Source organism: Coturnix japonica, chromosome 2, assembly GCF_054131305.1.
Source record: "Coturnix japonica strain WE chromosome 2, WE-NBRP24, whole genome shotgun sequence".
NCBI classification, from domain to species: domain Eukaryota; kingdom Metazoa; phylum Chordata; class Aves; order Galliformes; family Phasianidae; genus Coturnix; species Coturnix japonica.
Genome location: NC_140664.1, coordinates 107,825,119 through 107,947,014, shown reverse-complemented (window position 1 = coordinate 107,947,014; position 121,896 = coordinate 107,825,119). Strand labels below are relative to the sequence as shown.

Below are 121,896 nucleotides of genomic sequence, written 5' to 3'. Positions count from 1 at the left end.
GCTTTGGTTTTCATTTGAACTGAAGTTATGTGAATAGTTCGATTTAGATGAGTGATGTAACTGTGTCAGGTTCTGAGCTATTAGAAATAACACTGAACAAGGAACATCCTCCACACTCTCCTGTGCTGGATGACACTTCACAGCACCTTATTTCTATGGTGGCCAACAACATTGTCATGAGCTGGAGACTAATGATGTATTATATGTTATTGTTATGGACCCAGAGCTGGTTTATTCTTTGAGAGTGGGGCTACACTTCTATAGTACACAAAGCAGTTTAAGAAGCGCACATGGGTTCCCACATACCAACAGCTGGACCTCTCACTCCACAGGTGAACTGTTCAGTGCCTTCCTTGCTGCCTGGCCAACCACTGAACAGCAGCCTCATGCAGAAGGTGTTGGCCTGCACTAGCATTCCTGCTCTGTGCTGACTTCTTCAGGGCCTGCTGTCTCTTGGTTCCCTTTCTGTAGCATGGCACAGCCTCCCCCGTTGCTCTCAATGGGAGAGGGAAGAGAGCTGTCCCCAGGAGGGGATAGGGTGCCTTCCCTTGGAAGGGTGATGCTCTGCAGCCCTCGGTTAGGTCCTGCTGCTGAAGGGTAAGATTTATAACAAGCTCTCCAGAGTTTCCATTGTCTAACTCTGCGCAGCACATTAAAGGGGGGCATTTGCATTGCCTTATTGCAAGCATCTTTGGTAGGCGCCTTATCTCAGATGCCAAGGTTTCCAGAGGACAACCAGAGGAACCTGAATAGAAAGCACAGAGCTTGTGATGGGCTGTGATCTGTGCCTGGCTCCTGCATTATGCACCAGCCAAATGCTGAAGGTCAGGAGGTGTGGGCAGCCTTGGGCCTCCTGCAGCTCCGACCCTTCATGTTGCCATGCCCCAAACAGAGCACTGCCTGACCACAAGCAGAGGGCCCTGCCTCAGCTGTGACGTTTTGTTTTCCTTTGCTCAACTGAATTATGAAATATTGGGCCGTCGCAATATGCAATTGTACCTAAAACTACAAATAAACATATGTCTCTAAGTTGTTCCTCATACTCAGTCATAGAACCACAGAAAGTCTCGAGTTGGAGCCGGTCCATCAGGACCATTGTGCCCAGCTCCTTCATAGCACCACCCAAAATTCAAACCCTATGTCTGAGAGCATTCTCCAAACGCTCCTTCAACTCCAGCAGCTTGGGGCCATGAAAACTGCCCTGGGCATCCAGAACTGTGCCCAGTGCCCTCTGGTGAAGAGCCTTTTCCTGACACCCAACTTGACCCTCCCCTGATGCAGCTCTATGCCTTGTGCTTGTTTGGCCATATCCTGAACGCACACAATACACGTGTGGTATAAAGACACACCAGCCACGCTCACTTTGTTGTGGACACGTCTCGAGGTGACCGCCACGTTACTGTTTTCATTACGCTGTAGTTAGTCCAGCGCTTGGCCACCCTGTCTTTCCCTAATTGATTAACAGGCCTAATTGCTCTCACTCGGGGAAGCCCGCTGCAGGCAGCAGCCAAGGTATCGCCTCACAGCGCGGAACGGCCGCCGGCCCCCGCCCTTCCTGCCTCGCGGCGGGGGGCTCCGGCGGGGCCGCTGTGTGCGGGCGGGCGGGTCTGTCCGACAGGGCGATGGCGCAGCGCCGTAGGGGCGGTGGGAACAGCGGGAGAGGACGCGTGTGGAGGAATCCGCCGCCGTCCCCTTGGCTCCCGCCTCCGTCCCGCCTGGCAGCGCGGTGCCCGCGGGTCCTGCCCCCGGCGTGGCGCCCCGTGTAGCCGTAGGGGGGGGGCTGCTGCCGGCGGGGCCGCCCAATCCAACGCGGGGCCGCCCCCGTGATTGGCAGCGCGGGGCGGTGTGTGGAGCCGGGCTCGCTCGTTCTGCCTTCCCCGGAGAGTTTTCCGAGCGGGGGCGGCCGGGCCGGCTCTGCCCTCGGCGCTGCCGGCGTTTCGGCCGCTCGGTGCCGCCGCCGAGCGCTCCGCCGGGGGAGGGCGGCGCGAAGGAGCGAGGGAAGCGGCCGCGCGAATCGGTTTTTCTCCGTATCCGGCTCCGGGCAGAGGCGGCGACCATAGCGGGGAGGAGGGGAGAGGGGGAAAAGCGGCTCCGCGGCGGCAGCGCGGGGATCCTCTGTCACTTGGCAGCCGAGGTGGGTAGCGGGGCAAGGGGTGGCCCGGGGACGGCGCGGCGAGGGGCGGCGGGAGGAGGGAGGGAGGAAAAGTTGCCGGCGTTGGCCCGCGGGGCGGCTGGTGGTGATTGCAAGTTCTCGCCTCGTTCCCGCTTCTCGGCGCCGGCATGTGATGGGGAGGTCGGTGTCAGCGGGGAAAAACCAGCACGCGATGGAGCAGGAGGTGCCCGACTGGGAGCCCCGGGCTGCTGGCTGCGCTTGTCCGGTGCGGGGCTGCGTGCGGGCCCTCCTCCTGTGTGCCTGTGTGTGTGTGTGTGTGTGTGTGTGTGAGTGTGAGCACCGCGCTGTAACGCTCCCCCGCTGCCGCCGCCGCGTGCGAGAGCAGAGCAGCCCTTCACGTTTTGCCTCTTGTCCTTTCCCAGGTGCTGAAGAGCCGGCGGACCCGGAGCTGCTGCTCGCAGAGACGACGCCGAGGAGTCCGCCCACCCCCTCCTCGCCCCCCACCCTCCTGGAGAGACGCGATCTCGGTGCCAAATGCGCGGTGGGGTGAGACTTTTGCCGATCCCCCCCCGCTCGTAAATAGCCAGAAAGCGGAAGGAGCGGCACCGCCGAGCAGCGGCTGCGGCAGAGGGGAGGGGGACCGCGGCGCTGCTCTGCTGCAGCCCGGCGGCTGATGGCGGAGTTCGGTGGCGGCGGCGGCGGGGGGCTGCCCGGCTCCCCGGGGCCGCTGCAGGGCAAGGTGGCCTTCAGGGCGGCCGACGGGGACGGCGGAGGCGGCGGTGGGAGAGTCCGCTTTGACAGCGCCGGCGGCCGCGTCTCCAACGGGGACTGCGCGCTGGCGGGGGCCGGTGAGGAGCCGGGATCCGCGCCCCCAGGAAGCCCCGAGAACAGCGGCAAGGAGAAAGGGTTTCCCGGCGGGCAGCTGAGGGAGGGCAAGCCCGGCATCCCCCGGAGGAGCAGCATCATTAAGGTAAGGGCAGCACTCCTCCCAGCGGGGTCTCGGCACCTCTGTGTGGTGGAGATGTGGCTCCACATGAAGGGATACGCTGCTGGTTTTGTTTCCCTCTTCCCCCTTCCCCCTTCCAGATTTTCCCTTTTGTCAGAAGTGGATGGCCGGGAAAGGATGGCTTCATACGCATCCACACCTGGCAGGGACTTGTGCTTTGGGGTTTATTGAAACGGAAAGCTGCAACTGCTGTGTGGAAGGTGACAGAACCTGGCTGGCTTCTGAAACGATGACATGGGCACCGGTCTGACACTGAAGGATGGGGTTTATGCCGCATCCTTGTTGTTTGGGGGGCACTTGTGCACAGCAATTTGTGGCTCCTTTGAGCTGTGCGTGTGACAGACACACAGCAGGTGGTGGAGATGCAGATCTCACTGTGCTGGGGGTGCGAGAAGGTAGGACAGGGGGCTCTTTGTGTTCAAAGTGGCAGTCATATAACAGCAGGCTGTGATGGGCTTCACCTGTAGGAACAACCCGTGCTTATGCTTTGGTCTGAATATTCCGAATGCTCGTGTTTATGCTTGAAAAGTAGGGAAACATCAGCGGTAGAATGTAGATAAGTGGAAAAAGGAATAGGAGGATTGTTGATGCAGTTGTTTACACAAAAGCAGTTGTCTCTTCTCAAGCCATTGATTCTGGAAGGTGAGACATTGTCTTCAGGTAGCTTCTGTGACTTAGTGGAAAAGCAGAGAGCATAGAGGGATGCATACACATCAGTGCTGCTGGATCTGCTAAGGATAAAATAAAGCACAAGTTATGTGTTTGAGAATTGAGTTCAATCAAGATCAGCTAGATCAAAATCAAGCCAGATTTGTTGTCTGCTTAAATATTTATACACCTCTGAAGTCAACGTTAAAGTTCCATTAGCTCGATGATAGCAAAACATGTGGAAACGCAGGGCTGGTTTTAAATCTCAGCTTGTGTCAGTGCTTCCTGGACCTTGCTTTAGAAACCAAGGGGAGAGCAAGGGCAGTCAGCAGCGGAACGCATCTGACAGCCTGCACCCACCCTTCCTGTTCAAGCAGTCGTGCTAGGTGTGTATGTTTATGTGCGAGTCAAAGAAAATACAACAATAAACGAGAGGCAGCTGAACTCTGTGTTGGAATAGCCTGGTGCTGACTGGGTTTGCCAGCAATTTTTTACAGCTCTGTTAATTCCTAACACTGTTTTGGGTCTTCTGTGGTAGCCCAGGAAGGGTAATATGTTGCTTGCAATGTGCAGAGTGCCATCGTACCACTTTGTAGTTCATGATTTGGTTACAGCAGCCTTCAGCCTCTTTGGTGACCAACCAAGGGCACAGTGATATACTGAAGTTAAGAAGCATGTGATAAGGAAATCTTTTTTTGCTTTATGTTTCATGAACACCTAAGTCAAGGTTCTTGTTTCTACAGAAATTACAGTTCTCTGGAATGTAAAATTACTCAACTTTCTGGTATTGATTGAGTGGAAAAATCTGGCAGCGACGCTTTTAAAGCTGTGTGATCCGTGTTTATTTTAGATAGGGCTCTTTCAATGCTTCTGGGAAAAAATACTTCCTTCACACGTGCTGAATATCTTTTGTCTGCTTGCTTCAGCAGTTTGCAGGTAGTTCGAATCAGGTTGCGTAGGTACCTCGTTTTCAATCTGAAACCTTGTGGAAAATCTGGCATGAGTGGTAAACCTTAACGTGCTCCTTGTTGTCTGTTCTTGCAGAGCAGAAGCGTATAAAGCAGAGTGGGGAAAAATGTCAAATGTAATCTATTTTTCAGGACTGTTCCTGGAGTTTTAGTTACTTACATGAATGATGTAAAACTGCTTTTAAGGAATGGAAGGAGTAATCTCAGGGAACTGCACCGCGCCGTGCAAACACAGTTCTCGTACTTCTGTGCGGAATACAGAGTGATGTTGGTTGATCTTTAAAATGCAGATTTATGGGATATCTTATGCTTTAAATGTTTTGCCTGCCAATTACTGTGTAGGCTTTTGAGTCACAAGCAGAAAATTGGTGTGTGAGTAGTAGTTCCAGTTGAGATTAAACTCTTCCGAAGTGCCTGTTTGTGCACAGAAATCAGGCCATGGCAGTATGTTTTATTCTGTTTTTAATCGGTGCTTCCATTGGTTGACCATTTCTGGCCATTTTCAGGACTCTTTTTTTTTCCCCGTTGCTGCTTCCCCCCCTTATTTGCATCTTCTATTTTTTTCTTCCTTTCTTCCTTTTCTTTACTTTTTCCATATTTTTTCCTTTTATTCGATTTCTGCACCTGAATCATTCTGGGTATTTATTTCTTCACTGGGACAAGAGAGTTTACTCTTTGAGGATGATGTCTTCCAGGATGATGACAGGTGATAGGTTACTGGGAAAACTAGTATGGTTTTCACATCATGGTAGTTTACTTGGCCTTTCACTCTGGTATATAAGCTCTGTTAATGGTTGTACAATTAATTCTTAACCGTGTTTGTGGAATAGGCTAATCCTGTTGCTTTCTGTTGCTGAACCCAACCTGGGGGCTGTGTTTATAGTGATGTGCATTTTCAGTTTGCTGGCTTCAGCTTATGAGAGTCTGATTTGTTTTCCGAGGTGGCGGTGATGATGCATGGTACATTTGTAGGCTTCAGGCTCTTCGGAGACCTAATTTGTGAGCTAGTTTACATAGCAGATACTTGGACCTAATGCCTTTTTGGTTTTATTTTTGGTCACTGTTACGCTTTTCCATAACACTTTTCTTGTGGCAACTGTCTGTGGCTTTCTATAATGCAATTCTCTACTGTAGTTCTTACAATTTTCTATAAAATTAATTTACAGTAAGTCGATCTTGCAGCTGAAAGTGAATGTAAGCATCCTGCGAGCTTCTCTTAGCTGCTATGGTAATTGGCAGCGGGCTTGCTTTATTTCTTGCGGGGTTCTTTCGCATCTCTCTTAAAATCACTTTGAGATGGTCAGCCTTTGAGATGCTTTAAGAAGGCAGATGACTTGTGGTCTGCGTGTTTCCTCAGAGCTGCCTGCTTCCAGGGACCTCCAGGAAAATACAAACCACTCAGAGAACCTCACGCCTTGTCAGAACTGTAGCCCTAGACAGAAAGAGACCCAGCAGTGTAAAGGAATGAATGTATTAGGAGAGGTGTTAAAGCACTGAGAAGAGACACACTTAGGAGCAATCCCACTTGTCTGGGAAGACAACAGTGAGAAAGAACTGAAGAAAAGTGGCCAGATGTTCTGTGAGCAGCAGTGTTCCTATCAGCATGTGTCTAGAAGCAAAGTCCAGGTGTGGGTTTGGTTTTTGTTTTTGTCGTTTTTTTCATATAGCAATAATGATTTTAGTGTCAATAAATTTCTTGGCTGATAACTTGAACAAATTTGTATTTCTCTTGTATTTATTTTCTTTCTTTCTTTTCTTTTTCTTTCCTTTCTGCCCGGCTGTAAATGTAAGCTTTCAGTTTGTGAAGTCAGACACTTGTTGGTCATTGGCTCTGTAAGTTCTAATGTCTGTGAGAAGAGAGGGATCAAATTTAGCAGGAGATTTTCCTGGCTGTAATTTGCAACGGTGCTTTGCTTTTGAAACTGGTCATTCTTACGCCTGTGTCTTTATACAGGTAGGGTGTCCCGTAGCATATGGATCAGGGTTTTCTTTTTTTTAAATCAAAATATCGACATATACCATTATCTCATTCAATCTCTATGATCTCCAGTTCGTACTCTATGCCTTTTTCTATGGGGTGTACAAAATATGAAATATGGAGAATGTTATGCAGTATTTTCTCCTACTGTGATAGTTTTAAAGGCTTTATATATCACTTTATTTGCATTTACAGTAAACTCTAAGGCAATATTTTTAGTAGATCTAGGTTCTCTGCAGCCCTAAATTACCTTAGCTAAAATGGCATGTTAGCAAGTCCTGGTGGAGATCCAGGAATAGATCATACACTTTCAGCTGCCACCTAAAAGGGTATAAAGGAGTTAGGTTGTTGGAATCAGATTAAAGTGTATGAAATTATGTGATATTCAACCATCTTTGATATTGGAAAAGAAACCTGTGAAGCAATATTGTTTTATATATAATATATGTGCAATTGTGCCTTAGATGTGCTGGAGATTTTCAGCTAAACTTGGCTGAGCACTGACAGGCTCAAAGGTGCAAGGCTCCTCAAGTTCAAATAAAACAGTCATATGGGGAAAAGAAAGAGAAAACTAGCCCGTACTTTCTTGCTCCACACCCTTTCCATTTGGGAACAAAAACCTATTGTATGAGCTTTGTTCTTCGCAGTTCCATAAGATCTGTTGTGGAGGAAAGACATTACAAATGTCCCAGTGCTGGAGGATCATTTGCTCAGCACACACGTGTTAACTGAGTTGATGCCACAACCAGAGAGCATTAGCAAACAAGTCTGCAGCAGTTCAGCTACTCCTACATCTTACCCTAAGCAGGCTTCCAACTGCATGGTGGAAGTGGAGATTTTGTGAGGAGCTGTTCTGGATTTTGCTGGCTGTTTTGTTCTTGTTGATGCCTCTTAGAGCCATTGATGCCTCTTAGAGCCGTTGATCCCATCGCCACTGTCTGTCATTGAAGGGGTGGGTGACCACCTGCAGCTTCACTAAGCCTGGAACTTGCTCTTGGGGTTATTTTCTCTTTCATTTGTCACACTTCCCATCTGCATTATTGAAGGTTACAAGCACCTTTTGATACATATGTTTCTTCTGCTTCATCCTCTGCTACTTACTGTGTAACCATGTTTAGAAATATTACATAAATTGACTTAAAAAAACATACTTGACATATGGTAGCTCATCTTTATTTGATTATGAATTATTATTATTATTTAGCTATTTGAATAGAGTATATAATCAACTGGATCCACACACACATATATTAGGCGGTGTGTTTCTTTGTAGCGGTGACGTTGTGCTGTTAAGTGTGTTACAGCACAGCCACTGAATAAGTGCGTTGCGCCCTGTATTTGATATATGTTTCTGTTTGCCTTAGTGCTTTATCTAGACTGCAGTAATCAAAACTTTGCTTGGATTAACACTATTAAAAATATTGGAAAAGAAAACGTGTTCATAGAAACAGACACACAAGGATTTTCACTTTACCCCTGTTTGGCGTGTAATTTAGTTTGTTTACCTACTGTAGCCAGTGAAAAGAAACTCTTCTTTTTTTTTTCTTTCCCAAGAGATGACTTGGAGCAGGAGCTTAATTTGGATGAATTTAGCTTCTCTGACTTCTCTTCTGGAAGAGCTTATCTGCCTGTTTCTGTTGACTGTGTAAAGAGCTTGGCTACTATACATAATAGCAACTCCTTCACACACTCCGCCCCCAGATCCTTAGAATATCCATACAGTGTGTTCAGTCTCTTAAGTGAAAAACCAGTAAACGGCATTTAAAAATAATTAAGAACACCTGATGAGGTTTTTTTGTTGTTGTTGTTTGTGCCTATAACCAGACTTGATCAAATATAGAACTATTAGTTTAGACATCATTACAGCTAGGAATTAGAGTGGTGGTTTCCTACCCGTGGCTCAGGGATAATGGATTGCTCACATGATTTGTTTGCATTCACGGAAGATTAAGAAAAATAGAACTGAGGTTGATAGGTTGATAGTCCAAATTAATTGCATAGTTTCCCAGCCTTTGCTGGTCTATGGGTGATGTTGGTGTCGGTCTTTGGACACTAGTTTGGGATTGTGTTGAAAATTTGGAAATTAAAGATAAATAGATGAGCAGATAGACTTTATGGGAAGAGATAGAATTTGTTTAGCATAAGTGGAGAAGAGGAAAATACGTTAAAAAGCAGCGGCATATGTGTATTAAAGCATGTTTATAAATAGGGCTAAAACAGACCTCAAGAGGTCAGCCTACTCTGGTCCAGCGCTTTGTTAGAGGATCAACTCTTCATCAATTTCATTATGATGCTCTTTCAATTTAATCCCTTTTTCTTGTTGTTCCTCCTGTGCAGAACTGCAGATTGTTTGGTTTCACATGAGCAAAAGCACCGATCTGGACAGCGTTTCAAAGCTTGTACCTGTCCTGTTGCCTGATTTCTAATTATTTTGGATCATATATTAAATTTATCAGGTTACTTCTGATTGCAACTCACTTTCTAACATGGTTGCAACTTTTCTATCTTCATATGAATAGCCAGATTTCAATGTGAACCCATTTTCATCATACAGTGAAGTTTGATGTTTTTTCTTTATGTGATAGTACTCTGTGGTTAAACTACAAGTCATTGGTTTTACTCATTGCTTCCTATAAATTGAGCGATATGATGCTGCAGAATCTGACTCTGAAATATATTTATGAGGAGATGCGTTTATTTTTAAATATATGAAATTAATAGACGGTAAGTATGAATTTATGAATACGGTTAATAGATTGCAAGATTGGGATAAAAAAAAAGGCAGCTCTGAAAGGAGATGTTTTACATGTCTTTAAGGAGAGTCAGTAGCAAGAGTTGTTTTTCCTTACTCCTTAGCAGTGCTTATGAAGACTGTCCTTAAAGCTTTACAGTGTTTTCACATCTAGCATGTCATTGAAATGAGGATCAGTGCCATCACTTTACTAATTTCTCTCCACTTCAAGCTATTGTGTTTGGAGCAATACTTAGGAAGGCTGTGTTGTGCATCCTCTTGACTGCAGTACCTCTCTCATTTCTACTTAGCTAGTTAGTTGTTAAGAAATGTCAAGGTAGGCCTCTTTGTCCCTTCCACCTCAAGAGGCACATGACTGATTTCACCTATTTCTTCCCTCTTACACCTTGACCTCACAAAGCATCATTGTCCAAGTCAGCAAAGAGCACCATATAGCCTGTCACTGGAAATTGGCTTCCCCGAGGATCCCAGTGCTAACTATTGCAGCCTTCAGAGAGTTAAAAAGATGGGATTTGTTTCTGCTTCTGCTGGTTTCCTGGGGTTTTTTTTTGATATGGTTTCACCCCTTGAATAAGTTATAAAATATCTCAGAGTTCATCAGATTGTACATCTGAAGGAATCAGGGATCAGGGGGGTCTTTTCAGATACCAGACATTCTAGACCCTGTAGTACATAGTTCAGGAGCACAGGCAGACAGGAAGTGACTTTAAATTAACAAACAAACAGAAAACTTTTTCATGGTCTGAGAGTTTTGTACAATAAAACACTGGAATTTACAAAGCTAGATTTCCCACTTGACCCTGAAAATACTTAATTTCAGAAAAGCAATGTATTTATGGGCTTTATTTTGCTATATGAAATATATACATTTCAAATACATAGCAGACAACACTAATATGTATAGTATTTATTACGAATGTCCTCTCAGCTTTGCTAGAATTGCTGAATGCATTTTGCTGTAATGTATTGAAGGAGAAAAAGAACTGCTGATGTTTTGTTAGAAAGCATTTTTCTGTTTTCCTTTTGGTTTTGTTTGAACATATCCCCATCCTTTGCCTTTTTAGTGTAGGCTGGGAGAGCATCTGCAGCAGCAGAACGGGCTGTGTGTTTTTGCTTTGTGAAACACCTCTTGGTGATGGAAAAGCCTGGTTGCGTTATATACTTCATTGCCTAGTTCCTGATGACAGAAGTGTTTGATGTTGTCTGTCAACAGTTTAATCTAACCGCAATCCTTAAAACAGAATGTAAATGTCTGTTTCCTTAAATAAAAGATAGCATCTAATTTCATTGCTTCATTCTTGATCTTGGTATTATTAAAGTGTACCTTTGGAATAAAGGGACAGGAACACAACTTGCTGTCAAAGCTTTTGTATATATTGCTTTCTTCCTACAATTTATTGTTAGAGTTTTTAGGATAGATAGTTGTTTATTGAGTTATAGGTAATTCCTGTTAATGGTACAGGAACAATTGTTTGTTTGTTTCTAAATACAAGCAGGAATTTTTTATATTATCAATGATTATTTTTCTAAGCACAATCAGTATCTTTCATGAATATTGTGTAGAAAAGGTTAGATTTTGAGTTGTTGAAATAATACTTCCAGTCATGTCAGTGTTTATATACTCACAACTACATACATTATCACTGAATAATGCAGAAGAAACTAAGGAATAGCTGGAAATAAATTGCTTCTGGAAATTTCTTGAATCAACCGAATGTCACGTATAGAGAATAGGCTCTAGATTTTTATTTTTTATTTTTTAAATAAAATATGCTGATAGAAAATTGTTGCAAAACCCATTTCCAGCCTGAATCTAAGAGTTAAAGACTAATTTTATGTGAAATGAGAGAAGGGATTTATTGTGGTACAGTACTACTGCGCAGTGGAGAAAGGTATGGATGATGTAAGGACTTGGGAGTTCAGATAGGTCATGTGTTTTTTCATTTGAAGAACCCCCAGAAGCATTTTGCAGCTGTTGGAAGTACCTGGTTGGCTGGAGCCTGACTCTCCCCATCTGCAGGAAGTGCAGCAATGCATCTCACAGCTGTTGTTTGAGGTTGCCAGTGCTGAGCTTTGCTCCTCTGCTTAACAGACATGCATTACAGTTGCTCTTTCTTCAGTGCATGGCCAATCTGAATAAAATGTAGCCAAAGAGAGTTGGTGTGGTACGAACGCACTGAGTATTTAAGTTGTGAGTGTTGTCTTTTGCTATTTTGTGGATTTAGAAACGAGACTGTGGAAGAATTCCTGAAGTCTTTCACTGTTCTGCTTGGCCTGATTCCACGTTGTCACCTTTTCCTAACGTGTCCCCCTGGCTATTCATTGCTTTCCTTCTTTGGTCTCCCCTCATCCCTCACACACCTTTTTTCTTTTTGTGCTTGAGCAGCAGCCACCATGGGCTGTCTGTGCTCTGCTCTTCCTCTCTGCTCTGGGGATCCTCCTGTGCCCAGAGAGGTGCAGAGCTCTATGCGCAGCAGGTTCATGTCTGTGAATCCCCAGAAAGGAGTAATGAAATCCTAGGTTGAGGCTGTGAAAGGTTGTCGGCCTTTGACAGTGGCCTGAAGCCCCACAGGGTGGAGGCCCACACTTACAGTGAAAGCTGCCTGCACAGTTTAGGGCAGGTGCATTTGTTCCTGTGTGCTTTCCTGAAACCCTCTTCACACATTGCCAGCCCTTGTGTATTTAGGAAAGGCTGCCTTGGGTGAGACCAGAAGTCCACCTGGTATATTAGCTGGCCTCCAGCAGTGACTCCTATGAGAAAGATGAGTAGAAAAAGCATCCTTTCCTGACATCCGCTCCCAGACATTTGGAGCTGATGATGTCTTTGTGCTTAGTAATCCATTGTCAAAGACCAGCTTGGCTTTTCTAAGCTTAACACTGTTGTAGCATCCTATAGCAGCGTTATTAACAAAGCGTTGTGAGTAGAAGTGTCTTTCTGCCTGGTTTTACATGGTAGCTACTCGTTTACTTTATATCCCTTCGTTCTTTTGTTAGATAGCAAGCAATTGCCTTGTCCTTGCTTTCTGTATTTTACGTGAGTCATAATGTGTTCTTCATACTTGCTCTGTGCCATCTTTTTCTTTTCATGGATAAAGATTATTGCTATATTTAGTTGTGATACTAAATTGTGCTGTAATTTATTACTTCTGAGTGTTGTCATCATGAAAGATTTAAATGCCGCTAATTGGCAATGGAAGAGTGCTGTTAAAGCCATTTAACCTTCCCTTTGAAGAGCTGTAGAAGGATGTCTTTGCTGGTGATGGTGCTTGTTGTGTTGGAAATGGCTGTCATTAACGTCTCTATTTGAGGCTGAAGGTCTGTTAGAAATCTTTTAATATGTTATGAAAGTCTTTTCATGGTGCTGAGGACAGAAGAGGTTGCTGATTAGTACATCTAGCTTCTAGCTATGGTTGAGTGCACTTCTTTGCATATTAACAGAATAAAATGGCGTGGACATTGCATAAGGCTGAAAAATATAGTAGTAATAAAGATGCTCTTAAAATAACCTGTTCAGTATTAAAGAAAGAGGAAACACCTTGTTTTTATAAGTGTGATCTTAGGTTTTTGGATTTTAAGATTCTTGTCCAACACTCATGGAATGGATTATTTTACCCAATTTTTTTATTCCTTTTACAGTATCTGGGGGCCCTTCCAGGTTGCTGTGTTTTCTTTTTCCCTTAGTCAGACTTTGAGACTGTAGAAGAAAGGGGGTAAGCTTTGTTAGTTCTTTCCTTCTCAGTCAGATAGCTGTGGTGAGACAGTGGAAGACACCTCTGTTATTGTTCTTGGAAGATGTTTCTATTATTGTCATTCTCGAATATTCATGCTCCTGTGTGCGCTTTGTGACAAAGTTCAGTGCTTGAATCACGATATTTTTGAGCATTTCTGTGAGGAATGTTATCTTTATGGAGTTGTTTGGCTTCTAAGTTTCAGATAAATCTACTTCTTGCTTTAAAATGCCTGATTGCGTGCTGTTTTTCTTCTGCCTGAAAGTGATAAGCATTCAAATAACAGGAATAGAACATAACGTGGATTAACACTGTTTTACGCATGGAAGATAGTATTTCCTAGATACTTAGCTTAGTGTCCCAAATGGTAGTTTGGAGGTCTCTATCTCACCAAAGTAAAGTTTACCATTCCCATCCTGGCATTTGCTGGTGAATTTTTATATTTATGTTAATAAAAAAAGCCACAACTATCTCAATCATATACTTTCAGTGTGGTGAGCTGCAAGAAATATGTTCTTTTTCTTCTCTTATGAATCCCAAACTCTGTCCCTGGTGGATATATATAACATTGTCTATAATCACTTAGGGGAGGAAGGTGAGGGCAGATTTTAAAGGCCTGACCTCTAAAAATTGATTTGCAAAATTAACAGCTTGCCATAGATCTAAGAACCTTGTGCTATTATTATTATTTTTAATTAGGTTACGGTGTTTAGGTTTATAGTACAGTCCGCAAACAATCCCTGTACACACTGGAAATATTCTGAAGTGAATAACTAATTACTGAACTTATTGTGGATCTTATTTCATTTCAAGTAAGGTTGGTAAAATTACATGATACAATACCAAAAACTAAATGTGTCTTTTCCAGAGAAAACTCTACTTTGTGATTTAGCATGGTGCCTAATTGTTCACCATGAAATAGATTTTGTATATTCATTCAATAGTTGCTCATAGTACTTCGCTAAATGGTGCTTGAGGCTGGGATAATACTAAGTAAGGATTTTCTGATGCATTCTGTTATGATGCAGTGTAGCTGTTAAAAGTCTAAATAGTCTAAAATAAATACAAGTGAAATTAGTTTGTATATGAAACAGAAACACAGAGCCATGTCATGTTTATTTCTTTTGCCTCAGAACTTTGCTTCTCTTTTCTGTATCGTCACATTTTACAAGAGTGAAAATTATTTATAGTGAAGGTGACTCCTTACTCTTCCCAAAGTGAAATGAGTGATCTGGGAATACAACTTGCATCTTTGAAAGCTGATGATTCGAGTCAATACCCTCAAAATAGATTGTATGCCTTTCTTACTTCCATGCACAATATCTTATTAATATCTTACAGTATCTTGTAGCTACTTAATAGATACAATGAATTAAAAATTGATTTAGTATTCCTGTACAGCAAATTAAACTTCTTCTTGGCATTACAAAATATGTGTAATTGCATAGTTTTTTCTGCTTACTGCTTCAAAATGTTTATAATGCAGTTCTTTATGCTAGAAATGCATTCCTCATAAGTCTTTCTTATTTTAAATGTCTGATCTGCGGCACTTAATAGTGGTTGATGGGAATATGTCAAGGATTTTTATTGCATAATTCTGTTTTCTGCTTTGACCATAGTTCACGTAGGCTCTTTGGTTTGTGTACTTCTTTGTTCCAGGTATTTTCAAAAACATGATACAGAGTGCACTCTTAGGTCAGTTGATTTCAAAATCTTTTGTAATTCTCCACAGTGCAATTGTATGGACCTTCCTCTTTTTAGTTATCTAGAAGACATCACTAAGAGGCTCTTGGAGGCCCTTGTAAGTTGTTGTCTTGGGAACAGTATTGTCTGACACTGATCAGCTCTTTGCCCTTCATGACTTTCCCTATCTCCAAACCGTGGTTGTATTTAGAGCAAAATCAGTAGTATTGAAGATTTCTGCCCATCAAGTTAACTTTCAGTAAACCCTCATAAAACCATCAGCATTATCCTTGAACTTCCTGGAACTTCGCTTCTGACTTTTCTTGCTTTGTGGGTCTCCTAGTTGTCTTAGCATTCACTTTTCTGCTTACCTCCTGTGTCCTTATTTTCTTTGGTTGACTGTAACAAAACCCTTTGAAATAAAGTATGTGAAGTGCATGGCGTGCATGGTTTGCATTCCTGTTATGTTTTCCCACGGCACTTTCAAATATCACAAAGTCTACAGAACTGCGAAGTTAAAAACAAATACGAAAACATAACATGTGAAAATTAATTGAATTGTGTTTATGCCATTCTGCATATGTACCATATTTTCAAGTTCCTGGCATAGGAGTATATGAATACATACAAAATATAAGTTAATGTGGAGATTCTCAGATATAAGGTTCCAGAAGGGGTTTAAGAAAACGCCAAGTACCACGAGATGAAAGAACATGATGATGACACAGACAGCTGTTATGTCAAGCAGATAATATTAGATAATAATAGAACATTGATAATACATTTTAGTTTTGATTGAGTTACACCTCATTGTTTTGTTTCCTTGGCTCATTTTTATGTGATTAGCGAGGTTAGCAAGGTGCCAACATTGTAGTTGAAACTTGTCCTCTTAGCAGCAATTTAATTAATTCTGGAATTGATTGTTTAATGCTTAGTTATATTTACAAAAAATGTTAAGTGCTCTTTAAGTTGATGCTATACTTTACTTAATCTATTTGTTTCAGCAGTTTGGGAGTGATTAATTTCTGAGCTGTGTTAAAATAGAGGCCCCACGGGCTTTGTCTACATTCTTAAGTATAACTGGAATCAGGAGCTCAAAACTTCTATTTGGCTGACTATGAAAATCACTGTGGAGAAAAGAAGTCAGGATAAACAGTTCTACAGCATGCTCAAAACTTATAACCAGTTACAGAGCTTTGAGGAGCGCTGGTTAAAATAAAAAGAAGTTCCAGTAGTTAGAAATCCTTAAAATGCTGTTCTCGACAGTAAAAAAAAAGAGAATCAATTAAAAGATCTTAATTTGTTCTTGTAGAAAGGAAAGAAAAATAGCTTTTGTTAGTATAGGCCAGCAACTTGGCAGGAACTTAAATCTGAGTGCAAGGTTACTGAAGCCAGCGGCTAGAGAATGTTAGCAGATTTCAGTGCTGGTAATGAGGGGGAAAGGCAATGATTTCACAGACAGCTGAGGGCAAAGTCACAGTCACGTTCTTTAAAGCAGTTACTTGAAAAATAAAGAGTTACATGCAATAAGAGATATTTTGTATGGTGATGTTCCCTGTGTTCTCATTGCTAAGTGGTAGTATGTTCTTTGAGAGCTGGTGAAAAATATTAAGGCTGATAAGGATGTCTTTTAGTCCTAGGATAATGTGATGGAATGAAGCAAAATATTTACGAGTCCTTTACCTACAACTTTGGCAGCTCACAAATGAATTTCATCACAGTAAAGCAGCGTGTACTAAGTACAACATGTACCATAAGTTTTTGGTGTGCTTGTTTGTATTTTCCTCCTGAGATGCCAGTGCGTTTCTTGCTGGAAAGTATCTTGAGAGATCCTGTTGAGAGAGGCAGTTGTTGAGCAGCAGCAAAATCCTTCTGTAATTTGTCAAATCACCCTCTCTTCATGTTGTGTATGAAATTTATCTGACATTTCCTATATCTTTGTTTGAAAATACAGTTCTTTTTCATAGTTTTAAAGATTTACTTGTTAATGTAATCACAGTGTAAGATGTTGTTTTTGATGTAATGCATCTTATTTTCCTGCTTCAAAATGAAATTCATGACCATCCCAGGAAGAAAACCCCATTTTCTTTCCTTATCTCGGTGGGAAAACAAACAGGACTGCTGTTCTTGCACCTGCTGCATTGAAGTAAGGGAGAGAAATTAAAATATGTGTATTTCTGTCTTAAATTGCAGAACTGCTCAGGAGCCAGAAATGTTCTCCATCCATCAACATACTTATTCATCGTATGAGAGAATTCTGTTCCCTTTGCCCGTGGTCATTCTGAATGTTATGCTATCTGCAGCCTTGTGAGGCAGAAATTGTGCTGCTTGAAACTTCCTCTTTTCCATCTCTGTTGTTTGTGTCTCTTGCCAAACTTATTTGTTTTAAATCAGCAATGAAAAACCATTTCTGCCTGCCTCTAGGAAATCATCAGTTTAATGCAATTTGTTACTGTAAAACACGGTATGAAATGTACTAGAACTCTGGGATGCTTGGAATCAAACCTGTTACTGAATATGTTGTTATCTCATCCCATATCTGACGTTTTATTTCAACATTCGTAGTAGCTGATTGGAGGAAGGTGACACCTCGTAGGATTTTGTAACCTTCATTTGTTTACATGTAAGAATTTCAGAAAAGCCACAGTTGTTTAAATGTGATATTAAGCTGTAACTTCAACCACTAATTCTAGACAAATGCAGAAATTCACCAAGTTAGTTTGCAATTTCTTGCAAGAGGTTATGTGTGCAAAGTTTCACATCAATACGTTCTCCTCCAGTTGGTGCAAAGCTTACTAGGGATGAGAAACCTCTTTGCACTGCGTGATGTTCTGCAAGGTCTTGAGTTGAAGCTTGGAGAAGCGAGGTCTCAGGAATCATTGTCAGAGACAGAACGGTAATCAAGGCTACATTTGTTAACAAACACTGAAGGGAATCTGGTGGATTTTCAAACAGAAGGGAAGAAGCACTCGATAGAAAGGCTGTCTTTTAAGGTAGCTTCATACGACTCCTTTGCTTTGAATTCCATTCACACGTTATTTTTTTTCCCCTTTTCATTTCTGTGTGTGAGGCTGCAGGGAGTCTTTTCTGATCTGCCTGTTATTTCAGTTCTAATAGTTGACCTGTGTTGGTAGCTCAGAACAATAAAAAGGATAGTGCAAGTTTTTTATTTTTGCTACCATATGCATAACTCCCTTTCTTTTGTTGTATTTCTTATGATGTGCGTATCTGTTTTGTATCACTTCATGACTCTGTTTTTGGAATCTTTTAGAAAATAGCAGCATAAAGTTTGTTGTTTTCTGGGACTAAGTGCGTAAGGTTGTTCTACTAAATGCAATGGGTAGGATTAATTGAATAGACTGCTTTGGTAGGTAGTTGTTTTCTGATATTTATTTCACTTTTGAATTTATATTTTGGTGTCCTGTCCTGAAAGTTTCCTGTCCTGTAAAGTAGATATTTATGATGTATAACTTAAAACATTTCTTGAGATCTTGGAACCACATTTCTCTGATTAATCATATCTGATTTAACTATAAGCTACCCTTCACCTGTAACACAGCTCTTCTGCACTGCTCAAAGCCTGCTCTGACTTCATGAACTTTGTGCTGGTAGTAATTTCACACAGACTTCCAGTGAGTTTCTGAAATATGTCAGATCAGTAACCACGCTGAGAGTCTGGAATTCTAGTGTCTCCATCTTGTTTGTCTGCATTGTTTGAATATCTGTTCTGTTTTACCCTCATTCACTATTTAAGTATAATCACTTTCTGTTGTCTTCTTATTTCAGTATAAAGTCTTTCTACAGTTTCTTCTGCAAAGGATTCACCGTTTTAAACTGTGTGCTCTTCAGTTGTTAGTAGCTTTTCTCCAACTATTAACATACAAAGAGTTATAGAAAAGAATTAAATAGCTGACACCATTTCTTTTTGGTTTAGATGAAACCTTCTAGTTTTGGCAAACGTGCTTGGAATTATTCTTCCCAAATTAGCCTCTCTAGGCTTTTATATTTGCAAAACTATAGAGTGGCTTGGGTTGGAAGGGACCTTAAAAGTCCTTTAGCCCAACCCCCTGCCATGGCAGGGCTGCTCCCCACCAGCTCAGGCAGCCCAGGGCCCATCCAGCCTGGCCTTGAGTGTCTCCAGAGTTGAAACATCCTCAGCTTCTCTGGGCATCCTGTGCCAGGGCCTCACCGCCCTCTGAGTGAAAAATTTCCTCTTAACTTCTAATCTAAATCTCGCCTCTCCTAGTTTAAAACCATTCCCCCTTGTCTTGTTCTTTTATTTGTTCTCCTGTGCTTCCATTCACCTCTTTTACCCGTATAAAGAAAGCTCTTATTTCTGAAAATGATTGGAATGATTTGATGGCTTCTTTGTGTGGGGGAGAGGAAGATTATTTTCTTCATTCCTGATGCCTTTTTACAAGGAGTTCAAGCTGGCCTTTTATTAACAGAAATTGCTTGCTGGCTGAATCCGTTAATAAAATTCTTGCATTGAATGTAGGTACCTGTGGCTATCTCGTGGTGGGTGCTTAAATTATTCCTTCGTACTCTGCAGGATGGGGATTGTGGTTTGTAAGAGACGAAAATGAACAAATAACTGTTCAGTGATTGTCTGTGGTGTTCAGAATTGATAAAATCCAGTTGATCTGAATGGTCCTTAGCAGCTCATTCTGAATTGTTTGAATCAGGAAAATATTCTGCAAAGTAAAGTTCTGAGTGTTCAACCCTAAAGTTCACCAGAGAGTTTATTCCATAATTCCTCATTAGGATTCGAGCTGTATTGCTGCCACGTTTTTCTACTGATTTAAAGAAAATAAGATAGTTTTTATTTGTATGATTTTCTTGAGTTTTTTTCTTTTGATTGTAGAACAAAGCTAGAACATTAAAATTGTATACAAACCCAAAGAACTTAAGGAGGGTGACCTTGTAAATCTGATTACTTAGACTGGCAAAGTCTCTGCCTGGGGGATTCACAGACTGTGATTTTGTTTTCAAGGGAGAATTCATCTGTTACCTTTGATAGGAGTTGGAGGCTTTGAACTCTGGGTCTCTGTCAGTACCTTGAGGAGAAATGTCTCAAGGCAAATACGGAGAGTGATCCGTTCCTTGGGAGATTGTTGGGCACTTATTTTCTGGCTACAGTAATATAAGCAGAGTCTAGAGAAAACAATCTGGACTGTGACTGACTAGACAAAACAAATGGCAGTTTCTAGTGTGCTGAGGAAAAAGATTGGAAACACTTTGGTGACACATCTGTTGAACAACATGGTAAAAAGACAATTTAGGAATCTAAAATTCTTTCTGCTGCTTGCTGAAGAATATGCAGGATTGGTATCAAAGTGATGAGAACATAACCCCAGAAGAAACTGAATCGGTGAGTATCCTTAGTCAGAGATTTGTCTACTTTATTGATTGCTTTGCAGCATTTTACTTGACTTTTTTTTCCTCAATATTTTTATTTATCTTTACACATGTAAAGAACAGTGGTATTAGTACCAAGAAGGTGCTAGTGATGATTGCTATTACATGAAAGCAGGGCTGGAAAGGACCTTGATGGTGCCATGTATGGTGGGTTGACCCCAAGACAAATCCCACGAGCTTACCAGTGCCCAGCCAGTCTTTGAGAACAGATGCTTTGGAAGGTGAACCTCCAAGACAATAAAATCTCAGTTATTATTATTGAGTATGATGCTCTATGGTATGAATATCCCACTCAGCAGTTGAGGTCCAGGCTGTATCCCATCTAGATTCTAGGCAACCCCTCGCCTTCTTGCTGGGTTATTGGCAGAGTGAGAGGAGCCTTGACTCTGTGCAAGCACTGTTGAGCTGTAGCCACTAAACACTGCTTGGGAAAGGTTAATTCTGTCACAGCCAGGCCAGGTTAGTCCTGTGTCCTGTAGTAGGATCATCAGAGTAATATCCTTCTCTCCCAGAATACATGCCTTTCCTTGCATGTATGTGGTTTAGGGTTTCTCTGCACATGTATTTTGACGTTAATAACAAAACTCAAGGCCAGCGTATATTTTCCCATCTACCAAATAAAACCCATAACCAGACCATGGTTGTTTGGGTAAGGATGCTAATTCACTCCTCTCAGTGACAGGGTGTGAAAATCTTCATGACTTTTCTGAAGTATGGAGTTTAATTTTAATAGAGAGGGACTTTGATCATTTCTCACTTTCATCTCGTGTTCTTCCTATTGCGTCAAACTTCCGTTTGATTTCAGCAAGTGTATGTGTATGTCAGATTTTAGGAATTATCTAGGACATGTGGGTCAGGAAGTCTGATAAGATACTGGCATTTTGGTAACATTTAAAAGCAGTTAATTGCTCCTAAGCTGTTAAAAACTCAAAGAGAATGTGCTGTGGTTAGCAAACTATAGTACTCATTTGTCTGGGAAAAAAAACCTGTCTTTCACACAAAAGTTGTTAAGAGATAATTATACTTGTTTTTTCATTGGTCAAACTACTTTGATTTCCTTTATTATTCAGGTAATTAGCTTAGGAGGAGTCAGTTTGAGAAAGGGTCCTAGATTTGATATCATTTGATATTCTTGTTCCATAGGCAGGTGTTTAGAACAGGTCCTTAAATCAGTTGTGGTTGAAAACCCTTGTATAACTTTGTTTCCATAAAGCCTAGTTTTAGATGGTTGATTTAGTACAATTTATAAGTAAAGCTTTAAATCATTGTATGAAGAAAATCAATGATGTTTGATTCTCACAGTTGTTCCTCAATGTATGTAGGGCTTTTAAAATCTTAAGTATTAAATGCTTGCAGGAAATGTGAAGCTTAGCATTAAGTGTTTGCCTGTAACTGACTGCTTTGGCACAAATAAGTGCAATTTTGTACATTATTGGTTTCAAATTAAGTGAAAGATCACCAAGTGCTAAATTAGCATTAATTAAATTGGCATACATCTATTACTGAGGCCATCAGCAGATTGCCAGCTAACATGGCTATCGGTGTGTGAATGTACATTTTTCATTCTCCAGTGTTTCTTTGAGTATTTTACAAAACAACACAGTGCCAATTTTACTTATTTTTGCACTGCTCCATGTGTGAGTGTCTCAGGTTCTTGTGGGCACAAACAGAGGAACTGGAAAGAAAGCCCCTTTGCTATAGAAACACTTACACACTGGTTTGCTACGAAGTGTAACAGTCTTGCATGCAGGGACTGAACAGGCCAAGAGGTCATCAGAAAAGCTGAGAAACAGACAGCAGCAGACTGAACCCTTATGGATGGAAAAATACATTCCTGAACTTGGTGTCTGAGTTTGTCAGTGCCAGAAATATCCATGAGTGGTCTGTACTGCAACACATTAAGGAGAAAAGGTTAAGAAGAAGTGCAGCGTTAACACAAGGAACAAGAAGAGGCAGTGCTGGGATTTGGATTTATCCCCTGGCTGCTTTCCTCTCTAGCTGCAGTATTATAGGAGATGAAATGTCAGCTGTAGACCATGTTTCATTCACATGGTATAGAAGTTGCAGAGAGAGGATTGCTGTGCAAACATCCACTGCCAAACACGTTTTGGTCAGCTGTTACTGAAATGCCAAATAGTTGGATTTTTTGGTAGTGTGTTGTTAAGGAAAACTTGGCCCTATTAAGCTTGATGACTTCAGACTAGCATGACAAAGTGCTCTTGTTTTAAGATTCAGGGGTAGAAGAGTACCAGAACTGTTAATGTTGAAACAAGTATATTTGACTATTAAGAAATAAATAAATTGAAATAAGCACATTTATCTGGTTTTGCTGCTGGTTTTCCTTGACATTATTATTATACTCCTTTGTTGCTGTAGCTTAAAATATAAAACACGCCAAAGTTAAATAGAATGTAAGAAGAACTTACCAGTTCTTAATAGGTACTAATCTAGAAATTGGGGAATGGTGGTGGTGGGGAATAAAGGCATTTTAAAGAGCTTATTTTCTTTCTGCCAATTTCTAGTACTTACATCTGTTAATGTACTCTCAGTCTTGCAAGTGGAAAGTAGTTTTTTTTTTCTGTAATGTTTTAAAGTTAGTGAAAAGAAAAAGATAGTGTTTAATAGAAGAAGGATCAAATGGAGTGTGAGATGATGCTGAAAGTTAAAGAGCCAATTGGATTTTTTTGTTTAAAATAAAAAGGCCAAACTGTGTCAACATAGCACTTTGCACTCACTGAAGTAGAAGTAAGCAGTTGTTACATAGCTCATAAAAAAAATATAGCACTGCAAGGGTTGTATCAGTAAAGGTAAAAATTAACTTCCTATGTTTTATTGGAGGATTTTTTCCTGTGCTATTCTCAAACTAAGACTTGACATGAAAGGCAGTGCTTGCTGGTTCAAAGTAATGGGTTAAATGTCACTCTATTTTCCATTGCCTAGACAGATGTGACGCTGAGTAGCTGCCTCCTGCCATTCCTCACATTGTACCTACCTGTGGATGGAAACTTGTCTAGATTTTGTGGTCAACCAAACAGCACCGCCTTTTTGATTTCAAGTCAGGAGCAGGAAGTTTTAAATGAATTTCTGTATTTTGATCTCCCAGAAAATTACATGAGCAAAACCTTCTATTTAAATGGCAGGAATGTGTCGTATGAGGACACTTTAAATGAGAAATGACTTGTCTGTTTCATCTGAACTTTTATCACAGAGCTTGCAGTATTCCGGAGGACCAATTTGTTAACAAAATGCAGGAAAATAATAGGAAAATCACCCAAACTTGAAGAGAATTGCATGATTTTTAATTTGTGTGGAGTATTTTGTAAAAATAAGATACCAAAATTATACAAATAGATACAATTATACCTTCAGAATCATTTTATAGAAAGATTTGTACTCTTTTAGACAGTGTTATGTCCCAGTAGTGACGTAACTTCCCTAATGTTTGCTCTCTCTCAATAGAAATGTTCCCTTTAGGAAAAAAAAAAAAACAAAACTAAAAACAAATTACAGATGTCTTTATCTTCTTTAGTTCCCAAATTACTCAGTTAAGATACACATCTACAGACCCACTGATTATTAGGAAGGAGTAGAGGAGTAGAAGTTTCAGCAGTTCCTCTTTCCCATTTCTAAATGTGTTTGAGGAGCACCACGTTAATGTTAGTGTGTTGATCTCACAAGGGACTTCTGTGCTGGGAAAGCACTATTATCTCTGTTCTGTGATCACAGTTTCTAGAAACTGAGTTTCAGTTTGCTATTGGGTTGTTTTCCAGTAAAAAGTGGCCCGAGGGTTATTTTGGTTACTGTGTGAAGTACTGCTAGCAAGTCATCACCTCCTCCCTTTCTTCCCCTCCCTCCATTCTGAAGACGTCTTCTGGCTGCCTCTGCCTTTTCCTTCAATTCCATCACCTTCCAGGTCAAGCAGAAATGTTTTCCCATCTTCATCAGCCTGCACAAAATCTGAGATACTTACTTTCTTCCTCTGAATCTCATTTTGCTTTTCATTGAATCCTGATTGATTTCTTAATTTCTAGTCTGAGAATCTTATTTGATTTCTTAATAGAAGTAAACGTAGAAAATGAAAATTGTGTTTTTCATCTTTCTCACTGGTGCCGTATGTTTTCCTCTGCTTGTCCTCATTGCACACCTTGCTGTAGTGATAAAATACCTTCTTGCTGCTCACACTTCTCCGTGGATTGTTTTGCTTTCAACTTATTTATGACTTCCCCAGGTTTTACCACTCCCAGTGGAATACCCTCAAGGACTCTTGCCTCTAGTTATGAATGCTATCCTTATTCTCTCTGTGATGTTCATTTTCTGTGCCCTGTCAGCAATGTGAAGGAGTATACCTGTACGAGAGCTGATACCAAAGGATCTGCTAGCTCATTATTCAATAAAATTCCTGACTTTGAAAGACATGTTTATGCCTATATCTTGTTTATCAGTTTGTAGAATACAAAAGAAACCCTATGGACTCTTGATTTATTTTTGGAAATGCTGTGATTGGCAGTTTCTAATTACTGTGTTCACATGCTTCTAACTGTGAGTCTATATGCACTGTGACGACATACAGTGGTGCAGTTTTGTATCCACTCTTATTCATAACCTGGACGATAGAATGCAGGCTATATCTCTTCCTACTGCTGGTCTTTATGAATTTGCAAAATGTGTGCAAATAGTTGTAATCTCTCACCCAAGAGCAGAATAAATTTGCAGAGATAATTCTGTAGTCAGTATGCTTGCAGTAACTGTTAGCGTTTACTTAGGTTGTATAGCATGGCAGCTAGAAATGGGAGTATGTAACTAACAGAGATTAGTTAATTACAATGCAGCAGCTTGCACCGGTTGTAAATAATGATGGGCACAGAATGCAGCTCTAACATTAGCAGCTTGGTTTTGTAACATGTTTATGTAAGTATACTGTCAAGGTTTTTTAATTTAGTGAAGCTGCAAAAATATTTGTATTTGCCCTATTGGCATCTCAGTTTTCTTGCTTCTTTTTTTTCCCCTTGTTTTTTCTTTTTTTCCTTTCAGTGTACATACACTTAAAATTGCAAGCATGACTTGAAGGCACTCATTATGTTAATCTGTAAGGCATTGTTTTGAAAGTTATCCCTGCAGCTCATATCAAATATCCTGCCTGCCTTGCTGTGAACCTTGGAAGTGGAGAACTCTGGTGTTATCTATTAGTAGCTCTTATTAATGCTGACATGAATTTAACAAGGTAGTATACAAGATAATGGTAGAAAAATGGGTAGGAAATTGGTTCTCAAGTTCCCAAGTATAAATGAATGAATTTAAATCAGTGTAGCCCATTGTGATTAAGGCCTGGAGTAGAAATCTTCTCATTTCATATAGATATTTGAGTATCTCCATTAGAAATTAGAACTTGAAGTTCAGTTTTGATCTGGTGTTAGCTTTTTAAATATATCTAAGTCTGAACGTTTGCAACATGTTGTGATGGATCACATTTTGGATGGTGTTGCCTGAGTGAATTTTTTTGCTAATATAAACATATTCCCAAAGATGAATCTATTTTTTTTTTTAACGTTTCAAGAGGAAATGTTCCTATTAAACGTGGAATGTTGATAGCGATGTTCTTCTTGAGAAACATTTATGACCTTAGAGAGGGTGAAAATAAGGTCCCTTTTAGGCCCTGCAGCTGAGGAAATCTCAAAACTTGGAACTTGTTGCCGGAAGAAGCACTGAAGGCTCTTCACTTTGCCACATTCAGGAAATAATTCAAAGTAAATTATTTTCTAGATTTTCAGAATGATGCCTTCATTTGGAAATTAATTTTATAGGGAAGAAATAAATTTACTTATTGACAATTAGATGAGAAAGTTGAGAGCGTTTCATAATGTGGTGTTGTAAGTTTTGGCTTCGGGTTTTGTTTTTCAGAAGCATTTGAAAGGCACAAACACATAAGAGGGTTCTATATGCTTCTCTGTGCAATGGAATAGACAGAAATTAATAGAAGACAATGTAGACAATGCTGTGAATCGTTTACTAGCTGATAAGAATCCAGTATTTTGAGCCGGATTTTTTCTCCCTGATAAAGATTAAATTTGGGGGTAATAATGCTTGATTATTTCTTAAGGGACTGGTGCTGAGTTGTTGCTGAAGTTTTTTGGAAACAAATCGAAACGTGTAATTGGTTTAATATATCTTGTTATCTTTCAACAGTGGTCAAACCTCACATGTATCATTTTCCGCCTTGAATAAAATAGCACTAGTTCTTAGATGTGTAATTTATTCTTCAAATCGTCATGTCATCAATTTTCAATATTTTTATTCTTAGTGGACCACAGTTCTTTAAAACTTACCGATGACTCAGTGCAGCAGAACTGCCCTTGTAAATTAGAAAATAACAATATAAAATCCAAATTCTATAAACATTCAGATTAGTTCCAAAACTGAATTTGCTTCTTGACTTAAAACAACAAAAACCCTACAAAAAATTATGAGATGTAAGTAATTTCAGCTTTCTGAGCTTTCTGTAATCAAGGGAAAATTCTGATATTCATAATCAATTCCACAGTCCAAAGGGAAAAGGATATACTTTATTTATAGGATGATGTACCATGAGGATATTCTGGGGCTGATGAGAGATTTCTGATTACCATCTGCTGCAACTACTCAAGTTTCAGGGTGGATTAACTATGTATACCGAGACCGTAAGATCCTAAATCCAGCTGTAGACTGTTTATCAGTTGTAGTAGTCTATGTAAAATCTCCTTGGGTGAAATGTCTGGGTTTTTGTCTACAGAAGAAGTATCTTGGCACCTGGAAGCAACAGCGTTAGTAGTTTCTCAGTCAAACCACAGGCTTTTGTTGGAGCTCGTTAAATGCATCTTTTCCATTTTGGTGAAAATGAAATTGGAAATTGAATCTGCTGGGTCTAAAGGTGAAACAGTGTTCAAAAGTGCTTTGTAGAAGTTTGCCAGATCAGCAGCCATGGTTTTACAGGCTTGCAAATGAAGCAAGATGAGGGTAGAACACACTATACTTTCGAATCTACATCTAAGACATGATTCAGTGCAGATTTTAAGATTCTTCAAAGCTCTTGACTTCTATGTATCTTTCTGCGTAGGATAACAAGGTGTTCCATGTACAGAGGAAAATGTAAGACACAGTTTTCTAAATATGCAGCAACAACTGGAGAATTCTCCTGTTAAATCCCATTTGAGAGGTATCTGTATAGGAAGTTATAGATATGCCATTGGTTAATGGTTTATGACCAACAGCTTAATTTTGCTCACTCTTTCTAGTTAGAAGTACTATTTTCAGTCTCCTCCTCACACCAACTCTTCATAAAGCTTCTGGGATAAAATGATGTTAACAGGCGGTAATGGGCAGAGACAGGCAAATAGGTGAACTTTTTAACTGTTTGCATAATCTGTGTTCTTAAAGAATATACTTTTCTGTTTTGAAAGCAAGTAGCACGGTACTTCAGCAAGAGTGAATTGAATAAATATATATCTATTTAGAAGAATGTCAAGACTTTATGCAGCTTGTGTTGTGCTTCATTGTCAGCTGTGATAGCCTGGCATAATTTCCCTGCTTAACTACTTCCATGGGATCCATAGATGTCAATTTGTTTTCTCTGTTAGGGAGCCTTTTTACTGTTGGAATAAAGCAGTAATGTAACTCTTACCCTTGTGATGTTCTATAGTCAGTTCCTAAACCATAATCCCCAACTGTAGCCTAATTGTAGTAGTTTCTTGCATAGGTTTTGCCTTCTTGCAGTCTATTGAATCCTCACTAAACTCCTTGTGCTTGTTTTTTCTATTAGTTGAACCCCATAGCCTGAAAAGGGAGCCGGGAGGTTTTTTAGTCTATTCTTAAAACAGCTGCAAAAGGAAAGAGAATAAACTGTACTTAAACTCTTTTTGGCCTAGTGCTTTTCCAAGCTAATTTTAGTAAACACATGTTTTGTAAAGGCTGTAAACTTAAAATACATGTTCTGAGAGCTGTCGGTTTCTTTGCAGTTTTTATTGCAGTGGTTGATTAATTAATGTTTGTGGTACGATCAATGGCCCTATGAATGGTAGTTAGAAGGCTCTTGTGGGCTGAGGACTTGGCAAATACTTTTAAATGAAAAACACCAGCTAGTTTTTGCAAAATGGGTGGAAATTTTCCTGGCAAGCTGTAGTAGCATTAACAGAAGAAGAAACACATCCTTGCTTCTGACTAAAGAACTTGCTTTCTAACTTCGTGTTATCACTAAATTAATAAAGAAAAGATTGTCTTGTCCTCTTTGTTGCTGAGGAGAAATTAGTTTACAATATTGGAAAGCATAAAGTGTTGGAATTTCTTAAGTCAGGCAGTGCTGCGGTCAGGAAATGATTAATAATTTGGGGGTTTTCCTTCGTTATTACTAGAATGTACACTGCCCTACTATGAAAATGTTGTGGTGTCTGCAAGGAGGAAAACACCACGAAATAGAACTCATCCGATATTAAGGTAAATTTTCTAGGGAGTTTTATGAGGAAGACAGTGGAGACAGTGAACCACAGGGTCAGTTAAGTATTTTCCAGAAATAATGCTGTAACTTGTTGGTCTTAGTGTAATTTCAGAGCTGCTGAGACAACTTTTGCTTAGTTGCACTGAAAATCCATAGTTCTGTATTTTAGGTTAGAGTGGCTAAAGGAAGTTCTAAAACAAAGTTATGTAGGCTATTTAAAAGTTGTAGAACTGAGGGTTCTGTAAATCAGAACATAGTTAGTTTCTCATAAGGGTGATTAAGTGTGACAGGCCTTGGGAAGTGGAGTGGGGAGAGTTCGCTGTGATCAAGTATTGAAGTTGCCAGTATCTGTAGACATCTTTATAATTTTATGTGGATATGGCAATTTGCTTTTATTTTCCAAGATACTGTTGTAGGTCCTTGTCCTAAAAGAATCAGTGTTTTTCTTTCATTATTTCCGTGGACTTTTCCCTGTAGATTTTATGAGATTTTGTTCTTGGTGTGAGGCCTTGAGATGGGAAATTTCATGCAACTCATATTTGTCAGTCTGAGACGCCAGTAGATTTTTGGACTGCAGGTGAAATGTATTTCGATATAAAATAGAAGGCACAAAAACTTGTTACTGAAGCACCTTTAGATCAACTATTTTGTGTTCAAAAGCAAAAGTGTACTGAGATGTATGTATGTGTTTATATATGTACATAATGTATGTGTACACAAGAATATGTGTTAACGCTGTCACCTTAAGGTTTCAATGCAGTGTTAGTATTCTGAAATAAAACTTGGCAGGGAGTAGGGTTACCTTTGTCACATTCTGGGCAGGATACACTCACACAGAGTTTAGAAAAATTACAATAAAAATCAGTTAAATGAATTGGGTTAAAAGGAAAAGTGCATCATGCTATTCTCAGTAGGTGTTTGATATATGGTGTTAGAGACGTTACATTATTTGCTTGTCTTTGAGGGAGCACAGCAACCTGTAATACAGCCAGCAAATCCGCCCAGCTCTCATCTCGCATTTATTTCTGTGCTCTAAATACCACCCATGCTTTCTCCCAAAATACTTTGTTCAGTCTGCACTATGACTGAAAGCCAATACTCTGAGGTGCAAACACTCAAACTTGTCTTCCTTCATTAGTGAAATACTTGAACTATTCTGCCAGCAGAAGAGATTATACCTTCAAACTGCCCATAATCTACAGAACTGGGTAATTATTTTTGCTAAATCTAAGTTCTGACAAATTGGCTTGAGCCATGTTTTGACTAAGTTTTGAAAGCCTGTTGCCCAGAAATTGGGGCACTACTACAACTGATGGATTTCATGCAGAGTTACTCTTAATTTTAGATATAATAATATATTTTTATCATAGATGCAATTGAGAACAAAGCACATACCAGTAGTGACACTGTTTCTTCTCAGTCGAAACTATGGAGGATGACTATCCTCCCTTCCCCTTCATTGTTACTTGTTTGTGTGATTGCATGTATGAACATATAGAAACCACATCCAGAAATCCCTAGATTTTTTGTCTTCTTTCCCAAGCAGAATCATTACTGTTCCATTATACTTTTCTATAGCATAGAACATGATATATAATGAACAAGAGTCATAGCTCGATCCTGCTGTAGAAGCGGGTCCTTCTTTTCTATTTCAGAAATTTAAGCCGCTGCTGAAATGTTTTAAAGAAGCCCATAAAAAGAAACCCCAACGTATTACTACTTTTAAATGAAAAGGAAACTTTGTGGGATGAGTCTTCACTCTCTTTAATGTAATACTTTATTATTATTAATACTGAATATTGGAAACCATAACAATCAGTTTTTCCTTTACTACCAGTATGCTAAAGATGTATAGGGTCAGCTATTTCAAAGCTGGGGTTCCAGAGCTGTGCTTTTTCCTATCTGCTGAACTAAACTCTGAAATTTATGCCAAAATTCTTTCTGATGGTCTCAGTGGGTTTTGTTGGAAGATTTTACAAACAAAAGAACTAAAGTACATTTTTCTAGTGAACTGATGGCATATGCTACAAAAGACTTTTTCTCAGTACTACAGGCTTGCTTTGCTAGTCTCCTTCCAAAAACATGACATAAAGAGAATATACTGTTCTGTATAATCTTAGCAAAAGGCTTTTCTAGTCAGCTAAATATAAAGCTGTGATTCTACTAGAGAACAGTGCAAATTAGTTTGAAACATGAGTGCCTCTAGTGAAGTAAACAAATTAGGAAGTTCTATGTGGCAGCGTGACTTCCTGTATAAGCACTGCAGTATGTTTGATAAATGGGAAAACACAGTTTTGGACTGTATTTTCTTCAAGTATGTAGTCTTTTTTGTCATATAGAAGCAATTATTTGGTTTTTACAAAGCCAGGAGGAGACTGTTTTTTATGCTCTTCCTGTCTGGGATGCTTAGACAATGGAAAACTCATTTGATGGTTTTTTTTCTAGCATTCTAGGATATTAAAATAAGAAGATTTTTGTTTTTTAATTTTTATTTTTTAGTTTAAGTGATAGCTGGAATGTATTTCTTGTATAATGTGTCTTGTCTTTAGTGGTTGTGAGAAAGATAACACCTCCTTAGTTACCCGAAAAATCATAGCTGAAAGACAAAGAGGTACATAATAAACTCGCTACCCTAATATGGAAACTTAATCCAAAGATTCTCACAAGTATTTATTAAAATTAATTACGTTTATATGATAGAGGTGTATAGAAGTTAGTTGTATTTATATGATAACATCACTTTTCTAGCCAAGTTTCTTCAGGATGTGTTTTGCTGCATCTACCTGCCACTAGCTGATTTTGCCAGACAAGACTAGAGGATAGAGGTCACAGACACAGTTTAGTTTCTGTAAATTTCACGAACATTTACAGCTGGGTGAAGAAAGGCAGCACTGTTTATCCTTCACTGCAATAGGAAAGTAGAATCACTTTCTGTTTTTGTTGTTTGTGATGTGCTGAGCAAGCAACGTGTCTACCTGCATAGGACATGAAAGGAAGAGATGTAGAACAAGGTACTTTGATGGTGTTGGTGTCTAGATGAAACAGCCAAGAGCATATAATATTTTAATTAAGGGAGTAGTTTTAAGGTATGAAATGTAGTCTTAAGTAGTTCTTTTATAACTGTTTCATTGGAATACAGTTATGCAGTTGTGGAATGTTCTGCTGAACAAGCCTCTCCATATTTTAATTCTCCGGAGTTCAAGTACCTTTTTTCCACTGTGTAAAATCCACATGCATTAGCATAGCCGACTGAATGTTTGATTGTTTAGCAAAGCATTGGTAAATATAACTTCTAATAAAGAATATTTAAGTCACTCTTCATTGTAAGTATCAATCACCTTTCTTCCCTTTGCTCCCTCTTACAGTGGTGAGCTGTGAGCAGGAAGAGCTGAGTGCTGTTAGGGCTTTGCATTTTTTTATGCAGCTTAGGGGAAGAATGATGTTAACATTGCCTTTATGTAGTTGGAAGATGTGTATTAAGTCACAGAATGCTTATTCTTTCATAGTTACCTTAGCTCCTGAAATGTTTTTTTATTTGTTCTGTGGACATCCACGACCGTCTATAAGTACAAATTGTAAAAACAATCTAATTTATTTAATGTAAGAAAAATTTGGACTTGTGTGTCTTTATTTAATTCTTGTCACACAGTGCATATTTAAAGCTAGAAGCTGTAAAGTTTGGTTTCAAAACATGCTTCAATGGACCCTGCCTAGAAAATTAGGAATTTAGACCAGACTTCCTTATTCTACTCTAATTTTAATAAGAAAATCAAAGCTAGATATGTTAACAACATATTATCAAATGGTGAATAATACTATTGAATAAGAATATAATTAAAAAGGTGTAATGATGTTGTCTAATAAGGTATGAATCATCCATTCTTATGGTAAATGTCATTCTTCAAAGGGAACCAAAGGAATTAGTCAACTTCCGTAAACTAGTTTGTGGTTACAGAAGTAATTTGTCTAAATACTGTCTTCAGAAAGCAGCAACAACAAAAAAAGTTCACCAGGTGAATGTTATGACCATAACAAGTTACAAGGCTTCTGTAAATACTGGCCTGCTGTGGCAACATACAAAAAAACCAAGGCAAAACATATAAAAAAATACTACTGATATCTGTTGCAATGTGTTAGGGAGCTGATGGGGAAGTAAAGAATATGATTGAACCCCTTGTCTTTTATACTCCTTAATCTTATCTCTATATTCTCCATACTATTTATCATTCTTTGTCTGCTGACAGCAAATGAGCCTGTCTATTTTCCCCAGACTTTGGACTACATACAACATTTATAGTAAGTTAAAACAAATCAATGCCATACGCTGAGTTAGAGACGTCGTGTGAATTTGGAACATTTTACTGACACTTAAAGTCTTTGGATGTGAAACATCCAACAAATTAACCATTGTTTACCTTTTGATTTCAGCTGTTCATTTCATTTCTGGAACCAGCCAAGGACAGATGTGTGTGCAGTCTTGCTATTTGCATTAGTTTCCATCCACTTACTCATTTTTATGACTTCTCCAAACTGCAGGATTCACAGAGTGTGAAGTCTGTCTGTTCTTTTTAAGGCGTATCGTATTGCTAATGTGTATGTTTATCAGTTGTATATGTGACAAAAAGGGTGAGTATGGCAGACCTCCTGTTTCATAGAGTTCTGTATATACATGGAGTGTGGTTTTGAATGCAGAATTTACTTTAATCTCAAGCAGAATTATAGTCCTGTTAGTATATAGCATAGAGCTGCAGGAAAGTTGCCTGTGTGAATATTTTTGCTTAGCTGCAAAAGTTTTACAATCCAGTGAGTAATGTACTTGCATACATCCATAAAATATGTTTGTTTTCTCTGTATATCATTTTTGCAATCTGGATTATGAGAGGAAAACTAGTGTGATAATTCTATAGGTGTAGTACATTCGCAACAGTACAGCTAAATGCAGTGGAAAATTTTGGTTGTGCTTTCATGTATCTTGAAATAAAACATCAGTGTTACGATATTGCCTCAGGAACTGTTGGTTTGTTAGGAACTAAATTACCTTTCAGGGTTGTAGTCCTGTAACATTTCCCTGAGGTTGAACATACTTAGAAACACCTTGTGTAGGAAGCGATGATGATGTCATATTAGTCGTTTTGGGTTGCCTGACCTCCAGCACCTCCTTAAAGGAGTGACTGATTTTTTTGCCAGGAGTCAAGAAAATAAATGGTTTAAAGAGGTTTGGAGAAAACTGAAAACTGGACTCCAACAATCGATACCTTCTTCAGAAGGTTTTGGGGAAATGCAGTAACCACGTTTCATAAACTTTTTGAACTTCCTGTGTGGCTTCTTTTTTGGTAAATTTTGGCAGGTGTGTACTGCTAAGTTTTGCTTGCTATCACCTAACAATAAATAGGCCACTAAGCATCGGGAGTTTATTTACTTCTATATAGGATGATAATTACTAGTGTGAAGGGAAGTGTTGCCAATTGATTTCATCCAGCTTATGGAATTCTAACCAGTTTAGGGGCTAAAGGAACACCTTACGTGCAAAACCACCAATTTATTGATGGTGAAGATAAAATCTTAGCAGTTTCACAACAGAATTATTAGTCTGTTTAGGACAGTAGCGCAGTTCAAATTATGTATTGTTAAGTCTTTACACACGGTTTCTAATATCTACGCTGTTCCCTGATGTACTGGTCATTTATTCACTGTCCCTGTGGAAGCTCTGTCTTCATTGGCTTGCACTTTCTTCATAAGTTCCTATTTGTTCTGTTTAGCCTTAAATCTTTTCTTACATATATTCCCAGGTTGCATTTCTTCGGTGAGCACTGACTCCTTTGAGTTACTGCATATATTTCCAAGGCTTCTGCCATCATCTAATCCCGACACTCTGTGCTGTGGTTTTGTTCTAGGGTCATAGGCTCTTTATTCTAGACAGCTTGTATAGTTATTATTACTGTGTAAGAATAAAGGGTGTTTCATTATACAGCTTACCAAGATCTAAAACAAGAGTAGGAAGTGATCTTCTGACCATTAAGTGTTGCAGCTAGACATGCCTGTCCAAGCAGGCCAAGGCAAGTCCAGACAAAACTTGAGGCCTTCGGTATTATTTTAACAGGAAGCCTGTAACACTTTAGTTGACCTCTTACTCAACTGGATCACCCCTAGGAAAATGAATACAGATTCAGTGTTTCAACACAGAGAACTGTGTTCTGAAGTCTTGTGGCTTAATTCGTGTATTCTAATACAAAGTTAATGAAAGATTTCCTTCATAAAATTGAAATTTCGGACTTTCTTCTGCCCTTCCACCGCTTGTCAGCTCCTGCCAAGGCCAGTGGGATGCATGGCTTTGTGATAAGTTGTATTTTACAGTAGTAGTATTGGTAGAAAAAGAGGATGAATAGTACATAGCTGGTTTTAGGCAATATATGAATTTCCAGCACTGAAAGAAATAAACACCTGCTTACTGCAGTAGTAATTCTGGCATAGGCTAAGGTCATTTCAGAAACCTTTTTTGCTCTCTTAAACTTACCAGTATCTTCTGTGGGGAGACAGCAGGCCATGCTTAGATGAGATAAACCTCTCTGTGGTTTCTTGCCTAGAGGAGATAACAGATCTCAGTCTCCGAAGCTGTAGTGAGCTTTGTTTTAGAAGAAGCAGATATTGGAGCAGGGCTTGATAAATACAAATAGATGTGATACAACAAGCCTTTTTTATTTTTTTAAACAGAATCTGCAGTAGTTCTTGGCAGTGCTCTAATGTCTGCCAAGTAGTCCTGAACGATAAGCAGTAATGACATGTGGCTCAGATGCTTACATCTCAGTACTGTATGTCCTTCTCATTTAGGTGAAGACACAATAAAGGGGAGAAGTTCTTTGGGCTTAAGTTTTACCTGCCTCTGGAAGACGGGATGCAGCGGTATCTTTTCTCTGCTTTGGAATCAGTTGCATCTGCACAGAGTTAGTGGCAGGTGGTCTCCAGTAGAGTTGCATCTTGTTGGTTGACTGAAGAATCTGAGGAGGTCTGAACTCTTGATTTAAGCTGTTTTTGTAATCGGTGGATTCTGTTACTTTTTCTAACTATCTGCTCTGTTATCTGATCTACTAGAAGTCAAGAAATAAGTTCTAAAGTTAGGAGGAATATCTATACAAAAGACATACATAGATGATGTGATTGTTAGAACTGTTATGCTAGGAAACCATCTAAAACATAATATGTGGCTCATTGGTAGTCCTGGAGACAGGCTGCTCCTATCTCAGTCACTTTTTTCCTCATGAAAGTTTCTCAACCATGATTTCCTTCTTGTAAATCTGCATCTTGCTTTTAAGATGCAGTTTTTATTGTAACTAAATGCAATTCTGAGAGGTTCAAATACTGTGGTAAGGAGAAGAGTAGAAGGATCTATGTAAACCAGAATATTTCTCCTGTGCAGACCATTTAACAGAGATTTCTGATGATTGAGCTCCTTAACACTCTGGAAATAATATTGGATGGGACCTGCAGGAAATGAAGGGTATTTGTAACAAATTACTGTGCAAGAATGAATCCTTTATGATGTTGTCCGTACAACTGCAGCTGCTCTTCAAAAACACTCAAATAAATAATCCTGTGCAGGAGGTCGGGACCAAATTGCTGTTGATTTTTCCAAATCTGGAGAGTTTTTACACTCTTTTATTGTACAGCTCATTGTTTTTTGTTTCTACAAATTCAAAAAGCTTAAAAATGGAAATGTGTCTTATGCTGTGGGGGAAAACAAATCCATCAATGGGTGGGTTTTTTTTTTGTTACCAATAACTTCTAATTATCTATTTTCTACTTTTATTTCACTATGATTACAACTCAGAAGTAGTATTTAGTAGTATTTCATACTTAACAATTAAAGAAAAGACTATCATTTGTTTGTATTATTTCTCCCTCTTGTTCCACAAGTTTTTAAAATGTTTTTAAACAGTTTTGCTCTGTAGTACTGTGGTAAGTAGCTCTCCAAAAAGATCTGTACTAAAACTATGCTAAAGAGGAAGGAAACTTCTGGTGGCTAAGCTGTCTTTGTCACTGTTAAAGAATCAAACCTGGAGTCAGAAGCAATTTTTCCTGGCACAAATGAGAGCTGACATAGCATGATGCTCCTGTAGAAAGGATAGCACATTGGTTCCCCCTTTTCCTTAGGTAAGTCATTAACACGCTGTGTCTGGGGAAGTAATCTGTTTCTCAGTCACTTCTTTGCTGCCAACCAACAAAATATTTCTGTAAAATGATTTTAACACTCCCCTTTGAAGACTTAAGGCAGAAAAATCTAGTCAGCAGAAATGTGTATTTTTAATACATGATGGTGACTTGTGCACTGTCTAGTTCATAACGTAGCAAGTGGTTACATGTCAGGAGTGGCCAGTACATTGCCAGGGATAATTTGCGCCTACAGTTTCCTTTATTTTGTTCAAATATATTGAGGCATAGCCAGAATTGCCTGAATCTGCTGTGACTGCGAAAGTGTGTTCCTTTTATTTTCATTTTCTATCCCTTTAATTGTGGGGTAAAATGCATTTCAGTTGAAGTTCCTTGATACGATTGTAACTGTTCACTTTGGGAAATGGGGTGTATACTTCAAATCAAAGGCAAAAGAGAAAGCCACTAAGATCGGTCTAATATGTACACAGGAAAACTGGACCATATAATGAAGCTAGATCTTTCCAAAGAATAGTTACTTACTAATAGTTTCCAAAGAATACTTACTGTCTTGAGTCACCATATGTAGGAAAAAGCAACTATGTATCACATAGCTGATAATTCATAATAATACTAATGGTGTGTAAATTTCTTCAAATTATGTGGTATATTGCCAGGTATTCTTAACTGAATGCCTTGGACATTTTAAATTAAAGAATTGTTTTGGCCTTTATGCCCGCTTTGCCCCAAGACCTCAGAAACTTTACAACTATTTTGTTGGAATAGCTGTGCATGCAAAGCTCAAGGCAAAAAGTTGTAAAACTTTTAATTTCAAGGTGAATTCATGGGTCAGTTGGAATTTTATGTGCAAAAAATAACCAGTTTTTCTTTAGATATCTTGTATTTTGGTGAATGATTGTAACAGAGTTGCAGCATAGAACAAGTTACTGAAATAAGGTTGCAACATACATTAAATGAGAAGTTACAACACATCAGTGAAATAGTTATAATACTTATTGTTCTTTCCTTCTTAACTCTACTGACAGTTAAAATCCAGTGATACAGAAGCATCAACCAGCCAGTTTGCTCTTTTTTATTTTTAATTTTGGCACTTGAATGGTTGTCTTTATTCTAGAGGTTCAAATGTAAGTATTAATACTGAGGGCTTGTCTCCTTTGGACGAGATTTATTGGCATAGGTGACATATAGGGCAGCTCTATTTTTAGGGAAAAGACAGACTCTAACAGAACCTTCTTTTACTGGCATAATTTAACTATTGAGAGTGATAAAATTAGTAACCAAAAGAGACATTTGCAGATAAAGTTTTTTGGTACACAGGTGTCATTTACAGCTGAGATTTTCTTTATGTTTCCGTCAACTGTACAAGCAAACTTTCCGAACTCTCCACCACATATTGATACCTCTATCTGTATATGCTTTATGTATGAAAGTGGTTACTGTGATTTATTTTCATTTCTGAATGACACTAATAAATAGTCTGTTAACAATGAAGCTGGAAAACGAAACAGTTACTGCACAAATTCTTCAGTGCTGAAGTGGAATATTTACATAATATTGAACTAGTGAAACATAAAAATGTTTGAATTTGTGGCACATCAAAGATTGAAAGTTCATTAAAAATCCGTAAGCACAACAAAGGAGTTGAATCAGTTGAAGGCAGGAAACTAGGAAAGTAAGCGGGAAGACTTTTTAGTGTGGATGAGCTCTGTGTTTGTCTCTGATAAATCAAACGAGCCAAACATCTTATCATGAAGTCATTAAAGTACTGTGAGGCTGTATTGTGGGCAGTTATAAGGTCAAGGTGAGGAAAATGAATGTGGTTTCTGAGTATTACATAAATCTTCTTCAATTTTATCTAGATCGTTGAAGACATGCTCTTTTTTTGCCATTGGTTTAGGCAGATGTGCTGTCATGCTGGGAGAGTGACCTAGTCTCAAAGGCCTTTGGGTTCACAAGGAGCACTTACTAATTCCATTTGAAGTAATTGAATGGGATCATTGTTTTTCGTCTCTGATTGAATTCAGTTTTTAGATGCAATTTAAGTAAAATTTTTGTGCTCTACTGAACAACTTTTTCAGTACTTGTCATGTGTATTCAGAATACTTCATACAGTGTGTTGAGACACTGTAGACAAATATTTTGATGAATAATTGATATTTCCCTAATATGTAGTAGTGATTTAAGAAAACAGAGTCCTATTTTCCTAGTTACCTTTGCTTCTGCAGAACACTATTAAGGCATAACTGTATTTTCAGCATTGCTAATACCAAGTGTTAAATATAATAAACCCTGAAAATTCAGATTAGAATTATTTTTACCTGCCACATTATCCTGATGTTTGAATGCATGTTGGATGCAGAGCCCTCCTCCACATCTAGGTGTATAAACTTGATTTTAAGACATTTGAAATTCATGCATACTTTCTCATCATTCCAAGTGCCAGAATTCTAACTTGCACTGAGAATTTGTGTTAAGATCATCAGCTGTTTGCTAAGATGCATCTGTTGTATGTGGGGTTTCAGACATCGCTAGCTTCAGTGTATTTGCTCTTGACTCTTGCATCCCTTAACTGCTTGAAAATGTAGTGTAAAAAACCTTTAAAATATGAAAATTCTGGAGGAAGCTATTATGCCTGGAGATTTAGATGTGTTTAATTGCACCTGTTTGGTAAAGCATACAGGTGATTTAATACATTTGGTTTGTTAAAGCTATGAAAATCTAAAGAGAATATGTCTTGCTTATTTGTTGTTAGCTCAGGTTAAACAAATGCATTATAGTATTTGTTTTTTGTAATCTCTCTTATGTGTCTTTCTGTCACGGGCATCTTCCATTAAATATTTATAGTTCAGTGTTCTTTTCTAAGTGATTGTAACTTATGAATAATTAAAGAACAGAGTTAAGGGAGAAAAAGGCATCACTGTAGTGTTCAGACTGAGAATTTCCTATAATTGTTTGACAACTGTTACATACATCTGAAATTCAACAAGGGAAACTCATATAAAAAGCAGCAGTGTCATCTGGTTAGCACAGGCACTTGGGTTCATGTCTTCTCTGCTTGTGTAATCATTGAGCAATGGTAACATTCTGAATTAACAAAAAAAAAATAGAATTTTCTGCTTAAAAATAGATAATTATAAAAGTTTAATTATAATAGGCTTTTAAGTAATATATCTGAAATGGCAAATCAGAAGAATTTGGAAGAGAATCTTTTTTATCAAGTAGTATTTTAATACTTTATCAAGTATTGTACTTAATTTCATACTGGATTATGTGCATGAACTGTTTATGGCACTGAGGAGTTAATGTTGCTAATAGTCACTCTTGTACTCGATAAAAGGTAATTTGAGTTGTCTCAAACCACAGAAATAGAACAGTAGAGCTTGTAGAGTTCTGTTTCTTTAGAGCTATCTTATGAAATTTGTCCAAATGTAATTATTCAAGGAGCAGATTTGAAGACACTATTTATCAATTACTACAGTTCAGCAAATCAGTTGAAGAATAGGGAGCTGAAGGACTTGATTTAGTGGAGGCTTGTTAAGAGTTAGGGTAGTATAGTTAGGTTGAAGTTGGATGTGATGATCTTGAGGGTCTTTTTGAACCTGAGCAATTCAAGGATTCTGTAAGATATAGGGCAGAAGCAATGGCCATTTTTAGAAGAAAAATATCATTTTTATTCCTCTTAATTATTGTACTTAGATGAAATAACCTTTAAGGAATAATTTTACGTGTGCCTTTCTTGGAAAACACTGAGTGTCAGAAAAGTACACGTAAAAACACTAAGATCTTCTCAAGAGAGCAGATGACACTTGGATTGAAATTTGGACAGAATATATGAATTGGCAGTACAGGTAGAAATGAATGCCAAATGAATGGAAGTGGTGTGATTCACTGTGTAACTTTGGGGTGAGAAGTATTGTGGGATGACATATATGGATGCATGGGAAAGTCCAGTCTTCTAAATTACATTCCCATGACATGTACAGTCTGCTGTTCATTTTTAATGAGCCTAAGTTGTTTGACAGTTAAGGGAGTACCATGTAGGCTACTCAACACAGTGGAGGAGAGACGGTATACTTCTTTGCTGTACAAGTAAATCAGTAGTTAATAACAAACACTGGTATTTTCACTTACTGGTTGCATTTTTAGTATTGAAAAATGTGGTTGTTGCCTGCAATGGAGTACTGTGCCCTTTTCTGTATTGCTTTTTAACTTATTATTTAGATTTATGTAACTTAAAAAGCATAATGGAGTACATAATAAAAATGTCACTCCAAGATGTTCACTCCAGAAGCTTCTTTTTATCAGTTGGCTTACCCTATTGTCTGTAATAACCTTTGGGAAATATAGATACTGAGCAGGCTTTACCAACAAGTGGAAGGATACATAGTATTGAGCCAGTATTCACACTCACTTCTTGCTGATCCTCATTCTTCTTCCTCTCTGATGTTGAAGAGGAGCAGTAGCGGGTTGAGGTACATTTCTGCAGAGCCAACACTTTATCTGAAGTTACAAAATCTCAAACACAATGATTGTGTGTTATAAGTTACTAACATACTGTATTTTTGCCTTGAACTGTGCAGCCTGACAGCTGTGATGTAAACATTATTTATTTTGCCAATTCAGGCAAGTTGTTGTTTGTGCCTGAAACAAAAAATGGAAAAAATGCATTGCTTTCTAACAGCAGTAAAGACTTGCAGCTATGGATACTTGAAAAAAATCAGAGATGTGATTGGAAGTGGCAGAGATACTGTGCCCTTCTGCACCAACCACCGGGTGCCAGGGGCTGCTGAGGCTTTTCCCATCCCTTGGTGCCACTCTGCAGTGAGAGAGAGGGGGCACCTCTGCTGCCCTACAGCCTTCCTTCACCCCCTGTGCCTAGTGCTAAGCAAAGGCAGTGTTTGTAGCCTGCCCCGGGCTGCCTGTGCCCTGAGCCCTCACCTCACTATGCACAGTTTGGCAATGGGGAGACCAAGAGGGGTTGTAGGAGTCCCAGTGCAGACTTTAAAGTACCAGAAAGGGGAGTTATTTACTGTTTTTTTTTTTTTGTTTTGTTTTAAAATTTATTTCATATGTTTATTGCCCTGACTTGAATAAAGTTCTAATGTAACAACTGGTTTGGACCTTCCTGCTGAATGTCAGACCTTCTTCCTGTCTAAACCAAAGTCTTCTGCTTCTCTAAAGAAACAGCAGCCCCTGTAGCTTCTCTGATATCACCTGGAGGCTGCAGGGAGCTGTTGTCCCAGCACCACAGCTCAGAAGGCACCAGTTCCAGTCCTGCTGTCTTTGTCAGGGCTTATCTGGAGGCTGCAAGAAGCTTGGGGCTGTCCACTGGGCTTCTCCTGTTGTCCTGGCATGGAAGCTCAGAGGATGCCAAATGCAGTCCCCTTTTCTTCTGAGCTCGGCAAAGAAGAGGTGAGAGGTCTTGGGGAAGGATGAGGGGTGGGGAAAAAGAGTGATAGGGAGCAGCAGCTGGCATAGGGGCTCTCTAGTGGATGGTGACTCCTCAACTCTGAGATCAAAATTGTGAGCCCCTGGTATGCTGCTGGCACATGTGGCAATATCTCCAGACAAGCACAGTGTTGTGCCTACCTAGTCCTGATAGAGGTCATCCGTTCTTCCTCTGCAGGTAGGTCCATTTCCATGGGCTTGACATTGCCATCAGGGAGCTCAGTATCCACTGGCTTGGATTCACTGCTGCTCCTTTGAAGCCAAAGTTTCTTTGGTGGGGGAAGATCCATCCTTCTCCTCTATGGCTGTTCTGTGTGGGGGGAGGCTGTGGCCTGAGAGTTGCCTTAGTTGCAACAGGTGGGATTCTGCAGGGCTCCATTTTTCAAACCATTTACTTCCCTGTAAAGTTTTTGATTACTCTGATAAAGATTTTGAAGTTACATTAAATAAATTTGTGGATGAAGCTGTCACGGGTTACTTAGATTTTACCTATGCCAGTGACAGGGGAAGGCACCCCGTGGGCCCCCCCCCCGGGGCCTGGAAAGGAGGGGGAAAAGGGGAGTGGGATAAAACAGCAACAATCTAAGGAGGAAAAACTTATTTTACTAAATATGATATCGAAATACAAGATAACACAATATAATATAATTGAGGCTAACAAATTGAACGAAACAGAGAGAGAGAGTCCCCGAAAACCGAGAGGCCTACTGTGAACTCTAGGCGACATGGCTGGAACGCTTCCCACTCTCCGAGAAGTTCGAGAGAAGAAGGAGGGCACTCCAGCCTGGAAACGAGATTATATAGAGTCCTGGTCCCGTGACTTATTGTTACTCCTGTTGTTCTCTGGGATATGTAGTCTTCTTCTGTGGACTGCACATTCAATAGAAGTATCCATACTTGACATGATGTTATGATGTGGAATACTGATAGCAAAATTACAAAATTACAAAACCATGACAGAAGCTAAATTGGGAATAGTGTTGGCACCCTTGAGGCTGCAGAGGCCTTGCACCGAGAGCTTGCCAAATTCGAGGGTGGTCACCATATGCATGTGGAAGAGCAAGTGTTTGATTCTGAACCTGGGATGGGGCAGCCCTGGCTCTATATAAAGGCTGGAAGATGAGGGGCTGGAGAGTAGCCCTGCAAAAAAGGATTTAAGGTTCTGGTTGGCAGCAAGTTGAAGCTGGGCCAGTAGTGTGCCCTGGCAGCCCAACTGGGCTGACCAACAGGGTCAACTGCACCCTTGGGTGCATCAGTCTCAGCACTGTCAGTGGGTGAAGGAAGGGGTTGTTCTGCTGTGCTGTGCTGTGCACTGTGTGGCCTCACTTTGAGCACTGGGTGCATGTTCAGGTGCCACAGCATAAGGAGCAGATAAAAGCTATTTGATAGCATCTAAAGAAGGGCTACAGGTATGGGGAAGAGTCCAGAGGATAATATGTGGGGAATGGCTGATGACCCTTGGTTTGTTCAGCCCGAAGCAGATGAGGCTGAGGGGAGCTCCTTCTAAGGGTGAGAAGAGGGGCAGTGCTGATCTATCTGGTGATAGCAACAGGATGTGAGGAAGTGGTATCAGTGGCCGGAAAGGTTGGGTGTTAAGGAATGTTCTCCATCAGCAGGTGTTAGGCATGGAACAGGCTGTCCAGGGCAGTTGTCTTGGCCCAGAGCTGCCAGTTCAGGAAGTATTTGGATAATGCTTTAAGACAAAAAATTTTGATTGTGCTCTTTGTTTCGTCTGTTTGGAGAGCTAAACTATGGAGGAGACAGGGAGAAGCTCCTGAACACCTACAGTGAGTTCACAGAATCATGGAATCATAGAATGGCTTGGACTGGAGGGGACCTTTAAGATCATATAGTGCCCTAAAGTAATTTTTAACAACTTTCTGTTGATTCAGTTTCCTTTATCACAGCTTAGGAATGATCAGTTCTTGGTTTTCATAAATAATTACTGTAGTTTATATGAATTGGGTTAAAATATTTTTATTTTTTTTAATCTGAAATGTATACGGTTTTGCTTTTTCTTAGTCTGTGAGAGCTGGATGCCTGTTTTGCTCCATTGGAAGTGTTACTCAGAAGCCTGAACAGTAACTGACTCAATGAAATTAAAAACTTAGACTTTCATGCCAAGTATAACTTGGTCTTTGGCTCTCTCACGGCTCCCAGCAGTGTAGGCAGTTTCCTTTGATGCTTCTTATTTATTTTCTTATGAGATGAGACTTTTCTTCCTTTTCCCCTTCTCCCCAGTGTCAGAAGTTAATCTCTGAAACCAAGTGACTCTTCATTTTAACATAAATACATCCCTACTGGATGTACTTGCATAGGAAAGAATGTTTCAGTGGTGTTTTAGTGTAATTTTTACTATCCTATTTTAATATTCAGATACAATATTCTCAAGTTCTCTCATTATGTATATTGATGTATGAATGGAGCCACATTTCTATGAGCTATAGCAGTTGCTGAACTTAACTGGCAGCATGAAACTGCAGAATAGAGAAGACTTGGTTGTTATGGGTGATTATTTCTTTTTAATTTACAAATGCTACCAGTAAAAATGAAACATAGTATAAATAGTTACTGCTTTATTTTCAGCGGAGTAAGCAATATCAAATTGTTTTCTTTTGTAAAACATGTGGAATAGATCTCTGTGTGCTGAGTTAATATGTAGTGAAATACTGCTTTAATTTAATGTTTAGTTTTAAAAAAGCTAATTGATAGATCCTTAAGAGATCAAGCATGCATTTTGCTTCTGTACATGACCATGTGAATTGGAACTGAATGAGCCATGGGAACTCCGAGAGATTTCATTCTGTCATTTTATTCTGGTGTAGCTTTTTCTTATAGCTCGCTGTTACATTCAGTATGTTTTTGAAGTTTTTGATGTCCATCTGATCACACTGCAAATCAGCTCACTAAAATCACAGAAAACTAATTCAAATATGGGATTTTTTTTTTGCTTCTTTAGTAAGTGAGGTGAATTAACTCACTGTATGTGAGACAGCCACTGACTTGAGGAGCTGGGACAGAAAGAAGTAAGGAAGGTGCACCTGGGACAGGATGAAGAAGAGTCATTTAAGGAAGGGATAGCAACAGTGAGGAGGACATAACTCCCTTTCTTGTTGGTGTTCAGTTGCTGGCTTAGCTGAAACCACGCAACTAGCTGATCTGAAATAATACAGAGTGGTTTTGTTTGAAGTTTGAACTAAGACTTGCCCTGCATCCATGTTCGTTTAATAATAGATTTCTTTTAGCAATAGAAAACAAAAAGGTAATGAATTGTTACTTTTGCAGCTAATCTTCATATTTTTCTTTCCCCATCTTTGTTGTTTCTAACACTGTGTACTGTCTCTCACTGGAGTCAACCCACCACATACTGAAAAAATACAGTTCTTCTAAAAGTCTTCTTCAAACATCAAATATGCCATGAATGCAAGCTTGGAAAAATATTTAAATGCTGAGCTCAAATTTAGTGATTTAGTGATTTGCAATGAGTGGGAGGCCCTGTATTTTCAAAATAGCTCGTGTTTTGTCTCCTCCCAAATGTCTGTTATTTCAGTTGAATGTTCTTTCCTTTGTCTTAAATATAACTGTTGAGTGCTGTGTAGCATGGTAGCTACAATTCGATTCAGAGCCTATTGTACTCAATGTGACGTGATATATACTGCTTCTGAAAGTGTTTGGAATTCTGCTAGCTAAACTGATAATTACTTGGAGAGTTTTCTCTTATTTTGATTTTCACATGCTCTGCAAGCTTTGTACAGTGGTGTTAAAGCACTATAATGTTCATGCTTCTTAGTGAATTTGGGTCACCGTGTTAGTAAAATTCTCATTGTAATGACTTCTTAAGAGGCACTGATACAAGCACTTTACATGTATGGAAGGAGGGCAGTGGCTGAATGGTGACTCACGCAAAGAGGGACTGTATGGAGGATGTAGTTCTCCACCCTTTGAGAGTATGGTTCCTAATGGGGAACTGCCTATCCTCCCTAACCATCTCTTTTTATAACCCTGTGATTCAAAAAAGATCTCGCCACCTCCACCCCTAAAAGATCAATCTAGTGCTTGTGTTTTTCTTGATGCAAAATATAATGTGGAAACCGTAGCCATTCTGAAGATGCAGGTTGTTGAACTCCCAACTTAATGTCTTCACTTGGTCCAGTGCCATTAATATGTATGCCTGATTGTGCATGATGGTTTATCACTTTGAAACAGGATTTGTAGAATCATAGAATGGCTTGGGTTGGAAGGGACATTAAAAGTCATCTAGCCCAACCTTGTGCCATGGACAGGGCTGCCACCCACCAGCTCAGTCTGCCCAGGGCCCATCCAGCCTGGCCTTGAGCGCCTCCAGTGATGGAGCATCCATGGCTTCTCTGGGCAGCTGTGCCAGTGCTTCACCGCACTTTGAGTAAAACATTTCTTCCTGACATCTAATCTAAATCTCCTTTCAGCTTAAATCTGTTCCCCTCAGTCCTGTCACTATCTGTCCCTGTAAACGATTGCTCTCCATCACTTTTATAAACCCCATTTTAGTACTGGAAGGTCACAGTGTGATCTGCACAGAGCCTTCACTTCTCCAGGCTGAACAAGTCCAGCTTCCTCAGCCTCTCTTCACAGGAGAGGTGTTCCAGCCTTCTGATCATCTTTATGGCCTTTGTCTGGACCCATTCTGACAGTTCCACAGCTTTCTTTCGCTGGAGGCCTCAGTACTTCAGATGGGTCATCATGAGGGCAGAACAGAGGGGGAAGTGCACCTCCCTTGCGTTCCTGGCCACCTCTCTTTTAATGCAGCCCAAGATACAGTTGGCCTTCCAAGCCACAGTTGAATGCATCTGGCTGATGTCCAGCTTCTCATCCACCAGAACCCTCACACTCATTTCCACGGGGCTTTTCTTCCCGTGGTCTGTACTCATGTCTGGGATTGCCCCAGCAGAAGTGCAGCTCCTTGCACTTAGCCTTGTTGAACCTCACTCACATGGGTCCCCTTTTAAGCTTGTCCAGGTCATCTTGGTGTCATTTGTAACTTGCTGAGGGTAGTTTATATGTTATGGATTGTTGGTGGGAAAGTTCAACCCCTACTGCCACACCATCAACATCCACCTCTATTGTCATGGACCAGCCTAATGAAATAGGAGGCATTATTTTAGAGCAGCCCTCATGTATAACTTTAAAATCAGGGCTAGATTTTTTTGTAACAGTGATGTAAAATTTTTAAACTGATTTTAGTTGCCAGTTCCTTTTTTCCCCCCTTCTTTTTGTACTGACTCACACATGAAAACTTCCTTAGTTTCTTTTATAATGTTGCATGTTTTGGTCTGTAATGAACTGGCATCTGTACATAGGGGATCCATCAATAATAATTATGTATTTTTTAGTGTTTGGAGAAATAAATGATCATTTCTATTATTACTATGTTTATTAAATATACTTTCTTGAAGAGAGTTCTACATATTTTTGAAGTGAAAAAAGATGGTTAATATGATTATGGTGTTGTATTTGTAACTGTTCGGTTGATCTGTGTATTTATATCTCTAATACCATAAATGAAAACTTGAAAAGGATTTTTTATGAAAATTAATTTAGGAAATCAGTGTTAAAAATAACAGTTTTTGTGGTTTCTTTTACCTTTAAATATCAGTTGCTCTCTGTAGATCTACCTGGATAATTCCCCAAATATAAAAAATAGAAAGTAAATGTTTTTCTGCTGTGTAGGATTTTGAAGAAAAATACACAGAAATCTTAAATAAATAAGCAGAGCTTCTATTCTTTTTTAAAGTAAGCCACCTTCTGAAATAGACTTATGTTATAGATGACATTAATTTGGGTGATTTTTGCTATTACTGCTGCAATGCATTTAAAGGAGATGGGCAGATTTCATAGTGAAAGAGGCCAGTTAAGCATCACACAAGGAATAAAAGCAAGTCATCAGTCAGTTATATAAAATGGGACAAGGGTAGTTACCTATGTGTTCATTGCTAAGACCATTAGATTCTCAGTTCCCGTCATAAAACAATGAACTGTATTGCAAGTGTTGGCTACAGATGCCATTAAATTACTTCTAAAACAGCTTTTTCTAGATGACATTAAACTCAGGCCTGCAGCTCCTCCTGTGCTGAGTGAGTGTTCTCAGGGTGGGGATGGAGCTGCCTTCCACAACCTCTGGTGCATAACCACGAACGGAAATGTTGTGTGGGTGAAGCATAAACAAGGGGAGTGATGGTTCCTCTGAGCAGGCAGGTCTCAGTGCTGTGGTTCCTGGTCCATGGACTACCCTTACAGTTAGCATTCGGAGTCACCAAGTGAAGTATTTGTAGAGTATTGACACCAGGAACTTTCACTTCCTGGACAAGTACTCTAAAAATGTGTCATTCTGCCACTTCCTCTTGTTACCGTTGTCTCATCATTGTAAAGCAACATTTCAAAAGGAGTACCTTTATGGGCTAAGGGCAGGCAGAGGTGTTACCTTCAAATCCCAGTTACCATAACTACCACAGCAGAGCTGCAGGCAGCTATGGAGGCAGAGAGTTGAAGTCGCCCATCTCAGAGGCTCACACTGGCTGATCCACGTGAGGGTCATTCTCCTCTGTGCGGGGCTCACATGGATCTCTGCCCACAGACTCTTCACCTCCACCTTGGGAAGGCTAGGAGTTGTCTTGGCTCTGCAGCTTTCCTTCCAGAATGCTTTACTTTCTGCTATACCAAGCAATACCTGAAACTCAGGGTTATTCTTTTTTTTTGGTAACAGTGCTTTCTTAGTCACATAAGTATTTTATTGTTTTGCATTGTGAGAGAAATAGTAATAATAAAAAAGTTACCATGGAGACTCTTGAAACAAGCCCGTCTTCTCTGCGTGCTCTTTTAAGCCTTTTTCTCCGGCTTTCTTTAAGTGCCATAGATGTCAGCTGGGATTATTTCTGGTGTTTGAGCTTGCTTCCTGTGGACACAAAGTCCTGGATAAACCAAACTCTTTGTGCTGTTTATCTGCACTTCGGTCCATCTCAGAATTTGCTGGAGATGAGATTGGATATGACATGTGTTTTTGGAAATGTATTGATGAGGTGGTCATTCTGGTTTCAGTGTTAAAGCCTTCTAAAAAATACACAGTCCTTAAAGTCCTGCTTTGTGATGACAGTGACAGTTACAATCACAATATTTACATGGTCTTCAGGTCTTCATTATGTTAGAAATACCAGAGAGCTGTTTTGACTCAAAAAATCTAGTTTCTGCAATGGACAGAATTATGAAGCCACATTGTAGAGCATCTTGAACAGCATTGAAAACACTGTAAGTCTTGTGAATGCTGAGTTGTTTTTACATAAATGAAGTTTGCTAATCTGTCAAACTTTATGATTTAAATCAGACAAAAGGCCATGAGAGACTGGATCCAGTTCATGAATGCATCCCAATGTCAAGGAGAAATCCTCCATGTTATAGAGGAGAATACACCTGTCTTCTTTTCTACATTAGACTATCGCTGAGGCTCAGAAAGAAACCTGTTAAATACAGCGTATGTGCTCTCTATGCAATTACATTTTCAGTTTATGAGTTAGAGTTTTTCCCTTGTGTTCCTCTTCAGTAAGTCACTTATTTGGTAGATGGTCCTGGCCTATGTCTTTGTGAAAATATCCTTTAAGTTCTTTTGTTTATTCAGATTGATTGTGACTGTCACTTTCTCTACTGGGATGAGGACTCTCACAAGCTCAGGATCCTTGATCTCTGGGGAAGCAAAAACTTAGGATCAGTAATCTGGAGCTCAGGGCTCTGAGAAACTCAGAAGTATTTTAAAATGTATCTTTGTGGTTATCACATTCAGAGAGTGGTATCTACTGCCAGCAGGCTTTAAATGAGTAAGGCAAGTGGGGAAACTGCTTTGCCCTGCAGAAAAGTGGAATGCTGATAAAATGGCCTTGGATTCATCTAGCAAGCAAGTAAAATGGTCTTGCACATGCTAGATTGAATTATTCTTCTAATAGATATATGCAAGCTCCAATTCAGGCTTTAGGAAACTGTTTGGGAATGAGAATTCCTTGAGATGGACTTGCTGACATTAGATGACATCAAGAAACCACACTTTTTTTTTTTTTTTTTTTTTCCTTGCTATGTGGTGTCTTGGATCAGACACGGTCTTGATGGGAAAAGGCATACATTGTCCTTTGGCTTTAAAAATACTGATTTTGATCAGGCAAGGCAATAATTCCCAGCCTTTGACGGTTCTCATGTCAGGAGGTTATCTGCTCTCTGTCTCATGAAAGGGTTCAGGGATCATATTCGTCTCCTAGATCTGTGTCTGAAAAATCTGGAGCACTAAGCAGTTTTAGCACACTTCATTTCAAGGCCTGAGATACTGGAAAGCTTCATTTTGCATTTCTATGGGACTGTCCCTTCCTGTTTTTTCAAATTGAGTGATATGGATGAGTGAGGCTTACAATAGAATTAAAATCTTTGTGAGCAAAAATCACAGTTGTATTTTTTATTTTCAATTAAGGAAACTTTCCTTTGTCTGAAAGCAATCTTAACGACCAAACTACATGTAATGAGATTTCAAGAGTTAGCCTTGCATCATATCCATTGCAGGGGTTTGGACTTAGACTAAATCAGTCCTTTGTAGGGTTATTAATTTTTACTAGGCTCTTGAGAGCTTGCATAAAGGACATTCTGCTGTCATTAAAGGTGCAAGAGTCATATGGTTAATTAATTTTTCCAAGCATGAAACCATGAATATTAAGTCTACTTCACTGTTTTCACTGAAAAGCTTTGCAGTGCTTATGAATTGAATTACAAAAGCAGAATTCTTGCACCGATTTTTTAATTCTGTGAAATTAAATATAGGACATATATGACATGAACTGAAAATGCATTCTCCATAGGATGGTTCTTGTTTGAATATTTGTTTGCTATTGTAGTTGTTAAAAGCTTTCTTTTCCTCTCCTTTCTGTCATATATGTGTTGCGTATTTGCACTGGGATGTACTTCAAATGGAAAACTGTTCAAGGGAAAATTAATTATCTTGTAGAAATCTGGATAAGGTTTTTCAAGCAAAGCTGGAATATATGAACATTTCTAAGTAGGATATCTAACATGAAAAGGTTATTCCATTAGAAGATTGTTTCAGACTAAAAATCTTCTAGAGTTTCTTCTCGATGCATGCAACTGTTTAAAAATTGCAGTATTTTTTATTCTTAAAAAAGACGTAGGTATTGAAAGCAAAAAAAAAAAAAAAAAAGTTATTTCTTAAGGAATTGATTGTACCTAATCGGTTATTGACTTGCACTTGTTTGAATCAATATAAATAACAATTAAGTTAAGTGACATTATTTTTCTTTTTAAGTTTGTTTCGTTAATGACTTATATATCTAGTTTTCTATCAAGGCTTTCTCTAGCGGACTAAGAACTCAGGGTTCTTTCGTGTTTTATGAGCAAAGGTGAATTTTGCTTCCTTTCCTGACCAGGTCTTGCCTTTCCATTCACCATCTTTCTGATAATACACACCTTCTTTGGAACTCGCTCTTTAACCCTCTCAGGCAGTTCCTCCTGAGTCCCTGTCACTGTATTTCCTGAAATTCAGAATGTAGAGTGAATTATCTGCTCCAGTCCTCTCATTTATTTTTCAGTGCAGCTCATTAAGACTAATGTGGATGTTTTTCTAATATGGGGGTGAGATGCATGTGACAGTGCTCTAGACACTCTGAGGGAAGAACATGGATGGGTGCAGTAGAGGAGGGAACTAGGCAAGTTAAGTGTTGTCTTGTTTGTATGCTTAGATTAGGAATGTATGCTGTGAATTTTAAGTAACTAATTGTGTATTAGTATTTCTTTGGTATTCTTGATAAGATTGTGTTGGTATAGTATTAAAGCATTGTATTTTGTACCAGTAAAGTTCTACAAGTATCTCTACTACTATGTAAAGACTCCCAAGATAGCTTACTTCCTACCGCCTTGGCTGTAGAACCAGCTAAGTATTTAAATGGATTGTTATCGATAAACGTATATCGATACAACATTATTATTTTATTAACATTCTAAACTTTCCTTGATTAATTTTATGTTTATGAAAAATATATTTAAAAAAAAAACCAAAAAACTTACGTCTGTACAGAGGAGCAAACATTGAGTTATTGTCAGTGTTTTCATTTGTGATGATTCCAGTAAGAACGTGCATCTTACTGGTCATCACATGCATAATAGACCTTCTTGGAGTACTTTGTTAACTTGCAGGTGTAAGTTGAAACCTATTTCAATATTGAGCAAAATGATACTGATACATGTTTTCTTTTCTTCTCCCCTTGTTTACCAGGATGGTACAAAACAAAAACGAGAACGGAAAAAGACTGTGTCGTTCAGCAGTATGCCAACTGAGAAGAAGATCAGCAGTGCAAGTGACTGTATAAATGCAATGGTTGAAGGCTCTGAGCTAAAAAAGATTCGATCCAATTCCAGGGTGTATCACCGATATTTTCTCTTAGATGCAGATATGCAGTCTCTACGCTGGGAACCTTCAAAAAAGGATTCCGAAAAAGCTAAAATTGACATCAAGTCGATCAAAGAAGTAAGAACAGGAAAAAATACAGATATTTTTCGCAGCAATGGAATATATGACCAGATATCAGAAGACTGTGCGTTTTCAATCATATATGGAGAAAACTATGAGTCACTAGATCTTGTTGCTAACTCAGCAGATATTGCAAATGTTTGGGTTACTGGCTTAAGATACCTGATTTCTTATGGAAAACACACTCTAGACATGATAGAAAGTTCTCAAGATAATATGCGGACTTCATGGCTTTCACAAATGTTCAGTGAATCAGATGTCGAAAATTTAGGACATATACCCCTGTGTAATGCTGTACAGTTTATAAAAGACTTAAATCCTGGTTTAAAAACTAATAAAATTGAATTAAAATTCAAGGAGTTACATAGATCCAAGGAAAAAACTGGTACTGAAGTAACAAAAGAAGAGTTTATTGAAGTTTTTCATGAGCTTTGTACTCGACCTGAAATCTATTTCCTGTTGGTTCAGTTTTCAAGCAATAAAGAATTCCTAGATACCAAGGACCTCATGATGTTTTTAGAAGCAGAACAGGGTATGGCACATGTCACAGAAGAAATAAGCCTTGAAATTATTCAGAAATATGAGCCAGCAAAAGAGGGCCAGGAAAAGGGTTGGCTTTCTATAGATGGGTTTACGAATTACCTTACTTCACCAGACTGCCACATATTTGACCCAGAACACAAAAAAGTTTGTCAAGATATGAAACAGCCATTATCTCATTATTTTATAAATTCATCTCATAATACGTACTTGATAGAGGATCAGTTTCGGGGGCCTTCTGACATCACAGGTTATATTCGTGCTCTTAAAATGGGTTGTCGAAGTGTTGAATTGGATGTTTGGGATGGTCCAGATAATGAGCCTGTGATTTACACGGGACATACCATGACTTCTCAGATTGTCTTCCGTAGTGTGATTGACATTATTAACAAGTATGCATTTTTTGCTTCAGAGTACCCTCTTATTTTGTGTTTAGAAAATCATTGTTCTATTAAACAGCAGAAAGTGATGGTACAACACATGAAGAAAATTTTGGGGGACAAACTACATACTCAGTCTCCAAACATTGAAGACTCTTATCTTCCATCACCGGAATCACTTAAAGGAAAAATACTAATTAAAGCAAAAAAGCTTTCTTCAAATTGTTCTGGACTAGAAGGAGATGTTACAGATGAAGATGAAGGGGCAGAAATGTCACAGAGAGTGGGGAAGGAGGGTGTAGAACAACAAAACTCTTTGACTGGGAAACGATTTCAGCTTTGCAAAGAGCTCTCTGAGTTGGTAAGCATATGTAAATCAGTTCAGTTCAAAGAGTTTCAAGTTTCATTTCAGCTCCAGAAGTACTGGGAAGTGTGCTCATTTAATGAAGTGCTTGCTAGCAAATATGCCAATGAAAACCCGGGAGACTTTGTAAATTATAACAAACGTTTTCTTGCCAGGGTTTTTCCCAGCCCTATGAGGATCGACTCTAGTAATATGAATCCCCAGGATTTTTGGAAATGTGGTTGTCAGATAGTAGCCATGAACTTTCAGACACCTGGATTAATGATGGATCTTAACATTGGTTGGTTTCGACAAAATGGAAACTGTGGCTATGTCCTTCGTCCTGCTATCATGAGAGAAGAAGTATCTTTCTTTAGTGCAAACACAAAAGACACTGTGCCTGGAGTTTCACCTCAGCTGCTTCATATTAAAATCATTAGTGGGCAAAACTTTCCTAAACCCAAAGGATCAGGTGCCAAAGGTGATGTTGTGGATCCGTACGTCTATGTCGAAATACATGGAATCCCTGCTGACTGTGCCGAGCAAAGGACAAAAACTATGCATCAGAATGGTGATAACCCAATTTTTGATGAAAGTTTTGAGTTTCAAATAAATTTACCAGAACTAGCAATGGTGCGTTTTGTAGTGCTGGATGATGATTACATTGGGGATGAATTTATCGGGCAGTACACTATTCCCTTTGAGTGTCTACAGACTGGTTATCGACATGTTCCTCTTCAGTCTTTAACTGGTGAAATGTTAGCACATGCTTCCTTGTTCGTGCACGTGGCCATTACTAATCGAAGGGGTGGTGGGAAACCTCATAAACGGGGCCTCTCTGTGAGGAAGGGCAAGAAATCACGGGAGTATGCTTCTGTGAGAACACTGTGGATTAAAACAATAGATGAAGTGTTCAAGAATGCTCTACAACCTATACGAGATGCCACGGATTTGAGAGAAAATATGCAGGTACAGTTTTTATGGTGAATTTATCAGTACTTTATGTGTATTTTTTTATTATGACATGTACATAATATATGCTGTTTAGAGTCTTATTGCATTTTGTAAGTTACTTTAATGAAGTCTAATTCTGAAAAGCTTTTTAAACTGATAATATCGGAGCAACTTTTGGAGCGATACCATCTACGGATGTAAATTTTGAATCATACACATACTTCACCATTTTATTTCCATGTGAAAAATATGATCCAGTTGTTAGAACTTGAACTTGTTGACTAGTCCTATGTTGTTGAAAAATTGTTATATATGTGCTAGTGGAAATTACAGGAAGATTTTGGCTTGTTTTTGTTGAACCCGGGAGATCTCACTTCCAAATGCAGTTGTTGGAGATTCTAATAAAGATTTCAGATTAATAAGCTCTTTATAAATTTAACTTAAAGAGGACTTTAAACTTATATTTTATTTAGTAAACCTTTTAACTAATTACAAACTTCTGAAGAAATACTAGCAATGATCAGTAAAATTCAGCAGCGTCATCTGAAATGAAGAGACTGTACATCGTACTTTTATTTAACATTAAGGGGAAACTGATCAAAGATATCTCACTTATTTTCATAAATAATAATTTTCATAATGAATAATGTTGTCTTGGAGAGATTTTTATTGGAACTACAGTTTTAAACCTAGGTTTTCTTTTTAAGAAAGAGGAAAGTAGTTCAGTGTGTTGAAGCTCCTCCATTCTATTTGATATATAAAATTACTGTACAAAGAAATTATTTGAAAAATATAGAGACAATATTCTGGTTTGTGAAAGTGTTTTGCATTACAAGCTAGGTATAGAGTGAACTTTACAGGTAGTTAATCTCTTGAAGTGTAGAATTCTATCACATAAGAGGTACTGGATTTTAAAGTGGCTTTCAAGGAGTAGCTGAGTCATAGAATCACAGGGTTGGAAAGGACCTACAAGATCATGTAATCCAACCATCCTCCCATTACCATTGTTACCGCAAGTCACTAAACCATATCTTGTAGCTCCTCATCCAGATGCCTCTTGAACACTGCCAGGCATGGTGACTCCACCACCTCCCTGGGCAGCCATAACAGTGCCTGACCACTCTCAGAGAAAAAGTTTTCCCTTATGTCTAATCTAAATCTCCTCTGGTACAACTTGTGGCCAATTCCTTGGATCCTGTTGGTTGCCTGAGAGAAGAGGCCAAACCCCTCCTCATCACAACCTCCCTTCAGGAAGTTGTAGAGTGCAGTGAGGTCTCCCTTGAGCCTCCTCTTCTCCAGGCTAAACAATCCCAGCTCCCTCAGCCGCTCCTCATAAGACTTGTGCTCCAGACCCCTCACCCGTTCCGTTGCCCTCCTATGGACACATTCCAGGGCCTCAGTATCTTTCTTGTAGCGAGGAGCCCAAAATTGAACACAGCACTTGAGATGCGGCCTCAACAGTGTTGAATACATGGGGATGATTACGTCTCTCATAAATCTAAGATTTAAGGGAAGAGCGAAAACATGCAGTTTTTGTAGCTGCTTTAAATTTCTCTACTTGTGCTGCATTTTCAGAACTGCTATAATTTCTGTCAGTCTCTGCAGTATGATTTCTTTGAATGTAAGGAAGATGCTGTGGATATTTTATTCTCCCAGTTTAAGTTGTGCTATCAACTAAATTATTATTATATCACAAGCTACTATCAAGAAAGTATTTTATGAACCTGGAGGAGGAACATTAATTTTGTGTAGTTTTCATGGCAGGTTATATAATGTGCATAATTTAAAATCCGTATAACTAAAGGTTTCCAACTAATAAATAAGTAAACCACTCAAAATAAATACCAGTTTACGTTGAGGAATGTGATTTATGAATTATGGCTTTTGGGGTAAGGAAGAACATAATGCCCCTAAAGCCAGATACTGAGAAACTGGTTTTGTTTTTAAAATAAACTGGGAGAAAAAATAGGGAAGTGTAGAGCAGAAAGTTTTTTTTTGATCATATATTTTTATTCATAGGTAGCCTTTTATTATCTTTCACAGAATCACAGAATTACCCGGGTTGGAAGGGACCTCAAGGATCATGTAGCTCCAACCCCCCTGCCCAGCAGGGCCACCAAACATACACCTTTACTAGATCAGGTTGCCCAGGGCCCCGTCCAACCTGGCCTTGAACACCTCCAAGGACGGGGCATCCACAACCTCACTGGGCAGCCTGTTCCAGGACCTAACCACTCTTCTAGTAAAGAACTTTCCCCTAACATCCAACCTAAATCTTCCCTCCTTCAACTTAAAACCATTTCCCCGTGTCCTGCTATTATCAGCCCTTTCGAAGAGTTTACTCCCTTCCTGGGAGTAAGTTCCCTTCAGGTACTGAAAGGCTGCAATGAGGTCACCCCGCAACCTTCTCTTCTCCAAGCTGAACAAACCCAACTCCCTCAGCCTGTCCTCATAGGGGAGGTGCTCCAGCCCCCTGATCATCTTTGTTATGTAATAGAATGCCATGACAAAAGCTGGTGTCATAACATGGTATATATCCATCACTGATAAAAGAACAATGGATGTGATGTGTGTTTAAATTGTTTGACAGAGTCAGATACATGCTTAGAAGTCAAAGGCAAGAGTTACAGATATATCTTTGTCCTGCCCATTAGTAGCTAATGTGTATGCTCCCTGTGCTCTTGCTTACATCTCTGTAAAATTATTGTTCACAATGATTTATTCATGTTGTAAAGCCAAATCGGCTTGAATAGACTTTCCAATGCCATTGTCTTTTTTTTTTTTTTTTTTTTTTTTCCAACTGTGTAATTACTGTATCATTAAGCTGTAGGCTGGTTGTTAGAAGTAGTTTGTCTTTGCTGGATGCAATGCAACTTTACTGAAGTATACTGTAAGTGAATGTAATAGATGTAACTTAGGTATTCACATAACTTTACATGAATATCCTGTGTGTAGATACCTTGAAGTTTATTTTGTGTATTTTGTCTCATAAAAGGAGAGCAGAATACTTCACATTTGATTACTATTTGCATTAAAGTTGACATTATGTCTCTCAAGGAAGTTTGTCCAAAAAAGAGCCAGTGAGATGGAAAATGGTTTGATGAAAATGATTATCAGTCCTAGAGACTGGTCAGATACCCCACGTAGGTAAGGTGAGAGAGAAAGGAGCATTGAGCACATTTGTAATGTAAATGTGCAATGTTTTTGTTTCTTCCAGGAAAACAAACTCCAGACCTGCCAGAGATCACCAGCTCCCACTTGGTACAGAAATCCTAAATTCATTAAGTGCTGAGAACATTCCTGTCATGGAATTTCAGTGGCTGCTTGGAGTCACATTGTATTTCTAATACTGGAAATTTTTCTCAAGTTTTAACATGCAATTTTATATTCCACCATATTGGATAGCAAATAAGGCTAAAACAAATTTTAGGGAAAGATACAAAATTGGAATTTGTGTAAAAATTCCTGAAAAATTTGTTAGAGTGATCCATTGATAGAAGTGACATCAGTAGTGGAGTGCTGGGTTTGTGAATCACACCAATTGGGAGCCAGCAGATCCACAGCACGTCTGGATGATATTTAAGGTATGCCTAAAGTTACAAATGGGCTGAATTCCTCCTTCCACTCCACCTTGCTTATATGGGATGTTCACCGCCTACTATGTTGTACGTCCTGGTAGCATATTAAAAGTTACTTTGAAATACCTTTCAGAATTTTTTTAAAACAAATAAGGAGTGTGTTTCAGAATTCATGTATTTGCATTGTTAATTTTTATAGCGGAATAGGCCTCACAGTCTTGTTCTAACTAGATTTTTGCTGCAGCAGATATTGTTGGAACTTTGAACATTTCTGTTAAAATGCAGGTGTAACATTGTTTGCTTTAAAACTGGCAATTTTAAAGGAAAAAGCTACGTACATTGTAGCTCATTGCAGCTCATTGTATCTATTGCAGTGTTGTATATTAACCTGAAAGAATGAGAAATTTAAAATAGTATTTAACTGTAAAGGAAACTCTTTCTTTCCTTTTTGCAGAATGCAGTAGTCTCATTCAAAGAATTATGTGGCCTCTCTCCTGTAGCAAATCTTATGCAGTGCATTTTGGCAGTGTCTACACGCTTGGTTGGGCCTGATAGTACACCCTTGGTAGTACTGAATCTCAATGATCAGTATCCGACTATGGAGCTCCAAGGGATAGTTCCAGAGGTCTTGAAAAAGATTGTAACAGCATATGACATGGTGAGTAGTCCTTTGTGGTTATTTTATATGCTATCTGAACACTTATTTCTTATAATACACAGTACTATGCCTGTTTAGAAAGGTCATTTTAACCTGTGAGTTGCTCTTTCATGCTTTGTTACATATGTTTGAAAGACATTCCCATAAATGTGCTGCAACTGGTAGTGTTTACATATCAGGTAAAGGAGAAAGATTAATACACTGCATGTGAATATGTAAGTGTACACTTCAGAAGGCAAAGTGGTTATAATCAAGAGGATGTAACATGAAGAGGATGTATTAATTTACCTATTCTGCAGTAACTCGAAGCTGTGTGCCTATCATTTAACCTCTTGCAGTTATTTGCTACTTAGTATTTTTCATTTTATGAACATTCCTTTGGCACTGACTTAGTGCGGACAGAAGACTGTCAGAGAAATTTTTTAGGAATTTCAGTTTTAGAAGCAACTTGAAGTGTTAAAATTTGCACGTGCCTTTTTGTTTTCCTGTGCTATATCTTGGAGAACTCAAACTCATTTAATTAGCTTAATGATGGTATAAATACAATAGAATTTGATCAACACAGTTACAAAAAGATAATATCTTAGTGGTAGCTTAGGAGATATCATCATAATTAGAATGGAAATAGGCGTGATTGTTGGACTTACACATATACTGTACTTAATGAAGTTCTATTTTGTTGGTGGAATTGTCTCTACCTGTCATTTGTTCTGATGCTGAACCTTGTTTGTTATTAAAATATTCCAAATATTTAAGTATTTTTATAAAAATACTTTTTAAAAATACTTTTTTTTTAGATAGAGGTGACTCATGCCTTCAGAAAGTTTCATGATGCAAATTTGTTTTTTCCTCTTCTTTAACATAGCTTTAACCCCTTCCTCCTGTAGGCAAGTGATTTGAATATTTGTGTACTCAGAAATCTGTACTTCATTTTCACTGAATAAAACAGTAGGATATTTATGTAATGGCATGTTCAATGCATTTTATCATCTCTGCTTCTCTAAGGAATGCTAAAGACTCCATTTCATACAAAGACAAACATGAAGATGACTTCAAACTGTTAGCTTTAAACAATATTGAAGATTAATAATCAAAACAATTATTTTAGTCAGACTTACAAATGAAAATAATGAGATGCATTTTAATCTGTGAAACTTGGTCTGTTCAGCTGGACAAAAAAAGTTTTAAGCAATTAATATCAATAGGATCTACTGAATAATCCTATGTCAGACATGAGAGAGAAAGAAAATAGCTCTTTTTCTTTCTGAAATCTCCCCTGGATATCAGCTGGAGAAAATGTGAGGATGCTTATCATTGGCCATGAGAAGATGTGAAGCTATTTAGCTCACATTTCAAAATATGCTATAGTGACAGATGTTTAGACTCTGATACTCTATTAATGGGTTTATTTGTGCTTTTTTTGTGTTTGAATTTAGTAAACCCTCAAAATGACACACTTTATATTAATAGTTGGTTTTGGTTTGGGGATTTTCTGGCCATCATTAAAGAGCAGGTGGGTGTAAAATTGGGCCTAGTAATGAGAAGCCTTATTTGGAACTAGGAAAGGATAGCTGTGCTATCAAAATAATGATTACCTCCTTGTCTTATTTTATGCTGGTTTAGGCCTCAGCATAGATCAAAATTATATTTCAGTCAAATTCTTCCTGTGTGTCAGTGTGCTAAGTATGAAATCATGATGTTAAAAGGAACATGTTATGTATTTGTTAACTAAACATAGAGTAACACCACAAATGCATAATTTTTCAGGACCTTGCATGAATTCCGAATGTGTCTGTGTGAATGGTATTTTCAAAGTAATTCTATGTCAGAGTGGGAGAATCTGGGACAAATGAAAGAATTTTTATTTGTCAGATATGCTCCCAATTTTATGAAGTCATAATCAACATAGAAAGCAACATTCAGCCACGATTATTAATTATTCAGAAGAATTTATTTGTGTTGAAAGGGTTATCTTTGCTTTGTAAAGTGAGACAGGATGTAAGAATCTTACAGTAGGACAGTCAATTTGCATTGAAATAATTACAATTATAAGAAGAGTGCAGTACTGCAAGGACATATCTAAGGTAAGAATAACTTCAGGGTTACAAGGGTACGTACAGGTACATTAATGGAGGAGCTACAGGTTAAATTAGTGTGTCTTTGAGCTTCATGAGTGATTTTCGATCAGCCTTGCTAAGACCAAACGTTTACTCAGGAAATAAGAAAATCTTCAGCTTTTATCCATGCTATGGCAGTTGAGATGTCTTTTCAGAAGAATGAAAAGAGATACAACTGGGAAATTTGAGAAACTTAAGTTACATATTTTTCTCTAGCTACTCCGTGCTCCTGAGTAAATTTTCATCCTTATTTTTTCTCACTGTTTAACAATGTTTTATTTTTCCCTTTCGTTCATGAACTTCAGCTTCCTTTATGTGATACTTCAGCATGCACTCTGTTGGTGTCATCACACCCATCACTGATCAGTGCTGCAGACTGAAGCTTGGAGTTAAGGCAAGTGCCTCTTCCACACCATTGCATGTTTTTTTATGTCTTATGAGATTTAAGATAAACAGTAAGTAAACCTTAAAAAGTTATATTATGGCAAGAGGAAAAAAAAAATTATCTTGTCCTAAGTCTGCAGCATTATTCAGTGATGACTGTAATAGCACCACAAAGATATGCTAGAGGATCATACAAAGGAAGCCAGATATTGTTGAGATACTGTCTTTCTCTGACCTTTGTGAAGGATGAAGTGTCCCATTTGATGAAGATGAGGTTTTTTGAAGTTTGCAAGGAAACGGGTACTTATAAGAAGAAAACTAATACAGAAAAGGCAGAAAGCTCTACCTGTGTGAAGAAAGATAAAGTAATGCTGCTGTAATAATTAGCATTGATTGTTATTAAGACCTAATTGTGTAGTGCTGCTAGGCCTATTTTTTTTTCACATTAAAGAAAAAAAATGAAAGAGAACAGCAAAAAATTCCACACATGAAAGTTATATTGAAATTCAAAGTGTATTCAGACTGATAGTCTTAATTTGTTTCAAGTAGTATGGATAGCTTTTGGAGATGCGCTCTAGGGACAGGATCAAAATCAGGTCTGAGTTTATTGATATTGAAGATTATGAGATAATGAAAATGAGAGATATTAAAAGACACCAAAGCTTGTAAACCTGAATACACAATCTGATTTGTGAATAGTAATTATGTAGTAAGCTTGCATCTGGTTATCTGATTGTTGGCAGCAGGTTGCATATACAGTCACGTTGAAGTTAACTGCAGCTTTTGTAGTTGCAAATTGTTCCAGTGACATGAGCTAATTAAGGTAGCCTATATTTTGATTTCCATTCTGTTTGGAAGATACTTTGATGTCAATCCTAGAATAGTTATAGATTGGATCAGCACTAGCAGGGCTTACTAAAAACTGTCTAAAAGGGACTTACTATCCAGGTGTTGGTCATCTCATATTCTGTCTGCTGCTCAGTACCTTAAATGTTCTTTATATTTAAAAACCATCTTGGTATCCATGCACATGAATTTGGTTGGACACTTCTGTATCAGACGTATTGGGTCGAAATTTGTAATTCTGACAGAAACAAAAAGTGTATCAATTTTGTGAAACATAAATTTTCCAAGGAATAATTAGGAGATCCGTTTTGAGTTATACTTATATTGTAAAATCAATATTAGTTACCTTGTTGCTGATGTAGGTTCTAGGTTATGGTTACTTTCCAAATGTATGAAGAGATTTCAGTCCTTCTTCTGTGGTTATGAAACTGTATCTTGAGCGAACATGTACATTAAGACTTTTGCACTTCCTATCAGCTTGTTAATGTGCCAGAGTTATTTAGTTGACAGGCCTGCGCTCCACAAATTATCCTTTGGGGCTGAAAAGCTTCTGTGCTAACAAAAGAGATACAAGGTCCAGTGCTGCTACTTGCTGATTGGTCTTGAAAGATGGAATGAGTGAACAGGTTGCTTTCACTCTCATGTAACTTTATTTTACCTAAATTTTAGATTTTGGATGGTTGCAAAGAAAGCTGAGTTCTAGATGGTCACCAGACAAATCTAATCTAACTTTGTATCTCATGTGGTAGCATCTGACCTCTGTCTGCTTTTTGCACCTAAAGAAAATCTACATTTTTCAATCTGGAATTTTTTCTGAGGAATATGTGACTGGCTTATAGTGCAAAAGTTGTGCTTAGTTTTCCCCTGCTGATTCAGCTGAAGTCCATGTTAGAAGACATCCTCCAAAAAGTTGAAGCCATGTGAAAATTAGGAGGATAAATAACCATATTGTGGCTAAATATAAAAATATGAGAGCTCACTGTGAAGAAATTCAGGAGCAATTTAAAAACCAATGAATTATTTCTTGAAAATATTGGAAACAGAGCCCATCAGAGTGTGTACAACTGCTAGCTGATCAAAGAGTATAAGCTGCAAGAAAGAAACAGTACCATAAAACTAAATGTTTTTGGCATCCATGTACCTCTGGAGATTGAATGGTTCGTGCGAAACATTTCTTTATGTGGAAATCAGTGGAGAATGCACCTCTAACTGAGTTGCTAGTGAAAGAATTTACAAAGGAAAGACGAAGTGAATGATTTTTTTTTTTTTTAACTAGAAAGTAATGATATTCATTCGAGTGTTCTCAAGGATTGATATATCCAAACTGCTAAATTGCTGTGTGTATCCTCACACCTAAAACTGACTATCTAAGTTGTTAGTGTGGTGCCAGTCTTTCAAAAGGTTTCCAGAGGAAATCAAGAATTTTCAGCTCAGACAGCCCGTCATCTGTACTGTGAAAATGGGTAGAGTTCATTGAAGTCAAGAAGCTTGTAGACAAGGAAGTCTAGTCTATTTTGAAAAAAGCATTTGACAGAGTCCCTTTCCAAATACTTATATTGAAATGAGGTTATTACTGAATTTTTTAGCCTTTTAAAATACTTCATTATGCCCTGAAAACTGGAGCAAATGTTGATTTTAACCGGCTGTTCCAGCAAGAAAGGAGTTTTTAGGATAGTTATTTGTATTCATTATTGAAATTGGTTGTAATTTTCTAGATAAAGTAAGGTAGGCTGTAAGTATATTTGCAAGAATTTTGATCTAGCTAACATAGCTAATTTGTCTTGAAGGTGTAAGACTGAATGATGACCTAACAATGCCCCAAGAACAGTCTTTACTTACGTGATAAATGGATACAGCTCAGTGGAGAATAGATCAAAGTGCAAAAGTATTAATTGCAGTATATTAATTGCAATTTAATATTGCAGATATCCTAAGTAATATTTTTGTCCTGTTAAATAGTAACTGCATATTCTTTTTAACTTTTTTTTTTTTTTTTAAATGAATTTAAAAAGTTGCTGAGTGCAGTTTTTAGTCTGTCAAAAAAACTGTTGAGAAACAAAGTACTGATGGAACATACAGTGAATAGCATGGGCAGTTCCTTCAGAAGCAGCTATGTTATTTGTTATCAGTTCTTGTTTTCCTGTTGTGTAACAGGACAGTCTTTCTGAACTGCAAGTTGCAATTACACATCCAAAAGCAGATATGCAGATGATAACCACAGATTATATTGGGTCTTTCAGTCCACAGGGGCAGAAACAAAGGTCTAATTTTGGATATTCAAGCTTCACTGCCAAATGTTGTAAAGTATGAGCTGTTCCGCATTGAATGAAAAACTCTGATAATGACAACTTGATGCTTTTGGGAAGTAGAGATTTCTTCATTTTTTTTATTAAGAGCATGAATGATGAAAATTTGGATGTCCTCTCAGTAATTCCATTATGGCTTATGGCTGACTCACACTATTTATAAGAACATAGAATAATAGTACCGCAAGAGAAGAATGGTTCATCTAGCTTTCTTTCTTGTTTCTAATGTATTCCAATGGCATGTTAATGGAAAAGCAGCAAAATAGGTCACATGAATAGTAGCTTCTCTTAAATGTACTCCACATTTCCAATAGTAGTTCTCGTTTTCTTTCCCAATGAGTTTTTAATCTTCTGTTTTTCTTTTTGACCACTCCTGTGTGAGAATGTGGTTATTTGATCTTTCACTGATACTCTGAGTTTCAAAAATAACATTGTCTATTAATTTTTTTCCCAGGGATATCAGTGTTCTGCTTCTTTTTACAGAGGCAGGCTATTTTCCTTTTTTATTCATGTGTGTATATATATATATATATATATATATATATATATATATTTACATGCCTCCTTATTGTCCACTTTTTACATAGTGTTCTCATTCTGCTTGTTTAAATATAACAAAAAGTTTTTTGTTTTTTTTTCCTGACAGCCAGAGCATCGGGAAAACTGGACAAAATGGTTGTTGAGTGTATAAGTTGAATGCCATTGCATGCATAGTTTAAAAGAGAGCTGCTAGCTGTTTTATTCACTCTGTCTTCAGTCTGGCCTTCTCAAGTACTTATGAGGAATGAAGAGAAGACATACAGAATTTTAAATACAGAATTTGTGGGCTCTTAGTTCCTTTGGTAAAAGTGAGGAGTCTTCAGTGTGCAATGAAGTAGCAGTTAGCAGTTTTGTTTTCTCACCTTGATGCTTTGGACAGATAGTGAAAAGATTCTTCATTATATAGCATCTCTGGACTGCATAAGCTGAACCACTCTTGATTTTTACTTATAATGAAGTTACTACTGATTTTTTTGTTTGTTTTTGTAAGTGTACTGCTAGAAAGCTCAATTGTAAAAAATTCTTTTGATTGAAGATGTCAACTTTAAAATCCTTGTTTACAGAGAATCAGTAATGATGGAAGCCATCTCTGGAAATCACCTTGTCCGATCCCCTGATGAAATCAGGACCAGCTAGAGCAGATTGCCTAAGAGTGTGTTCAGTTGAGTGTTGAATATCACACAGGATGAACACTCAATAGACCCTCTGGGCAAACTGTGCCATTGTATGACCACACAAGATTCCCCTGAGCCTTCTCTGCTTGAACCTGAACATTCTCAGCTTTCTCAGCCTGTCATTATGTGAAAGATGCTCCAGTCCTGTTTAGGAACAGTCTCTGTGGCCCTTTGTGAGGCCCACTCCAGTAACTCCCTATCATTCTTCTACCTGAGCCCCAGACTGCCCTAGGTGTTCCACATGTGGCTTCAGCAATGCTTAGTAAGGGGGAAAGATTACTCCCCTTTGTCTTCTGGGTGTGTACTTCATCGTGTTCTCTTTGGTATCTGACGGAGCCCTCTGGTCCTGGTCTCAGAAGCTGTTGGTCAGCTTCCAGCCTGTACTGGTGCACCTGTAGTTCTTTTCCCTTCATTGAACTTCACAAGGTTCCTGTCAACCCATCTCTCCAGCCTGTCAAAGTTTTTCTGAGTATCAGTTCAGCCATGTGCTGTATCCACCCTCCTCCAAGCCTTGTATCTTTTGCCAGCTTGCTGAAGGTGCACTGTCATGGAGGTGATGAATGGAGGTGTTAAACACTGTTAGCTCAAGTATCAGCCCCTGGGGTATGCCACTAGTGACTGAATCAGGCTTGAGGACCCCTTTCTCTTGAAAACTGAGTAGTATTGATCTAGCTGTCAGGTAACTGTCAAGATTTAATCACTGGTTATTGAATTTTGAATGGAGCTCAGTAATGTGAAGAGGGGTGTCCAGCTTAATGGAAGTTCACTGCTGTTGATGTTCGGTTGGATAAAAGCACATTTCAGAATGCTTTCAGTCCCCTCACCATTAGAACAATTCACTTGGGTTCTGAGGTGAAAATGAGTTCAGAATCTCATTTTCCAGTACATTTCCTTCCTAGCTCTATAGCAGCATTCTTTTCCAGTTGAAAATAAAAAGTCAGTACGTACACAGTTCTAAACAACTCTTTATGTGATTGCAGAGCAGGCTGACTGGCAGGTGACATGAAGGACTGAAAACAATTCTTTAGCTTATTTCAGTGTCATAACAAAACACCCTTTTGATGCAACAGAATTGAATAGCGTACTGCTTAGATAGAATTTATATGTATATTTAGTTAGTGCTGACAATATTTTGTTTGTGTTCCCAGTATATGTGGTGGCACCAGTTTGTCCACTGAATAATATGGAGTTACCAGAAATGTTACAGAATTATATCTAATACACTGAGATTTGAGAGGAAATAAGAATGTGAACAGCATTTTGTGGAGATAACTTTTTAAATAACAGTTTGCTTTATGCCTATTTTAAGTGTGGTTTTTACTGCTGGAATATAGATCTGATGGTATTTTTAACACATGCACTTTTTTTGTCATGGGCTTTAATTGCTAAAAAATAAAATTCATCCTTGATGTTGCAACTCTCTCAGTGGAGGCATTTTCTCTCACTGAGTTTCATCATCCTGTCACAGCTTACTGTTAGCTGGATTAGTGTAGAATGTACCTGATATATCTCTTGGTATGCTACCTACCAGTTCCAGAGGAAATAATAGGTATTATAGTGGGATTTTTTTTTCCTCCTGTCTCTCAAAGATTTCTGTCTCAAGGTCTGTATTCTTGTTCGAATGTAATGTGTAAAATATTTAAGTTTCAGTTCAGTCTCTGTCTTTCCCCTTAGTTGGTGGCATGAATAGGATGTTCTGTCTTCTACCAAAAAAGCTATCTTCATCTGCCTGGTAATAATAAATCTTGACTTATTCAAATTCAGAATAATTTCAAGTAATGTTAGTAGAACATGCATTTACATCCATGTGAGCATTTATATACATATATATACTTATACATGTATGTACTTACATATATTGCATATTACATGTATTATATAATATGCATTATATATATTTTATATATATATATATATATATAATGTAATGCATACTTACATACATACATACAGACATACACAGTGTTAGTTCATAGAACTCACCTTTTCAGTAAAACAAAACAGACATAACAAAGCTCTGAAACACTAAATCTTAAAGGATAGTCTGGACTTCTATATCCCTTTATTATTATTTTCCTATAACTGTCCTAATATATTCCTGATATATTTCTAATATATGTCCTGATATATTCACTTTTGCTGAGAAAATGGTAGATATTTTAAGTATACAATTTTTCCATTTGTTTAGTGAGGATACAGTCACAAAAGGGTTGAATGTTACCAAGAGTCGTGGTAAAGTTCTATTGCTTGGAAACAAGACCTGTTTTTAATTTCTAACCACTATAACTATTTATTTTCAAATACAGGGGCAATATACAATAATAAAGGTCTCTGTTCTTCACTGATAACTCTGGACTTATCAGTGACCCTTTGTAGATTAAATAACTCAAATTTTCTTATCCTTTTTGTTGACATTTATACTTTGGTTGAGTTACTAAAAGTTTTTCTGATAAGTAGGTGAAATGGTTGTATGATTAGCAAATAGAGTTGAAGGAATAGATCAAAATGTCAGCCTGTCATATTCAAAGACTTCAAGGCTTGTAAAGCTTACCGTTCTGTATTCCTCATTTTCCACTGACCAGAAAAATAAGAACGTAGTCCAGCCATTCCTGACACTTACATTGTAAGTACCAGAACCCTGGTATAAAATGGATGAGAGTCGGGAATTGCAGGGAGAGCTGAAACAATTCCAGTAAATGTTGTTATGTTTCATCTTTAAAAACTATTCACTGGATATTTGGAACCTGCTCTTCGGAAGGAAAACAACAATAGAAATGGGAATTAATATTGTAAAATGCTGGGAAGAATTAATCTTTGTGTAATATTTGTTTTTCCCTTAGGATGGGCATGGATAATTTACGTATATTTTTAATGAGGAACACTTCTAACTGGTTGTTCCCTATGAAGCTTGTTTGCATTTCTCTTTCCAGTTTTCTCACTTTAAATACAAAGTTAAGAAATTCCTGCTTTTTGATTGCCTTGTTCATTATATACTTGTGTAATGTACATTAGAATATAATTTACCTTTCTCCTCTGCTTCCACAACTAATTTGGCTTCAGAATTTCATTTCTCATTCTGCTAACAGACATTCTGTTTCTTGCACTGAAGCTTCTGCTTACTCTTCATTTTCTACTTTGCTTTCATACCAAGCACAAAACACACAAATAAGTTGTGGATCAAGCTGATTTTCTGTTTAAATAGCACTATTTATACTTAGTTGTTCTACATGCTGTGCCTACCAAAAAGTCTTCAGTCTCTGTTAATACCTGCTTGAATGTTTCTGTGATACAGTTTTGGCTAAAATGCAGGAAGAATTTATATATTGGAACACTTTATAAAGGTTTTAACAGATAGCTGAATACTTTCTGAAAGGCAATTGCATGGTGAAAAGCAGTGTAATAATAAAATTGTAATGAACTACATGAAGGTTATTACTTTGTTAATTAAATATAACTAGAAGATGATGTGGACATGTACACTCTACTGCTTGGTTCCTTCTTTAGTGAAAGATTTCTTTTTATTTACAAAAACAGCATGTAGTTTCCTTTGACATCAGCAAGATTGGTGTGTAGCATTGATATTGATATTGATTAAATGGTGGTGGGAATCAACCCTTCTTCAAAATTTGCAAAGGGAGCATTACGTTTGATCTAAGAATATTTTTCATACCGAATCTGTGAACTTTTAAACCTCTAAATTATTATATCTTCTTCAGTGTTGTTAAACTTATTACAATGGAAGAACACTGATACTGTGATCTGTTTCTTTTCTTTCCATCTGCAATTCTAGTGCAACTTTCTTAGTCTTTCAGTGTAAGAACTAAACAAAAGAACACCATGATGTGAGCATAGTTAGTCATCTCTGTATTCTCTTTTAGGAACTAAGGGCATGGAAATTATTATGTACATGCAGTCAGAAACACAGACTAGTCTAACACAAGGCAGTCACAATATTTTGCATAGTCCTTCCAGAACAAATACTTTGGGTAGGCTGCACAACTGCTCTGTTAGGAAGTCCAATCAAAAATATTCTTGGATTAAGAGAAGAATCCCACATTGTTGTATGTTAGGTTCCGGACCAAACATGTTTTACATTTTTGTTCAGCATTTTACTTTTCAAAGTGATTTTCAAAGCAGGAAAAACTCAGAGCAGAGTGCTTTAGAGTATCCTTTCAATTAGTTAGTAAACTAAAATTATTGGTTATTTGAAGTATATTTGGAATTGATGTCAACCACATTTTGGACATCTTCATTTAAGTGCATTACTGAAGGAAATGTGTTTCTTGACATATATGTTGAAACAAGCAAAATCCTTGCCTTTCAAGCAAATTTATGGTTGGTTCATTTCAATTTCTGTATACTGCTTTGAAGAACCAATGATGATGAAACACTCCTTGACAAATCAGGAATAGCTGATTTGCAGCACTCCCTATAGAAGGTTTTTTAGGTAAAATATGCTCTTGTTTAAAATATGTGTCTTTAAAAATATAAGTCTTTATCATACCTAATTAGTAATTAGCATAATTATCTGCATAGACAGTTTTTGCCTGTGTGAGCATTGATGTTTATATTCAAAGGGCAAACCAGTTAAAAATGGATAAGCAAAAATGTTTCCCTTGCAGCTTAGCAACCTGATCCAGTTACTATTTTTTCCTCGCTTATTGTTATAGTTCTCACTTCTTTCTTTCTTTCTTTCTTTCTTTCTTTCTTTCTTTCTTTCTTTCTTTCTTTCTTTCTTTCTTTCTTTCTTTCTTTCTTTCTTTCTTTCAAATTGACATAAGTCAGGGTAAAAATACTTTGAAATTATAAACAGATTAATCAGGATGTGAAGATTAAATATAAAAATTATCCTAGAATTACCTTTGGATACTTTGTCATTTACTTAAAGTAGATTTTTGTCTAGCTGAAAATAGTAGAAGTCTGTAACATAGTTTACATCCCTATATGTGGTCTTCCTCCTTACTTGCTTGCACACTTTCTGTGATCCAGAATTTGGGGCTCCTTTACCCACTTCTCCAAATTCACTCATGTCTCACTTATAGAATCATAGAATCACAAGGTTGGAAAGGACCTACAAAATCATCCAATCCAACCATCCTCCCATTACCATTGCCACCAAAAGCCACTAAATCATATCTGGAAGCTCCTCATCCAGACTCCTCTTGAACACTGCCAAGGATGGCGACTCCACCACATTCCTGGGCAGCCATTCCAGCTCCTGACCACTCTCTGAGAGAAAAAGTTTTTCCTTATGTCTAATATAAATCTCCTCGGGTACAACTTGTGGCTATTTCCTTGGGACCTGTTTGTTGCCTGAGAGAAGAGGCCAAACCCCTCCTCATCACAACCTCCCTTCAGGAAGTTGTAGAATGCATTTAGAGCAATGTTCAGAAAATCAGCCTTAATGCCAGTGTCACTCATCTGGGGAAAGCTTCTACTAGTGGGAGAAAGGTCTCCTGTAGTCCTGCCTCTTAAAGTGTTGTATTGGTGAGCAAAAATTTTAGATATGTTTGATTTTCTTTCTTTTTTTCTTTTTTTTCTTTCTTTCTTTTTTGTAACCTGAAATGTTCCTGCTTACAATAGCAGTTGTAGTTCTTAAGGAAAAGAAAGTTCCACCTCAACACTCAGATAAGCAGTATATATAGCTTAACCAGTGTTTTGGTGAAGGGAAATATACTCACAGAACTAATGCTGCTTGATTAGATCTCAGAGACATTAATGGTTAAGCGGTACAGCAAAGTCCATCCTTCTGAATACATACCCTGGGCTGAAGAATCTGCACAGATCCTTTTTAATCAGTGTGCTTTTGGCGGAGTTTCCATGAAAGGCTTTTACTTTAGAAAGATAAGTAAGGGAATCATTTATTGTCCTTATCCTCCAGTACAAGCCTTTAGTGATTTGTTTTCCTCCTTAGTATTATCTCATACACATGCACAAGACAAGCCACAGAAAGGGAAAATACAGAGGAGCAAATCTGGAAAAGTGATGGCATGATAAGTATGGGAATAATTACTGGCTGGTGAGCCATCACCATCCTGAGATCCCAGTGACTGACAGAGAGGAAACCTGCATTCAGGTTGTCTCTCCAAGCCATCCAAAGCAAACAACCTGGTAATCAGTTGAATAATTTCCATGTGTTTTGATGAGTCAGTAAGTTATGGAATTGACATTTTACTCCAGTGTTCACAGATCCTGACACAAAACCATCATGTTTTTATGTCCATATGCCACATGTGGGGTACTTTTTTGCTTGGTCATAACAAGAAAGAAGAATGTCTTCAACATGTTTAAAACAAACAATAGAATATTCAATTTGAGTTTAAATTAAGAATATTTTTCAAATTTGACATTGTCAGTAAAAATTGAATTTTACTGATATTTCTATGTATTTTATTTTCTCTACAGATGATTCAGACCATCCGGACTCTAGTTGAAAATGCAGATAGCTTATATGATAAGATAGTACAATGTCAGAAAGCAGGTAAGTGAAGCTGTCTTTTAAAACTATTATAAAGAATTTATGATATTTTTCTTTATTTCCCAAAACTTTTAATTGAGTTTATTTATTCAGCTATAGCAAATATAGGCACACACATATGTATGTATTATTTTACAGTAGTGTACAACAACAGTGAAAAGGATATTTCAAATGATAGAAATCAGCTGTAAAATTACAGCTTATCTTTGGAAAGCACAAATGTTTGATATGTCTTTATATACAAAGGTTTTTATATACAAATACATTTTCTTTCGATCTGATGTTCAGCATTCTGTAGCTGCCATAATCTTACATGTTTTTCATGCTTTCTTCAGTCCCCTGCATTGATGTCCACAAAATTTCAGTCTCTTTCTTTACAAACTCTTTTCTGCTAACAAATGTCTTTCAGCTCAGATGAGATACAGGAAGGTGTACCCATGTGTGAATTTCAGGATCTCCACTGTATTCTTAGCATACTGTCCTTAGATTCTGTAAACCTTGGTCAAATCATAGAATTGTCAAAATACTTGATAAGTTTACCTTGTCCTATTTACTTTAAATGGTCAAACGTAAATAATCATAAACAACATGAGTGACAAAAATGTTATTTCATATATCTTGTTGGTACTGTACCATATCTTTTAGGCACAATGCTGTGTCAGAAAATCTCGTTCCCTTGGCGAGATGCAAAGCAAAAACTTGTCGCTTATTATCCTTGTGTTTTTAAAAGAGTTGTTACTCTTTAGAAAAGACTTCTTGCTACTGGGTCATACAAGTTCCTGTAAACTTGCACTTGTCTGATCTTCCTGCATCTTACAACCTTATTTGAATTAAAGTGCAATTGGGTACAAGAATCCTTTGTTTAAGAAGGCTAAAGACTTAAAACCAGTGGTAAGCAGAAGAGAGATTTTGATCTCATTTAGATGAGAAACCTACAGCACAATGACATAAGCCGAAGTATGGATTATGTAATAAATGCTGCTATTTAGGGCAGCTGCAGCCCTGCAGGGTGAAGGTATTTGTTAAGATGAATGAGCAGTATTAAATTACTTTTAAATATCAGTGATTGTCAAAGATTTTCTTAAGACTAATTGATCTCAGCAGATACTGCTCTATTTAATTCTGAGTTAAGGATGATACATTTCCCAGTGTAGTTTCTTGATAAGGGAAAAGTAAAATTATGTACTTGTCAGTATTTTTTTTGTTGTTGTTGTTCTGTGGGTCAAATAATGAAAAAAAAAAATGGAAAAATTAATAAGCAAAATTGATAAGGTAGGAATAAGCAGTAAGGTTATATTATCATGAATTGTATCTTATCATTGTAAGAGAAATCTGTCAAACTTTATTAAACATTGGCCCTCTTTTAAAGTTCAAAACAGAATCACAGAATCACAGAATTGTAGGGGTTGGAAGGGACCTCTAGAGATCATCGAGTCCAACCCCCTGCCAAAGCAGGTTCCCTACACCATGTCACACAGGTAGGCATCCAGGCGGGTCTTAAATATCTCCAGAGAAGGAGACTCCACCACCTCCCTGGGCAGCCTGTTCACCCTCATTGTAAAGAAGTTGTTGCACCCATTCTTGTGGAACTTCCTTTGCACCAGTTTCTGGCCTTTTCCCCTTGTCCTGTCTCCACACACTGCTAAAGAGTCTGGCCTCGCCACTTTGCCCCCCACACCTCAGATATTTATAGACCTGGATCAGGTCCCTTCTCAGTCTTCTTTTCTCAAGGCTAAACAGACCCAGTTCACTTAGCCTTTCTCCACAGGGGAGAGGCTCCAGGCCCTTCACCATTTTTATGGCCCTCCGTTGAACTCTCTCCAAGAGATCTCTGTATTTTTTGGACTGGGAAGCCCAGAACTGGACACAGTACTCCAGATGAGGCCTCACCAGGGCAGAGTAGAGGGAGAGGATCATCTCCCTCAATCTGCTGGCCATGCTTTTTTTAACGCACCCCGGAATGCCATTGGCCTTTTTGGCTATGAGGGCACACTGCTGTCTCATGGCCAACCTGTCATCCACCAGGGCACCCAGGTCCCTCTCTGCAGAGCTCCTTTCCAGCAGGGCATCCCCTAACCTGTACATGCACTTATGCATGCAGTTATTCCTCCCTAGGAATAATTCTTTCAAACTAAGTTCGAAAGAACAGCAGTATTATTTCTTAGGTTGGCAGCCTCTATAATAAGCAAAGGTTTGATTCTTGCTATGGCTTTTTTGAGAATTCAGACTGTTTGCAGTTAATATTCTCTAGGAAAATGAAAACATTTGGTAAACTTTTCTTCTTCCCTCGGTATTTAAAAATTAATCCATATCAAATAGCTTTTCCAGTTTCTTCATACCAGCATATTAATTTCAGCTCAGTAAATTAAATTCTTAATTATTTATTGAAAGCATTTTAGATACAACTAATGAAAATACATAAGGAAAAAAATAGGATTACTTTAAAATGGTTTAATCACCATTTATTTCATTGCTATTAAGCCAGCTGGATGTACCACGAGAAAATAAATATAGGTGCTGAAGGTAGTTTTGAGATAATCCAATCTATGCCTTTAATCCTTACAAGACCTAAAATGCTACTATATCCTCTCTGGAATAAAGAATTTGAATGTCTGGATTGTCTAATTCCATCCCTGTCCTCCTTTCTATTCTTTCACTTTTTTGAACCACCAGTTGCACTTAATTCAAATTCTGTCTGAATTAATCAGTGGTTAAAAGAGAGAACCAAAGCTTAGGTTCCATTTTGGTGTCCAGAGGCAAAAGCTCAGCAGTACACTTGGTATTCCAAATGTTCATTAAATGATCAGCAGCAAATCATGAGTGTACACAGTTTGCCGGTGACGAAAAAGTATCGGGAATACTCTTGTGACATTAAACAGTGAGTTGAATTAAACGGTGTGTGAAATGTAACATCAATAAGGTAAATTAACACACACATGGAAAAAATATAGTTGTGTCGATACCTGGAAGAAATGCATTTAAGTTTACTGTTTTAATTCAGGAAATGGAGTTCTACAGCATTGTGTGCTGATCATTCAGATCACTCTTTTTTTCTGTATGTGTTTAGAAATACAATTTTCCCTAGTTATCTGTGCAGAGAACAATCATTCAGGTTCTACCCTTCTGACATTTCGACACTCGTGTCCTTTTCTCTGAGCGTGACTATTTTAGTTTTACCTTCCTGACATCATTTTCCTGCTCTCATTTTGATAATGTTTCTCCCAATACTCATCTCTACTTTTTCCTTATTCTTCATTGTCTGAACTGCTTTTCTTGCATTTGCTCATCTGCTAACAAGAGTTTCCATTGTCTGATAGCTAGTGAGCCATCTTCCTGCTATCTGTCATGTTGCCCCACATACTCACTGTAAACATCCACAGGGCTGCTTCCTTTGAATTGATTTTTAAAATTCTACAAATATAGCTGGATTGACACATGTCCTCCTACTACCTTAACAAAAATAGCTTTCTTTGCTTCCTTACACTCACTCCTCTTTCTTTGCCCATCTGTTATCATTTTTCCTTATGGTTAGATTCCAGGTTGTTGGAGCAAGAACTGTGTTATTTATTCCATCTGTACAGTGACAAAACCAGCAGGGAGTTGGGTTATTAAACAATGCAGGTAGTAAAAGACATAAAATGAGTACATGTTTTAATATGTACTCCAAAGCAGTATTTCAGCAGAATCAGAAACAGGATCCTGTTTGAAGAAGATCCAGCCATACCGGATGCTGTCAAAGATAAACAGTGCACAGTATGCTCGTGGAAGAAGTTATGTCTGAGCTGCATGCAAAACAGATTATGATGACCATACAAGCACTGCAAATTCTTCTTGGAGTTGAAAACTAAAATAATAAAAGTCATTTTGTTTAAATAGCTTTTTAGCAAAACTGCATGTTTACAGAGCTGTTTCCTTTACAATTTCTTTCCATTATTTTTAGTCTAAATTGGCTTTAGACTTAGGGTCCACTGTAACAAAGCATGTAAGATGCAGAAAAAATAATATTGTACATTATATTTTATATGCACATTAGGTCATCCAGTAATAGATAAAAATAAATACTTATAATTATTGAGGAGCTCTTTTGACTAAGTATGTAGGCAGGTAGCTGAAGGTTTTTTTAACCAATGAAAGAGAATGACTAGAACAGTTTTTCTCAATATTTTTGCAGTGAACTCTGCTTTGGAAGAGAATTTGCAGTTTCTTGACATGATACTGTATTATTTACACAGATGTTAGATTTATTAATCTGTACCTTCTGGAATACTGTCTTTAATCAGCAAGTCTTGATTTCTGAGTAGAAGCTACAGCAGCTAAGGTTGGCATCATATGTGGTGTACTGAAAAAATGCTACTTTATCTATTACTGTTGGACTTCGTAAGTGAGCAATATGTGTTTACATCAGTAGTCTGTGCTGATCTTCAAGTTAAATCTTAGAATTGGATCCTTCTGTTTTTCATGAGGTTCACTTTTAAAAGTAAAACATCTACAGTATTTACACCCAGTGCCTAAACTCCAACATCTATTAGACAAAAATAGTACTTTGAAGCCTCTTTGAAGTCTGTCTCCATTCTTCTGAAATACCTGCTTATCTTCACTTTTTCCTTTCTCACATTTTTTTTTAATAAGCCAGCTATCAAATTGTTTTGTACTCTGCATCTATTTAATCCTATCTCTCTCTTGTGCCTTGAATATTTTTGAATCCACATTCCATAGTGGGGGGAAAAACATGAAGAAATAGACATGGAATAACCACCATGGATGGTGGTTTTTATGATAATCTGATGCATCACAGAATTGAAGGGATTGCAGGGGGCCTCTGGAGATCATCTAGTCCAACTCCCCTGTTTTAGGCAAGTTCCCTAGAGTAGGTTACATATGAAAGCATTTTTTAATATCTCCAGAGGAGGCTTCTCAGCCTCTCTGGGCAGCTCGTCCCAGTGCTCTGTCACCCTCAAAGTAAAGAAGTTATTTCTTATGCTCAAATAGGACTTACTTTGTTCTAGTTTGTGCCTGTTACCCTCTGTCCGGTCTCTGAGCACTGCAAAAAAGAGCCTGGTCCCATCATCCCAATACCTGCCCTTTAGGTATTTATATGCATATATAAGATCCCCTCTCAGTCTTCTCCATGCTGAACAGTTCCAGAACTCTTAACCTTTCCTCTTAAGAGAGATACAGCAGGCCCTTCATCTTTGCAGCTCTCTGTTGGGCTCTCCAGTGGGTAAATGATATATTCCTGGAGTCATCTAACCTAGCACTTTTCTGAGGAAAATGTGTATACTTGACTAAATGTATCTCAGTGTCATTCTCACAGTTCAAGTAGTCATTTGTTGAACATCGTAGTTTGGCCTCACCAGCACAAGTGACATAGGCAACAGACTCTAAGTGTGATCAAAGGCTATATTGTTATCCTAACGAAGATCTAATCCAAAACAGCAGGAAAGAACAAGGCATCCTTTAATTCCCCCATCAGACTGTCTGTATCTACAGGTGAGGACAGAACAAGTACAACAGCTGCTAAGGCTAGTCAACACTTCCAACCTATCCATAGTTGGAGGTTAAGAAAAAACAGTTAGAAATGATACAACTGAAAGACAAATATTATAGTATATTTTATTAACTGAAGGGCTGTACTTCAAAGGGAAATTAATGAGTTTTCAGAAACACATTCATTTCATTCTTCGTATTTTAAACAATAATAACAAATTCCAAGGTAAACACAGGGTGTATAGCACTTAATTGTGTTAATCAGATAATTTGATAGAAAAAGTTAGCCAGCTTCTCTGGAGGAGAAGCTAGCACTAAAGAATGGAGGAGTAGCATTCTTGTTGAACAGAGGTAGTAATTACTATTGCCAGTGAAACAATGTGGGCACAGCAGAATCTGAAGACAGGAAAAATTACAAAGTACCATAAATCAATGCCCTTATTAAGTATGCTTTCTAGCATTCAATAACATTGGGAATATATTTTCTTAGACTTTCAGTAATCTCTCTTGAGGACCAAAGCTGATAAATAAAAGATGGGAACAGCAGTACGTGGAAAAAAAATATTCCATTCCATTTCCACTGTGTTTCTGCCCTTATTGACAACAATAATTCATTTTCGGTAGTGGCTTAACTACACCCATTTAGAAATGTGATCTGTCCTTGTAGGCTACGGTTTGCCAGAAATAAGGGGTTGATACTTTTGATCTTCTTTTCCATGCAAATGTCTTCGTGAAGGCCTAGGTTTTTTGGGTATTTTGTACACTGCTCATGAAAAGTATAGATGTGTGATTCTTGAGTATTTCATTGCTTGATAAATGTTTTGTTGACTTTGTTGTCCAGAAAATGTTACTCAGGACTGTTACTGAAGGTGTTTGAGGAAGTTGGAGCTTGTTACTGCATTTATGGAAATTATCAAGTTGAAATTAAGTCATGGGTGGATGTCCTCTTTGTACCTTCATAGCAGCAGTTCATTAAAAAGTTGGTGTATTGTGAGTCCATCTTATGTGGTTTGAAAGCATTAAAGGAGGTGACATGTTAAAAACTGAGTTGCTGTGATGAATATGGAATTTGATGTGTTGGGATTGGAAAACTAAATATTGATGTTGGTAGCTGAGAATGAGGTGGGGAGAGCAGAGAGGAGGAGTGGCATAGTTGTCATTTATGCTAGGAAGCAGATAAATTGCGAAGAGCTGTGTCTGAGGAACAGCCACAATCAGGTTGAGAGCTTGTGGGTAAAAATCAAGGATTGGTCCAGTAAAGGGCATCTAGTGGTTGGGGTCTGCTACAGGCCACCTAGTCAGGGGGAGCCTGTTGGTGGGGCCTTCTTGCTTCACCTGCAGGAGATGTTCCGCTGTCCTGATGGGGGATTTTAATCACCCAGGTATCTGCTGGAGTAGTGGCATGGCAGGTGGCAGACAATTCAGTAGATTCTTGGAGTCTGTCAAGGAAAACTTCCTGGTCCAGGTAGTAGATGGACCAACCCAAGGTGAAGCCTTACTGGATCTGTTGCTCACTAATGCAGAGGAGAGCATTAGAGATGTTAAGACTGGGGGCAGTCTGGGTGGTAGTGACCATGCCCTGGTGGATTATGTGATCTTGAGCACCTCTCCTGTGAGGAAAGATTGAGGGACATGGGCTTGCTTAGCTTGGAGAAGAGAAGGCTGTGGGGAGACCTCATTGTGGCCTTCCAGTACTTGAAGGGAGGACATAAACAAGAACGGGAATGGCTGCTCACGAGGGTGGATAGTGACAGGACAAGGGAAAATGGTTTTAAACTAAACTAAGGCAGGGAGCTTTGGATTAGATATTCAGAGGAAGTTTTTCACACAGAGGGTTATGAAGCACTGGAACAGGTTGCCTAAGGAGGTGTGGATGCCCCATCCCTGGAGGCATTCAAGGCCAGGCTGAATGTGGCTCTGGGCAGCCTGGTCTAGAGGTTGGCGACATAGCAGCAGGGTTGAAACTAGATGATCATTACATATGAGGTTGAAATACCTGAATGTTAAGGGAATATAATCAGAAAGAAAACTACTAAGAAACATTTTCTGTTCAGAATAAATAAATAAATAAATAAATAAGCCTTGGCCTTCAAAGATGCGGACAAATGTAGCAGCTGTATGCGCAGATTAAGTGTTTATGGGTTGAAATGGGCACTTACATTTTAAATTCTTTTCTAGAATTCTTTTCTGGGAAGAAAAATGTTCAAGCCTAAAGTGCTTTCTTGGATTTTGGTTTTTTTGTTAAGAAGAATGTACATAGTAAGTGAGCTGCAGCCTGTGGTAAACTAATCAAGATATGCATGGTATTTTCATCAAGTTTTAAAAATACTTAATTCTTATTTTTATTACCAATTTATTAATCTCTTGAAAAAATATTTAATTTACTTATAAATCAAAGCACTCTTCCAATAATGAAATAAAACATATTTAATTTGTCTGAAGTTAAGTACTTAACAAAAGTGTGAGTAATATGTTCTTATATAGTTATGGAAAAATATTGTTTACTGTCCATTTCAGATTAGGCCTACTGTGTATATTCATCCATTGCCAGAGTTTTGTATTTTGTTATTACATTAGTAACCTTCTTTATTAAGAAAAGGAGCCTAAACCAGAAGAAACCTACCTGCTATATAATTATATCCTGACTATTTTGTAAATCAGGCAAGAAAATTTTAATCAAAGAAAACAAGCCAGTACATAAAGTAGAAACCTGGCTTTAGTAATACAGTATAATAATTATTGTGTTTGCTGTTTCAGTAGGGATTCCTTAATAACCAAATATCTCAACTATCAGCTAAAGAAATGGTTTAATTTTTATACCCATAAGTGGAATTTTTATGTACAAGTTTTTATTTATAGGGCATTGTGATAGTAAATCTTAAAAAAAGAAAGAAAGAAAAGAAATTCCATTCCTACACACACATTCAATCTCTCTTCTTCAGGTTACAGTCTCTTCGCAACTTGATTATAATAAAAAATGTAGTTATCGTTAGAGTTTTCCAGCAAAGATACTTTAAAAAATTAGGCAAAGCAATAAATACATGCATCTCACTGACTTAAGGCAAATTGCTTTTAATGCTTTTGATATACTCCTTTTAAGTAGTTTAAAAATAGCACATTGAGTTATGCTGCTTTGTATATCGTATTTTAATCAGTATTATAGGTACAGTACCTTGAGGTGACTGCAGTGCAGTGAGAAGACTAGCTTGGTCTTGGTTTGACTCTATTGATGCTTTCCTCTTATTCCTGTAACATCGTCCCAGACATTCAGGATGTACGGGCTATATTAGAGGACAGTAAAGTGGGCTGAAAGTGATCTGATCAGCCAGGATTAAAGCACTACCTCAGCAGCATTTACCAGGCAGACCACAGCATTTGCCCATATGTAGATTTCTAAGCCACAGGAAGTAAAACCGTGTAGTTAAGGCAATGTACGTCAATGCATTCTAATTCATAAGTGAGACTGAGCTATCACAGTTAACATAAATGACAGGTTATGATCACTACTCAGTAATAGTATTTGCTCAAGAACAGCACAAACAAACCTTAAGGTAATCTCCTAAACAGTGATATTAAAATTCTTTTCAACATTGTGATAAATGGGATGGATTAAATTCCCATTAGTTCATTGCACTACTAGTGATAAACTAGATTAATTCTGGTACTGTAATTGGTAATTACATAAGATAGAGCAGGATGCAAAAGATAAGTGGGTGTTGTCATTCCTGAGCTGTTTAGAACCATGGGTGTCTCACCTTTATCAAGCTGTTTTCACTTGGTTAAGTCAGTTAAGTCTGTATGATTAATAAGAAATCAACTTGTTGTTATTGTGTTGTATGTCATTCTACACACAATTACGATGGCTGGGTTTAACAGATCTATCACAAATGATTTCTCTCAGCATGAGAGGAGCTCTCTTTCCTCCCAGCTGTAATTTTTGCTAGAGACAAAATCTTATTGTGGTTCTTGTTTAGCCAGGTGTTTCTGAGCAGCTATTTTTCTACTGAGCATTTCTCAGCTCCTTTTTAATGCTTTTTCTCTTTTCAAATTTTCCTGGTAAGCCAACTACATCAACCTTTCCTGACAGGTTCAAGTCCTACAGCCATCGAATTTGGAGTTAGTATATATGTTAGTATGAGTATCTTAGCTGTTGACTGTTAAAATTAATTTGTGGAGATGGAAGTGAACAGCTTTTGAGAGGGGATTTATGGCTCTCATATTAGTCTTTGCACTAATCTCCTAAGTCAAGAGCTTTCATACTCAGATCGCTTCTATCAGCCTTCTGAGAGATGTAGTGCTTCATTTCACGTCAGTTGAACATTACGCTCATGCCTTTAGTTACTGATGACAATATTTTTGGTTTTGATTCAGCATAAGATGCTATTTAGAGCAAATCTGTGATTTGTTATAGCCCTTCTGAAGAAGGGTGGGGACAGGGGATGCTTTCTGGCCAACACTTCATACAGTCTTCATTTGCCATGCTTCTTGTTGCAGCAGAATTAAGTGACTGCTAAGCGTAGCAAAAGTACACTCTGGAGTGATGCAGAGGTATTTAGAGAGTGACCATGTTGCCATGGTTCCATATATATCACCTTTTGAGGAATTCTTGTTCAACTCTATACTGTTTATGTTCATTTTTGTTGTTGTTTTGTTTCATATTGACCTTCAATGATAACACCAAATTTAAAAGTCAAGAAATGCATCTCTTGAGAATGTAGACAAAGCATGCTCTTGTCATCTGTTCTGTTAAAGGAAAAAAGGAGGCCATCTTCCTCTTTCACAAAGTGGCAGATCTTTGATAGTTCAGGGCCTTTTTCACTTGGAAAAGTAAAACTAAACGTTAATAATGACATTACCATTGCATTAATGTACTCTGGCATCCTATATAATTTTCACGATCACTGAGAAATTTGTGGGTGATGTCTTTTTTTAATAGCTGCCAGTAAAAATGGAAAGCATGAGTTACTTGCATTTCTTGCATTAAACAGGTGGTATATGTAGAAATATGGTAAGAATGATAAATCAAATTAGCATAATGACTGTTACCTTTCAAGCAATTTTAGGCAGTTCCAAGACTAGTAATTCTAGAAGCAGTTAAACCACATAAAGTTAACTTGCTTACAGTATCTTAATGACAGCAAGAGCTGAACTTTTGCTTACAAGAATATAGAAAATCCTGTTAATTTATTTATTAAAAAAGACAGTTTTTTTGTAAGCTTAAAGGCACTTTCAAGTGACTGTGTGAATATATTTGTCATTTTATTAATGAATTGTGAATGAAAATCTCTTTCTTCCCTTTTTCCTTTTAACTTCCTAAAGTCAGTTTCATTTTGGAATTTAACACTTCTGTTATTACTTTGCCAATATTAATGCATGAAAATAACCAGTTCTGAGAAAAAAGAAATGCACAAGAAAAACAAGCAGAGGCAGAGAAGAAAACTGGGAGAAATGTAGTCAGTAGATCAATTCTGTGCTGCATTCATACTTCATAATTAAGGCTCAGGTTGCCCATATACTATATAGGGAACAAGGCTAGTTTCAACCAGTAGATAGAAAAAAAATGAGACTGATACAAGTCTAGAGGTGAAATAATGAGAGGTGAAATAATCCATTTAAGTTTACCTGGCAAAGTAGCAATAGCAACAGAAATATAATTTAAATCCATTTTCCTCTGGTTCTGTATGTTTTGGCTTAGAATAGGATAGCTTTTAGTTTACTGTGATAATGAGGATTTGTCCTTTCCTGTCTGTAAGAAGAGCCAAGGACAGAGGTGTGATGTTTGCCCAAGTTTTACATGTGTATGCCTTGGTGGGGTCATCTGACATCATTTTGTTTTCTGAAAATGGGCAATGAGATGTTGCTGCCAGCTGCTTGGAGTGTTTAGTTGGAGTGGGATGGTTCTGACAAAACAGAAATGTGACTCAGATGGAGTGTGAAGTAGGTGATGATCACTGAAAGTCCTCTGTGTGCCACAAGTGATGAGTTGTTCTAGCTAGCAGAGCATTTGGAGACTATTGTCTCCATGTCTGTATTGCCAGTGATATGGTATAAATTACAGTAATCTATAATCTGCAGAGCAGCAATTTCACATCATTTATGCAGTCCCTCAGCATTATTCTTAATCTCAGAGTAGCTTTGCTTCATGGTTGTTATCAGTCACTAGTGCCTGTGGGCTAGGATTTGAAAGGGAGTATTTATAAAGATGGAGATGTGGTTATTACATCATTACTGCAGTTCTGTAAGTGTGCTGCTTGCACTCTTGTCTGCCTCCTTTCACTTTTTTTATATGTAATAACATCTGATAATGGGGTTAGGCTGCAAGTCACCTGCTTATATTCCATGCTCCTTGCTTATTTATTTATTCTGCTGAGTACTGGAGTACAGAATGCCAAGTTTATCAGCATAATCTGGGAATAGATGGTGCAGATAAGATAACCTCTATTGTTATAGAGGCTCTCAAAATGTAGTGTTGTAAATATGGATCTTTGCACAATCATATTGGGAGGGTTTTTTTTGTTTTTTTGTTTTTTGGTTTTTTTTTTGGTGATTTGAATAGGAAACAGATATTTGGATACAGTGATGGATGGAGGAACTTTAATTTCTCACCTGGTTTAAGATTTGAGGAGATGCAAAATAAATGCTTTTCTTAAGGCTGTACTCTCACTGCAGAGGTGGAGCTATGGAGAAGTGTTTTGAATTGAAAACAGTGCAGTAGTTTAATTCAGGGAAGGTATATGCTGTCTGTTTTTCTTGCAGTAAAATTTAAGCAATAAGGAAAGTTAACAGGAGTTTTTTTTTGTCTTTGAAATTAATTAATGAATCATTTTATATTTTTTTTTATACATGTATGTTTATGTAGGAATAAGGTAAGCAAGAATATGATGAACACATTCAGTCATATTGTTCTTTTGTATTAAGACATGAGTGTGAGGCTGAGAGATTACAGAGAACAGATACAATAATGGCCTTAAAAGTCAGCCTGCTCTAATTAGGATTGACAGGCAACACAGGTTTGTATGTGGTTTTCATGGCAATTAATTCCGTGTAAATTTTAAAGCACATCTATTCAATAGCAGATAGAAGAAATGAATCAATATAGTTAATAGAATAATATGGAGTCACGCTGTACCTTGACTCTAAGTTCATAGCTGTAAATTTTATTATGTAACTTTGTTATTACTGATGGAGACCTTTAGAGCACAATTTAAAAAGGGAGGAGAATTACTATAATGCAGGCGGCGCTGATGTGTATCTTCATGGAAGGAATAATACTTTCTGTGTAGGAAGTAAACTGTGTTTCAGAGTAATTTATGTATGACTGGTAACAGCATCATGGAAAGTAATTTCTTTATTATTAAATCTGTGCACTTCAGTGAGTTAAAATGTATGCTCTGGTCAGTCTACTGCATTGAATTCTGCAGTAAATTTTTGGGTTGGGGTCTTTCAGATGCAAATGTATGGAGACAGTAGTTTACATGAGTGTAAATGTCGTAGGTGGTTCACTTCTTCCAACCTCTTTCACGCTTGTGCCCTTTCCCTCAGGAGTAAGGTGAGAAGGTTGTATTCTAGATGGCTCCCAGCATGTAAATTGGACAACTGTGATGTAAATTTGGTGCATGCTGGAGCAAAGCACAAAATAAGTTTATTGGGACGTATTTCCTGAAATTGATGCTTCCATTTCACAGCGATCCACAAGAAGGTCTTCACATGTAGTGCAACAGATTCTGTTCTGATTGAAGAATATTTTGTATAGTAAATATTTGTTTGACTCCACGTTTCAATGGCAGTGACCCAGCAGGTGCTGCAGTGTAGATTTTGGCTTATAGAGATCTGAGTATATTGTCATGTTGTGTAAGTTCACAGAATGAAATTTCTGGTGCTTTTTCATTGTTCTTTATCTTTTTAGTTTCAAATCACTGTTTCTGTGATCGCAGAAATAAATATATGAAAATAGATACTATATTACTCCCTTTTTTACTCTCCACAGCAATGGAGTTTCATGAAAACCTGCACAATATAGGAGCAAGAGAAGGCTTAAAAGAAAGAAAACTGCAAAAATCAGTAGAAAGTTTTACGTGGAATATTACAATTTTAAAGGTAATGTGTCTTCCATTAGTTAGTTATTTTTCTATTCACAGGTTTGATTCTGATGTTATTATTGGTCATTATTCTGTCTCATAGCTCAACTAGATTTGTTTACTTTTGTGGTCATTTTCAACATTCATTACTTTGAAAACGCAGCAGACTGACGACATTTATTTCTTTTATATTATTTTGGAGGTTATTTCATTTAGTTTGTCCTTGAAGTTTTTGTTTTAAAACCTCTTAATGTCAACAGGACCCAATGTAATCTTGAATACACAGGTGAAATGAGTACTGATCTCTGTGAAACTGCTTTGTCTCGGAGGAAGTTGTGCTGCCAGGTAAACCCTGTTCTTTGATTTCAAAGAGAGTGACTATTCGGGGTAACATGGCTACTGAAAAACAAAAGGAAAGGTGTTGCTATTGCAGTCAGTGGTTAATGGCAATTAAAGGTACATACAAAACATATAAATCCATCCATCATATAGGTGAGCCTATATGACCCATAGATTCTCTTTGCCTTTTGTTGAGCACATTCACCTATATTTTTACATAACTTTAAATGATGTAATAGAAGAAGTACTTTCAGATAGAAACCCTCAGGAAACTTGAATGCAGAACAGTTTTCAAGTCTCTTATCTCTTGTCTTTCATCTCAGCAGAGTATATAAAAATTTATAGAGACAGCAAAACTGCCTACCCTAATTTATACCCTTGACACTATCCTTCTCGCCCAAATTATTCAGATTTTATGTTTACATCTACTAACGAGTTCTTCTTTCCCACTCGGTCAAATATTTCATTGCTATATTAAACCATGAAATCTGTTTTAGTTAGAATTTTCTCCCACATGTGTTTTATTTTTAGTTCTTATTATTGAAAATAGAATTCCCTACCACTTCTCTTTACAGTGGACCACTACAGAAAACCTGTAATGCAGTCATATCTCTGCTTTCTGTGTTGGTTTCAGCTGTTCAACTTTTCTCTGTGCTGCTTGCTGTTCCCATCCAGAGCAGAAGAGGATCAAAAAGAGGACAAATTTGCTACAGTGTGTACAGTTAATGCATTCTAAAAACATATTTGCAGATTATGCTTTGGGATCAAAGAACCAGACTTACTTTTCCTTTATTAGAGCAGGATTTCCTGAAGTTGATTGATGCAATGTGTCAAACACCAAACCTGTACTAACCAGGAGATACAGAGGAGGAGTGTCAGTTCTGTGGGATTGGACAAGTCACAGAATTTTGCAAGTTGGAAGGAACCCACAGGGATCACTGAGTGCAACTCTTGGCTCTGCATGGGACCACCCCAAAGTCAAACCCTATGTTTGAGTGTGTTGTCCAAATGTTTCTTGAACTTTGACAGGCTCTGACAGATTCTACTCCTTAATTTCCTGTCAAAACTATTAGATACTGTTTGGATAAGCAAATTTATTTTAATACTTCCAGAAGTAACAGTAGCTTTGCTTCATTCATCTCTTATTTCCATTCAGAACATAAAGGCTGGTGGGGAGAAGCCTTTGCAGTTGATGAGTGACTGACCTGTGAAACTGGGATTTCTGTGTAAGCCGGGAATAGGAAAACCCATACTGGAGATCTGACAATTGAGAGCAGTAATGGGCTTTCGTGTGTATCACTAGGATTAATGTAATTATGAAGTTAGAAGGCCTTCCTTTTGATGAGATTATTGAGCAGATGTCTTCAACACTGACGTAGTTTTTTTCTGGTCCAAGATTAAGGTCCCTTCTGTACAAAGATACTATTGGATACTTCAGCAAAAAATTGATGTGTAATCAACCTGTTGTAGTGGGTCTTATTACAGAAGGCTCGCGTATGTTGTGACATCTTAAAAATTCTTTACAAATATTACAGCTCACAAATACTATAGTTCACATTTATTATGTTCTTTTTCTTTTCCTTTTTCTTTTTCTTTTTCTTTTTCTTTTTCTTTTTCTTTTTCTTTTTCTTTTTCTTTTTCTTTTTCTTTTTCTTTTTCTTTTTCTTTTTCTTTTTCTTTTTCTTTTTCTTTTTCTTTTTCTTTTTTCTGTGTTTCCTACAGAAAGTTAGAGCTTATGATTTGCTCAAAGTAAAGCACATTCAGTTTTTTCATTCTGGATTCTTAACTGTATAGCTGTAGGCTGTAACTGTAATTTTTCTTGAGTGATATAACTAAAGAGGAAAAGTTTGAGTTTCTTGGACACTGCTCCTGCTGCCTGGACAATAGGACCTGTAGCCATAATTTTGACCTAGTGCTATGATTTTTGGAGCAGCCCTCTTAATTCTTCATAAGCACCATCATCAGCTCTCTCCGAGAGGAGTAGAGTGCTCATGTGTTGTGGCTGATACATTTTCCAAACTGATTAAGTTGCATTTTGCCCTCAAGGCAAAATTGATCTTCTTTATCTTAACTGGGACATTTTGACTATGGTTGATGCAATGGAAAGTCTGATAAAATAACAAAATTGACAGCTTAATTCTAGAGGAAATCTTTGCTAGAAGAGCTGACCTATCTACATGGGCTGCTCCCAGCTTTAGAGGTCTTACTGCTAGACTGTTCTTCTCTTTCAGATGGCTAATTTTCAAGACCACTTGCTGGTAATTTATTTATCATTATTACTCAAACTGACTCATATTTTCTAAACACTGATAATCACATTTCCTGCCAGAAAGAGTGCACCAGCTGAAAACATCACTCTTAAGTGCTGCTGTTGAAGCAGACTTCTGCAAACAACCCAATGAAACAATTTATAGATTTTACTGGCATAGCAAAATGTAAGAAAAAGAAACATTCGCAGACGTTGAAATGCCCATAGGAAGAAGAAGAGCACCACAGCTTCTGTAAATCAGTCTTTCTTTGCAACAGAAACATGTTCTAAGCATATGGGTGGAGTTTGAATGAAGGTGTGAGTTGTAATTCCAACATTTTTCAGGTGTGTATTTGGCTGTTATTTTTTAGACATCATATTGGGCAACACAAACTATTTTCTATATTTCTGTAATCTACCAGTTCATAGCATCTATTACCTCTGCAACAATGTTGGTCTTTCATCTGAATTATGTTTGTAAGTGTGTTTATAAGCAGAACATTTGAAACACCAGGATGCAACTTCTTAAATATTTTATTTTGTCATCCAAATTTTATGGACTGAATCTATCAGTGAATTCAGGCAACACTGTTGTCATCATGAGCATTCATAAAACCCCTGACACCTGCTGCTTACTACTGTAGGTACTCAGAAGAAGAGTTCTATTAAAATATCGAAGACTAGTCTCTTGATATTGTCAGATTTGTGGAGTTTTGGTTCCTAGTTAAAGCCATTCTTATAAGTTAAGAAACTAAATCCTTTGCGGCTTGATTCTGTAAATGCACTCAAAGCAAAACAGCTGGATGTGGAGCACTGTGGGATGCCACAGCATACCAAGCAGACCTCTATTTAGGGACAGTGATGATTACTTGCTGCTTTTCCTTATAGGAGCTTTGGGCTACCAGAACCTGAGCTAAAGCTTATCCATTAGTAATACAGTTTCTTGGGATTTCTTGGGGCGAGTCTCACAGTTATTTCAGATGTCTATATAGCACTTTAATGTTCTTGTAATAACTGGAGAACTTGCTAACCAAAAATCACAAGAGAATACATATTGGAGTAAAAACAGTAGCTGTGCTGAGATATTCTGGTTGTTACTCTTTTAGATTATCTATGAAATGATTATCTCTTTTCATAGCTATGGGAGCTGACAGGAACTATTTTGATTTTGTTTTTATTTACCTTTCAGGAGCTATAGTATAAAAATACTGCTTCTTGAGAGCCATAGGAAAAGGGAAATCTGAATCATAGAAGGAAGGTCTTTGAATGTTGGGGGCAGTTTTTTGAGATCTGGATGACTCTCTTCAACTTTTCTACCTTTCAGATGTTTCATATTATTGTTCACTAGGACTACGAGTTGAATTTTTAGGATGCATACTGATTTTCCTCAACTTATAGCTTTGTGATGGTACACCAGCAGAACTGGGACAGTTGCACGGACCTCTCTCGTTAGAGCTAGTGCTGTGTTTGGTAGCAGTGGTTGTCTTTTATCTTTGGTTCAAGGCATGCCAGCACATGGTGGTTTCACAAATGGTTTTCTGAGTCAGAAGCATTCAGAAATCAATTTCTTTATTCTTATTGTTGGGCAAGAGAGTGTCTAATGAACACAGATTCATTTTTGTATTTCACCTCAGTCTAAACCTGATCCCACTTGGCCAAGTGTGTTTAGACTAAACCCATTTTGGCTGTAATAATCCAACTCCTTATCCCAGATATATTCTTGTCTACAGAGTTCATCTTATCACAGAATCATAGAATAGTTTGGGTCCTTCATGTGTTGGGGTCTCCAGAACTGGACTCAGTACTCCAGGTGGGGTCTCACAAGATCAGAGTGGAGGGGCAGAATCACCTCCCTCAACCTGCTGGTTATGCTTCTCTTGATGCAGTCTTCCATGTTAGTCTTGTCCAGATGTGTTCTCTGCTGAAAACTCAGCCATTCCAGCCAACCTCTGTCTCCTCCATCTACTGTTCTCTTCACACTTGGTGTCTCATTTTCTCTTCTGGCAGCTTTCCCTGTTGCTTTGCAGTTCATATTGTCCCTTATCTCTCAGAGGTCTTCTTGATGAGTGTTAATTTTGCTGTTTTCTCATCACCTTACCTGATTTCATTATATTCTGCAATCATTTATCTGTTCTGCATGTTTTATTATTATTATTATTATTATTACTATTATTATTACTATTATTATTACTATTATTATTATCACCAGTTTTTAATCTTGTTGCAAAGCTCTCTCACTCTCTGAGTTGTTACTGCTTCTAGTGGTCTACTGTTTCTGGGCTTCTTTCAACATGGTGTTTTTTGGTTTTTTGTCAGCTCTGTTTTGTTGCTGGTGGTGGGTCTTTTTTTTTTTTTTTTTTCCTTGGTATTCCAATCCCAGTTTCAAGCAGTCACTTCATTCTTTTTCTTTCTCCTCAACCTGCCTGTTCTAAACTCAGTGTTCTTGCACTGCATTAGTAGATTTTTTGCTAGTTCACAGTTTCCTCCTTCAGTTGGATCTTGTCACTGTTTTGCCTAATTCAATCCAGTTTCTCCTTCTGCAGTCCTACACTACTTGCCAGGTCAGGCCCAGAGATTGCTCTTTCCTCCTCCATTTATCTCCTTCCTTGCCAGTTGCCATCCCAAGCTGTTTCTTCCCTTCCTCCAATTAGACTTTGAGACTGCTTGTGTTGGTAACCAAATGCCGGTGGTGGGACAGTGTGGAGAAGCCATACAGGAAAAACAGCATTTTCTTCAAACACATCATTGTGTGAGAATGGAATAAGCTTTGCCTTGCCACATGCTGGAGTTGTCAGGAGATGAAAAATGATGAAGAATGAAATCCCGCATGACTGTACTAACCACGCTCAAAATCTGATTTGTGTCTGTTAGAAGCTCATGTTGGATCCACAACTCAGGATCCCGTGTTGTTGAATTACTCCAAGCAGGAGTTAGGGGGAAGGACAGAAGAGTCTTAAAAAAAAAAATTGATGGAATTTTCCTGTTTTTATTCTCAGAACTGAATGATCCATATGGTTGAGGTTAAAGAATAATATCAAACAGTAACGATAATGAAATCTGCCAGTGGCAAAAATCCTGCATGGAGAATATCAGTCTGAGTAGTTAAAGTTTGGCAAGCATATAAGCAAGTGAAAACAATAAAAAGAAAAAAAAAACAACCATAGAGATTTTTAGGCAACCTTATTAATAGACTGCTGTTAGCAAGTCTGCCTATAATAAACAACTTCATTAAAGTTCTAGAACTGTGTAGCAGTAATCCATGTAAAACAGAGCCTGGGCTTGAGACAGATGCACTCCAGATATGACTCATTTAGTCTGCTGGAGTGTTTTAAATTAGCTTTCAGTTGTTTGTCAGTTTGGGGGAAAAAAAGAAAAAAGAAAAAAGTGATTTTTCTTCTTTTTTTTAAATGGTATCCCTGGTTTTCCTTAGAAGAAAATTTTCCTGAAGCTTTTGCTGTGTTTGGTGAACTTTGAGATTTTTCCTGCCCTGTAAACAGAAAAGGCACTGCCGCTTTTTTAGCCTTGGATTATTCTAGGGAGGTGTTTCTTTGAAGAAAGCAATATTTGTTTTCAGTTTGTGTGCCTCAAATGTGTAATTCTGTTCACCTCATAAGGCAGTATTCATATTCTGTGTTGCTGAAACAAGTGAGGCTGACATATCACAACTCAAGTGCACATCTGTTTTAATCTGATCGTCATTCTACCTCCTTTGTTTCTGAAATCACAAAGTAAAGTTGGACTTCAGCCTTAGTTGGCAGAGGAAGAGAGGTGACATAGCAGTTCTGTCTGTACAAGAGAAGTGTCTTTCAGGAGCCAGGTCTTACTTCAGAAATACATGAAGATTCCCATTGCAGTTAAAGGTGCAGTCAAAGTTTATAACTTTTTAGTCATTATATGAAACAAGAGTCTCAAGGAACCACAGGATTTTTGTGCATTTGTTTTCCTCCCTTTCATTTGGAACTGATGTAGCTTAAGGTCTGGTATTTTTGAAGCATCGTCTGATTTTTGAGCTGTGGTAGTTAGAGGGCTGTAATACAAAGAGCTGTGGTAACTGCAATAGAGCAGAGCTACACTGCCTGAGCCTGGGACAGTTTCTCTTACAGCTTTCCTTAAGCCGAATTGCAGTTAGGGGTAAGACTGCGGGACAGCTTGAACTGCAGACAGTCCTATGAAGTCTCTGTTGTCACTGTTCATTTTACCTCTCGCTTCCTGACCAGTATTTTGTATTTCATGTTTTGACAAACTTTAATTCTTTATCATGCTACTGTTGGATTAATCGCAACGCTTGGAAAAAAAATCTCAAAGAACCAAAAATCGAAGTGGTTTAACAGCTCCTTGAAGTATACAAATGATCCTTCACAGTTTTGTCCATGCAGAAACATTTATAGTCCCGTAGGTTATAAATACAGGACAGATTGCCTTTCTGAAAGCTGTTAGAAATAATCTCTGTCCTTTATTTATGCAAAAGATTGGCTCCAGAGAGAACTTGGTTCTTATCAATTTACAAGCGTGAAGTAATCAAATATTTATTTATTTACTTAAGTTGAACAGGGCAACTCTACCATTAATCTGAAATTAAGGCAGAAAGGATATATATAGCCCTATTATTCGCCGTGTATTCAAAGAGCATTTTTATTTTGCAGGGACAAGCTGATCTTCTCAAATATGCTAAAAATGAAGCACTGGAGAATCTGAAACAAATCCATTATGCCACTCTTTCCTGTGGACTCAATAAGCCAGGCACTGAAAATGCTGAAATCTCAAAGCCCCGTCGGAGCCTGGAGGTCATACCTGAAAAAGCAGGTGATGAAAATGGAGAATGAGAGAACTCTCGTCTCATGATTATGGAGTTTATAACTCTGTGACCAATTGTAGCTGCATAGGACATTTGCTTTGCACTTACTGTTGAAAAATATTTGGAATCTTCAAAGCACAACTGGAGAAGCTAATTACAATCTATTGAAACTGTGAATGTATGTAGCAACTCTGCTTGTGAAGGCAATGATATTGTGTAACACGGAAATTACGTTATTGGCCAAAACGTAGTATGTATGTAAAAGATACTGTAATTCAGTAATAGCGTGCTGAAGGGTTTATTATAGTGCCATAGGGAAGTGAATGTTTTTTAAATGAGCTGTGATTAAAAAATGGTTGGCAGAATGTGACGAGATGCCTTGATTTTCAAACAGATAGATATGCGGGTTCTCTGTTTCTTTGCACAGTTCCATAATTGTGCCAGCGAGGTGAATTACTGTGCACCTAACCTTTGAAAATTGGGTCTGAAAAAGTGGGATCCACATGTTTCACACTATATGTAATTCAGCCGCTCAGATATTTGGATTTGAAGTGTTATTGATTTTATTGTTGAGCCATAAATTAAAACGAGAATGTAATCAGACAGTGATCACTGACTTCAGTGCACTATAGGAGAGCCATTATGTAAAAGGAAAATGTGCAATCAATCTGATAGCTTATGTCAGAAAAAAAAAAAAAAAAAGATTCATACCTATTTTGCCTAAGATCTTCTGCGAACGTGTGTAGATAATGTGACCAAACCGCAAGCAAAATGTTGTAAATAGTTTTTCATTCTGTGAAGTGAAGTGCTCATCTTAAAAAGTTTTATGAGATCGCTCCTAGACAAGTAAAGCTTTTAACTAAATTTTACCTTTTTTATTTCTCAAGTATTTTCTTCCTGGCGGAATACGCAGATTTGTCAAAACAAAATCTGTTCTGGTTCTGTTTGTTTGGTTTTATGACGACATTAGGTAAAGTATTGTAGCTGATATGCTCATTGTAAAATGACTATACCGACCTAGAGTGTTCTCTTACTGTTTCTGATTTAACAATAAAATGGACTATATGATTACAGAAGCTAATAAATTTGAAGAAAAACAAGCAAAATCCTACAGAGATCAAAATGAAGTTTCTGTTCACTTGTGGGGAGAAGTGGAAGACGGCAATGACGTCTTCATCGCATCTTGTGAAAGTCAGTAGGGCTCTGACAAAGAACATCAGTATATCCAATCTGAATTGTTAGGGACTTAGATTTATTTTCTAGTCATTGTAAAGTTAAAGAAAGATGAAAACAATTTGCACAGTAAATGTCACGTCTTAGCTTGCATTTTTAAATGTCAAACTGAGTGGGTTGGGAGCAGTTCTAGAAGGTGCTGAGCTCTCTTAGTGTCCAGTGACAGATCATATGCCTCAATATGATGGTCCTGCCAGAAATGAGTCCTGCTCTGAGTTAGAAAATGAAGTGTTTAACCCATGGTGAGCACCTGCAAGCACTGCTTTGTCAGCAGTCCTTCTCTGTGTAGTCAGCTGCAAGCATTCCGTTGGCACATCCACTTGATGAGAAGCAACACGACATCGGCTGTTACTGACTATACTCAGAGCCAGCATAAAATTAGTCTTCCAGGGTCAAATCTATCCCCGACTTATCTATACAACAATAACTATGTTGCATCAAGATTTAGCTGGGCCATAAATGACAAGGTCAGTTTCACTTTATCCAGTACCCAATTCAATACCCAGGCTGTGGGAATTTTACCACCAACTTTACTCCCAGTCGAAAGGTGTAGACTTTGAAAAAACATCAGTACAGTTGGCAACTGTGGCTGAAAGGCCACTGAAGCTCTGTTAGCAGTCCTGGCCCATCATATTTTTAGTGGCACTTACAGAGCTACACAATTGATATCACAATTGAAGCATTTCTGTACAGCCTCTTTCTTCATCTGGGTGATCAGGAGTAATGACTCAGGTATTCTTACTGTTGATAAATTCCTGCTTAGCACATTACAGCTTTGAGAGAGGTCGGGTAACGCTGAAAGGATTAAACACACATAAGGTTGTTTGGTGCTTTTTCTTCATTTTAAGACAAAAAAAAGGAAAAAAAGAAGAAAAGGAAGGGGGAAAGATGAGTGCCACATGAGTTAAGGCTGACAGGTTTTGTATGTTGAGCTCTGCTATATACGCAACTCCTCTGATCCTGCTGGATCTCACTAAAAATGAAGATAATTCTGTTTTGTGAGTAATGCCCATATACACCATCTACCTGCTTAGAAAAAGAAAACAAAACAGCAAAGCAGTCCAACAGCTGAAATAGATGTTGTTATCCAAATGACCATTTAAATACTTTCGGATTCTGGTGTAACACTGAGACCTTAAAATGGAAGTTGCTTTTGTGCATTATTCATGCTCGGTCCAAATCTGTGTGTAACATAAGGCCTTTAAATGAACTCAGTTAGACAGATGCTTTGAAAGATGATGGGTAGCTAAAAATCCTGCGGGGAGTTTGCATGTTACATGCTAAGAGAATGCAACATAAACACCTGCAAGCAAAGTATCGGGTTCTATTGTTAACCCAGTAATTATGATTTCAAAACCAAATTTATTAGCATATTTTTCTCAGTTGTACTTTCTTTAAGCATTCCTGGCATCCACGATGCAATTATTTTTATTATTAGTTGCTTTTGACAGTGCTTATTTTAGGTTATACAGAAGTTCAAACACCCGAAATCTGGCAAAATGCTCTTAGTAAAACAAGCCACGAGTTGATGTTACATTTTTCTCTTTGCCTTTATTTTCTTAAATGTGCTGTAATGTAGTTGAACTGTTTATGTAGCTTTGAACTCTGGAAGATGGAGCCAAAACACAAGTGGTTGTTTATCTGACTGCGTTCTTGGCTTTTGTTTGGTTCCAGTAAATAAGTAAGGATATGTATAGAGAAACGTCAACATATTGCTTAATTTAAAAGAAAATACTAATTGGGAAAGGAAACGTTCGCATAGGGATTATTAGCTGTGTACACAGTAACAGAGAGTTCATTCTTGAACACAAGTAAAAGGATAAAACAAAACCAGCTTTTAAAAGGGGCATCTTTAGAAAAATCAGCCCTATCTCAGCTCCTGCCTCGCACCCCACTCAGCAGTTTTGCTTGGTGAGGTCCAGTCTGTAGCAGCAACTGGAGATGGAACTGCAAAGCTCAGTGTCATGCCCTCCATCCTCTAAACTCAACAACCATATGGCAACTCAGTCCTCCAAGAATTCATCTAACAGCACAACCTGGGGGATGTTCTGGGCCTATCGGTGTTATCAAAGAATTCAAAACAGAGCTCAGGGACAAGTTCTGGAGAAGCTGTGTCCCTTCTTCTCTCAGTGTTGGTCTTCCTACTCAAGACAACAAGGTTAGGACTTAAGCACAGTACTGCAAAATGTCTTCTCCATCTTGGACCATTTGTTTCTTTATATTCTCATGTTTCTGCAGCAAGGAGTGCGAGGTGGGTGCCCCATTTCATGGGCTTGCTGGAGTAGGAACAGTGGAAGATGCTGTATGAGTCAGGCCAGCTTTCAGCTGCTTCATACAGCCCAGGAATATTTTTATAAGACTCCCTGGCTGGTTACCATGCTCACTTTTTCCTGTTTTGGAGTTGAAGCAGCAGAGAGATGAATCAGAATTGCCAGCATGAAAAATGGAAATGAGCTCCAAATTTTAATTCTGGTCTCCTAATCAAATGAACTAATCCTAAAGGAGCTCATCTTCCAGTCTTCCACCTCAATTGTAAACATTTGGAAAAAAAAACTCCCCACAGTCTTACAAGCCTCTTTTTTTTCCCTCTATTGCAAAAGCAGCAGTGGGACAGATCAGTCCCATCATTTTCCAAACTGACCTGTGATTCCCTTTATTCATTACAACTTGTTTGTTCTCTACAAGAAAAAGGCAGTAAAACTTCTCAAGGTTTTCTGGTTAGTTCTGTTTCTGGACGCTATTAAACTTCTCTTTCCGACTTATCACCTCTGATCTCCAGTGGCTGGGGAAAGGCAGACCTGTAGCACAGCAGATTAGAAATGAGGCACAACAGATTAGAACTCTTGCAGGCAGAGGGGAGCACCCGCTGTAGAGTGTTGCGAGCTGGAAAGCAGAAGGGAGTAGGGAGGCAACCGAATGTTGCCAACAAAAATGGGTAATTTTAGCCCATCAGTATGAACAGCTATGGGGCAGCATGGTCTTGGATCCCTGTGCACTGGAAGATCCAGTGGCACTGGAGGTGTTAGCTGTCCCTCGGGACAAAATGGATGTGATGTGGGAGCGTGCTGCAAGAGCACTGCCAAGGAGGGTTCAGCTGCCCCTTCTGCCTGGTTGGAAGTGCCCTGGCCTTGCTGGAATGTCTGCAGCCCATAGAGGAGCTTTTGGAGGGATGGAGGTGACTGATCAGCGCCGCACTGTGAGCCGAGAGCTGCTTGGGGAGAGGGAAAGTAGCGCAGCCAGGAAGTGGGGAGCAGGAACTCAGGCCAGGTTTTGTTCTCCGTCCCTTGGTTTCCTCCATCGATAAATTGGAGGAAATGACACCTAACGCATTCTGAGGTAACAAAAGAAACATCGTACCATGTGACTGCTGAAAAATATAACCCCCCCAAGGCCTGCTAGGAGAGAAATAAACGGCCCAGTAAATTGCCCGGCTTTGGGATGTATTTGAATATCGCATACACTGGGTTTTACAAAAGCACATTAATGTCTAAGTGCTTTTTCAGAGGCACGTATTCATCAGTCATACTCCAGCGTGCCATGGGCTGCCTAGGAGGGCTTTAACACACAGCTGCTCTCAGTTGGCTGCAAAGTGAGCCTGGGTGGTTGGGGTCCTGAGGGCTGAGGAGTTAAATATCACAACTGTCCAGTAAGAGACTAAAGATCTTTTATTTGCGTAATGCACTGGTAATGATTGTGCCAGGACTGATGAAAATTGACATCAGAATGTCACTGAGTGAAGAAAAGGTCGCTCTGCTGTGGGACCAGTGTGGGGCTGTGGGTAGGGATCTCACTGCAGAGTGCAGAGCATTCCTACAGTGAGCAGCTGTGCCACCATTCCTGCTGTGGAGAGGGAGCAGCCAGACAGTGGCACTGGAAACAGTGCTTCCTGAACATCCTTCTCTGGAGTGCTGTGCTTTGTGCTCAACTTTCCTGTATGCAGGTTTAAAGAGATGCACACTTTAGTCTTGTTGCCATTTCTGTGCTCCTTCATTCTGTCTGGCAATAAGTGCAATGTGGTTATGAAACAGGTGAAATCTGGGAGGCTGCAGCTGTGCTCCAGCAAAGCAGGCGGGATCTGAGACTGGAAAAGGAGAAAGGATCTTGTGCTGCCCTGGGCCTTGGCTCACAACCAGTGCTCAAGGTTTATTTGCGTGATGAAAGCTGTATCAGTTTGTAACCAAACATCTTTCTAGATGACTGTTTACATGGGTGGATAGTGACAAGATAAGGGGGAATGGTTTTAAACTAAACGAAGACAGGAGAGGTTTAGGTTAGATATTAGGAGGAAGTTTTTCACTCAGAGGGTGGTGACACACTGGAACAGGTTTATGATTCTATGGTTGCCCAAGGAGGTTGTGGATGCCCCATCCCTGGAGGCATTCAAGGCCAGGCTGGATGTGGCTCTGGGCAGCCTGGTCTAGAGGTTGGTGACCCTGCACATAGCAGGGGGGTTGAAACTACCTGATCATTGTGGCTCTTTTCAACCCAGGCTATTCCATGATTCTATGATTCTGTGAAGATGAGAGCAGCATGATCCTCAGAGGAGGACCATGAAAGACATGTGCACCCACACTGATGCACAGGGCAGCATGCAGATCTGTGTACCTTAACATCAGTGCCCACAGTTTTCATAATCTACACAGAAAAAAAAAGCCATCCCCAGCCCAGTTCCCCATATTTCAAGTATGTATTTTCTTGTAAAGTTACAAACAGTAGAAGAATAGGAAGGCGGTTGCTAACACTGGAACTGCAGCTTTTGCAACTTGCCCAAGTAGATAACATGCAAATGGCATTAAGGCCACTCCCCCAGGTTCTGAACCTCCGTAGTCTGTTTATGGACTGCTCACCAGAAGAACCAGGTTAAAATCGTTTCATGAACTGTACTGCAAGTAATAACATTTGTAGTGCTGTAAGAATGGCTGTATTTGATATTACAATATTCATTTTTCTAGATTCTACTGGTCAACATCTTGCATACAGAGCAGGTGTATAACTGGTGAAATCCTCTTACGCAACAAAAGACTGGGAAAAGCAGAAATCCATAAAAGAAAATACTTTATTTTTCTAGAAGGCAGTAGTGACAGCTGCAGGATTTCACTGAAGTCAATTGGCTAACTCAGCAAGCTCAAGAAGGACACTGAAGTCCTCACAGCTTATATGGATTTTCATAGTCACAGCACATTGCACTGAGCATGGGAAGGTTAAATCTCCTACTTCAGGGCTTAAAATAATCTCTTTTTTTCCTAATGATTGAGAGGACTTCGAACTACACACTGGAAAAGTGGTACAGGTCAGTGGCCAACGCTAGTTGCTACAGTAGATGGAGGAGGCATTTAAAACCAAATGATAATTCCCGTGTTTTTGAGCAAATGTAAAAATACTTCCATGTTTAAGGCATACAGTTCTCTTGCCACAGGGCATGAAGAAGGAACTGGGTGTTAAAAATGAGCAGAGGTAACTCCCAAGCATTGCTTTTGTCTGTACCACCGTAGGAGCAACAGGAGATGCGGGGCTCCAATTAAAGTAACTTTGCAGGGCTGTGGTGGGTAGACCTTTCCTCATTTGGAAAGGTTCATGCCCTGTGTTGGGGAGTCCAGAAATGTGTTTTTGTCACAGCAGTTTTTCCCAGCGCTGACTGCTCCCAAAGTTGTTGCTTCCATCGTGGGTTGTATCAGGGCTGGCAGCTCCCACAGAATATGTTGAGATAGGTGAGAGAGCCACAGCAACTGAGCCTGGAAGGTTAATAGTTTCTGAATGACCAGGATGGAAGGGAAAGTAAGTGATGGTTGGAAAGTCACAGAAGACAAAAATATTCTTGCAGTGATTCTCTAGGGACATAATAAAAGTAACAGAAAGGGCTGAGGGCTGCTCTGCTGTTCCATTTGCATTGTGATACAGCATTTTCAAATATCACTCTTGCAGCATGGACTTAACTATTTGCTTAGAGAAAGAACATCCTAAGTGGAACTTATCATGCTCTAAGTTTTCCAGGCAAAATTCAACAGCTTGGTACAGATAACCAGATATTGTCAAAATTAGACAACAGCTTTGGCCTGGGTCAGTTCTTGTTGTTTTAGTCTGAGCATAGAGAAAAATAAAAGAGTTCTTTTGCAGTAATTGGTTCTCCTACTGTACTTATCCCCAATTCTCTGAATTGTCAAGCCTCGTTTCTCCTGTTACATAGATTGACGGTCCTCTCAATAGTACTTCTCATTATGGTTTGAAGGACACTGTGGCCTAGTTTTCCAGGGGAAGCACTGAGTGAGGGAAACACAGCCTGCTATTACTTTGTCCATGGTGCTCCATAACGCTGCTAATGATGCTGGGTTCCTCCTCTTGCACTGGCAGTTTGCTGGACAGGATGACCAGCCACGGGCTTGGGTGTAACAGACTGTGGCAAGGTGGCAAGTGTCCCAGTGCAAGGGATTGAGGATGAGTGAAATGGGGTGTTTGCAGAGGTCCAGCTGCTGTTTTCATGTGTTTTGATGCAGCGACATGGAATAATAATTCATGCAGGATTACAAAGAGCGAGGATGAGGTGCTGAAGAGAGGGGAGGAACTTCCATCAAATGATGCCATGGAAGATCAGGTTTTCTTCTTTGCTGGTCAGCACTCATCTGAAATAATATCCCTCATAGAATTCTATTAATTCATTACCAATGTGATGTGAAAAAGGCTACGTTTCCGCCATTTTTTTTTTTTATTCTTTAATTAGATTTTATGTTACTGATGTTCCCATAGTAAAGGTTATGTTTGAAAGGAATTTATACACTTACATGACATTTAAAACTGCAGGAATAGTGTGAAATCATTGCATACAAACGTGCTATTAGCTGCGTGTCAGCATCCAATAAATTCTCTGCACTTCTAATCCCTTTTTAAGATCTTGAAGCATATCTGATGTTGTGACATTTTATGGCATTTAAATGTCTCAGCAGCGGGGCTTTGTTCTCTTCATGCACATAGTCTTCTTCTCAGCCTGAAAGAGATCTGACATTGCAGAAGAAGCGGAGAAGATGAAAACTGGACTGAACTGCAAACTATTTCTCATGAAAACTGTAGGCAGCTGAACTCTAAATGTGAGCTGAAGGCTCAGCCTTATCCCGGGGAGTGCTGCACACTGAGGCTTTCTGGGATTGGAAGGGTGCTGGTGCCTAAAACAGAGTTAAATTCATATTCAGTTGGAAGTTCTAATGGGAAGAAATGCAAAATTTGGTGTCAGAAAGATGCATTGCCACATAGTAGATGATCCATTGTGAAACTCTCCTCAGAAGCTTCAAACTGTCAACTGCTTTCAGCCGCAACATCAGGGCTTTGTAAAATGAAACCCGACACAAGTGAAAATAGCTTAAATGACCAAGAAATGTAGCATGTTTATTTCATTAACTGTTTCACCAGCAGTGCTGAAGCCCCAGTGTGCCAGCAGGGGCAGACAGGCAAGCAACCACAAGCTGCCTGAGGCAGCAGGGTGCTCACGTCTTTCCATTTTGATAATGCACTTGGGAACAGGAGCTTTATGAGCTGTTATTCTTTTGTTCTCCACTGTAGGTGCATAAATGCTCCTCATTGATGTGAACTAGCTTTCTTCTACCAGGACCGTAGTAACAATCTCTGGTGGGTATGTAGCCAGCCATGAGTGCATCTGTCCTCTGCCACAGGTTCACCACACAGAGAGGGCTCAGCAAGTGGGGCAGGTAACAGAAAGTACGATAAATTTGGAAGAATGGCAGTGGGGGTTTTCTTCATTCCTTGTGTGCTTGCTTTGGGCTTGCTCTGCAAAGGGGGATGCTGAAGCACAGCACTGGTTAAAAGAGAGGATATTTAGTCTTTCTGGCGTATCAGATGGAGAGCTGCCCCAGCCAAAGGAGCATCTAATATATAGATCTATGGAGGGGCATAACAGCACCATACAGGTATGAGCAGAACTTGTGCATGAATCTTGCACATACCATGTACATCTGAGGTATTTTGAGGTGAAATTCCAACTTCCAACTGAAACCATTCCGAGACTCACGCTATGATTCTGTGAAATCCACTATGGGCTCTTCATAGTTTTAGGTTCTAGGGCAGCTCATTGAAGAGCCAGCTGTGTCCAGAGACCCACATCAGATGTTCACAGAAGAAGAGGCATTACTGCTCCTTCTTTTAGTAAGGCAAGAAAACTCTCTCTGAAATCAAAGGGCTTTGTCTTGCAAAGGCCCATCTAGGAAATGCAGTTTCATCTTTTTCCAAGTAGCATAAAACTTGGCCAGTTTTAAGGGAGACAAAGCCAGCTTCTCAATTCTTTTTGCCTGATTAAAAAAAGTTGCCTGAAGCCATGGATCACATGAGGTACTTGATTCATATGAGGATTATTTCAGAAAAAAAGTGTAGGTGGTGTCTAAGGGCACAGTTATAATAACACAAATAACACATACTCAAGAGAACCTGACTAAAAAAGTCCCAGTTCTTCATATCTCAAACCAAGGGAGATCATTTTCCAGAGCACGCAGACATGAATGTAACTTGTACACAGAGTCATTAATTTTAGGTTCAGACTTCGTGACATATATTGGAGTAACAATTTGCATTAAATCCATGTTCTCTATTTTAACTTGGAGGCAATATAGGACCACTGTTTTCACTGACTGTATGAACAGAAGAGCATTTCTATACAGGGCGGTCTCTGTTCCTCAACCAGTCCAAAAGATGAGCACACCTTTTGGAGATGAGACACTGACATCCAAATTGCTTCCATGAGGGCGCAAACTGCATGTAGAAGAAAAGTGATTCGGTGCCCTGTAATCCAGAAATGAGATGTCAGTGGCATTTGGAGGCTGGCTGACCACGATGGACCTGGCCAGAGATATTTTGAGAAAGAAGTATATTTCTGTAAACCTCAAACCACGCTGCTTCCTTGACCCCAGCTGAACATATGACTACACATCTGTTGAACTGAGGCTAGGTGTGCTGGTGTTCTGGGATCTGGAAGGAAGTCTTTGTATGCTTTATATGTATCATATTACTTTGAGTGCACCACAGACTATTTCTGGCTACCTTGTGGCAGAAACCCTTGCTCTCCTAAGCTATGAATTTTCATTCTGAAGGATATTTCAATGCAGCTAAAATACTGTCACTCTAAATGGCAGATCTCGTGGGCTACTTAGAAGGAGCTTAATTCCAGTGAGCAAACACTGGACCAGGGGGACATCACCAAAACGGATTGGAATGGCTATAGTTAGACCAAACTTCTCAGAGCAGAATTGCACCAATAAAAATCAAGGCTTGTTGGGCTACACTCCTGGGATGTCATCTTTGAAAATGTCAGTCCTGATGCAAATAACCATCAGATGTCTCCCCTGGGGTACATTATTCACATAAAAATTCTGATTTCAGTCACTGGCAGCTTTTTATAGTCTAATTTTTACACACGTTTTTGTAAATATTTTTCTGTGGTCTGGGATGAGGTTGTTTCTAACTTTGTCAGCTCCGTTGCTTTGCTTGCCCCTATTTATAAAACTTCTGCTGCCTTTCCTGAAAGTTGCTATGCAGCTAAATTTATGAGCTCAGTGGCTACTGTTTATTTTGTACCCCTGCAGAAAACCAAAGGAGACATTGCAGATCTGTCTTCTTGGCTTGAAGAATGCCACTGTGCAGGGATAAATTGGTCTCTGGTTCATTTTACTAAAAAATTCTGGCAAAAACTCCTTCAGCATATGAGAAAAAGAGATATTCAGAGTTCTAGATGGAAACATTTCAGATAATTTAGTCTGTCTAACATGAGCTATAAACACCAGTTCACTTAGTGTTTCCTGTCTAAAGATTCTTCACCTGGAACAGGTTTTTAGAGCCACATTCCTGCCTTCCTAAGAAGTCCAGGATGATCAGTATTAAAAATTAAACCATTCTGTAGGCTGTGTTGTTCAAAGACTAATTTTTCCCTTGGTAAAACTTGCACCTCATTCCCAGCTTGACTTTGTCTGACTTGAGCTTTCAGTCATTCATTAGATAAGGGATCCTACTGTAATCAGAAATCTTTCATGTGGTCTAATCACGCTGAAGCCCATATTACATTATGCATTGAATTGAAGCATCTTCCTGAACCACGCTGTCAAGACCTCAAGTCATTCTTTGGCCTTCCCTACTAATCCCTTTTGATCTCTCAACATAAACTCCGGTGTTGACGCTATGAAAACAGACATAGTATTCCAGGAATGAGATAGACATCACGTGGGCTCCCTCTGCTAGTCACGCACCTCCTCCTTCCCATACATTCACTGCCATCATGTAGTCAAGTGGTGGAAATCCATCTGTACAAAGGAATTCACCTCGTTTTTATTTATATTTCAGTAATTTGTGTCCTCTGCAAATGTTATCCTTAATTCTATTTTCTTTCAGAAAAGTATAAAGAAATAACTGAATGCAATTATCTACACAGTGCCTGCACAGGGCTCCACTAGAAGATGGTGTCTTCCTGTTCACAGTTAATTATTAACATAATTCAACTAATTTTAGGTACTGCTATTCATTTTAATTTGAAGAGCACGACACGGAGTATCTGCACAAAATTATCAAATTATAACCTCATCAAATAAGTTAAGCTTACTCGATCTATTATTTAGCAAAATCTTTCATACTGAGTTTTCTTAGGTCATCAACATTTGAATTCTCTATCCTCTTTTCTCTCTCCGTTTTCAACCAGAGCAAAGCGCATATTACAATTTCTTTTCCAGGACTGAATAATGGTGCAGCTTCTGTGTTTACCCCTCTAGAATACTGCTGATTTCCTGCCTTGTCATTCTCAGGAATTTTCTCGGTTTACTGCACTTAATGAGGAATAAAGTCAATGATTCAGAAAGTTTTGAAGCAGTTTTAGAAATATTTTTTTCCATTAAATGAGGGACCAAATCCATTCTTTTTACTTAAAGATAACACTGCTTTAGCTGTAAACACGTGGTTGAAGTAACATGCAAATTTGAAAAAATCTGATAGACACAGTAAAAGCAGATATGATCTTCAGTGTGAAAGATGGGTTTATGATCAAAAAACAAAGCACAGAACAGAGCTTGGTTTTTGTTCCTGAACATCATGTGACTGCTGATGCTCCCCTGCAGGAAATATGAAATGTAACACTGGCTTGCTTTGGTGTCTACTGCAAACCCACAAAACATAATTCTTTGAGTCCTTCACATCTCAGGCTTGATGAAGATCATCAGTTTATGCTTTGCTTCCCTTCCTTCCTCCCTTTCCCTCCTTTCTCTCTCTCTCTCACTTTTTTTCCCACTTTACTCAAGACAAATCAGGAAAGCTTGGGATTTCTAGAAGCCAGACATTGCCTTGCATAACCACTTTGTTGCCTCAGCTACCTACCTTTACAGCACCTCTTTACATATTTTAAGCATAAATCAATAGTACTGAAACATATTCAGTTGGAAGGACAGCAATAAGCATTCCTGTGCTGCATTCATTCCAAGTGTAAAAAACCCAAACCAGCAAAACAAAAGCACCCCAAATCAACCAAACTTAAAAGACGCTGGAAAACCCACTCATGAACAAGCAAGATTTTGAGTTCGTTTTGCAGATCCGGGAACAGGCACGAAGACAGATTTTCAGTCAAAACAAAACAGTGACCAGTTCCTATTTAATAAATAACAGGTGTTATTCAGACTACTTTTTTTTTTCTTTTTACCTTTCTAGCACTGAGATATAGAGCCAGATTCTTTATGATAATGCTATTTTGCTAATTAATATAATTAAGCTGTGTACCTAGTTTTACAGAGTAAAGCAAACTACTCAAGATCATCATCATTAGGTTAAAGAGCTGATAATTGATGGAGATGATTTTATCTTAATAGGCTGTAACCTTTCACAAGCAACACCCTCCCCAAGGGGAGTTCTTCAATTGAATCAACAATGCTTCTGGGGGGAATGAAGAACTTTGCCCTTTAAGAATTGTGTAAACAGATCTTCAGCAGCTCCTCATCAGTTTGCATGAGAAGGAAAGCAGCAGCTGATTATTAATACCTGCTGTGCTCTGCTTTGACAAGCTTGCATTTAAGAATAGCAACTACTGTGTAGCTACAGTGCAGGCTGAGAAGTGGGGTTTTGAAAGGATCAAGAGGGGTCTGGAGAAGTATTGGCAAAATAATACAGTATCTGGGTCAGGTGAATGACAGTACTTGGAGTGGTTCCTAGGGAGGGAGGCTGGGGAAATGTGCTTTAAACTGCTGGTGTGTTCATTATTGCTCAGGTACAAGAAGGCCTGACAGGAAGATAAATGTAATCTGACAAACTGGGGAAAGCTCATCATAATCACAATTGTCAGCCTTAAAGCTTTGATGAGCAGGGTCTGGAGGGACATTTTGGGCTTTTTAGCAGATCTCAAAAGTCACTGTTTTGCAGTGGAGTCCCTGTGCAAAAGACCTTCAGAAGTGAACAGACAGAGCCCATGGAGCGGCTGAGCCCACGTTTCCCCCAGACACTTTTGGTGGGCTCTGAGACAGACTTGCAGCAGCTAGTGAGAGGTTTTCCAGTAGATAGTTTTGTCCCAGATCTGTTGGAAGGTCATGTAGCAGCTTCCTTTGGCTTGGCCTCGTCTCCTTTCCTGGCTCAGTGCCTTCTTTTTGACTCCTCATGGCCTCTGCAGGACAGGGCCATAGAGAAGCCTTTTTCACCCCTCTTACAGAGCCTGACCCTGTGGGTGAAAAGCTTGTCTTTGTGAGCTCTCAGTGTTGCATGAACTGTCTCTTCATTCACAGCAAACAGCGACTTTCTGCCTTTCTTTCCTTTTTTGGCCCTGGTCCTTAACTCAAGAGAGATTGAAGGAGAAGGTTCTGTGAGCAGTGCCTTCCCAGAGCCTGCTCTCCTCTGTGGACTGGTGCCAGCCCTGCTGCACAAAGATCTGGCCATTCTGGGGAAACAAAATTTGCATGAGGTAGTAGGTAACAATAAAACTCAGGCAACAAAGAGAAGTAAGCCTGAACTATCATCTCAACAGCTTTGTGGTTTGATGCATATTTGTTCAATATTAAGGATCACTGTTGGCTTGTAAGAGGAAGTTTATCTATCTATCTCCATTTCATATCTTTCATTATAATCAGCAGCAATATGATGCATATTGCACCTTTTGGTACTAAAAGTCTGCCGGCCTCCAGTACTGATGCAGACAGGTTAAAAACAGTCCAAGCAAGTACAGTGCTGGTGACTAGGGATCTCCCCAGGCAAGGAATACTTGGAAAAAACAAATTGAATTTAGAGTTTTATGTGAATCCTCCTGTTCATTGAACCAATTCTTGTTTAGCCTACTGGGAACCATTGAACTAATTTCTAGGAGGTACTTAACTGAAAAGCTAGTGTTTTGGATTTTTTTTTTTTGTCCCATTTCTTCGATGGGAATTTGCAGTTGATACATACACTGCATGTATTGCTTCCTGCTATCATCTAATTACAGCCTTTTCTTTCTTCATTCGACATCTCGCTTTGTCTCATAGAACTGGAAAGTTACTTTGTGCAGTGGATGAAGAGAATTGCTGTTTTTCCTTAAAATGCAAAACCAGCGTTATGGGTGGTTTATTCAAGCCTTTGCTTCCACCATCTTTGCAGTCTACAGTCAAAGTTCTCCTTTAGATGCTCACAGCAGGATGCTAATAGAGAAAGTGTCTCAGCAAAACTGATTGTGCCATCAACAGTGGCAATTGCACAATGCAGCTTCTATGCTACAACCACAGCTGAGAGTGTTTGCATAAAAAGCAAAATCTACTCAGACAAGACCAAGGAAAAAATACAGCTGATTTTTCAGTTGCTACTGTGTGCATTCTGTGTGGTTTTAGTGGCATGAGAACAAGACTCAGAATTGATGTCACATGAGGCACTTCATGTAGAAAACTGAGCTGCATTAGACAAAAGGAGCAGACCAAAGCCTAAAGTCCTCGTGAATGAAAAATGAGTGCACTGGAGATTATTTTTCCTATGGGACATTTATATTAACTATAAATGTAACAACAATCAGCATTACTTTCTTTTGTGTGATCAAATTATGTACTGGTCAGAGCACATGTGCTGCTGCAAGGCTGCTCATTAGCTATAGTATTCAACAGATGTGCCAAAGGAGAGGGGCTGCTTTGATCAAAGGCAAGGAGGGCAGAGAAATGCACAAAGAAGACTGGAACTATCTTAATGACATTGTCATTCAGAGGGTAGAATTACGTGTGACAAATCAGCATCTCATCTTCCTAAGCTTTGTACCTCCAAAATGAAACAGATGGGCTGTATCGGCTTCCTCCCTCTGTTAAATGAGGATGAAGCATGCTGGCAACTCCCATTGGCATATTGCTTTGAGGTCTACAGGCTCCAAGAAACACAAAGAGTTAACTTCAATGAAGACTGACTTTTTTCCAAGTTCTGGTTTTAGAGAGAAGGGACATTTATTTTTATTATTTTTCCATTTGGATTTTGTCTTAGTTTAGCTTTTGAAGGTGGACCTATATTAACACACTATTTCATATTAAACTTTTACAATTCTCCTTATGCTCACTACACAGATAGGCACACAGACAGTTTTGCCCTGAGGAGAGGACAACGCGTAAAGGATAGCACACACTGGGCATTTCTGCTGTTCTACTTGTGTTATAAAAACAAAACAAAAAAGAAAGTCACGTCTCTGTTTACTGTGTATGTGATTTCAGGGGAACTAAGTCTGCATTAATTTAAACCTCTCTATTTTATGTATTATACTATTTTTGTAAGAAAATAAAATTTGATACACAGTCCGCTACCAATTAAAGTCAAAACTAACATACAGATTGTAGATCTGCATTACGCTGTGATCTTCAAATGGACAAAGAGCAATGTGGGTTTATACTTTCATATATCTTGCTTAACACTGTTTACTTCCTTTAATGACTTCAGCTCAGTCAATCAGTTATTCTCAAGCTTAAGGCTGCAGGTTATTTTGTACTTATTCAGGCATTTTACTTCCAAATAAAACAAAGACAGCTGACCATAAAGCACATGACATTCCCAATGACATTATTAACATTTTGTTAGCGGAAATGATAGAGGAGACAAAAGTCGACTCCATCTTCAGGGAAAGAAGGCTGCATCTCTAGGTGGAGAGGTAGCTAAGGAAGAGCATGAGCTTGGAAATAATTGTGCTGTAATCTCATTACATTGACATGGTAGCATGGGATAGGAATACATTCTGGAAAGATGACTGTACAAGCAGTGTGAACCTTCTCCATATTCCCTTGAAATCATGCAGGGGCTGGATGTGTGTTGATCCCTATCATGTCATGCTGAGGATGTAGTACTGAGGCTGACACAAAGCGGCTGCTCACAGCAGGGACAGAAGTGATTCCTCCTCGTGCTGATACCTCAGGGGTAGGCTATCTGTTCTCAGTGTGGAGCTTGCAAAGGAAAATAAATAAACGTTAAAAAGGCGCACACAGTACGCAGACCAAAAAGAGGAAACTTACTCAAAGTGAGAACTAAGCGATTGCTGGAATCTTGTCTGTTTTTAAAAATAAAATCTTAGTCAGAGTAGGGGAAAGAGTATATTTAGAGCCAACAAAACAACCTGGCTTTCCTGGCTCTCTCTATGCTCTATTTTGCCAGACTCCAGCTGAAACCACCCAGTTTTTCCCCTAGAAACAAACAACCCTGTTTGCTCCCAAATCTCAAAGAAAGCCTAATTTTCTTTAAGCTGCTAAAAAAACTTCCTGTGCCTTGAGTTAGCATTGTGTGCCAGGCTTCAGCATGCTGAGAAATGAAAAAGTGCTTTGTAATCAAAAAGCCAGTTCATTCCTCACTATGTGGTGCCATAGTAATAAAAAAGAAAGTTGCAAACCCTCCTGTCTTAAACAGGCCAGAAGGAACAGGGGATTAATTTAAAGAGTTCAGATGTGAGATCACTGTGATCAGAACTATGTTCTCCAGCCTTTTCCAGGCTCAGAAAAAACTGTTTTTCTTGGTAATTCAGTGAACTGCTTGATAGAAGGAGAAAGCTGCATAAAGCCACTCACTGTTACAGAGTGGGAGGTTAATGAAGTTCATTTAACAGACCAGTGGTGCAAACCTGTTATCAGATGGCTTGTGCAGCTCCCAGATGGCTTAAGCAAAGCTGGGAACTTAAACAGGTACTAGCATTTTGTTATGTGATTAATAAACCATCGGGATGCTTACAGCTCTTCTGCAGCACGGCTAATGACCTTCGATAACTATGTGCTTTATCCAAGAAGAACATTGTAGGGTACCTCATTTTGGTCAGGAAATTGAATTATTTTTGTCATCATTAAACATCTTTGGAAAACCTCAGGCCCTGCCCTCAACTGCTGCAGTATGTTGTGGGTGAAGCAGGTGTTACAGTGAGCATGAAGGGCCACTCTTCCTCCTTCCCAGCAGCTGAGGAGAAGCACCCAATGGGGGCACTGACAGCTTTCCAGCAGGCTGATGGCTGAGCCACCCATAGGAAACTGAAGAAGAGCCAGGTCAGATGGGACAAGCTACTCCATAAAATGCAGAGGTTTTCAGAGGTCTTTTATGGTGATTCTGTAACAAAATCTGTAGAACTATCATAGAACCATAGAATCACCAAGGAAGGAAAAGACCTCCAAGATCATCTAGTCCAACTTTTCACCTACCACCAATATTCCTCCACTAAATCAGTATTTCTCCACTAAATTAAGGATGTTTCCTTAATAAAACATCTAAATGTTTCTTGAACACCTCCTGGGATGCTGACTCCACCACCTCCCTTCCATGATCTAACCACTCTTTTGGAGAAGAAGTTTTTCCTAACGTCCAACCTGAATGTCCCCAGGTGCAACTTGAGGCCATTCCCTCTTGTCCTATTTCTAGTTATGTGGGGGAAGAGACCGACTCCTACTTCACCACAACCTCCTTTCAGGTAGCTGTAGAGAGTGATAAGGTCTCCCTTGAGCCTCCTCTTCTCTAGGCTCAACTACCCTCATTCCCTCAGCTGCTCCTCATAAGACTTGTGCTCCAGACCCTTAACAGCTTCATTCCTGTCTCTGGACACACTCCAGGGCCTCAATGTCTTTCCTGTAGTAAGAGGCCCAAAACCGAACACAGTACCTCAATGTGCAACCTAATCACATGCCTCTAACTCTCTGCCAGGTCACTCTCTGCACCACCTAACCATGCAGTGTCAGCCTTTGTCCTTCAATGTGCCTCATATGCTTTTCTGTTTTTGTTTACTTGTGAAATGCTTGCTGCTAGCACAGGCTTTGTCTCTGCAGTATGGTTTGTCCTGTTGTTGACCCCACCATGCAGAGAAATCAACAAACCCTCTTCTTAATCTTGGAACTGGACATCACAAACTACACAGTCTTCAGGAGGACCTCAGCAAAACTGTAGTATTATTACTTCCCTTGTTCTGCTAGCCTCTTCCGCAGACCCATTAGGAGTGCTTTTATCATGCAGAAGTTCCAAGAACTGGAAGGAAGAAAATCAAATGCCTTCTTGCTGCTTCAGGAACAAAAACAAACACAAAGTCTTGCAAGAGAATGTTCAGTTCTAGGTTCACACTTGCTCTGGGACTAAGAGAAGTTTCATTGAAGCATATCCTACTAATGCCCCAGGCCTGCAGTTACCGTAAGCCCCTGCAAAACCTTGTTGGCTCCACACTTGTCAGACAGCAACTAAACATACTGCTGCATTCAGGTTCAGCATCTTGACTGACTCCATCTACAAACACCCTTCCCCATTAAACACAGCTTGTGGAGTGCAACTTTTTCGGGGGGAGGGGGGAGGGGGAGGTACCGTCCTCCAGCTGCTGTGGCCACCATGGCACAAGCCTGCACTCACCTGGGTACACAGCCTGTGGCTTTCTCCAACACTGGGAACAGCAGCAGTTGGGAGAAGATGGGGTCATGAAGGCAGAGCCTGAGACAGCATCTTTCTGCCCTGCTTGTAAGCTTTCTCAGCAGACAGAACAAAAGTCAGTGACCACATAGACTGCATCCCTGCTTGTGGGATGCCACTTTCCCTCCATATTCACCCAGCAGGCATGGGTTTATCAACCCTTGGATGGAATACGGTCTTGCTTGTGGTTCTCCCTGAGGAGTCTGGAGCCAGGGCACACCCTGCAAGGACAGATGTGCAAGCACTGAGGCGAGAAGCAGGAGGCTACATCAGACAGCAAGATTTGATCTCTGCAGACACCAAGGAACACTGTCTCAGAGCACAGCCCCAGAGGAGGAGGTCAGAGCAACCCCTGGCAAGATCCAGGAAGACAGAAGATGCTGCTGGTACATAGCCCAGATATAGGTACCAGGAGCATTATCTATAATAATATATTACTTTTATTGGCCTAAACACAGCATTCTAGTTAAGACACTGTGTTTCACTTACATCTGGTGTTTACACAAGCCAGTGATTCTATGCCAGACAAATCCTGCATAATTTCTTCGGTAAAGTGCAGTTAAAATAGCTGCCTGCAGCATTTCTGCTTTGCCTTCTTGCTAAAGGCTGTGGCTGGTTCCGTGGACAATAAAGAGGCAATGACAGGTTCAGCCTCATCAGTTCACTCACCCTTTTAGGAGAAATGCCCAGGAACAAGCAACAATTTTATGTATCTTCAAAACTGGATGACTCAGTAAAGTCATGTCTTCAATGTGGCTCCCTAATCAGCTCTTTATTCATATGCTTCAAGAATTACAGCATATGGCATCCATGAAACTGGAGATCTAAAGCTGTGGAGGTTAGCTTTAGTCTTATAGAACAGTATAAAAAATTCCTCAGCAAAGCTGTGAGGAGACACTCAAAGAACTTTACTGACATGGCTTAAATAGGAGTTGACTGAGTTATTTGTTCCCTTTTTAGTCTATTTCCTTGAAGCTGCCTACCTAAAATACCTTGATCTTTTTTTCTCCATGCCTTGTGGCTGAGGGAAATTAGTAATTTAGGGTTTATGGGTGGAGTGGGAGAGGGTATGTTCTGAAAACAGCTTCATACTGCACTTCTGTGCATCCTAACTTCTTTTTTTCCTCCTGTTGAGAAGTCTATTCCATGAAGAAACAGTCACGTCAACCACATGCAACCCTGTCTTTATAAAAACAAAGATGTGGATATCAGAAAGAAAGGAAGAGACAGTGTCATGGTGCAGTTATCATGTTTATATACCAGCCTTGCTGGAAGGGAGGTCCTGCTGAAGATGAAACCGTACATTCTCTGTGCCAATATTTAAAAGTAATTTGGTGACATCTACTGAGATATTCAGAGTTCTTATAAAACTGATGCTTTGTGGTGAAGAAAGGTGTGCTGGTGTGAACAATATTAGAGAATTTGGTTTAATTCAGCCAACTGAAGAAGACTTACATGAAACCATCTTCCAGATCCATAGATAATTTATGAATAGAATGCAAGTACTGCTTTACAGTCTCAAATAGACACAGCTGGTTAGGCACATGCAGCCTGCCATCCTAGCCAGCAGGGGAAGCATCTGTCACTTGTTTCAAATTTGCTTCCTCTTAAGTTGATGGTACACTTGATGAACTTTACTAATTGCATTTTGGTAGGATGGAAAAGATCATTCAAGAAGGAAAGAAACCATAAAAAGCCAGAAACAAATCTGGACACACAGTTAGGTTGAACAAACCCTTAAAGTGCTACAAACTCTTTGCATCTGCACCTGTGTCAGGTGATGGATCCCAGTTACAGCTGGAGTTTCCTTTTTAAACTATGAAGAGAAGTTCTACATGTGAGCAGCCTGAAAAAACAGGTCATAAAGGTGTTTAATAATGTGTTAACTTCCCATTAAGGCTAGTTCTCTGCACAGAAATGAAAATGGAATGAACTAAAACAATAGAAATTTAGCCGGACACGATAGCAGTCTTTGGAAGTAAATGAAGGAAAATAAAACAATGTTTTTGCCCTCTCCACAGATGCCAGCAGGGCAGGGCAAGGGCTGGGTAACAAACTGCAGCACCCACGTCTTCTGCCAATCAGGTCACCTGGAGCACAAAAACTTGTTCATATTGGCTAATTTCTGATAATACCTTTACCTTCCCACTTACAGTCAGCTGTAGCGTTCAGTTTTTGCTTATTTTTTTTCCCCCAAGTCCAACGTACCTGTATGAAACCTGTGTGTTGTCTGGGGAGAATCCCTGTGGCTGGAATTTCTCATAAGCCACCAGAAGGTAGCTGACCCTTGAGCATTGCTGAAGTCCAGAATTGCTTTAGAAACACCAGCACAAACAGCATCAGACTGACCCACAAAGAGAAATGGCAAACAGCATGTTGGGCTGTGACAGTGAGAGATCAGGCAACCACGGCAATAACATTGCTTGGGATAACTTTACAGCCAGAGATATTTTGGCTATAGAAGAAGTCACATCTTGTGTAGTCTGGGCTCTTTGGAAACAGTGGCCCTAGGACTGGGTCATGGACTGTACTGGGGTTTGCAGAACCATGTTGCTCCTTCTTTCCTTTGTGAGTTGGCTGGGAGGTCTGTCTGTGTGTGGAGAGGAGGGAAAGAAGAGGCTTGTGTTTCTCTCCCCACTGCCTGTTGGAATGGAAGTACTGGCCCGTCAGCAGGTCCTCACTGCCCCATTCTATCCACACCTGTTTGGAAAGCAGCTCCTATATTTCCTGTGGGATTCAGTGCTGTCTCTCTTGAAGCCCAGAGGCCAGGAACCACAGTGCACTAACTCCTGTTAGCAGTAGCTCTGTGACTTGCTGTGCATAAGGTTGCTGTGCCAAAATTAAGTACCCTGCAGAAGCACGTCAGCTTTCTCCAAGAACAGTGGCAGCTCTGGTGAGCAGCATTACCATGTAGCAGGCAGATAAAAATCTTTTTAAGGATCTTGGTGAAGACAACAGTAGAATAAAAGAACAGAAGAAGAAAAAAACCTGTCTCCAGCTTCCAATTAACCTGCCCCCAGCTGTCTTATCATGTTAATTTTATATTTCATGTGTATTAGATCAAGGGCAGTACAGATGGCTGCACTCAGGTGTGAGATGGCGGACATGGACTGAGGCACCCGCAGCACTGCTCTCATCTCCCTGAAGCACAGGGAGGAGGTTTCTGTGGCCCAGCAGGTCAGTGAAGATTAATAAAGCAGTCAGCAGGTAATTATCACCCCTTTGTTAGCCCTGACCTCTAAGGAATAAATTAGAGGAACAAAGTAGAGAGGAGCTGCAAGAGGATCAGTGTGAGGCTGCATTTCCTCATGCTGTGGGGGCTGAGGGCTCCTTCCTGAAGGTCCCAGCTTGAAATCACTGATGGATTTTAGAAGGAAGTTCCTCTCTGTGAGGGCAAGTGTTGCTATTTGTGCATTTTAGGCAGTTGAATTCACTAGTTCTTTTAGGCTCTAAGCATTTGCTAGCACTAACCATAAGTTTACAGAAAGCAAGGTGATCTCCCTCCTTTATAGAGTCACTGTAGGTGTATCTGACAGGTGCACTGTTTTCACTTCTCAGTCTGTAGATCCACCTGCCCTACTCGGGGCTTGTGGCAAATGGGAGGCATTAGAATGATTAATAGTGCCCTTGAGACTACACGTCCTGAATGCAAAAATCTCATCTGCAGCGAAGACAACAGGAGCTCAATTAGCCATCTTTGCACACATGTAGGCAGTGAAAACACGGCTCTCTCTGCAATGAGTTAATACAGATGAATTCCCAAAGTGGAGCACTTGTGTGGTAGTGTTGTCACATTTGCAATCCACTCACTGTTAATTGTTTCATCTCACTGTGGTGAAATAATGCAGAAAATAGTTTGGGCTAATGAACTTTTAGGAAACAATAACTACAGCTGACATGAGGACACAAGTCACAATTTTGGCTGTTATCAGAGCAGAATGAACAAAGAACACAGCAGGTGCAAATTTTAGGTGAGAGGCAAAGTGATGGTACAAATCATAAAGCACAAAACATGAAGGGGACAGATTCTCCACATTGTGGGAGTCAAAAGTCATAAAAACACCACTGCTGGTCGCTCTTCTGCACTTTCATTATTAAAGATTGTTCTCCACTTAGTGATTTTCCCCATCCACAGATAACACACATTAACTTCTGAATTTGCAGCTTCAAAAAGGAAAGGAAAAAAATAAAAAGCAATATTCACATAGATGGGAATGACGAAAGCCTAGTGATGCATCTCTGTATGCTTTGGCACCATTCTGGCATGTGCCATGTAACAGCCCTTCTCCTGTGAAAGCTATGGGCAAGTAATGATCTCTTTATGGGATAAACTGGAGCACTTGGGTGGCAGCAGACCTATTGGCTGGGTCTCCCAGTGGCAGCAAGCTCTGAATGGCCCCATCATGTAGAGCTCAGCTATCCCCTCCATAAGAAGAGCAGCTGCAGGGACAGCTGCACAGTAAGTTACCCCAGGTGACACTTAAGATCTGACTTGATCTCTGCTAGTACCTGGAGAGGAGGCAAACAACCCATAATAAGCATTGTCCCGTCCTGCCTACAAGCACAGCGTCTGTCTGTATCTTGCTGTTGCACATCTCTACCTGCTGTTAGAGAAAGCTGGCCTCCTTACAGAAGCCCATTTGCATGCTGCTGGATCTCTGCAGTCCTCTCAAGGTGATGGGCAGCTCCAAGTATGACTTTGGGTTTATCAGCTGCTTCCTCCTTTTCTCAGAAGCGGGTCTGCCTTCATGCCAGCTGTCAGTACAGGCCATTACTATCCTTGGCTGTTCATAGTCTTTTATTTTTTTTCCACTGGAACAAAACTGTAGACGGAAAGCAAGAAATGGCTTATTGAATAAGTGAATTAAGATCATGTGTTCCTATGTGGCTGGATGACTTTATAGTTAATAGAAAAAGACAAAAAAAAGCAGGGCAGAAGTCAAAGCACGACATGGAGACATTTGATGGTAAGGAGATACTGGAGCTGCAGAATGTCTTAAATCCCCAAGGGCTGAATGCAATAACACTGAACTCCAGTTTTAAAGTGCAGCTCCTTACACCTGAATCCAGCTACTCCCAGGGCTTACATCCAAACGCCAAACAGATAGACAGGCTAAAATTCCAGCAAAGCCATCCCTATAAAGAAAGCTAGTGTGGGGACCTTGATAACATTAATGGAACAAAGCTGTTTCTCCCTTTGCATATCACACTTAAAAATCACCTCTAAATGTCATTGTCTCACAGCAACAAAGGTAGTCTGAAAGCCACAGCCAGAGGCTTCACAGGTCTCCTTCTCACCACGGCAGATACAAATTCCCCAGTCGTGGTATATTCTTAACACTGATGTGCTAAGATGCCTGGCAAATCTATGTTCAGGACTTTCTGCAAGAGTTGTTCCCTTACACTAAAAGCCATCACTTAGCTGCAGTCATGTGCTGCTGAGTAACCAGAGCTGAATCTGCCAGCCACGTCCATAAAGGACAAATCTGCCCAAAGAGATTTTCCCTTTCCCATTAGAAAGCACTAAGAGAACATATTCTGCAGAGCTGGCTGCTGTTGAATCACACTAATTCATGATGGCCCCAGTGTCACCGCTGGAGCAACAACTGGCTTTGGCGGATCAGTTGCTGGCAGGTAATACAAAGGGACTCTAGTCCATTCTTACACCATGTGGCTTCTGGACCTCATTATTTCTGCTGTTTGACAGAAGGCTAATTAAAGCTCTGCTGTAAGAATAAAAACTTAAAGATTTGGTTAGAAAGCAGTGTTCTCCTGTAGCATTGCTTTGCAGAGATGGGGTAGCCTGGCCTGTGTTGCCCACCTGTTGTGTTCTTTTTTTGCTTAGAAAAGGCTCCAGAAGCAGCTCACTCCCCAAGAGCTCTGCAGAAGGCTGCACTAGAAACAGGCTCACTGAAAAGCAGCAGCTTGATGGTGTTTTACTTGTGGATCAACAAAATAGTTGAGATTTCAGGAAATTCACCTGAACAATTTATTTTTTATTTTTTATTTTTTTCAAAACCCCCCATCCCCCCCTTCCTCTCTATTAAACAACCTAAAAATACCTTGGTGAGTGCAGTTATACAGCACTGTGACATTTTTACCGCTGCTTTCCCCTGATTACTCTTCTCTGTAGCTGCCCTATTTCACAATTGCTTCCCGTGGCTCACTCTCTGTGCTAAGGGCTGTTTCTGCATACAGGGCTGTGTGCCTTCCAGCAGGACAAGCTCGCCCCAGCAATACCCCCAGCTGCTCCTGATACCCCATACTCAGAGTGATGTGCAGAGCCCAGGGGAAGCACACCCCTTTCCGAGCTAGGAAGATGCCTGCTGTGAAGATGCAGTGATGTCAGCGGCGAATAATTAAGTGATAATGTAATAACTGTGAGTTTGTGCTCCATTAAGTGAGCTCCTGCTGGCTGCTTAATGAGCAAACAAAAAACTCAAACCCTATTAATATTATTCCCATAACATTAAATGTTAAAAAAAAGAAAAAAGAAAACTCAGAAGTCCTTAGTGGTTATCGCTTGGGAGCCATCTGGAAACACATGCCAAGGTGGAAATTGTGAACTATCCCAGCGCTGCATTTGGAAAAGTCTTAAAACTTCATTTTCTTTCTGAAGAGCGGAGAATGAGGTAACCATGCCGACAGGAGGGCTGCTTCCTCTCTGCAACATCTGGCTCTTTTGTTGCAAAAAGAACAGCAATCAGGCTCCTCCTCCTGCACCAGCTCTGCAACAACTCTATCAAGGAGGTGATGAAATGCACAGTTCCCTGGCTTGTGTACATCGGAGAGATGAGAAGAGTGCCCTGGGGATCCTTATTTGTCAATATAAGATGTGAGATTTATGAAGGAACTAAAAAAAAAACACACCCAGGTGATACCGATGCAGCTGCAACTATTTGGAAGAAGAAATCCAGAGCCAGAGCTGCTCGCTGGGGCAGTGAGCAAGTGGAGCATCTTTCACTGAGCTTTGAGGTGAGACACAGCTGCTGCATGGGAACATGTATATCAGGACTGCCCTGGGCATCTGGGACCTTGAGTCACACACAGTGGTAAATCAGGACTGCTGCTTTGGAAGTAAAGCCAGAAGAGTTCAGAGATTAATGTAAGGTTCAGGCTGCACACGAATGGAGACATTCTCAATGCAACAAAGTGAGAGATGGCCCTTCTGCTTGAGCTTATGATCCATGGAAAGACAGTTAAGCATAGATTCTATTACTCAAAACTCCTGGTCAACAGACATTATACAGTGTGCAGAATTTACAGTCAAAGCATAAAGATACTTAAGAAATCTTTCCTAGAGAAACACAGGTTGTACTCAAGTACCAGAGAAGTGCCTAAGCCAAAGTTTAAAGACTTAGTAGTCTATTAAGGAACTGAAACTTTGTGCACCAAAAACATGAGCTACCTGTTATTTAATCTTGTAGTAACCTGCAGCAGTGATCTGGGTGTACCCTTATTTACTTCAACCAACAGGCTGAGCCTTACAGGAAACACAGAAAGATTACATGCAAGAACAACATCTCCCTGCTTCCTGAAGGATGCACTTGATAGTGTTTCATCAAGGACATTCTCAGCAGGTGATGTTTTCTCTGTTAAAAGTACCCTCATCTAATAGATGTACCTCCATCTAATAGTTTGCAATACTATCCAAAAGGGGAAGGCATTGTGTAAGAAACACAGTAGTGACAAACAAAAGAATAGAAGAAAAGAACCAGGGAAAATGTCATGTAAATTCTTGTTCCATTTATGTAGTTCTCTACACCAGAACAGGTTTTCAGGTACGTGCCTCATCTCCCCCAGAACCCTCTCATTTCTTGCCTTCCCCAAAAGAAGTGACAATCAGGACCAACAAAATAATACTTGTGTCCTATGCTGAGTTCTGGCTTTAGCTACGAGAAGACAAATAACATGGAGATTGGGAGGTCCATTTGAGAAGTGGTATCCTTCAGCATGAAAGCATGAATAGCCAGTTATAACATTACAATTGGCAAGAAAAAGGCATAGTAAAAGACCAGTCTGACCACGTTGGACATTTGGCAGTAGGTGTTCTGCATCCTAAAAATCTTACTGTATCAAACACACACTGAGGAATTTGCATTTAAAGTTAGTTAATAGCCCAAGGTACTGTTCTCCTCATGATTATGATGACTGTCAAATAACATGATGCTAATATCTTACTTAAGGCCATATAAACATTGCAAGCTCACTAAAAGTGAGGGTTTTCTTCATGTATGATGGGAACAAGTTAAAATACAGCAACTGCCAAAATCTCTCAGTCCAACTGGGAGTAGGCTGGTTTTTGATCTTGGACAGGTTGTCCTTATCCAAAAATCCTTCATCGTTGCATAAGGACTTGCTTACACTACCCATAGATACTAGGTTCTCTGTTCATGTTAGAGCTTTCCAAGCTAAGGGAGATGGCATGAAGACATTCCATATGCTAGAGCTCAAATTTATTCTCTCTCAGATTTTCTAAAATGACAAATCTTTGTTTCCAGCTTTAAATACTGAAGCATAGCATATTTATTCTGCACAGACTTCTACAATACATCTTTTTAGCAAAAAAAATATTGTCTAGAGAAGTAAATAAACTGAGTCGAGTAAAATTCAGCACTTTTACATAAAAATTAAAAAAAAGAAAAAACCCCCACAAAATAGGCTGAATTGCAGAGATTTGGAGCTACAGTTTGTTGAGATTCTCTGAAAGACTCTGAGAAAGAACCTGCTCTAATTTATTTCATTCTCTCATGCTGCAGAGATTGCACTACATGATATTGGCTAAATTGGCACGTAACAGTGCAGAGGCTGACGTATCCAACACCTTTTTTTGGCTGTTCTGGATTTATTCCTTAATGGATGCATAAAGCCAGTCCAGCCTTTACTGTTAAAAACCACAAAGGTAACCTACAGCATGAATTACTTTTCCAGTCACTGGCAAACAATGGACGCTGTCAACATTCTCTGCATTATTACATGTAAGCAAGTGATAATTCAGAAGAAGTCATGCATCCAGCAGTCAATATTTCTATGCCTAGAGAGTTATTGCTGTCATAGAATGATTTGTCAGGGCAGAAACTTTATATGTAGCAAACATAGGCTCATCCAATTACTTTTATTGCGTGCACCTTTGATACAGTATGT

At 39.0% G+C, this 121,896-nt stretch overlaps 1 protein-coding gene across 2 annotated transcripts; it reads left to right on the top strand.

The window, feature by feature from the left end:
* Window positions 1-1,852: 1,852 nt before the first annotated feature.
* Window positions 1,853-94,766, top strand: PLCL2 (phospholipase C like 2). Of its 2 annotated transcripts, XM_015853831.3 has the most exons (7): window positions 1,853-2,134; window positions 2,536-3,083; window positions 52,661-55,147; window positions 59,165-59,368; window positions 72,641-72,716; window positions 86,188-86,297; window positions 93,509-94,766. In XM_015853831.3, exons 2-7 carry the CDS (start codon window positions 2,787-2,789, stop codon window positions 93,686-93,688), a joined length of 3,354 nt encoding a protein of 1,117 aa, XP_015709317.2. In that variant the 5' UTR covers window positions 1,853-2,134; window positions 2,536-2,786; the 3' UTR covers window positions 93,689-94,766. The 2 variants fall into 2 exon arrangements, with proteins under 2 accessions (XP_015709317.2, XP_085394561.1); XM_085538435.1 differs by lacking the exon at window positions 86,188-86,297 and having other exon boundaries at window positions 93,509-93,651.
* Window positions 94,767-121,896: the final 27,130 nt, after the last annotated feature.

Coding starts and splice junctions, on each gene's coding strand:
- PLCL2 (XM_015853831.3), top strand. CDS start 2,787: ATGGCGGAGTTCGGTGGCGGCGGCGGCGGGGGGCTGCCCGGCTCCCCG. Junction 55,148..59,164: donor ATTTGAGAGAAAATATGCAG/GTACAGTTTTTA, acceptor TCCTTTTTGCAG/AATGCAGTAGTCTCATTCAA. Junction 59,369..72,640: donor TTGTAACAGCATATGACATG/GTGAGTAGTCCT, acceptor TTTTCTCTACAG/ATGATTCAGACCATCCGGAC.